The 144,179-nt window shown below is 43.7% G+C and overlaps 3 protein-coding genes across 9 annotated transcripts; 1 reads left to right on the top strand and 2 right to left on the bottom strand.

Annotated features, from left to right (window-relative positions):
* Positions 1–31,629: 31,629 nt before the first annotated feature.
* On the bottom strand, positions 31,630–50,810 carry LOC138788149 (protein phosphatase 1 regulatory subunit 12A-like). 5 transcript variants are annotated; one of them, XM_069965727.1, is made up of 24 exons: positions 50,478–50,810; positions 47,746–47,876; positions 46,324–46,442; positions 44,425–44,584; positions 43,850–43,994; positions 43,438–43,512; positions 43,234–43,319; positions 42,013–42,161; positions 41,582–41,658; positions 41,303–41,470; positions 41,046–41,113; positions 40,748–40,966; positions 39,655–39,729; positions 39,333–39,423; positions 39,041–39,199; positions 38,819–38,951; positions 38,615–38,745; positions 38,253–38,309; positions 37,975–37,994; positions 36,756–36,843; positions 36,035–36,139; positions 35,589–35,639; positions 34,855–34,905; positions 31,630–34,180 (listed from the first exon to the last, which is right to left on the bottom strand). In XM_069965727.1, exons 1-24 carry the CDS (start codon positions 50,733–50,735, stop codon positions 34,094–34,096), a joined length of 2,703 nt encoding a protein of 900 aa, XP_069821828.1. In that variant the 5' UTR covers positions 50,736–50,810; the 3' UTR covers positions 31,630–34,093. The 5 variants fall into 5 exon arrangements, with proteins under 5 accessions (XP_069821828.1, XP_069821829.1, XP_069821831.1 ...); XM_069965728.1 differs by having other exon boundaries at positions 40,748–40,945; positions 50,478–50,808; XM_069965730.1 differs by having other exon boundaries at positions 42,013–42,137; positions 50,478–50,808.
* Positions 50,811–71,778: 20,968 nt separating this feature from the next.
* DDB1 (damage specific DNA binding protein 1) lies at positions 71,779–100,993 on the bottom strand. The gene is made up of 26 exons (XM_069965721.1): positions 100,673–100,993; positions 97,369–97,517; positions 94,626–94,742; positions 92,780–93,116; positions 90,549–90,646; positions 90,302–90,460; positions 89,327–89,410; positions 83,674–83,790; positions 83,383–83,485; positions 81,848–81,923; positions 81,656–81,764; positions 81,396–81,574; positions 80,614–80,777; positions 80,400–80,507; positions 79,892–80,099; positions 79,691–79,786; positions 79,470–79,581; positions 78,183–78,306; positions 77,931–78,095; positions 76,647–76,741; positions 76,369–76,539; positions 73,910–74,019; positions 73,612–73,781; positions 73,429–73,531; positions 72,501–72,624; positions 71,779–72,415 (listed from the first exon to the last, which is right to left on the bottom strand). Exons 1-26 carry the CDS (start codon positions 100,731–100,733, stop codon positions 72,332–72,334), a joined length of 3,423 nt encoding a protein of 1,140 aa, XP_069821822.1. The 5' UTR covers positions 100,734–100,993; the 3' UTR covers positions 71,779–72,331.
* A 25-nt stretch (positions 100,994–101,018) lies between these two features.
* TKFC (triokinase and FMN cyclase) lies at positions 101,019–141,281 on the top strand. Of its 3 annotated transcripts, none has more exons than XM_069965724.1 (18): positions 101,019–101,162; positions 122,132–122,170; positions 122,255–122,444; positions 122,811–122,921; positions 124,444–124,625; positions 126,388–126,466; positions 126,909–126,998; positions 127,358–127,392; positions 131,243–131,327; positions 134,269–134,358; positions 134,876–134,992; positions 135,979–136,095; positions 137,154–137,291; positions 137,365–137,471; positions 138,394–138,497; positions 140,551–140,584; positions 140,659–140,748; positions 140,829–141,281. In XM_069965724.1, exons 2-18 carry the CDS (start codon positions 122,165–122,167, stop codon positions 140,985–140,987), a joined length of 1,734 nt encoding a protein of 577 aa, XP_069821825.1. In that variant the 5' UTR covers positions 101,019–101,162; positions 122,132–122,164; the 3' UTR covers positions 140,988–141,281. The 3 variants fall into 3 exon arrangements, with proteins under 3 accessions (XP_069821825.1, XP_069821824.1, XP_069821823.1); XM_069965723.1 differs by having other exon boundaries at positions 101,019–101,167; XM_069965722.1 differs by lacking the exon at positions 101,019–101,162 and adding an exon at positions 119,565–119,625.
* Positions 141,282–144,179: the final 2,898 nt, after the last annotated feature.

Raw genomic sequence — 144,179 nt, 5'->3', positions numbered from 1 at the left:
AGTATATGCCACATTCCATATTTGACTTTGATATTTGTAATGTTTGACGTTATACTGTTATAAAACTGAAACTGTAAATTTATGTACCATGCAAGACCTGCAAGGGTTAAGACACATGCTTCTACAAGATTATGCTATACAGGAGGCAGGGCCTAACTAGTCCAGTCACTCTTTAGCAAGGAGTTAGAAGGCCAACAACCTTTAATCATAGAATAAAAGAAATGCAAGAATGGTGCCTACTGTAGTCCCCCTCTCCATTATAGGACTTGACATAGGACAGTAGTCACGACAGCTTGGGACAATATCAGCTCTTGCTAAAAATTCCATATAGGACACTGCAGTGGCCCAGAACAGGCTATCTGTTCACTAGTTTGTATCTACCTTTTTATTATAGCTAGTCTTGTTCTGGGAAGGCCGTGGTCCACTGCAACTGTGTGTTGTGTAAGCCCCTGCAGTATTCAGGTTTTGTCATTACACCCATGTCTCCTGTATACTTCACTGTATATGCCTAATGGTGATAATGCAAAGGCTTGTGATCACGTGACCGTGCCCTGTTGCCATGGTACCCCCAATAGCCGTCGAGCTTTGGCTGGGGGATACCATGTGACTTCCTGCTGTACCTCAGTCTATCTCCTACCACAGAGGGGATAGGTTGTGTGTGTGTGACTCCTCTTCACCTTCAGAAGAGGAGCCTCGGTGTGCTCTGCTGCTACAATCCACTGGCTGTGTTCCTGTCTCAAGTCTCAAGATCAGTCGTTCCTCTCATCATCTTCTCTACTCATCAACAGCAAGTATTCATCTTAGTTCCATTCCGCCCAGCATCTCCTCTTCAGTACCACTACTACTACCCTTATCATCCGGCACGCTCACCTACAGCCTATTGCAGCATCACCCTTACTCTGCTTATCCAGGTTTACTGTATTTCCGGTTGCACCCAAAGAGACTGTTGCTATTGGTTACCACCGTTACAATAAAAAGATCCTCACCGTTGTTACTGAACCCTGGCATTGGTGTATTAATCGGTGCCCCGACTAGGAACAACAAAGAAGCGCATGCCCAGCCTCTGCATGGTCAGGAGCCCGGTTCTCAGCTGTGTTGCCCTCGTGCCAAAACTGTGATGATCCTCTGCTCAGCAGCTGGCCGGGTCCTTCCAGTAACTACACCTATCAGCGGAGTGGCCCTTAGGGGCCAGGGCATCGCAACACTATCCTAATCTAACTCTAATCTGAATCAAGTACTGTACAGGGAGTAGTCAGGAGCAAAATGCCACTGCTGTCAGAAGGGGATGGCATGGCCAGGGTGTCCTGGCCCTTTCACTGTATGTGCATACAGTTAAATGCGGTGCTGTGTTTAACAAAGCAAGAAACCATTGGCTCCCTGTCCTCCCAATCACTCAGCATTCTCCCCCAGCACTCTGGCACACAGGTGACGTCACTTGTGCACTGAAAGACCAGGGAAGAGAGACACCAGAGGACTACTGTGCTGCCGTCTATGGAATCACGGCCGGAGTGTACAACTCCATATACACTCCATCCAGGATCGCTAGCTGCCGCACGAAAAACTGACGTGAGTTTTGTGTGGTCGCTATTCATTAAACAGCGTCCGCACAAGCCTGACAGGTCACACAATGGAGAGTGCGGCTCCACTGCGGTTCAATGGTGAATTGGCATGCGGACGCACACAGATGCGCCCGCATCTTAATTCAGCAAAAATGAAGATCATCCGGCCAAGATGATCTTCACTAATACCGGCCGTTCTGTGACCCAGCCAGTGTTTCACGTAGTGTGAACCTGGCCTAAGAGTTCATCATATGAGCATTTTTGGTTTATTCCTTTTTTCTTGGAAAAAATATGCCTTTAATTTATTAAGTTATTTTTTTTGTTTGAAGGTCATTTTAGTAAAGTGCTTTTGTTCTGTAAAGAGTTTCTGCAGCAGCTGAGATTTTTTTTTTAAATTGAATAGCTCTCTGCCAGCCAAGTGAAGTGCTAGCACGTGAGTGGAGGCCAGACATCGGAATGCCTGCAATGTGCCGTCTAGCAGTTGAGCTGCATGCACACAGTTATCAATCCATGTCACAGGACAGGTTGAGACTATTTTCTTGCCAGCACAACTTAGAGCTTAGACCATTCTCCAAGGGAAAATTATTACCGTTAAAGGGCAAAAAAAAAGGAGCAGCACTGCTTTGATATATAAATAGTAAACTAAAAAAAAAAGCAATAAATATATAAGTAATGGGTAATGCTGTTACTACTTATCCCCTGATTTCTTCCATATTCAGGACAGCTTCAAAACAAATTGTTCCCATAAGTTCATTTTCATATCTATGTTGGCTTTTCTCCAGATTGTAGCATATGATGTGACTATGCAAAAGAAGGGTCCGTGGAGTCTCAGTTACGAGTCTCAAAACACGGGAATAGCCAGATATCCCTCCAGGGGAGGGAAGCCTATTGCCAAGGGGGTGCCTCCCAGTGGGGAGATCACCAAACCACCCTCATACGTAGCCCCTTAAGTCCCACTCGGTTGCTAGTATTGGAACATAAATAGGGAAATACCAGGTTGGCCCCTTTTACGTCAAAGTCTAACTCTGTGGCGAGTATTGCGACATGTCAAGGGTTTACCAAGGCAGGCATCCATCCACAGACGATCGTTTTGGGGTAGTTGCCCCTCGTCAGTGTGGAGTAGGATTCTGGCTAACAGGGGCAATGAAAAAATAGACCAACAAAAGACTGCAATCACTGAGCTCAGGGAGACCAGCAACAAAAAAATCAAATGAAGTACTCACTGAAGAGTCTCCACTGATGCATTGCCCCCTATAAATTTAAATAGGCAAAAGAGGGGTCTGTGGAGTCTCAGTTACGAGTCTCAAAACACGGGAATAGCCAGATATCCCTCCAGGGAAGGGAAGCCTATTGCCAAGGGGGTGCCTCCCAGTGGGGAGATCACCAAACCACCCTGATACGTAGACCCTGAAGTCCAACTTGGTTGCGAATATTGGAACATAAATAGGGAAATACCAGGGTGGCCCCTTTTACGTCAAAGTCTAACTCTGTGGCGAGTATTGCGACATGTCAAGGGTTTACCAAGGCAGGCATCCATCCACAGACGATCGTTTTGGGGTAGTTGCCCCTCTTCAGTGTAGAGTAGGATTCTGGCTAACAGGGGCAATGAAAAATAGACCAACAAAACACAGCAATCACTGAGCTCAAGGAGATCAGTGACAAAAAAATCAAATGGAGTACTCACTGAAGAGTCTCCACTGATGCATTTCCCCCTATAAATTTAAATATGCAAAAGAAGGGTCCGTGGAGTCTCAGTTACGAGTCTCAAAACACGGGAATAGCCAGATATCCCTCCAGGGGAGGGAAGCCTATTGCCAAGGGGGTGCCTCCCAGTGGGGAGATCACCAAACCACCCTGATACGTAGCCCCTTAAGTCGAACTCGGTTGCGAGTATTGGAACATAAATAGGAAAATACCAGGGTGGCCCCTCTTACGTCAAAGTCTAACTCTGTGGCGAGTATTGCGACTTTACAAGGGTTTATCAAGGCAGGAATACATCCACAGACGATCATTTCGGGATAGTTGCCCCTTGTCAGTGTGGAGTAGGATTCTGGCTAACAGGGGCAATGAAAAATAGACCAACAAAACACAGCAATCTCTCCAACACTGAGCTCAGGGAGGGATATCTGGCTATTCCTGTGTTTTGAGACTCGTAACTGAGACTCCACGGACCCTTCTTTTGCATATTTAAATTTATAGGGGGCAATGCATCAGTGGAGACTCTTCAGTGAGTACTCCATTTGATTTTTTTGTCGCTGGTCTCCATGAGCTCAGTGATTGCTGTATTTTTTTTTTTTATGTGACTACTATGAAATATTGGAAAAACTATAGGGACAGATGACAAGAGAACAAATAAATAGAGGGGACATATGAAACATAAAGAAAAGAAGGGAAAGGTGATACCATATATGAAGATAGGGATAGATAACACCATGTATGGAGAACTGAGGTACAGGTGAGACTGTGTATAAAGAATTTACTGGACAGGTGAGATCATATATGGAGAATTGAGCAGTCAGGTGAGATTATGTAAATAGAATAGTGGGGACAGGTGACAACATATATGGAGAACATAGGGGACAGTTAAAATCATGTATAGAGAAGAGAGCACTCAGGTGAGATTGTGTATGGAGAATAGAAGAGACAGATGAGACAGTGTATTAAAGGGAACCTGTCACCCCCTGTGCCGGGGTGACAGGCTCCCGACCCCCCGCTACAGCCCCCTATACTCACCTGATCCCGCCGGGTCCCGCTTCTGGATCCAGTCGGGTCACAGAGATATCAGCCGCTACAGCCCGGCGCGGGCGCTGAGAGATGAGTCCAACGCTCATAGAGAATGACAGGAGAGTCCAGCGCTCTGTCATTCTCTATGAGCGTTGGACTCATCTCTCAGCGCGCGCGCCGGGCTGCAGGTGAAATCATGTATGGAAATAGAGGTTACTGGTGATTCTGTGTATTGAAAATAGAGCGGACAGGTGAGATCATATATGGAGAATAAAGGAAACAGGTGACATAATATATGGAGAATATAGGTACAGGTGAGACTGTATGTTGAGAATAGAGGGGACCGGTAAGATCATGTATGAAAAATAGAGAAGTGAGGTCATGTAAAGAAAATAGAGGGGACAGGTGGGACCATAAATGGAAAAAAGGTCAAGGTTTATATTTTTTTCACGTATAATCGCTGTTTCTTCCTACAGCTATCTGCATCTTAAAATCTCCACCAGTTTTCCACCAGTGAGGGGTTCCCTCGTAATGTACTTCATTCTTTTCAGCCAATGATTTCTAACTGATTTATCATGGGGGGAACCCAGGAAAATTTACTGTCTTGGAAAGACCCTGAAAATATCTAATTCTTACTATCAAAGAGACAATTTTACATGTTGCCCTTAAAGGGGTTTTCCAAAGGGAGGATGAATTTTAAAAATGGCGCAGATGAGCAGGTCAGTGAGGAAGCCATACTTACCTTCGCCGCTCCTCGGACACACATCATCCACCACAGCGGATAGATATGTCTTGCGCCAACCACTTACCAGAAACAGCAGCAAAGGGCTCTGTTATAGACACATGGCAGGCAGTGGGTCTCCATTATAGACACTTGGTGGGTGAGTGAGGGAAGTAAATATGGCCCCCTCACCCTGCATTAGTGCCATTTTTAAAACTCATCCTCAATGTAACAGACTTAGTGTGGACCCGCTAAGCTGCTCAACCAGTTTGGCTTCGGGCCACACCAGGAAAAGGAGTCTAAGTGCCCTCTAGATCAGTGCTTCTCAAACTGTGAGGCGGGCCTCACAAGTGAGGCGCCCCCTAGTTGTTGGTGAGGCCCAGCTGGGGAGACAGTTTCCACAAAGTAACTATGATCTGCACAGTCCTTTTGCTGTATAGAGTGAATATCAGGTGATGGCCACAATGACATAGTCAGGGGGTTGTGAAGGTATTACATAAAGGGGTGTGTATACCTAAAAGAAACCCCTTGACTGTATAATTCTGCCCATCAATGAAACGATAAACCCAAATATCTTCGGAACAAAATTGTGCATCAACAGGAAAAAGGTGTATAATGAGAACATCCTTAGCTTTTTCATGATAGTGTTGTGACGCTCAGCTGGGAAGCGCGACCAGTCACTTGCCAGATAGTGCTGTGTGACTCCACTAGTGTAGTGGGTGGTCAAGATATAGCTTAGCCAGGTGTTATGCTGACACCAGTGCCAGGTTGGGCACACAGGTATGGTGGCACAGCTGTTTGTTGTTTTTTTTTGTGAGGCTGGCTATACCCTTTCCCCTGTGGTCAGTAACCCGCCGGACTGTTTGGGGATCTCTTGGGTACTTATCACGGTGGTCCGGAGTGGAGTTGTGACCCACCCGGACTATTGGGCTGAGAGCTGAGAAGGAGTACAGTCGTGCTGACTGGGTTGCATGTTGAGAGGTAGAAGAGGTTTAGAGAAGTAGAGAGGAGGATGTAGAGAGAGTCCAAACCCAAATAAGTACCGTGCTCTGCCGGAACTTGAGAAGTAGAATGAGTAGAATACTTGAGAGTAGGGAGAATACTTGTGCCCGTGTTTTGACTCTTTTTGCTTTTGCACCACCTATTGCCCACAAGTGTAGGGCGACCCATCCTAGAGGGTGACACAAGCCTCAGACCTTGTTACCTGGGATGAGCAGAGTGGTCAGAATTTTCTGGTTACACCCATGCTGGGAGATATAGCAAAGTTGCTAGAAGCCTACGTACTCTATCTGGATCAGTTCCTATTTCTTCAGGATACTGTCCTGCAATTTTAGACTAGGCGTGGGCTGGGATGATCCCTGACTTGTCCTCTCTAAGTGTGTGTTCAGCACTGCATAGTGTGTAGAGTGTGTGTGCTTTCAAGAAAGAAGTGCTCTCTGGTCCCATGGGCGTGTGTCCACTACCACACCTCAGACTACACTACACTGGACGAGTCCCAGCTTGACCACTGTAGGGAGCATTCTTGTTTGCATCCGTCCTCTACAGAATCCAAAGTAAGATTCCCTAAGGTGTGGCTACATGTCTTCTCCCCATGTGACAACTTCCTACAGCATCTGTAATGTGTGCTGTGAATGGGTGAGAAGAGAGTGCAAAGAAAAGAGGAGAGAGATAGGTAGAAAAGAGAAAGAGCTCTCATTGGTGCACAGATCACAGAACCAATAACCTTTTAGACACCACAGCTGTGCAATACTTAGGCATACAGTACATATACTAGCGACATCTAGTGGCGAAACTTAAGTAATACCTCACCACCACTGATATTTTACAGGCTTTTGCGAGAGGTGTAAAGACAGGTAACACCCGTGGTGGGACACCACAATAGTAATGTCTCATTTGGGGGGTTTCGCTACATGTCTTCTTCAAAAGTAGGCTGAGACTTCCTGTCCTGCACTGATCATTGTGCAGGTCACTGAGCATGCTCAGGAGCCTTTCTCATTCATTGCAATGGGACAAGTCCTGTCTATTGTGCCTATGGTCCATGGGGTTTGCTGTAAGGCTAATATGCTGTTAACAGACCCCCATATTGATGTACAAAAATTCAATACAAAATAATTACAATCAGAAAATAGAAGCAGATTAGAAAGCAAATGTAGGTGATGCATTACTTAAGAGAGCCATCTCCATGCAGTAGGCCTGAGTGTGGGGTAGTTGCAGCTGGTGTCCCAAAGATTTATGGATGGGGTGTCCCAATGGTGGACTAAAAAAAGAGAGTGCAGATTGCTGCTCGTCTGTACCAGGTTCCTATGATGCTTCTGTGGTGTCCCACTGTTAAGTGCTTTAGGCCACTGTCATAAAGTTCTCACTCCAGGTTAAGTAGTGATGAAGGTAGTATTCTATGGTTTCACCACTAGATGTCAGTGTTCTTTGTACACCTCTGTTCTTGTTTGCACAGCTGAAGTTAGCAATAGGTTAATGTTATTGTTGTACCATGTGTTCAGTGTTGGCCTATAGGAGATGCTCTTTCTTCTTCTGCCTATCCTTGCTCTCCACACACACACACACCACCCAGTAGGAGGAGTTAGTAAGTTCCGTCGGGAAGTCAGTTTAGTTGGTTGAGTCTAAGACACATGTATGCAGATGCAGCTAGAGACAACCAGTTCTTTTAGTATTCCTACTATATCTACTACACAGTGCTAAACACTGTGTAGTAGATATAGGGAGAAGAGTCTAGGAACATCCTAGCCCACGCTGTGAAACAGTCTTAAAAGTGCAGGGCAGTATCCTGATACACAAGAGAAACTAGCCTAGATACGATGGGGCTGTCAGGGGGGTCTGCATGCCCTGTCTTGTGTAGAGGGTGACTGGCACTTGCCTGGGAGCTTTGCTTCACCCAGGTAACCACAACTGGGGCTTGTATCACCCTAGAAAGACGAGTCACTCGACATTGTAGGGCAGAAGGTGGTCAGACCAAAGTCTATACACGGGTACAAGTAACTTCTCACTCAAGTATTCTCTCAAGTTCTGGCAGAGTACATTGCTACACTGGGTTGGGACTCCCGTGACAAACTCTTCTCTACGCTACACTACTTTACTTCCAACTTTTCAAGCATCACTACAACTACCTCTACTCAACTTTACTCCTTTAAGCATCTCCCCAGGCACAAAACAAGATCAAGCACTAAAGTCCGTGTAAAGGTTTATCTATTTTCTACAAAAGTGTATTATACTATTAAGATACTGTACAGTAAAGCTGTTATATTTTTATATCACTGGGACTCAGTCATCCTTTCCTCCGCACCTATTCGCACTAGTCGTACACCTTGTGTTATTTTTCCCTTTTCCATGGGTGGCGGTACCAATACCCCAGGTGGGTAAATTGCCACTCAGGACCACCGTGATAAGAGCTCGAGGGACCCATCACAACCTGGGAGGTTACTGACCATTTGGGGAACACTACAGACTGGCCACATTAAAGCAGGTACCAACATCACATATGTGTGCTGGACTAGCACTGACGTCACAATACTACCATCACTGGCAGAGTAGTGCACAGCCAACCATCACAGAAGTGGCGTCACCTTAGTACGTCAACGGTCGAGTACCACATTCATGGAGAACTAGCGCTGAGCACGCTAGGAATTCCTTCAAATCTTGAGGTACTGCAGCATATAGAAAAATAGGATAGTAAAAAAACTATTTTCTTAAATGTTAAGTAATATCAGGACAACTTTTCAGCAAAACTGACAAAAAAAACAACTGAGGACAATGAAACTTTTTCTTACTATCATTACTGCACTCTAATGTCTTCACAGAAAGGAGATGTCAGAATGTCAGCTAAGTCAATTGACCATCAAAAACCCAAATGGTTATCCCGCCGTGCTCAGTGTCCTAGAGTGAGTGATTGAGAGAGCGCGCACACGTCCGCTTCCTCCCCTCTCCGCTCAAAGAAGTGACATGTTACTGTTGGCGAACCGCTGTGATCAATAACTCAATAACTCTTGACATGCCTCATGATATGTCAAAAGCTATTTATAATGACAGGTACTCTAAGGGCCCTATTATACGGAGCGATAGTTATCGCTGCGTGTAATAGAGACAACGTTCAGACGATGAAACGATCATCAGCTGATCGTTTCTTTAGGTCCAGACCTAAAATCATCGGCTGCCAACTGTGCATTGCTACGTGTAATAGCGATGCACGGCCAACGGCTGATGATTGAACGAACAGTTAAGAGAATACCTGTCGACGTTCCTGGTGTTCTCCCCGATCCCATGGTTACAGCTTCAGAGCGGCCTGTCATCTTCAGAGCCATGGTCCCGGCCAGAGATTGGCTGAACAGTCTGTCAGCTCAGACAGAGATGTCTGTGCAGCCCTTGCTAAACGATTATCGGGCCATTTCATAGGTCGTGTTTAGCAGATCGGCACTTGTTTACAATATTGATCAGGCTGCCATCAGCCCGTGTAATAGGACCCTAACACACTGTCACATTGCAACAACACTGCAAATTTCTAAAAACTAGTAACTGTAGGAAGCAGGATCTGTACTGGGATACTGCAGTAGCACCAGTCTGATATGGAAAATCGATTTGGTAATACTCTGTGGCTAGTGACAAGTGGTTGTGAGGTATCTAATGGATGTTAGAAAGTAACCGGATTTCCAGTATGGTAACTTTTCTTGTGAGTGGTCTAGGGCAGGCTAGTCAGGCTACGCCACATTCACATTACAGTTTGACAACATTTTCTTGTATATTGTCGAATAGTATGCCAACATATAAGTGAATGTGAATGCCTAAACATAGTTAGCTAGTGACTATGTTTGGGTCATTTTCCGATCATGTACATGTTTTGACTTGGAACCTAAAACATACCCACCATGCTGTTGGGGCATAGTCAATGCACCCATGCAAACAATAGATCAGAGGATCCCACCAATTTCACCAGACTGTGACAAAGTTCTTCTACTGTATATTGACACCTTTAGATCTCAATATCCAATTCTTTAGTAAGTTATAATTGTGTAAGTTTTGTGTAAGTCATTGCTGGAAATATCCACCACAAGCACCACCGAGCGCTGTCCTTCCACTTCTACCATAATGGTGTGTTTACACAGACAGATTTATCTGACAGATTATTGAAGCCAAAGCCAGGAATGGATTTGAAAAGAGGAGAAATCTCAGCCTTTCCTTTATGACCTGTTCCCTTTTTATAGTCTGCTCCTGGCTTTGGCTTCAATAATCGGTCAGATAAATCTGTGTAAATGCACCCTTACTCTAACTGTGATCTCCCAGGCACCTCCGCTTCCAACCCTGCAGCACGGCCCTAAAAGCAGCAGTAAATGTGTTACTAAAGTGCTAATATTTATTAAAAAGTATACAGTCCTTTGTCATTTACAGAGCAGAGTGTCAAAAATATTCCCTTCAACATGGACATTCCTAGCTCGCCTTAATAAAACCACATGACATATATTCCTGAAAGTTTTAAAGCCGTATGACGTGCCGTCATGGTTCCCAGAAGATCCTTCTTCTAAATCTATCGGTAATTTAAGTACTGTTTTCTTTAAAACCTCCCTAAGCCCTATTCATTGTTACTGTCCTTTTAAGAACATGCAGGTGGGCCGGGACCCATAAATAACTATTTTATGTAATAAAAGCTTCGGGCCAGGGGCAATCAGAGAACAACTGTGAAATCCTGCTTTAGTCCAAAGTAGGAACTGCATAAGCTCCTCTGCTGACGTCTGTAGGTTAAGTAACATGTTGGGATATTGCTCTGTTACAGCGAGTGTTTATACATCCAGTGCAGAACATCTCTTAGGCCCTGAGGCTGTATAGATTTTAACGTGCACGGCCATAAAAGGTAGATATAACGGGACTGTGCCATCCAAAAGGGATGTGTTATTGTTGCGATGCTATAGAAACTAATCTTTATAAAAAAAAATGAAGAGTTATTACAGGAAAAAAAAGTTATTTCTCCTTCCAGGCTCCCCAGACAATTTGTGACGAGGCCTGCGGTATATTGCATAACTTCACATTTTGCAGTAATAAAGCTTCTTGCAAGGCACATATACAGGTATTCAGCTTTAAAGGGGTTATCCAGCCAAAAAATCATTTCTTCCAAATCAACTGTTTTTAGAAAGTTATATAGATTTGTAATTTACTTCTATTTAAAAATCTCGTCTTTGCATACTTATAAGCTGCTGTATGTCCTGCAGGAAATGGTGTTTTCTTTCCTGTCTGACACCGTGCTTTCTGCTGCCACCTCTGTCCGAGACAGGAACTGTGCAGAACAGGAAAGGTTTTCTATGAGAATTTGCTGCTACCCCTTTCATCTTCAATTTTTTTATTGACTTCAAATGACACCCTTTTCCAAATAAATGAATGGAACCGTCTAAATGTGTTTGTATGTGGACAAAGTAAAAATAACTATGAGAGATGATATGGCTTCCACCCTGGAAATAAACAATTCTTTCCATACATGTTATTACCTTATCTGTCACCCTCCCTTAGCTCTGACCTTGCTGCTTTGTGCTCAAGACACAGAAAACTGTATAAGAGCTGTTGACTCCGCCTCCCCCTGCTCCCCCTTCCTCTCAAAACGGCTCATGTAAACAGTGTCCCTGGCACTTGTACAATCTGTAATGCAGAAGAGTTAAACTAAGGTCAAGTTACTTGTGACCTTACTGTGATTAACCCTCCAGCTTCATGCAGAGCAGAAATAGTGCAGTGACAGCCAGCCAGGGACACTGTTTACATGAGCCGTCTCAGAAGGGAGGGGGAGACAGCGTGAACAGCTCCTATAACGTTTTATGTGTCTTTAGCAGGAAGCAGCAGGCTCAGAACTGGGGGAAGAAGACAGAAAAGCTAATGACATGTATGGAATGAATTGTTAAGTCTCCAGGAGGAGGGATGATTCAGCATGTATTTCACCTGAATGGAATACCCCTTTAAAGGGTGATTCCCCCCCAAATTATTTTTGCATTAATACATTGCCCACCCATAGCTTTCCATCTTTACAATATAAAGTTATTATGGATTCTGCACAGTTTTACTGTTATCTAGATGCATCCACCCCCACAGATTGCATAGAATTATCAACTCTCAGTCCAACCCGACACACTCCCTGCTCCTGGCCCGCACCCTCCAAGACGGCATCACGTGTCCTCAGTCTCTTCAATGAGCCGGGTTAGTGCTTCTAACCCAGTCCACTGAAGTGAGGGAGAACACAGAGACAGTGAGAGCTGCTGCTGATCACTGTCTCCCTCTCTGCACTACCCGACCCATCCCCCCCCATCCGATGGTGGCCGCCCGCTGCAGCTATACCCCCCCCCCACATCGGACCGGCTGATGGACGCCCGCTGCAGCTACACCCCGTCCCCCTGTCCCTCCCGCATCGGACCGGCTGATGGAAGCCCGCGGCAGTTTCCCCCCCTCCCGCATCGGACCGGCCAAGGAGGACACCGCAGGAGTCAGGCAGTAGTCATGTCAGCCTGATCAGCACAGAGCAATGTTATTTAGTTAGTGGCCATGTGGCCTAGGACTTTATTTTTTATTGTCTGTGTGAATTACTTCTCCTGTCTAACCCGGGATATGGTGTATGGTGGTCCTGTAAGCTGAACAAACCGAAGATGTCACAATATAATTACATATAAAAACAACCTCAGTATACATTGATTTGTATATATGGGATATTACAGCAAATGACCATCGTACTCACCCGAAGGTGGCCGCCCAACACCGCCCCCTGACACCCCCATTTGCCGCCAGCATCCCGCCGATATCCCCCTCCACACTTCACCATCATCATTTCTCCCCCCGTTGTTCACCAGCATCGGCTCTGCTGCATCATCAGCTCTGCTGTAACATCATCGGCTCTGCTGCATTATCATCCGCTCTGCTACAACATCATTAGCTTTACTACATCATCATCATCATCTGGGAGAAGCAATGCATGATGGGAAATGTAGTTTCCCTGCCAGCGCCTTTGGAAAAACTTGTAACTCAGGAATGGCAGCAGCTAGGAAGACAGGGGATGGCTCAAAGTACTCAAAGGGGGACTTGGAGAGTGAGACCATCTAGGTTTAGGGGCATTTTACTTTTTTGGCTCTTGGGGGGAATACCCCTTTAAGTAAAATATCCATTTATTGATTTCCATATAGAACAGGGTATGCCAATAACATTCGATCTATGCACCAACAACTTTCACCTAGTTACACCACCCAAGCCAGGGTGCGAGGAATGGTTTGTCTGCGCCTTAAAGTAATATTTTCATTTTTGTAATCCTGCAAATACCAGCCACATACCACTAAAGTACAGTGGGTATATAAAACAGCAAGGAAATGTACTGCTCACTGAGATATGACCAAGGAGTGTGAAATATGCTACATTGTGTTATTCTATTAAACAAAATGTCATGCCTTTCATACATGACCACCTGTAAGCAGTATTATTACTATATTATGCGGTCAGCCTTGGCCCAAGGTTCCCAGTGAGCATATAGCAGCCCAAAGTGCGCATCACTTAAAGTGATTATCCAGGATTACAAAACTGTGAATGCTTTCTTCCAGAAGTAGCAGCACTCTTGTCCTCGGTTTGGCTGTAGTTTTGCAGCTCAGATCTGTTGAAGTGTAAAGCGCTGAATTTAAATGCCCCACGCAACCTGAGGTCAAGGGTGGTGCTGTTTTTGCACGAAAGTAGTTGTACTTTTTCTAATCAGCATATTACGATATTAAACAATGGCATTAATGACTTTTTGTAGTAATTTATCTTTTTATCTAAATGTCTGTCCTTTGAAAGAAAAAATCATTGCTTTCCATTAGCTAAACAAGCACTGAAAGAGGTTGTCCGGGAATTTTTTTTTTCCACTATACACAGGATAGGGGAATGGTAAGAGATCACTGGGGGTCTGACCTCTGTGCCCCCCACCGATCTCCATATTGCCCCTGGCTCCTCTGGTATGAATAGAGCCACGGGTACAGCACACAACTTGCGGCTCTATTAATTCTATGGAGCCATCAGAGAGACAATTACAGCACTTTCTGGCTCCAGAGGCATGAATACAGACACCAGTCACGTTTGCCGCACCTGCGTCTATATTCATAAAAAAACGGGGCCCGATAAGGAGATCGGTAGGGGGTACCACAGGTTAGGGGAAAAGTTATTTCTTCCAGGACAACCTCTTTAAGCGATTTATCTGTACACCTAAAAGGACCCCTACCCTCTTCGATCCCTGGCCCCTCTCCAGGGCCATACAGAGTCAGACTATAGTGTATAGTAGTATGCACAGCACTCAGTAGCACCTGGATTTGAGAATTAGCCTAGGAGCAAGGAAAGTCAGTATACAGTCTCATATGTAGTGTTCATATCCAACTTCTTTATGAACTTTTTATGAAGTAATTATTATGTAATGAAGGTTGTGAGAAAGTAGTGGCAGTATTATGTATTCTAAGGAAAGGGTGATGAGATGGAGTCTGCATTAACTTCACCTTCTGGGATCTGAATTTATTTAGAGGTCTGGATGTAAATTAATTTATTATTTAACTTAATTAATTATTTAACTTTAATTTAGTAAATTAGTAAAATACTTCAGTGTACAGTATTAGTAAGTGTACTTACTGTATATACTGACAGCAGCTCCCTGTGTACCTCATAGAGCTAAAATCAGATTCCCCTCCTCCAGGCTGCCCTGTTCTGTGGTCAGTCTGTCTATAAGATAAGGCGACATGGAGGAGCATGTGACCATGCCCCACCCCCCCAGTGTCCCCACCACTGAGCCTGTATATGCGTATGAAGGACACTGTGGGCGGGGCATGGTCACATGCTCCTCTATGTTGACCATCTTATGGACAGACTCTTCACAGAGCAGGACAGCACAGCCTGGAGGAGGGGAGTCTGATATTAGCTCTATGTGGTACACAGTGACCTGCTGTATATATATACAGTGAGTACACTTACTAATACTGTACACTGAGCAATTTTACTATAAAGTGGCCAAACCCTTTACTGTAAAGGTCTGAATTGTTGAAGGAATCTGGTCTCCAGTCTGAATTCATTTAGGATTCTTGTCTGATGTCTGAATTATTAAAGGAGTCTGATGTCTGAATGTAGGGGTCTGGTTTATGAGTGGGGCAGCAAAGAGCACTGTCTCAGACTGGAAATAATATACCACTTCCTGCAGGACATACAGCAGCTGGTAAGTATGGAAGAGTTTAGTTTAAGGGGGTTATCTGGTTAGATAAAATACATGTTGACTTATTACCTTTTTAGTCCCCTTCCCCCAGTTTTGAGCCTGCTGCTTTCTGTTGAAGCTGCTCTCTCTATCTCACTCTCCACCCCCATTCATTCCAAGACATCTCATGTAAACAGTGGCAGCTGGCATTCTGTGAAGCCAGGAGGATAATCTAGGGTCAATTTACTTGTGACTTCCCAGTGATAACCCTCCTGGTATCACATAGTGCAAAACTGCAGAAACAGCCACCCAGGGACACAGTTTACATCAGCCGTCTCGGAAGGAAGGGGGAGACGGAGAGAGTAAATCACACACAGTGTTCGGTGTCTTCAACAGAAAGCCGCAGGCTCAGAACTGGGGGAAGAAGACTGAAAAGTTAATGACATGTATGGAATGAATTGTAAGTCTCCAAGAGGGGGGATGATTGAACATATATTTTACCTACCTATATATCTTTAATAGCATGGGTTCCCTTGTATGAGGCTATGGGATCATTTTAAACTCCCCCCCCCCCCCCCCCCCCCCCCCCCCCCCCACAGCTTTCCCAGGAACCTGAAGCGGCACGGAGTTCAAAGGCAGACGGCTACATTCCCTCATCCCTAACATAGTAACATAATCCCAGTTAAAGGGATGCAAATAATAAAAACCTCTATAACAGTAGTAAGAACAAATATCCCCTATTAATATTTGTAACCGTTGTTACCCCTTATAGCTATATCCACCAGAGGAGTTTTGTTTTGTTTCTTTTTTGCAGTAGCGATACATTTGGAACCACTATTTTTTATATAAAATCACATACTTCAATACATAAGAGAGATACAAGGAGATTTTTTTAAAAAATCTACCCTACAGTAAAATAATATTTATGAAGGTGGGTTGTAGTTCCATAGTTTCAACACTAGGTGGTGCAGAATAAAGCTGATGGCAGTCTACTCCTTAAGTGAACAGTGCTTCTTGTGTGTTTGGGAGTTTAGCCTTATAAGGATCCCTGCAGCCTGCTCCCAGCTTGGCCGGATTCTTCTCATGTGAAAGCACAGCCTGGTCCGTGCAGTGCGGCCTTTTAAGGCATATAGTGGCTGGCTGTTTATTGTTTCTTAGGTGGCTGCCAGAGAAAGGAAGCGTTGGGGGAGCAGCTTCTTCTCTTGCCTGGAGGGGGTTGCAAGCACAGCCATCTCTAGCAAATCGTTGCTTAATGTCCCAAGGAAAAGGCAGACAACCTCCTTCACCCCCACCCTGGCTTTCTGTCTCGCACACTTAACTTTATAGTTTTCGGAGCCAAATCAACGCCTGTTTCTGACACAATTCCAAAGAAAAGCCTACTCAGATCAAGATCTCCAAAGGTTTTTCCACTAATTGTTAAGGGAACATAGCAGCAAAGTGAATTGACAGCCACACCTCCCCGCCCTGAGAGCAGCGAAGTAAGAAACCGAGACGGCAAAAAAAAAAATCAAAATCCAATTTATTACTTGTTTCTATCTCACAGACCTTCCAAAAAATACAACTATCTATATCTTTTGGATACTACAACTCCCATCAGGGAACATTATATACAATGATTGTTCATTTACATGTTCGGTCTGGCATAATAATCCAAAACTGCATTCACAATTTAGGTAAAGAAGCAGTTCACAAAAAAATATTATCGCCCCTTCCCCGGTAAGCGCTGGCACGTAAACTCACGGCAGCTGATCGGTGTCCCGCGCCAGATACGCTGGATCTCACGCATTTCCACGCATTCTCTATGGAAGTGTGTGACTTCCGGCGTTCAATTACAAGATAGAGAAAAGGAGTCACTGCAAAGGCGGATGTGAGCGCGCGCCGGATTTGAACGGGACACCGATTAACTGCCATAAGTATACATGCCAGCACCAACCAGGGGGGGCGATAATTTTTGGGGGGAACTGCTTCTTTAACTTCAGATCTTAAATCCTTAGGGTGCATTTACACAGAAAGATTATCTGACAGATAATCTACCAAAAATTTGCAGCCAAAGCCAGAAACAGACTATAAACAGAGATCAGGTCATAAAGGAAAGACTGAGATTTCTCCTCTTTTCAAATCCATTCTTGACTTTGGCTTCAAATCTTTGGCAGATAATCTTTCTGTGTAAATCGACCCTTGAGCGCAACGTAATCATTCAGCATTTGAATACCGGTGGCTGAAGAAGTTGGATGCAGCCCTAGGGAGTCTGGGGGAAAAATGTATACAGACTATGATTATATCGATGCCTTACACACAGAATATATACTTACCATCCCTCTGGTGATGATCGCCATTTCAATTTCCCACCAGCCGCATCCCCGGCATCTTCGGCCTCCATCCTCACTATCTGGTTGTAGTAAATAGGAGAGAAAAGGCTGCTGGTGCGCATGCGCACTAGTGAAAACTATGTTTAACACAAATACCCGATTTAAACAATTTGCCATTTTCTGATGACACATTACCTTAAACCCCTTCCCCAAAAAATTTATATTGTCCCACAATTTTTTTTTTCCTATCAAGAAGCGACGATGCACGGTCAGTGGCCTATGATTTTAGGTCTGGACATGATTGTTTCATCAGCTGATTGTTGTCTCTATTAGGGTCCATTTACACAGAAAGATTATCTGACAGATTATCTGCCAAAGATTTGAAGCCAAAGCCAGGAATGGATTTGAAAAGAGGAAAAATCTCAGGCTTTCCTTTATGACCTGATCTCTGTTTATAGTCCATTCCTGGCTTTGGCTTCAAATCTTTGGCAGATAATCTGTCAGATGATCTTTCTGTGTAAAGGCATGGTGGTGCATTTTCACAGGCAGATTTATCTGACAGATTTTGGAAGCCAAAGCCGGGAATGGATTTGAAAAGAGGAGAAATCTCAGTCCTTCCTTTATGACCCATTCCCTGTTTATGGTCTGTTCCTTAAACGCACCATTACACGGAGCAATAATTGTCCAAATTGCCCTGATTCGGCTGACTATTGCTCCATGTAACAGGGCCCTTATACTATTTATTATACAAGACAGTCTCCTGCTGTGTTTCCTGCCTGTTTCTTCCTTTACATCTTTTGAGATCAAATTGTGGAACAGGAAGGAGATGGCAAAACATTGATCTGCTGTCTTTTCCAGAGAAGCCCTACATGAAAGTGTTAAAAAAAGCTTAAATTGTTGTGTTTGCTCTGACATAATGGGGTGCAGAAGAATCTGAATTATTTGCCCTATTATCAGTGCTTTACATTCCATGCCAAAAAACATGCAGTTCTTCTGCTCCGGTGTGTACACAGTAAAGTAACTGTGGTTGAACTGCAGTACCACATACAACCTGTGGACTGAGGTGGTGCTGTCATTGGAAGATAAATAGATTTTTTTCCTTTTCTCAAACCTCTTATATAAATTTATCAATGTTTATAACGGAAAAACAATGTAAAAAAAAGTTTGGGAAAAATGTGGAAATATGACAATTTTCATGTAAAAATTAAGTAAGGAAAGTAAAATGCAAGCCATGAAAAAACTCATCATCTGTGTTTGTAAGGGTATGTTTGCTACACTTGAGTTAAATTGTGTGTGTGTGTGGGGGGGGGGGGTTTCACCATGGAAATTACATGCTATTACAAAGTCAAAGGGACCACAGCATATAATTCCGAGCCCAAATGAGATGCTATCAATGTTGTGATTGGCATTGTGCAGACTTGACCACTGCTCTATGTATTGCCTATGCGAGTCCAGCGGATGGACCCTCCACTAGAGATGAACACTACTTGAGCATACTCAAGTCCGATCACTCGGCATATGAATACCGGTGGCTAACGAAGTTGAATGCAGCCCTAGGGAGTCTGGGAAAACATAGATACAGCCATAGGCATATGGCTGTCTCTATGTTTTCTAGGACCTCATGGGGCTGCATCGAACTTCTTCAGCCAGCGGTATTCAAATGCCGAATGATCAGACTCGAGTACGTTCAATTTGCGCTCATCTCTGCCCTCCACAATTAGAAAACTATTCCAGGTTCTCTGGATATAGGATGAGTGTCTATGGTGAAGAAAAAACCTCTATATGTGAAGAAACCTCTCTTAACCTCACGATAATCCCAGTCACAGTATCTCCGACCGAAGAACTAAAAATATTATAATCCCAGTTTGTTTTTCAGATGCACTGCTGGTAACTAGAGGAGATGACCCCGCTAAAGTAAATAACATCTGCAAAAAGTGCTAAAACCCCAAACTGGAAACGATAAAAAAAAATATATATATATGAAAAAGTTCTCTACCAGGAAATAACTTCAGCCAAGCCAGAGGTCAGAAGAGTCTCTTTGTATTTTCCATCACACATCCAGGAGAAGGCACTCTGGGAAACTCTGTGTTATCTGTTACATGAGCTAAGTTTAGCAACAAGTGTGCTGGGAAAGTAGGAGATGGAGGGTAACACACAGCACAAGCACAAACAAATGGAAAAACTGTGTGCACTGCTGGCCAGGGCCTCAAATGGGAAGACGTAATGCAGGGCTGAGAAGATGTATTACAAACAGGCTACTTCTGCTGTCACTTCCCAATGGATTACAAGTCTGGTTGTAAGAAACTAATCGAGGCATGTGACCAAATTCCCACAGTGAGAGCGATAGATGAAATGATACTGGAACCATTATAGCAGCCTGTTTTCAGCCTGAAGCAAAGCTACTGTACTTTATGTAGTCTAAAGGTAAATGGCTGAGAACACAATTCCTAACAGTATGGGGGCATTCACACGCCAGCAGTGATCTGTCTGTGCACGGACGGTGTTCTGTGGACCGGACCTCGGAGCTCCCAGCATTAAGATTAATTATGAAGTCAGGAGCTCAGAAACTGTATCAGTCCACTAGCACAAACTTGTAAACAGTTTTGGAGCTCCCAACATCATAATAATCATAAGGGGAACTCCAGATAAGGAAAACTTGTTTTCTATTAAAACTACATTAAAAGTTATATGTGTCTATACAATGTATTACCGTATCTGTACGGTTCTGCCACACTAGTAGCTGATAGAAATCCAGGAAATGAAGAAAAATGGCCCCTGTGCAAATCCACATTGTCTCCTGCTCCCTCTGCTCTCCCACCTTAGGAGACAACTCTTCCATGCCTCTGTCTCACATTGCGTGTGTTTGCTGAGATCAGGCTGATGATGCAGACAGGGGGCAGGGCGTGATCTCACAGGAGGCTTGGCTGGATCCCCCAATCCCCTGAGTGATTCAACATCTCTGACCAGCCAGAAGCAGGTGTTGCACTGATTTCTCTGATTGTGCAGAAGTGAGCAGTAAAATTAGGGCTGTGTTCACACATGTTGGAGTGTCACTGCAGTACTGCAGCGTATTCACAAAAATGATGCAGTAACACAAGTAAATGATGCTAAACGGCAGAGAGGATCAGAGCCTTATTGTGGGGCTCAACTTCAAAGATAACAGATGCTTGATCATAATATGTGCGTGGAAATGAAAAGAAAAAACTATGTGGTGTTAATGGTAGAGAATACAGCGTGCTGTGTGGTGTTACAGGTAGAGAGTACAGTGTGGTGTGTGGTGTTACAGGTAGAGAATACAGCGTGCTGTGTGGTGTTACAGGTAGAGAATACAATGTGATGTGTGGTGTTACAGGTAAAGAATACAGCGTGTTGCGTGGTGTTACAGGTAGAGAATACAATGTGCTGTGTGGTGTTACAGGTAGAGAATACAGCGTGCTGTGTGGTGTTACAGGTAGAGAATACAGTGTGCTGTGTGGTGTTACAGGTAGAGAATACAGCATGCTGTGTGGTGTTACAGGTAGAGAATACAGTGTGCTGTGTGGTGTTACAGGTAGAGAATACAGCGTGCTGTGTGGTGTTACAGGTAGAGAATACAGCGTGCTGTGTGGTGTTACAGGTAGAGAATACAGTGTGCTGTGTGGTGTTACAGGTAGAGAATACAGCGTGCTGTGTGGTGTTACAGGTAGAGAATACAGTGTGGTGTTACAGGTAGAGAATACAGCGTGCTGTGTGGTGTTACAGGTAGAGAATACAGCGTGCTGTGTGGTGTTATAGGTAGAGAATACAGTGCACTGTGTGGTGTTACAGGTAGAGAATACAGTGTGCTGTGTGGTGTTACAGGTAGAGAATACAGCGTGCTGTGTGGTGTTACAGGTAGAGAATAGTGTGCTGTGTGGTGTTACAGGTAGAGAATACAGTGCTGTGTGGTGTTACAGGTAGAGAATACAGCGTGCTGTGCTGTGTTACAGGTGGAGAATTCAGCGTGCTGTGTGGTGTTACAGGTAAAAGAATATAGCGTGCTGTGTGGTGTTACAGGTAGAGAATACAGCATGCTGTGTGGTGTTACAGGTAGATAATACAGTGTGCTGTGTGGGTGGGACAACAATGAAATGATAAAGTAATGCAAATAATTCAGTAACACAATGAAACTGCAATGTGTGAACACAGCCTAGATGTTCTGCAACAGATTGAGGGGGAATGTGCAGGGTGGGGGACTGTGATGAACAGCTGAGGGAAAGCATTGCATTCTGGAACCTGTAGTACTGTGTACAACTGATCAACCAGAAACACAAAACAGAACAAAACCCCCCAAAACAAATGGATTTTTGATAGTTTCAAAACTGGAATAGATATGTAAGCAATGCTTTATGCTTCTGCAGAAGTTTCTTTTTTTTTACCTCTACCTGGAGCTCCCCTTTAACCCCTTAACGACAAAGGGCGTATAGGTACGCCCTATTGCCGGTAAGGGCGTTCAGAGTGGGGCCGCACGGCGACCCCGCTCTGAACCGCGGCGGTCCCGGGTGCCGCTTGTAGCCCAGGACCGTAGGTATTAGCGGGCACGGTCCGATCGCCGTGCCAGCTAATACAGTAATCAGATGCAGCTGTCAAACATGACAGCTGCATCCGATTACCGGATCCAGCGTCTCCCTGGTGTCTAGTGGAGGAGATCGCTCCTCCGGGATGTTATCCCGGAGGAGCGATCTCCGTTTCTGAAGCCGGCCGGGGACCGATCCAAGATGGCGCCGCCCCCGGCTCGGCACTCTTTTACTTACGGCTGCAGAAGCCGGAAGTAAACGAGTGCCTATCTCATGGATCTCTGCAGCATATCTATGCTGCAGAGATCTCAATGAGAGATCAGTGCTGTTTATATACAAGCCCCCCAGGGGGACTTCTAGTATAAGTGTAAAAAAAAAAATATATAGTGTTGTTGTCAATAAAAAGCCCCCTCCCCTAATAAAAGTCTGAATCACCCCCCTTTTCCCAGGTTATAAATAAAATTAAACAAATAAATAAATATACAAACATGTTTGCTATCGCCGCGTGCGTAATCGCCCAAACTATTAATTAATCACATTCCTGATCTCGTACGGTGAACGGTGTAAGCGCAAAAAAATCCCAAAGTGCAAAATTGCGCATTTTTGGTCGCATCAAATCCAGAAGAATTGTAATAAAAAGCAATCAAAAAGTCGTATATGCGCAATCAAGGTACCGATAGAAAGAACACATCATGGCGCAAAAAATGACACGTGACACAGCCCCATAGACCAAAGGATAAAAGCGCTATAAGCCTGGGAATGGAGCGGTTTTAAGTGACGTATATTTGTTGACAATGGTTTGAATTTTTTACAGGCCATCCGATACAATATAAGTTATACATGTTACATATCGTTTTAATCGTAACGACTTGAGGAACGTGCATAACAAGTCAATTTTACCCCAGGGCGTATGGCGTAAAAACACATTTCCCCCAAATAAACAAAATGCGTTTTTTTTTTTTTCAATTTCACCACACTTTGAATTTTTTTCTGGTTTCGCAGTATACTTTATGCAAAAATTCAGCCTGTCATTGCAAAGTAAAATTAGTGATGCAAAAAATAAGGGCTCATGTGGGTTTCTAGGTGGAAAAATGCAAGTGCTATGGCCTTTGATGCACAAGGAGGAAAAAACGAAAACGCAAAAATCGAAATTGGCTCTGTCCTTAAGGGGTTAATCATAATGCTAGGAGCTCCGAGGTCCGGTCCACAGAACACTGTCCGTGCACAAAGAGGTTTCTGCAGACGTATCAGTGAATTACTTACATTACATAAGATGTTATATTCAGAAACACTACATTTATTGATCATTTAATATAGGATATTTAAGATTGAAAGTAACCAGGAAGATAAGCCTTAAAGTATCGCTGTCACTCAAAAAAAAAAACTTGACCCCACCAATTGCTAAACAAATTGAAAGAACAAGTCATGCGTGACCTAGGTCTGCAGCGCCTCTCTCCCCACCTTTCTTTTTTATCTTCGGTGAGCTTAGGGCATGGGTGCTCTAGGCCCTGCCTTTTTGACACTCTGCCTCGCTGCACTGCCTGAATAAAAGTAAGGGACAAGGGAAGCCCCGAACCTGGCAAAGATTGAAAAGAACTATTGAACGGTGCCAGATGTTTGGGGGCGGTGTCAAGCCACACAGATTTACTTTAACTCGGGCACACTGCAGGAGACAGATTTTATAGTAAATCTATGGAGAAAGTCTCCTTCAGTAAAATGATCATTTAGTGATCATGGGGTCAACTTCAACCTATGACATGTCAAAAGTTTCCTTTAAATTGATAGTGGGGAAAAGGGAATAATTCTTTATGTTCAAACCTTCAGCACCATTTGAGGGTTGCATGGGGAATTCTAACCTTTTTGGGTTACCATGGGAGGTGGGTAGCTGGTGAGCAAAAATGGCAGAATTCTGATGCCAGATGTCCCTGGTTCAGCCGTCAGTTCTTTGAGTCTCTAGTCTTCTCCAGAAATCATTCTAGGAGTATGCCTACATTTTTAGATGCCTGAGATGCTCTCATTCAGGACTATAGCTTCAGAAAACTCCAAAGACTACCTTCAGCTTCCTCCAGAGAAGCGAAAAAAGGCTGTAGACAGATTCATTCTAGAATACCTTCAAAAAAGGCTGTTAGAGAAAGTCCCGATGTCAGCACAAGGATAAGGAATTAATTCTCCAGTGTTCCTTCTCCCAAGACTGTCTACAGATTGGAGAATCTTAACTGCTTTATAGAAGAAAGTCATTTTTCAAGCTGGAGATTACATGGCCATGCAGCCCATACTGGATGTCATTTTGCATATCCTTATGTATCACAAACACAGAAGAGTCCTGAGGATCACTGTCCATCCCAGTGGTGTCAAACACCTACAGTTCACTGCTCTTTCATTTGGAGTAGTGGCGGTCCTGACACCAGAGGGTCTAGAAATAGTACTATTTTATGGAGGGAGAACGATCTTGTTCTATAAGTCCGGTAAAGTACAGTTTTGTTGGAATATGGGGGACCCTTGAATCAGGTTAGTTAAATTTTGGATAAACTGGAAAATTACCAATGGTTATTTTGTTAAACAAATTTTAGAATACATTAGGAAAAATATTGCAACCTCAAGACTGCAAGGTGGATATTATAAAAAAAATAAAATAAAGAGGTGACTTTATGTGGGATATGGGAAAACATAATCAGTTAAGGGATAGGGAAAATTGTGCATATATCCAGCTTAGACGTGTAATAAACATCTCCAAAAATATTGGGTGGGGGTCACAGTTAATCACTAATTAATTTGATTCAGTTTGACATATAGATTGGACTATTCAAGGTATGGTAATTAAAAATCATAACTATACATTTCTTAAATGTGGGCATCAAGAAAAAAATTATTTAAATATATTATGGTCATGTCCGAGGGTATCTGTGTTTCGGCAAAACATCTTTAAATTAATAAGTAGCCTTAAGCAGAGCCCTTCTGAAGATGTCAACAACTGCAGATGCAGTTTCCTGGGCCCTGTGGTACCTTCACCCTCATCAGTCAGAAGTCATGTGAATTCAGAATCACAACCCTACAGAGCTGGACAATAAGTGTTCTCTGTCATTAAGGACTTGGCAATTCCTCAAATGGTTGAGGATGTTGAAAGATGGAAAGCCCTTACTGCAACCTTATTGGATCCTATTGACAACAAATGCAACCCCCTATAGTGTGGGGTGATCATTAAAAGAAATTCCAGTACATGGCATTTGAAAGTCCTCAGCAGAAGCAGTTTCCGGTTTCAGAGATCTTGGAGCTATTGCTCTCCTTCCTCTTGCACCTCTGATAAGAATCCAGGTGATCAAGATTTGGTCAGTCAACATCACATCTGTCCAATACATCAACACAGAGGCTCAAGATCTCAACCTCTTCTCATTGTTGCGGGATTGATCCTAGACTCGGCTGATTTCCTCAATGTCATGCAGACCATCTGAAATAGATCTGATGGCAAAAGGTTCACCATAGCATAGACCTTCTGCACTCTATATCAGGAGAACAATCTCTTGGAATAGACGCTCTGTCCATACCATGAGGATTTAGACTGGCATGTATGTTCTGTTTTCTATAATACCCAGTGTCTTATTGAAAATCAGACAAGACAAGGTCATGATAGTTGCCATAATACCATTTTGGCCAAAGAGGTAATGACTTTCATAACTCAATAATAATAATAACTTTTATTTATATAGCACCAACAGATTCCACAGCACTTTACAAGCAGGTGAGACCAGGACAATATTAGACTTCACCTAGTGCAGATCCTAGTGTCTCAGGGCACTCAACTCTGTATCTTAAGAAAATTTCAACTGGACCACCTGAAGGTTGACCAGTCCCTTCTAGAGGGCTATTAAAGACAGTCTTAAGGACTCTTTTTCACTCCAAAGTAGATTCCACAAAGAAGGCCTATCCCAGAGTGAAAGGCACATTTCTGGCCTGATGAAAAAAAGAAGAACTTTCAGATCCACCTCTTACTTTTCTTCTTCTATGGTGTGTTCAATAAGTTATCTAAACGAATATGAAAACTAAAATTTAAGAGAACTCGGCTTACTACTACTATGTAATCCCCCTTGACTTCAACACACTTATTCCACTTCACCTTTAGTCATTAGTGACCCTGCGAACAGACAGAGACTTCCAGCTGCTACAGGAATCCTGTCGCACCCTCTTTGAATGCATCATCATGAGGAAACTGTTTCCAATCCAGAAATTTTTTCAGGTTACAAAAGAGATAGTAATTAAAGATGATCGAACATCGGAAAATCTTAGGTTCGATCGAACTCAAACACTCTCAAACCTTCTGCATTAGATTGCTGATGCCTTCCCGATCAGTGCGGAAGGAGGAGCGTGCTCGGGGACCGCCTGGAATTCGGGGATTCAGCCTATTACTCTAATAGTAATCACTGAGAGCAAGGTTTGGACTGTAGGGTAGATGGTTGAGCTCCATGAAGCCACATTCCCTAACAGCAGTTTGTGATTTGCGAGAATGGTGAACTAGGTCATTGTCATGAAGCAGCAACACACCTGCTGACAACCTCCCACAACATTTCTATCAGGTAAGGCATTAATTGCTAAAGTAGTAATTCTGTCTTGTGTGCATGAATTCTAGTTAGAAAACACCTTCTATACCCCCTCCAAAAACTGTTGTCATGATCTTTCCTTGCTTCCATTGCATGGACTCAGGATCATGGTGGTGGACCCAAGTTCCATCACCCATAATAATTCAAGAATATAACTCTCCTGGATTTTCTATAGGCATGTCCAAATTTTCTTGGCTAACTTGCTGGTGAAATGTTTTTGAACCAGGGTCTCTTCAATTGATTCCCTACCCTTTTTAAAAAGCTTGGACCAAAACTTAAAATGGTAATAGGAAGGTCCATCATCACCATACACAGCCTTTCATCCTTTCATGGATTTCTTTAGACTTTAAATCTTCAGTTAATCCCAGAACAAAGCTCACTTTCCTTGTAGACCCACACTGTACTGCACTTGCCAACCTGACTAGAAATTATTAAACATCGGGAAATCTAAGGTTGAAACGAACTCGAACCTTCAGCATTTGATTTCCGATGCCTTCCCGTTCCGTGGGAAAGGTGGAGACTGCCTTAGTACTGCCTGGAAAACAGGGATACAGTCTAGGTAATAGGCTGAATCACTGTTTTCCAGGCGGTACTTGGGCAGTCTCCACCTTCCCCACGGAACGGGAAGGCATCGGGAATAAAGATGAGCGAACCTCGAGCATGCTCAAGTCCATCCGAACCCGAACGTTCGGCATTTGATTAGCGGTGGCTGCTAAAGTTGGATAAAGCCCTAAGGCTATTTGGAAAACATGGATATAGTCATTGGCTGTATCCATGTTTTCCAGACAAACTTAGAGCTTTATCCAAGTTCAGCAGCCCCAGCTTATCAAATGCCGAACGTTCGGGTTCGGATGGACTTGAACCCGAACCCGGTTCGCTCATCTCAAATCGGGAATCAAATGCTGAAGGTTCGAGTTCGATCATCTTTAATCCTGACATGTCCAGTAGTTTTATCAAACTAAACTGATACTGTGTGAGGGGCATGTCCTGCACAGACAAGCTCAGCTTTCTAACACTGACAGAATTGGGGTAGACAACTTATTGAGCACCCCTCATATTCCTGCAGAATCGTCTGAAAAAAAAAATCTCTTATGAGGTTGACCTAAAATTCTTGTCTCTGAAAGCAGCACTCCTACTAACAATTACAACTGCTGAGTGTTTCAGAGCTTCAGGCTTCGTGTGACTTTCATCCCAAATTCCTGCCTGACCGAGTATTAATATATTTACCTACTGTCGCCCCAAAGTTCCTAATTTAAGGAACATTGATCAAGTCATCTCTCCACCTTTACTACGTATGCTCTAATATTTCCTCGGAGAAGCAGATACTTCATTCTCTTAATATCTCCAAAATTCTTAGAATTTAGTATGAGAGAGGTAGGAAGTAGGATGAGCCAAGCAGATTTGTTTTGCTTTGTGCGGAGGACCTTGAGCGCTATCCTCCTAGTGCGCGGAGTGGGCAGCCTGAGGGATATGAGCGCAGATCAGTTTTGCTTCGTAAGAATCTGCTTCAGTCATTTCTACTAGGAAGTTTAGAAATTAAGAGAATTTCCTAATTTAGTTTGCAGGCAGGAATAAAGGTCATAAAAGCATAAATAGAGATGAGCAAACCTAGAGCATGATCGAGTCCTTTCGAACCCGAGCATTCGGCATAGTGGGGGGCTGCTGAAGTTGGATAAAGCTCTAAGGTTGTTTGGAAAACATTAATACATGGATATGTTTTCCACATAGCCTTAGGGCTTTATCCAAGTTCAGCAACCCCCGCTATGCCGAATGCTCGGGTTCGGATGGACTCGAGCATGTTCGAGGTTCGCTCATCTCTACTTCTAAACCAACTTAAGGCAGATGGAGCAGGCAAGCAATTAGGTGGCCTTTGTTTTCCAAAATCTAATACTAAGGGCCCTATTACATTATGTTGCAAATTATGGTTATATCGTTCGAATTTAAACGATCATTATTTCATGTATATGCAAGCAACCATCAAACAACCAATGAGAAATCGTTCATCGTTCTTTTGAAGCGGACACCAAAATCATTGTTAGTCGTTCGCCAGTCGTTCACTGTAATTTCCTATTGGTTAACTCAACGTTCAGTGTAATTCCACAGTGTTCCTTTATTTTTTGGGATTAGATGAAGTAATGATTGTAACTAACGACTATTGTTCTGTGTAATATCATGAATGATAAATCTCGTTTGTGATCGTTTATTGTTGAAAATAGGACAGTGTCTGTTTTTGCTTATGTAATAAAGCATATCTTTAAATGCTGTTAAAAGAACTCATAAAGATGGTTGCCCCCATAGTAATGTGCAAAAATAATTTTAAATAAATAAGTAAATATAATCAAAAAATAAATACAGATTAGGAAAAAAAAAAAAAAACACAACTACCTGTATCAGTAAAATAATTTCCTTTAGGGTCAAACAAAATGGGTAAACTCTGTGGGATTGTGGTAATTGGGGGGGGGGGGGGAGGACGACTCAAATTCAGTGTATTATAAAAGAGTTGCTCTGGGACAGTATGAGATGGAAACTAAAAACACCTGGACATTACCGCAAATATATAATTTATATCTTTTCAACCGCAGATCCCCCCCCTCTCCAATCTTGTTTTGTTCATAACCAGAGATTTAGGCAGGGACAACACTGGAAACAAAGTGCATACATACTGTAAGTCCGCCACACTCCGGCAAGTACTATGCCCATGTCCAATAAATCAGAATTAGAGATGGGTGAACCTCAAATATTTGGCATTTGATTACTGGTGACTGAAGAAGTTGGATGCAGCCCTAAACATGGATACAACCTATGCATCCTACTTCATCAGCTACCAGTAATCAAATGCTGCATGCTTTTTCACAACCGTGTGGCTCTAGACCATCTTTCAGTACAGAACGTGGTTCTCAAGTTTAAAGCTGAGGACCACTGCTCTTATATAATCCCATGTTATACAACAGAAGCCACCAAATGCATTTGATATAAAAAAAGAAGAGCGGGTAACAAGACGCATGTTTCAAAGTGAGTTTATTTGTATGTTCAGTGTGATGGGAGGATATCCCACCACCAGTAAGACACACATGGCTGTAGAGAAGGACAAACGTACACACAAGGATATCAATGATATGGGACTTATAAACCAGAAGCTCATGTCTATGAGCCAGGCATCCCTCTGGGCTTCATCTGCTGATGTACAGACCGCGTACATTCCCTCCAGCAGCTGGAGACGCAAAGGTTGCCAATTCCTGCGTTTGACACAATAGGAGTATACAGGGCATGAACACACAGAGACAGGTCTACAAGTCGGACCGTTGGCAAATGAGCAGAAAACACACAAATTAGTGCCATGGAAAATAAAACAGTGCATTTATAAATTATAGAAACAATAAATCAAAGCAAAAAGGCAGTAACTGCAGCATGAAGGAACGCAGTGTTCAGTAAAACCATTTATAAATATAATATATTGCACAAAATATTAATAACACGTGAGTGAAAAAAACAACACAGGCAGAAGTAGACAGGGTGAACATGGATGAGGAGGAGGCGATGCGGGGGATTAGGTTTCACAAAAGACTGGAGAGGTAATGGGAGTAACATGCGTTTCATGTCCTTCTATAAAGGGCCTGTGCTTACAGTGTCAGTCGGCTCTGTAGCCCTTGACGTCCCTCACTTGGGCCAATGCCAGGAAATTTGTTAAGCTTCAGCCTCCTGCTTTTTCTCACTGTTCTGCTTCCTGCCTCAGCTTAAAAAAAATTCTCTCCCTCTGTAGCTTTAGAACAGGGACAGATTCTGCCTTGTCACCAGCTCTAGTCGCTACTCTGCCTAAAGGTGCGCACCTTGCATCCTATATACTATGGTCCTATTGTTAGTGAACAAGCAACAAAATGTGTTTTTCTTTAGGAAAACTGGGATGTGAAAATTATGCTTGAAATTGGGGACGGATGGTTTTCTTTGGAACCAACATATAGTAAAGGAGCACGTACTTATTCTAGATATACGCCAGCCTTATCTCTCCTCTTAAAAGACCACCAAACATAGAAATAAATAATGTAGGAGATCTACATGCTCACACTGAATTTTTAGACTGTTTATAAAAACAAAAAGGCAGAGAAGAATCAGATTAGTATCCTGCTTATATGCTCCATTCTAGACTGAGAAAAAGCTAAAGGGCTGGACTTGTCTTCCTGCAGATGGTGCGGAGGGGGAGGCTCCTGCTGCAGCCAGTTAAACAGGATAAGGGGGAGGAGGGAAATGGCTGACTTCCTGGGACACATACAGAAGATTTCTTTAAAAGGTACCTGAGTTTTCCAAAAACTTTTGACATGTCCTAGGGAAATGTCAAAAACGCCCCATGGCTGTTTCTCACATAATGCAGAATGCAGCCAAACATTACAATATCAATCTGCACACTACATTATCCCCTTTAGTGCAGAAAATAACTGCTCTGTTTTATTACATGAATATCTCAGGAGCAAATTGGGTGATAGACATAGGCTATAAAATCCTCTAATAATGCATTGCTTCAAACCATGCAGTGCTCTTTCCTAACCTACATAGTATGGGGGACTGCAGCCTAATGATCTTTGGGGGACGAAGCAGAGCTAGGTGGGTTTTATTAGCCTGTTACCTTGAGATAGGACACAACAGACATGTCTGGCAGCCTCTCCACCCTCATTCATCCACTGGAATCATCCTACATTCTCAGCTGAGTAAAGCAAACACGTTACTGGGGGGACTGCACTGGCTGAATAAACTTTGGGCTGGCAGATATCTCTCGAGTATGACCAGATTAAGAATGCTCAGCCTGCCCTGGAGTACAGACACAAATATAGGCCTGGATGTCAGCATAGTTCATCCTTCATGACCGAGACACTGGTGTCTCTATAAATAGTGCTACACCTTAGTGTTCCCTTTACAACATACTAGCTGCTTTTAGGAACCTCTTCCATCCAGGGTTAGGAAGGCATGGTCTTAAAACCAGCCTTAGTAAAATGCATTCTGGCTTTCAGCTTTTTAGGGGACATTTTGCCATCATCCAGGTGCCAGACTAGGATTAAGCCACATTTTTAAAGCGTTAAAGTCATCTGAAAAACCATCTGATGTGTCACAGAGGCATGTCAAAAAATGTAATACTTCACAGTCCTTTATGTTACAGGTGAAAAAAAAGTGCGTAGCTGAGTTCTGCCCTCGCTACCTCGCAAAGATGTCAGCAAGAGGGGGGAGAGGAGTGCTCAGCTGTGTGCTTCCTCTAAGAAATGGTTGGGATCTGAACACCTCGACCCTCAAAGCTTTTGACATGTCTATGTGATATGCTAAGTTTTTTTAAATGACAGGGATACTTTTTGTGCATGACCTAAATTCTCCTGCCCTAGTATTTCAGCTTTATGGGTATGTTCACACTGAACAAATCAGGCAGAATTCCAGAACTTTCTGCCGCGGAATCCAGCCGTGCTCAGTGTGTCATTGCCTGACTATGGGAGAGCGCGCTCCTCCGCTGCCACGGTTCTCCGCTCAAAGTGGTGACATGTCACTTCTTTGAGCGGAGAGGGGAGGAAGCGTACACGCGCCTGCCTTCTCATTCACTCACTGTAGGACATGGGATTCCGCCCTATTTTCACAGTGTGAACATACCCTCACCATCTCTGGAACTGCCATTAACAATAGTTTAGAACTGAACAATCTGGCAGAATCGCTTTACAAACATTTTTCTAAAAAATCATCCCCCTGCTAAGCTCAGGCCCTGCCACCAGGAACCTTGCTCCTTGTCTGTTAAGAGACTTTAACAGAAGGTTTATCCAAACTCCATAAAATTATTACAAACAGATGACAATCCTATACAATGGTTCACCTTACCTTACTAATCCTCTGCTACCACTGTGCCGACTCTGTCCATGTCCAACCGGTCCATGTTTACTTGTTTCCAGATGACATGGCACTTGACCCTACAGTTATTTACTGGTTGGACCAGTGACCTCAGTGATCTCGGCAAACAGAGAGCAGAGGTCAGGGGTTGACACGCCACATCATTGCCCGAGCATAGTATACAGAGACCAGCAGGGAACCAGAGAAGTATACACATGGGAGCAGCAGAGGACTGGTAAGGTACGTTTTATTCCATTTGTTACTGTATATGATGATCAACTATTTGTATAAAAAAACATGGAGCTGGATTACCCCTTTAAGAAAAGCTTCAATCAACATAGAAAACGGTCCATCACATAGTGCTAGTATGTGCTCCTTAGCCATACATTGTGGAGGTTTTGTGCTTCCCACATATACTATGACAGGACAATTTCTACACTGTAGCCAATAGCTGCTGCTATCTCCATGACACATATTTCCCTATACCGCTATATGCCAGGCTCCTCCCATTAAATTGCCTCCCTATCCATATAAACGTCAAAGTAGACAGGGTCACGTGACAGCTCGCCTTATATATGGGTCCATACTGAGCACTGGGGTTTTCCCTAAATGATGATGTAATAGCAGCTTTGCCAATAGGAGGGGATTTAAACTGAAATATTTAAGAGGGAAAAGAAATGGCCACTGCCACCCAAAACTGTAATAAATAAAATCCACTCTCCCTGATGAAACAATAAGAAAACCTATTAAAAATGGGGAAGTAACGCATCAGAGTCTAGTGTTTAAAATGTGCTCATGAAACAGACCATACGGTGTTACCTACCCATACTGGCAGCTTGTTCAACAAAGTGACATCGGTTGCATAAAATAAAATAAAAAAATTATTTAAAAAAAAAAAGACAAAACATGATCGTATAGACTTGTGCTCTTCCCAAACTTCGGATCTGGATGGTCAAGCGTTGCTCACCCCCACTCTCCATCCTGGGACTATCTGGGGTGGGGAGGACACAGTGGTCAGGACATATAGTGCAGTCACCACCAGCCATCTGAATTCCTCTCTAATATTCCACAGTCCTCCACAAGTTCAGAGGGATTTCAGGGATGACAAAATGGAGTTTGCCTGTACTGTTGTCCTTTTATGATGGTTTGTATCTTGGGAGATGGACATCAGTTTGTGTGTTAAAGATTAGTCTTTTGTCCAACGGAAGGCTGTAGAAAATATATAATGTAGAAAATTGCCACGGTATCAGGAGAGCTACACTGAATATTGAGTATCAGAATTCACCTTTAAGATGGTCTTTCTTTTAACCAACATTTTGCCTTAAAAACCGACTCTGAGCAGTCTTTTTTTCTGTGCTTTCTGGGGTACACAACCCTCCTCTATCACAGGTGTTCTTCAACTTCCACTGTGTGAACAGCATCGCTCCCAAAACATAACATGGCCTCTGAAGTGACAATTCCCAGACAGTCTCAGGGGTGGCGGTGTGGAAAACTGGTGAAGTGGTAATACAGTGGGGAGGCTGATCAAACATCCAATAATCCCCAGCTCCCTGTCATATTCTATGTCCACCTGGTCTGTCCCAATGGTGTGACTGGAGGGAGAGCAGGTAACATGGAGCAGGTCCTGAGGCAGCTCTGCTATTTGGACAGCTTACTTATAACTCGGATTAGGGCTCCATTCTCATCTTTCAAGCGTTGGTTATCAGCCTTCAGATCCCCGAGAATCTATGGAAACAGGAGAAAAAAGTGAGAATCTGGCAATGAAAATAATACAAAGCCTGTGTAATTAAAAATCACTTCATCTACATCCTAAAAAACGTAATGCCTGTCAATGACGCTCTCTTTGATTAACCCGGCCAAGCACCATACAGGTCCGATTTGGTCTTGTGTCACTGTAGATGTTTTGGCGTCACTGTTATTTCAAAGAGAACTTTTCAGAAGTCATAGAAATTTCAAATGTTTTAATTGGTCAGGGTACAAGTGTTCAGACCCCTACCCTTTACTACAACGAGTGAGGAGAAGCACTCAGCTAAGCACTCTTATCAATACAGAAAAATCTATGGAACGTCACTTGCAGTGAGAAATGAGATAGGACCCAGAGATGAGAACAAAATCAGATTATAACTGCTTCTGTCTTATCTCGGCCTACACAGTGAATAGAGGCAGCGGCAATGACTACTATCACAACAAGGGACTGTATTTTCCCTATTTCAGGGGAAGCCACAGTCACAGTAGGACAAAAAAGAAATCATACAGCAGAAATGTCCTCCAGTGGCTATGATAACAGGGGAAATATAATGTAAAAAGATAATGCACATAAATAAAAAAAAAGTGGTTTGAGGAAACGATGGCTGCTAGGGCATCTTTTCGGCCAGCACATGGCAGACAAATTTTCTTACCTTTAGCTCATCCTGAAGTTCAGATACTCTACGCTCCAAGATAAGCTTCTCCTGTTAATACACAAAACCCACAATGTTAAAGGGCTTACCTGGTTTTGAAAACCCACTTCTAATACAGTATTTAAAGACCTCTGAATTGATTGAAAGGGGTCCCAGCTTCAGCACCCTCATCTATTAGCCAGAGTAGAAAGTCTTAGAAGTCAAAGTTTGGACATGAGTAGGAACTGTGTAATATTTAAAGTCTATGACACCTTTATTTTGGTGCAACAAATTGTTTTTCCACAGGTCTTTATTAATAGATTGTACTTACTTTTGCTTCTTTTAAGTCACTATAGTATGCTGTATAAACGCTATTTTCATTCTATACCTGTACACAGCCAATATAATTCTCCCCTGCAGTCTGCTTTGCTTCTTGTTTATCCAGCTTGTGTGAGCTGTCCTTCAGGAGAGAAGCTTTCTCCTCCCTGTCACTCTTTTAGCTGGTGTGTAACTAACTGTACACCAACTGTGTACAGTTGTCTCTAACACAAAAAGCAGTAAGTCCATCTCATAGATTTATCTTCAAATATGAAATTTTAACTAATCAATAACAAATCCAGTGAATAGGCAACCATACCCTTTCGTTTCCCTTGTGGTGGCACTACTGGGATATTAAAAACTTGGAATTAGCTTCTAATACAAAGAATTGTGGAGAGAACCCCCAATGTGGAGACATCACTAACATAACATCTCACCTTCTTCTCTGTATCAATCAGAAATGATCTGTCAACACTTCTTTCCTGCCTCTGAAAAAAAAATGTAAAGAATTAAGGGAAGAAAACCAAGATTACAGAGATCCTGTTTTCTTTCAATTTAGTTGAAACAGAAAAAGATCTAACCCATATTTATCATTAAGAGAAAGCACAAAGAAAAAAAATTGGGTTATTAAAGGGGTTACCAAGCATTAAAAAAAACATGGCGGCTTTCTTCCAGAAATTACACCACTCCGGTCTCCAGTTTGATTGTGAGTTTTGCAGCTCGGTCCCATGTAAATGAATGGAGCTGAATTGTAAAACCAAACAAAATCTAAGGATATGGGTGGTGGTGTTTTTGTAAGAAAGTACTGTACCTGTGCCTTTTCTAATCCTTTATAGATCCTTTAAGAACCAACACAAAGTCTACATGCTCAAGCCCTTCTTACCTGGTTGGCTCGTTCCAACTCTGCTTTTGTCTCATTCACCAAGTTTTGGGTGTTTAGCAGCTGGGAGCGAAGACGTCCATTGTCTCTCATCAAGTCTTCATACAGCTGCAACAACACAGCATCCAAATGAACGCTCACTGAGGCCAATACTTTTAGAGGAACTATTGTTACTTCACAGCTGTGGGAACGAACTGGGACTTGGCTGCCAATACTACTACAGCAATGTACGACAAACCATCATGATCTAATCCCAGCAAAAACTGCAGCTGACAACTGACAATTAATTCATCCACTCTGGATAAACTCTTTTTAGACTAATATGGCCCCATAAATTACTAAGAAAAGGAAGAGGAAGCTAGAAAAAAAACAAGATCTGCGCCAGAATCAGGGGACCGTGAACTTTAAAGGGATGCTATCAGTTTTACTTTTGGGGACAAATCACTTTATGCAGGCTGTACACCAATAAGCTGAATAAGATCAGTGGGATACCATGTGGTTCTCATTTTCTACTCTGTACCTTCAAGTGCTGGCAACGTGACATCATAAGCAGCCCTTAATATGTCCCCCCAGATGGGTTGGGGCAAATAAATGCATTCCAGATATTACTCATCCATTGCAGATGAGACAATGACACTTCTGCCTGCAATGGTTTTCATTCACAAACACACTAAATGGAGACGTCAAACTGATTTTTTTTTTTCTACAATTTCCTAGAACTTACTTTTTTAAAATCCTTGGTGTCCCTGTGTTCAGCCGCAATGGCTGCTTTTACCCGGCTTGAAGTGTGCGCATTGGAAAGTGTATTTGTTCTGAAAGATATTACAGTATTGTAAGATAAACAAAAAAAACAGAACAAAACCCCATCGTTATATCACAGACTGATGGTACAGCACATGCTGCAGGCATCAATAACATGAGACAATAGGGAGCTAGCCTTTATACAACAGTATCCAACCTGAGCAAACCATCTGCAGGGGCTAGAGAAGATCTGATTCATGCGGACCATACTTCCTGGGTATAGCTACACATACTATTCTAGGTATATATTCTTACAGTAAGAGTCTATATTATTCACATTTGCTGCGTATATCACTAGTCATTCAGGCTGGGAAGTGGATGACTGTAGTGCCTACTGTAATGTCTTCTCCTTGGGATCACTATGTGTGCGAGCAACATTAGCTCCTTAGCTTGTAGGCTTACATAGGGGGATTTATCAAGACTGGCCAATCCCACACCCTCACTAGCCAATCGTTGTCACATTTGCGCAGGCCGATTATCGGACGAATGAGCATTTCTGGGAACACTTGTTGCTGATAATTGGCCCATGTAAAGTGGCCTGGATTGAGATTTGTTACTCAATAGCATCATGCCAGGATTTATACATATATCTTGTAGATATGGTGTTCTGACCTTTAATCACTAAAGTCAGGAATGTCTCTAAATCACGCAGCTTTCCCCAGCGGAGTTAGAAAAAGTGTTTGCACAATGTTAGAAATGGCAGCCGTTCAACGTTGACTCATTTTTAAAGGAAAGTTGTAATGATAGCCTTCTACTGATGAAGTGTACCTGCTAGAATGCCAGTCAAGGGGTGAGACAGGAGAGAGCAACATGTTCAGTAGGAGGGCACTTCCTATATAAACTTATGGGACTTTCTGTTTCTTAGAGTAAGGGGTATAAGTAGTGTATCACGTTATTTCTCCTAGCCATGCTAGGGCTATAGTTACTTGGCATGCATAGTAAATTTTTTACCTACTGATCTGGTCTGCACCCTGAACTTTTTGTATATATAAGACGTCACAGTATAAATTTAGCAGCCAAACAATTGCTTCCCTTTAAGGGCTATATTTTGCTGTATAGATATGTCTACAAGACACACTATGGGTCATATAAGCCTATAAATAAATGAATATAAAAATTAAAAATTTTTATGAAGTTCTTACCGAGAGCTAAGTCCATCTACCTGGGAGGAAAAAGGAAAAATGCATTATGTCACCCAATGTAATGGCAGAAGTTAAGGCCATTACCCATGTTCATAGTAATAAAGTACTAATCCATTCACACAGTACACTTACCCACAAGATCACGAAAGCCACGCAGCAAGAACAGATATAAAACCCATGTTATAAATGATTAGCGAGACCCTCCTACACACTTTATTTTCCCCTCCCAGACTTTACAAGACACAAAAAGGAAACTGTCTACATGCAGGTCCAAGCACCTGAGTTGGCGGACTTTCTTCTGTTCCGTCCTCCTCCTCAGATTCCTCGCCATCACTCTGTAAAGGGAATCATAGTTTAGTTCATGAATGAATACATAGCTTTGGCTGTCCAGGCATAATAGGAATTGTAGTTTTGTAACAGCTGGAGGGCCTGAGTACCCCAGTTTATCTGCTCTCTATAAAATTGTCCCTGGTGTGCAATGTCGGTATGGGAGTGATCAGTATACAACACGGCACTGCATGTCTTGGTTTAATACATGGAATTATGTAATAAAAATTATACCTCTAACGAGCAAATATTTCCCCTTATATAGGTATACCATAAAGTGAACACCAAGACACGGTGATATGAGAAATCTTACATCTCTGGTGGTCGGTGGCACTCCAGTGGGTCTCCTCTTCTCTCGAGGCCTCCTCCGATCCCGCACACCTGCCTTGTTCCTGCCACCTCGTTCGTCACTCTCTTTCTCGTCCTCCTGGGACTTCTGCATCTCTGTAAATAACATTTATCACTTCGTTATGGTGATCGAGAAGACCACCTGAAACATTGTCTGTCAGAAACAAACCTTTGCTCTCTAGGCTTTGGACTTCACCTCGTCTATGTAAACCTGAAGAAGTTGGAGTTGGATCTGGAGTGGTTAATCCTAAAAGATCGGATTTCTGCAAACTGGCGATTCGGGATCTCCAGCTGACCTCTGCCTGCAAATTCAGAACATGGCTTATCTGGACTATACCTTCTCCTAATACAAGAACTGTGGTATAATAAGTGTCTCCCTAAGACCACTCACCCCATCATCACTGGCGGTACGGCTGCTTCTTGGCTTTGTCTGGTTGTCTTTGCTGGTCTCTTCTTCCTGGGTCTTCTCTGGCTCTGGTGCGGAGTCTTTATTTTCCTGTTGACCTTTGATGACCTTTTCAGCCTCCTTCAGATCTGTGAGAGTCACTCCCTGCAGAAGATTACAATTAATAAAGATCAATTACAAAGATTTAATACAATTGTAAGAGATTCTGAGAACACACAAAGATGTTTCTGGACAAGCAAAAAGAAAAAAAAAGCCGAAATGTGCTTCTAGTACTTACCTGAGTGGATCGTCGAGACTGTCGTGCATGTCGAGACCTTGCCTTTCTCTGAGCTTCAGCCTCTTCATCTCTCACGGGGGTCAGGTAAGACCTAAATACAATCTCTGTCAGACACTGTGTATTTATGTGGAAAGTGGAAAATTAGGGGGGGGGGGGGAAACATGCATACGATACGCAGAAGATTTGATGCTGTGTTCAGTTATTTAGTTACATTGATTTCAAATCTCCTGCGGATCTGCACCATTAAATCTGCGGTGGATCCTGTATGTGTGAACACACCCTAACAGTGGAAATTAAAGTTCATCCAGACTTGGCTTCCTACCTGCGTCGCTCTTTGGTCTCTGTATTGGCGGCTGGCTCTGAGTTTGTACTTGTAGTGTTTGCAGAGTCAGAAGTTCTGGAAGGCACAGAAAAAATAAGTAACACTTACTTGTCCAAGACAACTGTGAGGAACATTAAAGCATAACAATTCATGGAGTTCCCATACTTCTAAGGAGCATACTTTTCTCTTAAGAATGAAATGTGATTATAGCTGTGGTATACATAGGCTACTGGCCAACATTTTCCCTGCGGTTAGGGTTGTTGGCATACATTTATGCATCAGACCATTTATGCCATTTCTAGATCACATGAAAACTAAACATTTACTGTGCAGTTTACTCCAATTCGATGGTCCCATATCATTCTGCAGAAAGGATAGTTGTAGTACAATGGGATGGCTAACAGGCTACCTAGGGAATGGCAATTGCTTGGCAGAGAATAGCCTTAAAGTTATACTGTCACCCCCTTTCTGAATGAGGACTTCTCTACACAGCTATAAAGCCTAAATTCTGCAGTTTTCATACCTTACTTTATAATAGATTTCTTAATGCTTGGTCCAGTGAAAAATGCTTTTTATCATTGGTGGATTGTGCCACCTGGGCAGGGCTTCACCGCTGCTGTGCCATTTTGCCCCGCCCACATTGGCGTTGTAAGCTTGCCCCTCCGTGGAGGCATTGGCATCTAGGCTCCGCCCCCTCCGTGCCCATTGAAATGGACCAACCTAGAGGTCTAGGCCCCACCCCCTCTAGGTCGGCCCATTTCAATGGCCATTAAAGGATTGGGGCCTAGATGGCAATGACGTCCTGGGAGGGCGCCGATGCGGGCGGGACTAAGTGGCACAGCGGTCATGAAGCTCCGCCCAGAGGGCACAATCCACCAACTGCAGAATTTAGGCTTTACAGCTGTCTAGAGAAGGCATCATACAGAAAGGGGGTGACAGTATCACTTTAATGTCTTACAGTCTGAATGCTTTGGCCACTTTGCTAAACAATGGCACTGCCACGCACTAAGTAATCTATCTGACAATTTTCAGGTCTGATTTGGCAGTACATAAATTATGAGCTCCCTACCTTTTAGAAATGCCTAAGCCATACCTTGTAAGTGAATTTGGCAGCGACACAGTGGCATCTACTTTAGGAGACAAAGTGTTCCCACTTGCTAATGCGGAATCTAGCTTAGCTGCTAATGCCTCTCTTCTCGATAGGGCGATTTCAGTCCTTGTTGCCAGAGGCTCCCTCTGTCTACGGAGCGAGGTGAGTCCATCTCCATCACTAGGCTGCCGAGTGAATGACCTGCGACCAAACGGAGACTCCCTTTACAAAGAGAAAGACATCAGAACAGCTGACTTATGCCAAACAATACAAACTCTGAAATTTACGACCCAATACTGACCTCACATTTTCCTGGTTACTAAACAGTTTCTGACTTGGAGGCACACGAGCTACAGACCCTGTCTTCTCCTAAAAAAAAAAATATATATATCACGGTCAGGTGGCTTTTGGGTTGATCAACTAAAGGTGAGCAGGAATGAATTAAAGAAGATTGGAAAAAAAGTATGGAATCCACGGAGAAGGAATAGGAAGCCACGGAAATGCTAGAAAGAAATAGTTATGAAACTAAGGGAGCAGAGGCCCAGTCCCAATACACACTCTGTCTGCTAGCTGGGAGCTGGAGGCAGATTTAGGTAGTGCTGCCCGCCTGCCTTCTTCAGACGTGGTGCCAGAGCTCAATGTGCCAGAACTACCAGTCTTCCTCAAGGAGGCTCGCCATGAGCCTAAAGGCGGCTCAGTTTTCTCCTGCTCCGGTACTGCTGAGGTCTATGGATAGTAGTTTATGTCACAGTTATTTATGTTCCCTATTCAATGATTAGGAAATAATTATGGTCAATGAATGATCACAGACTGACCCCTCCCTTCCTTCCTTCTCACCTTCTTTGTGGTTGTTGTGGAAAGGTTACGCAACTGATTGTTCAGATTATTAATTCTTTCTTGAGCTTTTACTTTTTCTGTAGGAAAAATAAGAGGTTAAAAAAATGACATCAATATTCTGCACAACAGAGTATAATAAACCATGATGACCATGTCTGTAGAATAGTGTTGAGGGAACTTGCCGAACCTAAACGCTCAGCCTTTGACTCCCGCTGAATGGAGAAATTGGATGCAGCTCTAGGACCGCCTATGGCTGTATCCATGTTTTCTGCAACTGCCTATGGCTGCATCCAACTTCTCCACCAACCTCAAGTGAAACGCAGAGCGTCCGAGTTTGGCCAAACCTGAATGTTCAGTAAATTCACTCAACATTACAGAGCAAGCATCCACTGTAAGCATGTAGAAAAAAAAAGTAATATAAAGGTGCTCACCAGACTCTGCATCAGAGCCAGAATCATCAGAACTGGAAGCAATTGGTTGGCTGGTAGGTACTGTAGAAGTGATGGGCTGTGTCCGGCGCTCTTTGTCCTGCACACGCAGTGCAACCTTCTCTTGGCTGCTCAGACGAGAAATAGAACTCCTATTTGAAAAATGGGTTGGGGGGCAGGGAGCGTGCAAGGGATCAGTGCACAGAGTGCCCGGGAACACACACCCAGTGTCACACACACATACAGTGAACATTTCAAGCTCACACAGTGAACAATCCACGCTGTGTATCACTTTCCCTTGTGACATTATTCGGTGTATGACACAACAAACAATCTGGTAGTCCAAGAGCAACTTCTCCTTTCCAAGTAAAGCCAAGACATATCATACAAATGATACCTATTTAGCCAACAATTCTCTCTCCTGATCCCAATATACACATAAATACTCAGCTGAGCGTTCATATGTTTTGAGCGGTAAGCTACTGCCAAACACCTCTGGTAGTGATTTATCTCCCTAAGATCAAAAGCACTGAACAATGCAATCCTAACATGTCCAATTTTTCTCTCCCAATAACATGTCAAGGAAGAAGTCAGGAAACTCCCAAAATATTAGATGGTCATCTGGTCCTGCCAAAATTGACAATTGCAGCTAACATATTTCTATTGTCTATGGGGTCCTAAGTTTTTTGTATATGCTTCTTGGTGTGTGAACATAAATTCATATATTAAAGAGGTTATCCCTTCAGAGACAACCTTCAGAGACTTGGGTCCCACTCCCAGCAACCCAAGCAAACTCCATTTTTAGACACGGGATCCCCTAGGTTCAAACAGGGAATCATAACAGTATCTATGAAACAACACCATTAAGTTGTCTTGTTGGCAAATATGAACACCATTACAGTTTGCACAGGAGTTATGACCTAAATTTGTATAACGAGGACATACCATTCAGAATACAAGAAAAATGGGTGATAACCTCTGAGAACAATGAGAACCAAACAGGCTGTCAAACAGCTTCTATAGAAAGATGTAGCTAAAACCACTGAAAAAACACTGAAATAAGAAGACAACTCAAGACAAATGTACCGATGATTTTTTTTTTTTAAGGTGGAAATGCTCCAGGACCCTCATGCACCCCAACTGTTGTGTAACTCCACAGCACCACCCATGTGCCACACTGCCAGCTCCAATGCATCACACAAACACAGCATATGCATTACAGACCTCCGGGTTCTGCCAGCGGCATTCTGATTCGGAGGGCTTGTCTGGGACATTATCTGCGGGGCATTTTTCATCTTCTCCAAGCGTAACTACAAAGGAAATAAGACAAGAGAAAAGATAAGTAAAGAATTCTAGACATTACATAAGTAAAAAAAATAATCAACCCATTCATATATCACTTGTGCTATTTCTCAGCCCCCAACTCACCGCACTCTGTTTGTTCTTCATTTCTTCCAGGAAAGATTCCAAACTGTCGTCTGCAACATCAAAGGGTGTCTGGCCCTAAAAAAGTGCAAACAACATTGAAAGGTGCTCCTCCACTTTGTACAGAACAAGACAGGAAAGACACCCTGCAAGAGAAAAGCTATTAGCACTAAGAAGCGATAGACGGGGCAAGAAAGGTTCGCCGGAAGCAAGTGTTCTAGAGACAGAGTTAGAAAACACACTGGGAAGGATAATGGGATTGCTGAGAAGGGCTCAAGCAGCACATGATAAAAGCAGCCAAGAGGACAGCAGACGCACACCATATACACTGCATAGGTGCACAGAACCAGCTATAGCAGAGCGGGGAGGCAGAAGCAGTCTGTGAATAGTGTGAGGAGACCGCTGACCCCCTCACCACTTTGTTGACAGCCTCCATGTCACAGAGAGCCTCACACAGGAGACGGCATGAATCCTGTTGGCCCCAGTGAGCGGCCGCGTGCAGAGGAGTCCAACCATCTAAGTCACGGGAATCCACGTCAAACCCCAATTGTAGGAGCATCCTGAGACAGATATGGAAAATGAGAAAGGAAGACGACATAGGAGATAATGAGGACATGAAAGGGGGTAAAATATTGGGAAATTATATAACACATATATATTTGTTTTTTCTTCAGTCCACTTCTTTATATCTTCTTTAGACAACTCATATTCACATGTCCCATTAGGACATAAAATAATTATAAAGGTGGGGTACCCGGCTGCACCCTCCTCTGTTTATTAATGTGGAGAGCTGCTGCAGAGCCCTGGCAGCAACATCTGACTAGAGTGTAATTGTGGCAATGGGAGCCTCTGCAGTTGGATCATCAAGGGACATGTCATGGGAAATGACTGGCCATTCACCTTCAATAGCTGTCAGCATCTTTCCTAATCCCAAACATTCGGCACAGCAGAGCGTCCTTTCTCCTTTGATCTGTGTGATTGACAGCTCACCTTATAACTTCAGTATAGCCCTTTGCAGCTGCCACATGTAAAGGAGTAGCCCCAGTGGTCGGATGCCGGACGTCTTCATACTTTCCATTGTTCACCCAGCGTCGTGTATCTCTTAACATTATCTCCTCCTCCTCTTTTCTTGCTGCATCTAAATCAACACCTGCAGGATAGGTCATAAATCATGTCTATAAGTGATATGAAATCCAACACTAGGAGACAGCTGAGGAGCAACAACACCTGTCAGTCTGTAAGCAGATTTCACAGCAATCTCTCTGGAGGACCTGTCATATCCTGTGTTACATACACAGCCTATAGATTTGAATGGACACTGTAATGACTCATTTTTCCTGCAGGGGCGCTGCACAGAAACTATACACTTACTGCCAGATCTGACCACAGATCACAGCTAATCCACTGTGGACCCCAGCAGGGAGACATCTAGGGGGAATTTATGAAGGTCGGCGTACAAGTACGCCGGTCTTATATTGGGCTCCGTTCCCTTTTTCGCAGCAGGATTCACTAAGAGGAGTACGCCTCTTAGTGAATCCGCCTGGCCGGACGCCCGAATCTGCGCCCAGCTTACCAAATCTACACCAACTTCCAGCAGGTGTAGATTTGGGTCATGATTTGCACCTGCGAGCAGGCGTAAATCATGATAAATGAGGCGTGGGAGGAGGCCACACCTCATCCTGCCTTATCACGCCCCCGCAAGCTCAGCCAGCCCACCCATTTGGCAAACGGGGCGTACGGGAGGCGTATGCGAGGGAGAAGGGGCGAATCTGCACCTTCTCCCTGGCGTATGCCTCTGGTGTACTGTTCGTAAATTCCACCCCCCCTCATTGTTAAAGGTTTCTCCTAACAAGCGGAGAACCCCTTTAATATTTGTATACCACATAGGTAGCTACACTGAGGCAGATTTGTCATACATTTAACGTTCTTTGCTTTAGACTTGGACGTTGGTAATTGTACCCAGTAAGTGCCAACTAGAAGATAAAAAATGCTACTCCAAAGGCTGGCAAGGAAGTGTGCTTTGTACTGACTTTTGGCTGAGCTAAATGGAAGAACACACGTGGGAGAGGGAAACTGCCATATGTGATTTTTAGCTAGTGTGGCGTGTTATTTTTCAATAATGCCATAATCAGGGTTTCTGGATCATGTTACAGTAAAACCTCTTTTAGAAGACCACCTGAATGGCATTGAAAGGTGGTCTTCTTTGTGGGTAGGTCATATAACAGAAAATGGACACTATTCATAATGTTTAATGGACTGGAAATCTGTCAAGAAATCTGGTCTGGATAACGGGGTGATCTTCTCACTGAGGTGGGGAAATATGTGCACCAACCAATCTCCAGGTAAAAAGGTGGCTCTACTGTAAGTAGAGATGCTGAGAAGCAGTAGGACCAGCCAATCACAGCGCAGATTTCAGTTTTCCGAGTAGTTAAAGGGGTAGTGCGGCACTAAGAAATTATTCACAGAATAACACACATTACTCGCTATTGGCAAAACTGTGCTCGGCCAATCACGACTGAGCGGCTGATGACGCGGCGGAGGGCGGCTGGCACTCGGGAAGATCGGAGAGCTTCAGTCGGCGGGCCGAAGATGACGTTGCGGCACAAGATGGCGGACGGGCGCAACACGGATCAGGTAATGTATAATGCACCAACACTTCCAGGTACACGTGCGGGGGTGGAGGGACACAGGGCAGGGGGCAATTCACAGACATAACATACATTACAAAGTTGTATAACTTTGTAATGTGTGTTATTCTGTGAATAATTTCTTAGCGCCGCACTACCCCTTTAAGGAAAAAAAAGCAGCTCTGTGATTGGTTGCCATGGGAAACAGGTTCAGCTTATTCCTTAGTTTTCCTAAGTCCCGTGTTTTGGGCAGGATGCTCACCTTGCTTCTTGACCTCACTTTTCAGCAGTTTCTCCATGGCGCTCTCATGAGACACATCCAGCGGAAGCTCCCCTTCACTATTTACAATAGATACATTTGCACCTTTAGAGATCAAGTACCTGCAGAAAAGAACAAGCTGGTTATTATAAAGCTTAAAGGGAACCATTTGGGGTCCATTTACACAGTAAGATTATCTGACAGATTATCTGCCAAAGATTTCAAGCCAAAGCCAGGAATGGATTTGAAAAGAGGAGAAATCTCAGGCTTTCCTTTATGACCTGATCTCTGTTTTTAGTCTGTTCCTGGCTTTGGCTTCAAATCTTTGGCAGATAATCTGTCTGTGTACATGGACCCTTACATTATGAGCCCAACTCTTATTTTCTAACACAGAGTGAGAGTCGACAGCGCTGCAACGCCCCCTCGCCCCATTAAGACATCTCAAAAGTTTTGATCGGTGCGGGTGTGAGCGTTCAGACCCGGACCAATTAAAACTCTTGTCTCTATTGCATGTCAGAAGTTTTCTTATGATGACAGGTAGACTTTAAGTACTGTAGAGCAAAGACGTCTGCAGTCAGTTTCCATTCCCAGGGTCCCTGTTAGTTGTAAGTGAATAGAACCATCCTGCTTCACACCCACAGGCTGCAAATAAGCTCTCCTTCAGAAGGAGGAAAACTCTCTCACCATTGCCGCCTATTAGAGATGAACATACCTGCTGAAAGGTCGGGTTCGCACAAACCCGAACAATCAGCATTTCATCAATACCATAGATCTCCTCAATACCCACCAGAATTGCATCAAAGGCCTTTCATCTTATCAACCAGCACCCTGCCCTGTACTGAGGAGGAGCGAGAGCCCCAATACAGCCGTCCACAGACATTTGTGTAAAAAACAAAAAGGTTCAAAAATAGTTGCTGATCACTGATGGCAAACAAAGAACATCAACAAAGTGACTGCAAAATGCCCCTTAGTCAGCAAGTAAGTTATCAAAATATGAGCATATGAGGGAGGGGAGTGCTTGGACCCCAGGGCCTGGTGACAGGGAGGTCAGGAATATCACCCAGCAGGTGATAGGTGTGTAGAGCTCAGAGTATGTGAGCGCCTGTGGAGGTGTTAGTGATGCTCCCCTGGTATAACCTGTTCCAACCACATACCTGTAATCACTAAAAAAACAATTACGTCATAACTGACATTCTGATCTGTACTAATACTTGCAAAAAACCCACAATATCCCTGAACCCATAGGAACAGGCACACAACTTTTCTAAAATCCTGAGCCACAAATCTGCTGATAATATAAAAGGATCACTTCAGGTTTGCCATTCAGGAATCTGGAAAAGCTGGGTGAAAACATTAGCAGCTATGATGGAACTGTATTGCGTTTCTCATTTAGAAAATTTACTCCAGGACTGTCCCTTGACTTACTGTGCTATGCTCACAAATCCACAGGACGCTGCTGCGTGGAGTGGGGTCCACCCCTCGTTGTCCTGCTGGTTCACGCATGCTCCGTTCTCTACCAGAAACTGAACCATGTCCATGTTTTCATCAATACAGGCCTAAGGGGGTAAGAAGGCGAGAAGGTGACATTGTAAAAAACAGCAAGATCAAATGGGCCCTTAACCTATAGAACTGATGGTCATTAAGGGGGACATTATGATGGGGGGGATGGTTCACTACTGTCAGCCTGGAATGCCTGATAAAAATGTAGCACAACAGACTTTACAGCAAGCTATGGCTCTTCAGCTATTAAAAAACTACAACTCCCAGCATGCCTGGACAGACTTGTCGTTTTGCAACAGCTGGACAGCCACAGGTTGATGAACATCGCTTTACAAGAAGAGTCCATTTAGGGCAGGGATAGGGAAACTTTGGCCCTTCAGCTGTTGCAAAATTACAATTCCCATCATGCCTGGACAGCCAAAGCTAAAGCATGCTGCGAATTGTAGTTTTGCAACAGCTGGAGGGCCGAAGGTTCCCCATCCCTGATGTACGACACAGGAATATGCTCCTGGAAAAGCTGGGTGACAACCATAATTGCCGCCATAACAGATGCCACCTAACTTTCCCCTTAGTCACCCTGCTCACCCTGACAAGCTGTTGGGAGAAATAATCATGGCCACACTGGTTGTCACCCAGCTTTCCCAGGAACAACTTTATGACTAGACAGGGGTGGACGACTCCTTGATTTTTACTGACATGTGACTTCTTCAAGATATGGGCATTAAAGACACTCGAAGCAAATACAAGAAAACGTCGGCATTATGTGAAATGCAAACAGAATGAAGGGTTTAGCAAAGTAGCTGTGAGCTTACAACGCCCCAGCATGCACATTAGGAGTTGTAGTCCCCCAACAGCTTGTGGGCCAGAGTACAGACAGCCAGTGTGTGGTCCGCTCTTCACACTTTACTACTAACCCCATTACAAGAGCAATAATTAAAGGAGGAATTCAGATTGGGGTGTGAGCTGTGATGCAGATGGTAACATGCACTGAACACTACTCAATATGGAGATACGCTCGGACGTCTGGGGGCCTGGGAAACGGCAGCTTAAGACTTCTAGAAAACGCCGGGGTCAGCTGGGTCAGTGGAAAATCTCCTCTATACTACCGAGATGAAAGTGCTCCCACCCAGAAGTCTAGGGACTAATCAGGCATTGAAACATTAAAGCACTGCCCCCCAACCTGTGGCTCTCCAGCTGTTGCAAAAACTACAACTCCCAGCATGCCCCGACAGCCAAAGATTGGTGGACACTGCCTTTAGGAAACATTTGTAACAAGTTCATATTCTCCATGGTTATTCTTAAAGGGGGACTCTACTGCCTAACCCTACAGCACCCCACTAATGCTCAGGCTCAGCAGTTCCTATTAAGCAGTATCTTCTATTTCCCCATTAGATTCTGAGTTCTGGATAGAGGTTGTAGCTGCTCTTCCCTGCTGAGGTTATCTATGGAGATGTCAGGAGACCCCAGCAGTATGTGCTAAGCATAGAGAGAGGCAGCACATGCTGAGTGCAGTAGTCCCTGCAGATGATTAGTGCAGTAGTCCCTGCAGATGCTGAGTGCAGTAGTCCCTGCATGTGATGAGTGCAGTAGTCCCTGCATGTGATGAGTGCAGTAGTCCCTGCAGATGATGAGTGCAGTAGTCCCTGCATGTGATGAGTGCAGTAGTCCCTGCAGATGATGAGTGCAGTAGTCCCTGTATGTGATGAGTGCAGTAGTCCCTGCATCCCTGCATGTGATGAGTGCAGTAGTCCCTGCATGTGATGAGTGCAGTAGTCCCTGCATGTGATGAGTGCAGTAGTCCCTGCAGATGATGAGTGCAGTAGTCCCTGCATGTGATGAGTGCAGTAGTCCCTGCAGATGATGAGTGCAGTAGTCCCTGCATGTGATGAGTGCAGTAGTCCCTGCATCCCTGCATGTGATGAGTGCAGTAGTCCCTGCATGTGATGAGTGCAGTAGTCCCTGCATGTGATGAGTGCAGTAGTCCCTGCATGTGATGAGTGCAGTAGTCCCTGCATGTGATGAGTGCAGTAGTCCCTGCATGTGATGAGTGCAGTAGTCCCTGCATGTGATGAGTGCAGTAGTCCCTGCATGTGATGAGTGCAGTAGTCCCTGCATGTGATGAGTGCAGTAGTCCCTGCATGTGATGAGTGCAGTAGTCCCTGCATGTGATGAGTGCAGTAGTCCCTGCATGTGATGAGTGCAGTAGTCCCTGCATGTGATGAGTGCAGTAGTCCCTGCATGTGATGAGTGCAGTAGTCCCTGCATGTGATGAGTGCAGTAGTCCCTGCATGTGATGAGTGCAGTAGTCCCTGCATGTGATGAGTGCAGTAGTCCCTGCATATGATGAGTGCAGTAGTCCCTGCATATGATGAGTGCAGTAGTCCCTGCATATGCTGAGTGCAGTAGTCCCTGCAGATGCTGAGTGCAGTAGTCCCTGCAGATGCTGAGTGCAGTAGTCCCTGCAGATGCTGAGTGCAGTAGTCCCTGCAGATGCTGAGTGCAGTAGTCCCTGCAGATGCTGAGTGCAGTAGTCCCTGCACGTGATGGAGTAGTCCCTGCATATGATGAGTGCAGTAGTCCCTGTGTGACAAGCCAGTGCAACCTGTGGCACCCCAGATGGAGATGACACTACAACTCCCAGCATGCAGTGACCATACCTGGTGCAGAGCCGTCAGTCCGTCCACGTTGGTGCTATTGATCTGGGCTCCGGCCGCCAGCAGTTGCCGAACCTCCTCCCGGTCTCCAGCCGAACAGGCGGCCATAAACACGGCTCCTTGGGCGAAGCGCACCCGGGGCGGGCGGCGAGTGGAGCCTGGCGGCAGACATCGGTCCGTCTCTGAGCCCGACCACAGCCTCAGCTGCTCCTGCCGCTTCTCTTTAGCCGTGCCCGACCGGGACACATCATCCGCCGCCATCTTCCGTGTCCAGCCCGGAGACAGGCGGGAGGAGGGGACCGGGAGAGGCCGGGAGGGAGGAGGAGGAGGAGGGAGAGAGAGGACGACGGAGGAGGAGACGTCAGGAGAGGGGGGGGGGAGGACGCGGCGGGGATAAGGATGGCGGATCCGATGTGTGCTGCTAGTGATGTCCGGTGAATGGTGGAGGAGAGACAGATGTGTGCTGGGGGAGTGACAGATGTGTGCTGGGGGAGTGACAGATGTGTGCTGGGGGAGTGACAGCAGAGACAGATGTGTGCTGGCGGAGTGACAGATGTGTGCTGGGGGAGTGACAGCAGAGAGATGTGTGCTGGGGGAGTGACAGATGTGTGCTGGGGGAGTGACAGCAGAGACAGATGTGTGCTGGGGGAGTGACAGATGTGTGCTGGGGGAGTGACAGATGTGTGCTGGGGGAGTGACAGATGTGTGCTGGGGGAGTGACAGCAGAGACAGATGTGTGCTGGCGGAGTGACAGATGTGTGCTGGGGGAGTGACAGCAGAGAGATGTGTGCTGGGGGAGTGACAGATGTGTGCTGGGGGAGTGACAGCAGAGACAGATGTGTGCTGGGGGAGTGACAGATGTGTGCTGGGGGAGTGACAGATGTGTGCTGGGGAGTGACAGCAGAGACAGATGTGTGCTGGGGGAGTGACAGATGTGTGCTGGGGGAGTGACAGATGTGTGCTGGGGGAGTGACAGATGTGTGCTGGGGGAGTGACAGCAGAGACAGATGTGTGCTGGGGGAGTGACAGCAGAGACAGATGTGTGCTGGGGGAGTGACAGATGTGTGCTGGGGGAGTGACAGCAGAGACAGATGTGTGCTGGGGGAGTGACAGATGTGTGCTGGGGGAGTGACAGATGTGTGCTGGGGGAGTGACAGCAGAGACAGATGTGTGCTGGGGGAGTGACAGCAGAGACAGATGTGTGCTGGGGGAGTGACAGGTGTGTGCTGGGGGAGTGACAGCAGAGACAGATGTGTGCTGGGGGAGTGACAGATGTGTGCTGGAGGAGTGACAGATGTGTGCTGGAGGAGTGACAGCAGAGACAGATGTGTGCTGGGGGAGTGACAGGTGTGTGCTGGAGGAGTGACAGATGTGTGCTGGGGGAGTGACAGATATGTGCTGGGGAGTGACAGATGTGTGCTTGAGGAGTGACAGATGTGTGCTGGGGGAGTGACAGATGTGTGCTGGGGGAGTGACAGCAGAGACAGATGTGTGCTGGGGGAGTGAAAGATGTGTGCTGGGGGAGTGACAGATGTGTGCTGGGGGAGTGACAGATGTGTGCTGGGGGAGTGACAGCAGAGACAGATGTGTGCTGGGGGAGTGACAGCAGAGACAGATGTGTGCTGGGGGAGTGACAGGTGTGTGCTGGGAGAGTGACAGCAGAGACAGATGTGTGCTGGGGGAGTGACAGATGTGTGCTGGAGGAGTGACAGATGTGTGCTGGAGGAGTGACAGCAGAGACAGATGTGTGCTGGGGGAGTGACAGGTGTGTGCTGGAGGAGTGACAGATGTGTGCTGGGGGAGTGACAGATGTGTGCTGGAGGAGTGACAGATGTGTGCTGGAGGAGTGACAGCAGAGACAGATGTGTGCTGGGGGAGTGACAGGTGTGTGCTGGAGGAGTGACAGATGTGTGCTGGGGGAGTGACAGATATGTGCTGGGGGAGTGACAGATGTGTGCCTGAGGAGTGACAGATGTGTGCTGGGGGAGTGACAGATGTGTGCTGGGGGAGTGACAGATGTGTGCTGGGGGAGTGACAGCAGAGACAGATGTGTGCTGGGGGAGTGACAGCAGAGACAGATGTGTGCTGGGGGAGTGACAGCAGAGACAGATGTGTGCTGGGGGAGTGACAGCAGAGACAGATGTGTGCTGGGGGAGTGACAGCAGAGACAGATGTGTGCTGGAGGAGTGACAGCAGAGACAGATGTGTGCTGGAGGAATGTCAGTAGAGACAGATGTGTGCTGGAGGAGTGACAGCAGAGACAGATGTGTGCTGGAGGAGTGACAGTAGAGACAGATGTGTGCTGGAGGAGTGATAGGTGTGTGCGCTGGTGTAGTGACTGGTGTATGCTGGAGGAGTGACAGCAGAGACAGATGTGTGCTGGAGGCAGGGCAGTATTACCAGCTGCTGCTGCCCTAGGCACTACACCTGAAGACGCCCCATCTTCACTCACAAACTACCATCACGATTTTCTAATTTCTGAACACCATATTGATTGTCTTAGGCCGCATTCCCACATTTTGCTGTACGCCACCACATGCAGCCGAAACCAGACCCTTATGCGGTAACCAATAGGCGTATGGCCAATAATCCTGATAACACCCAGATTAACACCCCCATACCAGAACAACAAAATAAAAGTTATTTCCTTCCCCCTGCCCCCTGCAAGATGCTGCCCTAGGCACTGGACCACGGGTGCCTAATGGTAAATACAGGGCCGCCGATAGGGCAGTACAACTGGTAGTGCCGTATGGGGCCCGGACCCTAAGAGACATGGGGGGGGGGCCCGCCGCCCCCCCGTCCGCTATGCTAGGGGGGCCCGCACGGCCCCCCCTTGCCACCTGTTTTTGAGCATCCCGAGAAGCTGCGGCCGCGCAGCTTCTCAGGATGCACTGATCGCTTTGATGTTCCGCCCGCTCAATGTGCGGGCGGAACATCAAAGCGATCAGAATACAGGAGCAGGACCTGTCAGCGTCCACCTTCTGTATTCTCTCCCATAGGCTGCCAGCACTTCATACCTGCAGCCTATGGGAGGCCGGGCCGTGACCTCTCCGGCAGGCGTGATGATGTGACGTCATCACGCCTGCCGGAAGTCCCGTCCCTGCGGCTCGCAAGATGGAGCCCGAAGAGGAGGAAGAGCTGCTGCCTGCACAGCACGGATTAGGTGAGTAGGATGTTTGTTTTTTTAGGGGCACCTCTGGGGGCATTATTAGTATATGGGGGGCACCTCTGGGGGCATTATTAGTTCATGGGGGGCACCTCTGGGGGCATTATTAGTGTATGGGGGCACCTCTGAGGGCATTTTTAGTGTATGGGGGCACCTCTGGGGACATTATTAGTATATGGGGGCACCTCTGGGGGCATTATTAGTGTATGGGGGCACCTCTGGGGGCATTATTAGTATATGGGGGCACCTCTGGGGGCATTATTAGTGTATGGGGCACCTCTGGGGGCATTATTAGTTCATGGGGGGCACCTTTGGGGGCATTATTAGTTCATGGAGGGCACCTCTGGGGGCATTATTAGCTCATGGGGGCACCTCTGGGGGCATTATTAGCTCATGGGGGCACCTCTTGGGGCATTATTAGTTCATGAGGGCACCTCTGGGGGCATTATTAGCTCATGGGGGCACCTCTGGGGGCATTATTAGTTCATGGGGGCCACCTCTAGGGGCATTATTAGCTCATGGGGGCACCTCTGGGGGCATTAATAGTTCATGGGGGCACCTCTGGGGGCATTATTAGCTCATGGGGGCACCTCTGGGGGCATTATTAGTTCATGGGGGCCACCTCTAGGGGCATTATTAGCTCATGGGGGCACATCAGGGGATCCAACATACAGGGGGCATCCCACATTCCTACTCGCTTTCCTGCACATAACACCAAACAGCGCAGTTACTATGGGAGCCTACAGGAGGGAGAAAGGGAAGGAAGTTGCTAGAAATGTGCGGAGCCTAAATTGTTTGTCTCGCAGGTTCTGAAAAGATGAAACATATCTGGAAGGAATCATCATGGCGGACTGGGCCGGATGGAGAGGAAAAGGGAAAGTGACGCCTCAGATCAAAGAAGACGTCACCTGTGAGTCACTGTATGACACTTTTCTTTTTTTGTAGAACATCATTTAGTAGGGGTGCCCCGAGGTGACAGCTACTACATTATCTGTACTCAGAGATATCACTGTGTTATCTGTGCTGTTACATAGGACTGCAGGTGACTACTACATTATCTGTACTCAGAGATATCACTGTGTTATCTGTGGTGTTACATAGGACTGCAGGTGACGTCTACATTATCTGTACTCAGAGGGATATCACTGTGTTATCTGTGCTGTTACATAGGACTGCAGGTGACATCTACTACATGATCTATACTCAGAGATATCACTGTGTTATCTGTGCTGTTACATAGGACTGCAGGTGAAATCTACTACATTATCTGTACTCAGAGATACCACTGTGTTATGTGGTGTTACATAGGACTGCAGGTGATATCAGGTGATTTCTCCAGGTTGCAGAAGTTCATCGTGCCCTGGTGTGCTGGTGTCTGTATGTCTGTATACATGTGTGCTGGTGTCTGTATACATGTGTGCTGGTGTCTGTGTGTGAGATCAATTCTAGAGAACTGGCTCATATACCCCATTTTCCCCAGTGGCTTAAAATGTAACCTCTGTTATACAGTTATAAAATTGTAGAAATTAAATGTGAACAAGGTGCAATTCAAATAGACACTTACTTGTATAGCTGCCTCTTGTGCTCTGTATGCAGTGCATTATACTCACCCTTGCAACGTACAATTTATAGCGTGTCTACAAGCCCAGCGGGGCTCATTATGATGGAGACTAAAACTTATACAAGAGTGGGGTAGGGGTTCCCCTGTATTCAGAATGCTGTTGAGTGCTAGGCAATGCCCCGTCTGGGATTATTGTATTTCGAGGGTCTATGCAGAGCAGGATAAAGACACCTCTGCTGCACAAACAGGATCTCCTAGAAAGCGTTCTCACCGCCATGTATTCGCTATCACTGGCTTGGGTGAGCTAAACTAGTCTGCCTGGGGGGGGGGGGTGATTTGTATATGCTCACTAACATGGAACAGCCTCATTATATTAGCCTTATCAACATATTCTATGTTAGTGAGCATACCGGGGGGGGGGGGGGGGGGGATATTGGTGAACATATACAAATCAAACAGCCCCCCAGACCCTCGAAATTCAATAACCCCAAACGGGGCATTGCCTAGTACTCAACAGCATTCTGAATACAGGGGAACCCCTACCCCACTCTTGTATAAGTTTTAGTCTCCATCATAATGAGCCCCGCTGGGCTTGTAGACACGCTATAAATTGTACGTTGCAGGGGTGAATATAATGCACTGCATACAGAGCCCAAGAGACAGCTATACAAGTAAGTGTCTGTATGGTGACATTTAAATTGCACCTTGTTCACATTTAGTTTCTACAATTTTATAACTGTATAACAGAGGTTACATTTTAAGCCACTGGGGAAAATGGGATATATGAGCCAGTTCTCTAGAATCGATCTAAACCAAATTATGCCTCCCAGCAAGGCGTGGGTCGAACACACTATTTTTTTTTTTTTATTAATGTGGGGGGCCCAGAATTGTATTGTATGGGTCCCCGAAATTCCTGATGGCGGCCCTGGGTAAATATGGCCCTGGCTGGGGGAGTGACAGCAGAGACAGGTGTGTGCTGGAGTCATGACAGCAGAGACAGGTGTGTGCTGGAGTAGAGACTGGTGTATGCTGGAACAGTGATAGGTGTGTGCTGGAGGAGTGACAGCAGAGAAAGATGTGGGCTGAAGTAATGACAGATGTGGGCTGGAGGAGTGACAGCAGAGACATGGTGGAGTAGTGACGGAAGAGACGGTTGTGTGCTGTACTAGTGACAGCAGTGCTGGAGTAGTGAGAGCAGAGATGTAGTGGAGTAGTGACAGCGTTGCTGTAATAGTGACAGATGTGAGGTGGAGTAGTGACAGATGTAAGGTGGAGTAGTGACAGCAGTGCTGTAGTAGTGACAGATGTGAGGTGGAGTAGTGACAGCAGTGCTGTAATAGTGACAGATGTGAGGTGGAGTAGTGACAGCAGTGCTGTAATAGTGACAGATGTGAGGTGGAGTAGTGACAGCAGTGCTGTAGTAGTGACAGATGTAAGGTGGAGTAGTGACAGCAGTGCTGTAATAGTGACAGATGTGAGGTGGAGTAGTGACAGCGGTGCTGTAGTAGTGACAGATGTGAGGTGGAGTAGTGACAGTTGTGAGGTGGAGTAGTGACAGCAGGGCTGTAATAGTGACAGATGTGAGATGGAGTAGTGACAGCAGAGACAGTAGTGATGGCAGAGATGTGAGGTGGAGTAGTGACAGTAGTGATGGCAGAGATGCGCGGTGGAGTAGTGACAGCAGAGACAGTAGTGATGGCAGAGATGTGCGGTGGAGTAGTGACAGCAGAGACAGTAGTGATGGCAGAGATGTGCGGTGGAGTAGTGACAGCAGAGACAGTAGTGATGGCAGAGATGTGTAGTGGAGTAGTGACAGCAGAGACAGTAGTGATGGCAGAGATGCGCGGTGGAGTAGTGACAGCAGAGACAGTAGTGATGGCAGAGATGTGCGGTGGAGTAGTGACAGCAGAGACAGTAGTGATGGCAGAGATGTGCGGTGGAGTAGTGACAGCAGAGACAGTAGTGATGGCAGAGATGTGCGGTGGAGTAGTGACAGCAGAGACAGTAGTGATGGCAGAGATGCGCGGTGGAGTAGTGACAGCAGAGACAGTAGTGATGGCAGAGATGTGCGGTGGAGTAGTGACAGTAGAGACAGTAGTGATGGCAGAGATGTGCGGTGGAGTAGTGACAGCAGAGACAGTAGAGATGGCAGAGATGTGCGGTGGAGTAGTGACAGCAGAGACAGTAGTGATGGCAGAGATGTGCGGTGGAGCAGTGACAGCAACATTTTTAAAACTGTCACTAACCTGCTTAACCCCGTAATGACCCTTTGTGTTTTAATTTTTTCTCTCCTCCATTGAAAGAGCCATATAAGGCTTGTTGTTTGTAGGGGATGAACATGATTACAGTGTATATATATATATATATATATATATATATATATATATATATATAGTTTATGTTTGGATTTTCCTACTTTTAAATAATAAAAATTTTATTTTTAAAAGCAAAACTGCAGCGTACAGTTAGTTCTGTGACCTCCTGCCACAGCCTGTGTGTATTAGCAGATCTGACTTGGCAGTCACGGAGGCCTTTAGAAAGCTCCTGGCTGCTATGATAACCAATTGGAGAGACATGAGAGGGATAGTACCTGTTTAATTGCCACAGTCGCTATTGACTACAGCATCTAGAAGGTTAAGTGAACAGTAATGGAGTGATCTGTGAGTCTTTGGGTGCTGCCATATATACAGTGGCTACAGTGGCCTACCTGATATTATGTACACAAGGCCAAACCAAGAATACAGCTCCATATAGTGCAGAGCTGTTATTATGCAGGTATAGTATGGAGCTGTGATGGCGGTATGTTTCCGTATAGTGTCCTATGTGCACAGTACTGACATTGCCGTGGGTGTGCTTATACTGATAGGAGATTATATTGTATACAATGATGTATATAGTATTGTGTGAGATTACATGAGACTGAGCCATTGGACATCTAGGAGCCCTAATAAACACACGTATGTGGGTACAGTCTTATATGTGTAAGGGGACCTCATAGATCTGTGCTGACAGATTCCGCCCACACCACAGTCTTGGCAACAGAGAGGAACACTGTGAAATAACCTCTCTCTGGTAATAGTAAATGAAATGCAATAAATAAAGCTGCAGGCACTGAGAATAAGGGCATGTTCACACAGCTAAAATTCATCCTAAAGGATGATGGGAAGTCCAGTAGCAGCTTTACCCCCCTCCATTCTATGCTAGGTGATGCTGCTCCACCATGGAGCTCCAGACCGCTCACAGTTTCTGTGCTAATTTTAAGGGCCCTATTACACGGCCCGGTGACTTTCTGTAAGCGAGTGCTGATCTCCTAGATCGGTGCTCGCTTACTGAGCCCATACACTGCCCGATAATCGACAAGCAAGGGCTGCGCGGACATTGTTAGCGATGTCCATGCAGCCCTTGTAAAATATTAGACGCCTACATACCCGTCCACACTCCCTGACGTCACGCCGGCTTTAGACAGCTCCTGGCACTGTCTGAAGTCACAGGACGCTCAGCCAATCATTGAGACAGTTCTGTGGCGCTGTCCCGGTGATTGGCTAAGTGAGCTGTCATGAGCAGGCCAAATGTAGCAGGACATCAGGGAGCGTGGACAGATATGTAGGATTCCATTTTTGCAAGGCCCTCACGGACATCGCTAATGATGTCTGTGCAGCCCTGGCTGACGGATTATTGGGCATAGTAGGTGCTCAGTAAGCAAGCGCCTATCTAGGAGATCAAGGGCTGCACGGACATTGCTAACAACTAAAGATGTCCAAACCTTGGGGGGGGGGGGGGGGGGGGGGGGGGGGGTTGGCTGTATCCAACTTCCTCAGCCACATTGTAAAAGCATTAGCGCATTAGTAGGAGCTGGATTTTATACCATTGTAGCAATGAGACTGAATAAGACACCTGAATTCATCGCCTTAGGGGTTGGTCTTGTAGTCAATATAATAGTAGCTATGCTATATACATGGTCATCATGTTGTGTATCTAGTAGGGTCAGCAGTGAGTATCATCCCCTTGGGGGAACCACTTGGGAAACATGAGCTCTGGGCAGGATTCCACTGACTTGTAATAAATAAACAATAGTGACGCAGTACTCTGTTGGGGCCTGAAGCCAGGCGGGGTTCACATAGGCATCTTTTTATGCCATAATTTGTGCATTTTATACTAACACACATTTGTTTTCCCTTGACTACTGTATTAAGAAAACACTACACTAAAATGCAAGAGATGAAGAATAATGACTTGTTCAGGCCTTTGATAAAGGGGTACTCCAGGGTGAAAAATGTTTTTAAATCAATTGATATATAAAGTTGATATATCAATTGATAGAAAGTTATATAGATTTGTAAGTTACTTATATTTAAAAAAAAAAATCAAGCCGTCCAGTACTTATCAGCTGCTGTATGTCCTGCAGGAAGTAGTGTATTCTTTCCAGTCTGACACAGTGCTCTCTGCTGCCACATCTGGCCTTGACAGGAACTGTGCAGAGCAAATCCCCATAGAAAAACTCTCCTGCTCTGGACAGTTCCTTTCTAGGACAGAGGTGGCAGCAGAGAGCAATGTGTCAGACTGGAAAGAATACACCACTTCCTGCAGTACATACAGCGGCTGATAAGTACTGGAAGGCTTGACATTTTTCACTAGAAGTAATTTACAATTCTGTATAACTTTCAGTTGATATGAAAACATTTTTTCCCTAAAGTACCCCTTTAAAAATAAAAATAATACCCACAACACTGTCCCACTCGTACATTACACTTATCCCCAAGCCTGGAAAGGACCCTTTAGAATGTGCCAATTACAGGCCTATCTCCCTTTTAAATTCAGACTTTAAAATCTTTACTAAACTACTTGCCACCCGTTTAGGTTATTGGCTACCTTCACTTATCAATGCTGACCAGGTGGGTTTTGTGCCTGGACGACAGGGGGGGGACAACACTCGACGTGCCATTGACATCATTGATGCAGTCAATCAGCAGTCAGAGAGGGCCCTGATACTCAGTTTAGATGCTGAGAAAGCTTTTGACCGCCTAGGGTGGCCATTCATGTTTGAGACCCTCCGTTGCTGTGGTTTTCGGGGACCCTTTCTGGCTGCGATTGAGGCCCTGTATGCACGACCTACAGCTGCCATCAAATTCCCACATATGATGTCTGGGACCTTTCCAATTCGGAATGGCACCCGCCAGGGATGCCCGCTCTCTCCTCTTTTGTTCGTCCTCTGTATCGAACCCCTGGCGGCGGCCATCCGGAATTGCCCAGACATCCGTGGTGTATCGGTCCGAGGCAAGGAGTCCAAAATCATGCTTTTTGCGGATGATGTCCTCCTCACCCTGTCGTCCCCTCATACGACCCTGCCGGCGCTTAGGGCCTTACTCTCCCGGTTTGGGGTACTCTCTGGTTATAAAGTAAATACCTCTAAATCCGAAATAATGCCCCTTAACCTCCCCAACTCCACAATAACACACCTTCAATCTGTTTTTCGGTTTAAATGGTCTGAGTCTTCAATTAAATATTTAGGAATTCATCTTACACCTACGTACTCTTCTTTATATACAGCCAACTATCCTGCCCTTTTTAAAGAGCTCAGGGCCCTTTTGTCCAAATGGAACTCTCATTTCATCTCCCTCATGGGTAGAGTGGCTTCGGTCAAGATGACGTTCCTCCCGAAGTTGCTTTACTTTTTTGAAACCCTTCCAGTTCGCATACCCCTTTCCGAGATAAAAGCCTTACAGCGGGACATTTTTAAATTCATTTGGGCGACAAAGCGGCATCGTATCCCGGCTTCGGTTATGATGAGTAGTAAAACTCAAGGAGGTCTTGCGGTTCCTAATATCCTACATTATTATTATGCTACTCACTTACGACAAATTACTGCATGGTCTAAATACCTAGCCTATAAGAAATGGGCCGAAATTGAAAAAATATGGCTAGCGCCCTTCCATCCTAACTCTTTTCTCTGGCATACCTCTCCGCCTTCTTCTTCCCATTTAAACCTACTTGGCCCCATTAGCTTCACTTTGCACATTTGGTCCACTTGCTCCTCTAAATTCAAACTCTATTCCAAGACGTCTCCCCTAAATTCTTTCCTTCTTTATCCTGACTTCCAGCCTGGTTTACAGTCCCACACAGTTAGGTTATGGGGCTCCAAAAAGCTGTTCCAGTTCGCTGACATTGTAGACCCGCTTACACGCACCCTTCTCCCCTTTCATAGGATTGTGGACAGATTTGAACTACCATCCTCAGAGCAATATACCTATTTACAGATCCGCCATTTTATGCTGTCTCGCCTGGGATCCCTCATAGTCTCGAAACCATCTGCCTTTGAACAATTAGTAAGAGGGGGCACTTCTACATCGGGTTTGATATCAGATATTTATCGAATTCTTAATTCACCTTCTGATGGATCCCAGGCTAGACATCGCTACATGGATAAGTGGGAGGCAGCATTGGGCAGACAGCTCCCGCCGGAGTGTTGGGCTGTGATATGGGAGAGGGCGGCAAAATCCTCTATTTGCACCACATATAAGGAATCCCACTATAAACTGCTAATGCTATGGTACCATACACCGGAACTCCTCCATAAGCTAAATAATACTATCTCTCCACTTTGTTGGAGGTGTACAGGTAGTGTGGGTTGACTCCTCCATATATTTTGGGACTGCCCCATTATCCGCCCATTTTGGGTGGAGGTTTGCGGGTTGGCCTCGACAGTCTTGGGCACTACCATTGATAGGGACCCAGGAATTTGTCTGTTGAATTTGTTCCCAAAGACCCTCCGGAAAAAGCAGACAAAGTTATTACTCACTATCCTAATGGCGGCCAAGTCCTTGATTGCTCGTGCATGGAAGCAGACGTCCCCTCCTTCCCGGCCATGTTTGCTTACCAGAATTCGGGAGTTGCGCTCCCTAGAAAAGCTTACTGCTTCCCTTAATAATGCCATTGATAAATTTGAATCCATATGGATTCCGTGGGATTCCTTTGATGTGACCTCCTCTTCTGGCAGCAGACCCTAGTTTCCCCGTCTCCCCCACCCCCCCTCCCTTCCCTTCCCTTTCCTCCCTTCCCTTCCCTTTCCTCCCCTCCTTTGTATTGAGTTCTGTGTCAGTCTACCTGTGTTGTAGGTGTGTCAAAGGGTTTCATTATTAGACTATAGTAAGGATACAATCCCCTACCTGGGCCATGAGTGACAGTAATTTTCCATCTGCTGACAGCTGTTACGTTATCCTCATATGCTACCTTTCTCTGTAGAAATACGCTATACCATTATGACTATGTCAGAACTAATTGTCACCACTGTTACCTTATACCCGTCCCTGATATGTTTTCTACTGCTGATACCCCATTGTCCTACTGTGTTGTATATTATGCTATATGTGTTTTGTATTCCTTTGTCATGTCTTTGCTAAAAATTTGAAAAATCTTTTCAATAAAAATACAGTTATATAAAAAAAAAAATAATTAATACAAAGCTTCTCGCTAAAATGTTGCCAGAACAACTAAAACCTATGCTGCCAAATCTGATCCATTTAGACCAGGTTGGCTTCGCCGAAGAAATGGAAAGGAAGGATATTATAGGCGCAAAATATACTCAACATGTATCACCAGGGGCGTAGCTAGGACTCACGGGGCCCCGTAGCAAAAATTTGTAAGGGGGCCTCCTCCCCTATATATATACTCTTTATTGCTAGTGCACAGATAACCCCTGACCTGTGCACTAGCTGTGCACATTTTCCTTTTCTACTTGATTGACAGGTGGGGAACAGAGGTCAGAAGTTATCAGTGCAGTGAAGCAGAGATCTCTGTCTTCTGCTTGTTAACCCTTTTTTTGTTGTAGCATGTAAGTAAACATTGGGTCACTTACACACTGCAGTACATAAGGGGTTAAACAGAAGGACACATGCTCTTACCTTCTCCCCCGGGCCCCCCTCCTGCACAGGGCCCCATAGCAACTGCCTACCCTGCCTCTATGGTAGCTACGCCACTGTGTATCAATCAAAATATATCAAACACAACATGTATCATGCCTGTTGATTCCTTTAAGGCATTTGATAGAGGGAACTGGAACTTTCTAGCTAAGGTTCTTAAACTATTTAATTTTCTTCCGGAATACATTGCAGCTATATTCTCTATGTATTCTACCCTGTCGGCCTCCATTTCATTGAACGGTTTCTCCCCTTCTCCATCGGCAACAGTATGCGGCAAGGCTGCCCCTTAGGCCTTATGCTTTTTGTGTTAGTGATGGAGCCACTCCTTCAGACACTCCAACAAGATGAGAAGGTGACGGGAGTGGAGTTGGGGGTGGGTGGGGGTAGGGAGCACCTTGCTGATTATCTTTTACTAATGACTTTCTAATCCGGAGGTCTCTCTACCCCAGGCGCAGAAGATATTGGGCCAATTAAGCACAGTGTACAATTTTATAATAAACGGGCAGAAATCACACATGTTGGCGTTTAATATCCATGTTCGAATGCGCAAATCCCTTTCGTGGTCCTTGTCTAGAATAACCTTTATAGGTGTGAAGATTAATAACTACCTCACCAAATGATTTTCTCTTAACTATGTACCACTATTGAATAATATTAAAGGGGTTGTCCGGCGATAAAAAATTATTCACAAAATAACACACATTACAAAGTTATACAACTTTGTAATGTATGTTATGTCTGTGAATGGCCCCCTTCCCCGTGTTTCCCCCCACCCACGCTAGACCCGGAAGTGTGGTGCATTATACTCACCGCATCTCGTGTCGTCCACGGTCTCCGATCGTCAGCAGTGACGTCTTCTTCGGGAGGCCGGCGGATCTTATAATGTATAGCGCACCACACTTCCGAGTACACGGGTGGGGGTGGTGGGACACGGGGAAGGGGGCCATTCACAGACATAACATACATTACAAAGTTGTATAACTTTGTAATGTGTGTTATTCTGTGAATAATTTTTTATCGCCGGACAACCCCTTTAAAGCAACAATGTCTTTATTGGTACCTAGGGGGACTTATTATAGTGCTTAAAAAGCACTATATTGTAATCCGTATTCTTCTTCTTCCGTTTCTTCTTCCAGCCATTTTTCTGCGTGTAATACAGCCCGAACCGCTTTGCGCACAGATTCTGTTCAAACTGCGTTTCGAAGTCCTAGGCGGTGTGAGGTGTGCTATCTATTTTTCGTTTCGATCGGATTTGTCGTTTTTAAGAAATTTACATTTAAAGACCCCTAATTTCCCATAGAAAATAATGGCCCATTGGAAATAATGGCCACACTGTAAACACTGACAGCCAATCACAGCACATATGCAAATAGCTGAAATATAGCAGCCAATAGGAACTCTAAGGTCTTGTCAGGCATGCATCACAACATCCACAGTCACATGTCCACTATTGGCCAATAGAAGGTGTAATATATGGAAGGTCGATTTTGTCTCCCTGACATGAGTAAGATTGTCATGGTAACCGAGCAATGGTCTTTACCACTATAAGTAGCAGCGTTAAGTCAGCATTCCTTTCTGTGATCATTAGATGGTGCTGGTATATATATTTTGGTATGATTAATGTAGGTATAGAGAGTAAGCTTGAGAAATATATTAATGGTCCTTTTCCTTCCTTTTTAAAGATTTTATAGTTTGATCTTATCAGCTGCTAACATGATTGTTGTTGATTCACATTTTAGATTGTATGTCTGTGTCTTTTTCTTATCTTGACCGTTCCTCTTTTACGCAGTTTACGTAAACAGCACCGCCGGCATCACGTGATGCCGATGCGCACCGACGTGATGATGCAGTCACGCACGGCCGCTCAAGTGATTACACCGGAACTCGGCGCTGATCCTCCTTACTATAAGTTACCATATCACTGTGTTTTTTGTAATAATTGAGTTCACAGTTCACACATTTACATACCAATGTATTTATTGATCATAGCTATGGATTGTCTATGCACTTTTTCATACGATCGGACTTCCCTAACCCGGAAGTCCTTTATTATGGTATTGCATATGACGCTATTTAAACTGCTCATTTGTGACTATGTGTTAACTTGAGAAAGGCCCCCTTTGTACTCGGCGTCAGAAACGCGTTGTGACACTAATAAAATTCCTACTACCTGTACGAACCACGATATAGTGTGGTCACTGGACACCTGCCCCCACACCAAGCCGGGACCCGATGGTCTGATGGTCTTACAAGATAAGTCAGTAAAATAGCAGAGCTGAGGCAGCCGTATAGCAGGGACGGTAGCCAAGCCGCTCTTAAAGGGACGGGACCCAAGCCACCCTTAAAGAGACGGTACCCAAGCCGATTTTAAAGGGACGGTACCCAAGCCGCTGTGTAAGGGGAATTACATAAGTCGTTCTTACAGGGACAGTACCCAAGTTGCTCTTAAAGGGACGGTACCCAAGTCGCTCTAAATAGGTCCCTTTAAGAGCTACCCGGGTCCCTTTAAGAGCGAAATGGGTCCCTTTAAGAGCCACTTGGTTCCCTTTAAGAGCGACCTGGGTCCCTTTAAGAACAAAATGGGTCCCTTTAAGAGTGACCTGGGTCCCGTTAAGAGCGAAATATGTCCCTTTAAGAGCAAAATGGGTCCCTTTAAGACCGACCTGGGTCCCTTTTAGAGCGAAATATGTCCCTTTAAGAGCAAAATGGGTCCCTTTAAGAGCAAAATGGGTCCCTTTAAGAGCAAAATGTGTCCCTTTAAGAACGACCTGGGTCTCTTTAAGAGCGACCTGGGTCCCTTTAAGAGAGAAGGAACCCCTAAAGGGACCCCTGTCGCTCTTAAAGGGATGGCACCTAGGATTAAAGTTTCTCTTAAAAGGAGGTCACTGGTAAAGGGGCGCTCTGGAAGTCACTGGTAAAGGGGCGCTCTTTTCAAGCACTATGTATTTCCCTGGAAATGCAAATCTAGTATTATCTTGTAATCCGTATTCTTCTTCTCCAGCCATTTTTCTGCGATTAATACAGCCCGAACCGCTTTGCGCACAGACTCCGTTCAAACTGCGTTTCGAAGCCCTCGGCGGTGTGAGGTGTGCTATTTTTAAGAAATTTACGTTTAAAGACCCCTAATTCCCCATAGAAAATAATGGCCCATTGGAAATAATGGCCACACTGTAAACACTGACAGCCAATTACAGCACATATGCAAATAGCTGAAATATAGCAGCCAATAGGAACTGTCAATGCATCACAACATCCACACAGTCACATGTCCACTATTGGCCAATAGAAGATGTAATATATGGAAGGTCCTTAACGATTTTGTCTCACTGACATGAGTAAGATTGTCATGGTAACCGAGCAATGATCTTTCTATACCATTATAAGTAGCAGAGTTCAGCCAGTAAAATAGCAGAGCTGAGGGGACAGCACCGAAGTCGCTCTTAAAGGGACAGTACCCAAGCAGCTCTTAAAGGGTCAGTACTTAATTTGGTCTTCAAAGGGTGGTACCTAAGTCGCTTTTAAAGGGAGAGTACTTAAGCTGGTCTTAAAGGGACAGTATATAGGTCACTCAAAGCGGTGTCACCAAAGTCCCTCCTTAAGGAACTGTACCAAAGTTGCTCTTAAAGGGACTATACCAAAGTTGCTCTTAAAAGGACTGTACCAAAGTCGCTCTTAAAGGTAGGCTATCAAGGGTTAAAGTTTCTCTTAAAGGGAAGTCACTGTTAAAGGGGTGCTCTGGAAGTCACTGGTAAAGGGGCGCTCTTTTCGAACACTATGTATTTCCCTGGAAATGCAAATCTAGTATTATCTTGTAATCCGTATTCTTCTTCTCCAGCCATTTTTCTGCGATTAATACAGCCCGAACCGCTTTGCGCACAGACTCCGTTCAAACTGCGTTTCGAAGCCCTCGGCGGTGTGAGGTGTGCTATTTTTAAGAAATTTACGTTTAAAGACCCCTAATTCCCCATAGAAAATAATGGCCCATTGGAAATAATGGCCTTCCAATACCGTTACTTATCTGGCATCCCTCTGCTCAACCATAAATAAATTCATTTGGATAGGCTGACGGGCGTGGATAGCACACAGGTATCTCATTAGACCCCGGAGATGGGGAGGGATAGGCCTACCAGGTTTAGCATTACATGCAAAAGGAGAACCTGGAGTATAGGCGATTTTAAGCAACTTTGTAATTAGGCAAATATGGCATTATCTGCATTAAAAAAAAGACTTTCCCCAGGTCCCCTCCCTCCTCTCTCTCATTCACTGCTCAGTATCAGGAAATCTCAACTCTTTTACATCAGTCGAGGCCTGTCTGTTCTATAGAGAGGAGAGGGGGAGGAGGGATATTAGTCGGCAGCAGAGAACAGTACACAGCGGGACCTGTGAGAAAGCCGGTATTCAGTTGTCAGAGAGTTCAGTGCTGATGTCAGAGGAGATAGCCTGGTGATGTAGCTGTTAATTAACTCTTTGTTGTCCTGCTTTGGTACCTCATCTCCCTTAACCCCTCCCCTCTCCATAAGAGAACCATGAAGACAGGGGGGAGAGCTTCAAACTGCTTTTTCCTGATAAAAATTTATTTTTTAGCTACTAAACCCAATTACAAAGTTTCTTAAAATCGCCTGTACTATAGATTTCTGCAATGAAATGACAGTGACACTTTAAGGTTGCTGCTGTTTTTCCCACCTTCTGACTGAAAATCTATTAACCCTATCATCTCTACTTTACAATCCTGGCCTTGGTTAGCGTGGACTTGCATGATTCCCGCTGTCTACCCGCTCCGTGGAGAGGGTGGATACAGCGGGAAGACCGCCTGGAAAACTGAGATACAGCCATAGCTATAGCCATAGGCTGTATCCGTTTTCCAGGCGGTCCTCCCGCTGTATCCACCCGCTGCACGGAGCAGACAGACAGCAGGAATCTGATGCCGAGCGTTGCCGGGCACTGATGCCGGGCACTAACCCTTTTCTGAAGCTATGGGAAAAGGATCCGGAAAGGGTGTTTTTCAGTGGAAGAAAGCAAGTTATTATTGTTGGCTCCATACAGGTCCTTCAGATGCGTGAGAATACAAAGGAATGCCTTCAAAGTACTCTTGCGTTGGTATAAGACACCAGATGTGACTTTCCTTTATAGCTCTGAAAATTCCTCCACGTGTTGGAGATGTAAAGAGTTTGGCTTCTTCTTCCATACATGGTGGACCTGTCCTAAACTTCTTGCATGGTGGCGTCACATTTTTCAATCCATCAACTTGGTATGTACAACACATATTGCTCCTGCTCCTAGAAATAGCACTATTAGGCTGGGTTCACACTACATTTTTGCAATGTTTTTTTCATGTTTTTTTTTTTTTTTTTTGCAAAAAACAGTTGGAAAAACAGATGCACGAGGTGCATCCGTTTTTCCATTAATTTCCATTTTTAAAAAAAGGATGCTTTTTTTTTAACGTACACAAAAATGTAGTCAACCTTACTTTTGTGTTCTTTAAAAAAAAAAAAAAAAAACGGATCAGTTTTGATCCGTGTTTTTTTTATAAGGGAATTTAATGGAGAAACGGATCAGAACGGATGCACACACATGCATGTTTTTTTTTTTCCTTCTAAAAACAGATGAAAAAAACCATAGTGTGGACCCAGCCTTAGGGATGTAAACAACATCAGACTCTTCTCTTTGGGCACCTTGTTTATGCAGCATGTATGCTGCTAGTACCAACTTATTGGTTGTCTACAGAACTTCCCACACTGGAGGAATGGAAACTAAAAGTGGATCACTTATATAGAATGGAAGAGATCTACCACTAGGAGATAAACACGAGAAGTAGGTTTCTAGTGGTTTGCTTCTCTTGGGCTACCAATAGAGGGTTTGGGGAATCGGGGTCAAACGTGCAGATTACCACAGCTACTACATCTGGGGTAGGTCAAGCTTAGGCAGAAAGTAGGTGATGTGTTTACCCATTGTAAACATTGTAATTATTGAGTTTTACTTTTATGCTATGTCAATGCTCATAACTAGTCCCAAATTATGTCTCATGTCCCACACATCAGTCATACTATTTCTGACTGCAATTTACATTGCAACGCCTGTGAAAAATGTTATAATGTTATATAGTTCTACTGTTTAGAATCTTCCTCTTGTTTGTATATCACACTGCTCACCCCCCCCCCCCCATACATACATACATACATACATAACTACCTATAATATATTTATAATACTGCTTTCATGTTCTGAGACTAGTTTGCCCATGCATCTATTTTTTCATTAAGAATGGGAACAGGTCTTGGCACACAGAAGAGTGCTGTTTAGGAATGCTTCCATTCTCACGTTAAAGGGGTTGTCCAGCGAAAATCTTTCTTTTAAATCAAATGATATCAGAAAGTTATATAGATTTGTAATTTACTTGTATTAAAAAAATCTCAAGTCTTCCCATACTTATTAGCTGCTGTATATCCTACAGGAAATGTTTTATTTTCAGTCTGACACAGTGCTCTCTGCTGACATCTCTGGCTGAGACAGGAACTCTGTCTCGGTTTTATATGAATCCCCATAGAAAACCTCTCCTGCTCTGGACAATTCCTGTCTTGGCCAAAGATGTCAGCAGAGAGCACTGTGTCAGACTGAAAAGAAAACATTTCCTGTAGGATATACAACAGCTAATAAGTATAGGAAGACCTGAGATTTTTTTAATAGAAGTAAATTACAAATCTATATAATTTTCTGATATCAGTTGATTTGAAAGAAAAATATTTTCGCTGGACAATCCCTTTTAAATGATGTGAATGAATAAAACAGAATGCAGAGCAGATCTCGGTAACATAATATGACAGTGGTCAGGCAGTCTTAAGTGCATAGAGAAAATTGCAGTCAAAGGCAGCCATTTTGTTGCCCATTGATAGAAGTATTATGTAATAATACAGACATGTAATTCCTGTCAGTGTCATGTAGGTTACTTCCATCTCCATTTTCCTTAGCATACTTTTATTAGTACAAAGGAAAGAGAAAGGGCAGGGTTTTATGGCAGGAAATAACAAATGATAAATTATTCCCATTCTGTAGCAGAGGAATGTTTTTCTTCAGTTTAATGTGTTACTATAAGAGCTATTCGTCCCTATGAAGTCTGCAATAAATATGCATCAGGCTTTCTATAGCTGACAAAGCAATTCCTTTAGCTTACCTTCATAGTGAAAGAACATACTACTGTATATATTCCACTGTGGTAATATAAAGTCAGCTCTTTGTCATGTTCCTAAAATCATTCCTGAACACAGTATAGCTGGGGCATTATCCTGCTGAAAAAGGCCACTGGTTATGGGGAATACCACTGCCATGATGTTTAGGTAGGTGTCAAAGTAACATCCATATGAATGCCAGGACCCATGGTTTCCAGCAGACATCATAATACCCTTGCCAGCCTGTGCATCTAGGTGCCAGCTCTTCTCTAGATGTGATACCCATGCACCCAGCCTTCCACATGGTGTAAAAGGAAAAAAACAAACATATGTTTTATCAGACCACACCGCCTTCTTCCATTGCTCCCTGGTCTAGTTCTGATGCTCACATGCCCATTGAGTTTTCTATGGTGGACAGGGGTCAGTATGGGCACTCTGGTTTACAGCTACCATGCAAGCCCTTATGCACTATGTTCTGGCATTTTTCTATCGTAGCCAGATTCAAAGGGAGTGTCTGAGTAAACATTTTTAAGGGTGGGGGGACAAAATTGTTTAAAAAAAAAAAAGAAAAAAAAATGCAACAAAAATATAAAAAGTGGGCATTTTCTGCGTACTGGGAAGTGGAAGTAGCAGGGACAGCATTATTTCTCAGCATCAGTGTGGGATAAACAGCAGACAAGTCCTTCCCTACCTACCTACCCATCCTTGGACAATTCCTTTAACTGTTTTAGTAATTTTTGCTAGAATATCTCCCCACACACCTTGGCAGACAGAGTTCCCGTCTCGGCCAGAGATGTCAGCAGAGAGCACTGTGTCAGACTGAAAATAAAACAACTTTTCCTGCATGACATACAGTAGCTAATAACTATGGGAAGACTTGAGGTTTTTTAATAGAAGTAAATTACAAATCTATATAACTTCCTGACACCAGTTGATTTGAAAGAAAGATTTTCGCTAGGACAATCCCTTTAAGTCTGGATAACCCCTTTAGGCCAATTTTTAAAATTAATGTTTTGAAATATTAACCAATAATAAAAAATAAAGACACACTAAATACAGTGTTACATCATACACTTCATTAGACTTTGCATAAGAATGCATACAGAACTTCCTTCATGCTGGGAATGTACTGTACAATACTAGCATACTTAGCGCACTCCTACCAGGTCATGGCACAAGCTCTGATGACTGGCATTTTGGAAAAAGATACCTATTCAGTCATTTTGCTAATAGACTAGACAGTAGTGGTTGAAATTAGTCTTAAAAACTGCATTTCCGTTGACTGTCTGCCCCATCGGACAGTTCACGGCAGCCTCAATGGATCCATCCACATTATTATTATTAAAACCAACCTGTGGACTATTCTTGAGAAAACATGGCTTGCTAAGGCAAAGAACAAGTAGCAACCAACATGCAAAACATTCAACAGGGAAAACAAATTTCCTTACACCCATCCAGTCAGGTATTCCGTAGCAGCCTTATTAAGACGCTGAGCAAGTTCAATTCCAGTCTGATTTATTTCCTAAAACCATGGAAAATAACCTCCCCATTCACCCTTTTTTTTAAAGAGAAGACTGGAAGGGAGGGAAACTGCACCATTAGGCAAAAACTAGCACGTGAAACACCCCACAGTTGCTGCAGATGACGTCACATGCCCCATTTCCTGCATAGGTTATGTCACAGCTCAATCTTGCTATGCAGAAAGTCCATAGGGGGGACCCTACTTTTCACAATGTAATATATATGAAAAAATACATACAATATAGAAGAACAGCAATATGTATGGAGCGAAAGAGCTGGGCAGGGAGCAACCTGTACAACCACTCATTTATTAGTACTGATGGAGGGAGGCCTTCAGTGCACTGACCACCTCTGGAAGCAAAGACGTAAGTGCCACTAGGGCAGCAAAGCGAGGTATTCCCTCCATAGACACTGATTCGATGCATACAAGCTTATGTTGCTGTCCTTCGGGCCGATGGGAGGCTGCTCCCACAATGCTCAGAGGATACTGGGGAAGCCTAAGGGGTGAGCAAGATTGGATGGGACACAGATCAGTGAATCCTGGTTAGTTCTTCCACAATCTTTATCAGGTCATCCACTGTTGTCTCTCTCTTCATGCCACTACCATCATCAATCTGCAAAATAACAGCTTGTATTTAGGAGACACCAATATCTGTTATCTGTGTGACAAACACAACAGTACTACTGACAGCTCCTCACCTGTAGATTTGCTACAACCTCTTGCATCTTTGACCGGCTGATGTCCAAAAAACTCTCAATAAGATCCCCATCTATGAACCCAGTTGCAGCTTCAGTCTTTCTCTCTGTATGGAACGACCTCCAGGTAACACATTAGGTTAAGGAAAAAACTGTTACATCGATTAAAACAAACCCTCCAATTAGCCACGTACTTTAGGTAGCTGTTGGCTGAATGCTTACTTTTGTATGGATTAAAGCCAGATACTGAAACATGTTCTTTGTTTATAATCTGTTTATGTTTTCTAATTGTAATTTTTATATAGAGGCAGCCATCTCACCTATGCCATTTTAATAGCATTTAGAGATGTGCTTTACAGCAAGCCCCATAGACACAAGTAAATATAAAAGCAGTCCAACCTACCTGAATAGGAAAGGTGTCTTAGCATACGCTGAGACCTTTAAAGAGGTCAATCCAAAGGGAGGGGAGGCTGAACTATGAACATCTACTATTTGTTCTACTGGTCATCTTTTGCTATAATGCTTTATAGGTCACTTTGCAGCAGCCTCCTGCTTATCATCACAGACAGACCAGGTCTAAAGTCTCAGTTTAGGCTTAGTGGTAAGAATAGACACTGCAATATTTCAGGATTATTGTAAAATACAGGTAATAAAATTAAAAATCTGCATAAAATATGTTTAACATAAAAACTTACTTTAACCAAGAGGTTATTTTTCCAATGACACATTCTCTTAAAAAACACTCTCCTCTACTAAATTTATAATTCAGCCTAAAAAAACAGCTAAGGTTTGTCTTGAAAGACAAGATGAACTATTCGATCAGAGGCCCTTATAAAAAGTACTATAACGCACTCTTACAAAGAGGAATAAGACCCACTTCTATACAGTATGGGACAGAAGGGAGCAGCTACATAAGCATGTATAAGGATATAAGGAGTGCTCAATCTTGCCCACGCTCTTGATCACTTTGTTGAGTCTGTTCTGAACATCTAGCAGAAGATTGTACCAGCTCTCAGACACAGATGTCACCAGACCTAAGACACAAGAAGATCAGATCAAGGGGATTATACCATTAAGTGACAACTAAGAAAGAAGTAACAGTTGGGATACCTACCAATCATCCCATTAACCGTTCCAAAGAGCACTGAACCTTGTGTTGGAGGAGAGGTCTCCCCAAGATTCTGCATCACCAGAGAGCCATGGCAAAAAACATTAACAAACTCCCCTAAGTGGAAGAGTCCAACTTCCTGTAAGTGTTGTCTTTCCTCATCTGTAGTGGCAGCACTGGCAATAAAAACAGAGGACTTATGTGAGTTATAGATTATCATCTATGTCTAATCCACATGTGCAGAAAATAAAAAAATATAAACATCAGGCTACTAAATACAGAAAAACCTTTGGTCACTACTTACCTATCTTTTTGGCACACAAATAAGTTAAATGCATTCTCTGCTCCCAAGAAGTTATCATCATCTAATATCTCCACTGCACTCATCCAGTTGGGGTTAAAATCCCGTGCAATCTGTAAAGATATAGAATAAATATATAATAGAAATACAGTGGTGCCTTGGATTACGAGCATAATTCATTCTCGGACCGTGCGTGTAATCCAAATCCACTCTTAAACCAAAGCAAATTTTCCCATAGGAAATCATAGAAATGCAGACAATTGGTTCCACACCCCAAAAGTAATCATTTATTACTCTGAATAACATGTAAAACAAATGAAACAAACATTCAGAAACAGCAGAATATGTGATATTATAAGTTACTGTACAGTAATAGAGAGATGGGAAACACAAGGGCGGACAGAGACTGCAGGGAGCATGAAGGAATGAGCAGCGTATATGTGGACACAGTATAGCAGCACTCTCTGTCTGAATAGAGAGAGGTTACAGCTATGAAGAGATTACCTGCACAATCCTGTCCCCTGATGTAAGCCCCAGCTTGAAGTGGATCTGCTAAGATTTGGAAGGTGAGGGAGACTTCCTGGGTCAGAGTACAGTGCTGTTGACCCCGCTATGCAGACCATGCCCCTCCCCCATTCCTGCTCCCACCCAGTACAGAGAGCTCTTAAACCAAAACAATGCTCTTAAACCAAGGTACCACTGTATACACAATATCATGTTCATGTTTAAAGGGGTAGTGCGGTGGTAAACAATTATTCACAGAATAACACACATTACAAAGTTATACAACTTTGTAATGTATGTTATGTCTGTGAATGGCCCCCTTCCCCGTTGTATAACTTTGTAATGTGTGTTATTCTGTGAATAATTGTTTACCGCCGCACTACCCCTTTAAAGGCAACGATTAGCTTAAAGCATGAACCAAAATCCTAACAACGATAGCGACGGTCTGCTGTGCCTGTGGGAGGGACTGCCATCTCTATGGGCAGACCCTCCCACAGCTCCCCGCCCACAAGCTGATCGTTTCTTTTGGTCCATGGCCGATGGCTGATGACTGTAGTATAAAATAAAGTATTAACTTAGCTTACCACGTTCCCTGACGTCCTCGGGCCTTCCCTGGTCTGTGCAGCTCTGCCTCCTGCTCCCTTTTGTTCCGGTCTCTGCACTAAAAGGCAGTGGCCACTCAGCCAATTAGAGGCCGAGACAGGCTGTGGCCAGCGGCCTGTCAGTGTAGAGACCAGAAGAGAAGGCAGAGCTGCAGACACCAGGGAACGTCTGCCTGTGAGCGCCGATCTAGCAGTTTATGATTGGGTTGTGTATGAGGACCATTACCATCAAAGAGGAAAGGCAGCAAGCTGGGGAGTCAATCGCTTATCTAAGTTTTCCTTATGGCTCATTCTGATATTCAGTGAAAGTCTGAACACCCGGATTCTAAATGTATTCAAAATTTGACAGTTCCCATTTTAAGAGTCAGTTTCAATAAACATTCCATGAATCAGCAAAAGTACATGTAAACATAAGGAGGTTTGAAGAAAAATGCATTGTTCTGTAACAACATATTGTATGTATGTATTACACTCCTTACCACGTCCCCCTGTGCTAATCACTCACTAACAGTTCACTGGTCAAACCTGTCTTCAGAAAGGCAGTGAAGACGACAGAATATTAGCTTTCAATGGTCACTCAATATAAATATCCCCTAGATACGGCCCCACGCCTGGGACTCTAGCCTATCTTTAATTTGAAGGTTCACCAGGCCCTTTCCAATCTGTTTGTGGATACCCCTTCAACACTGAATTAAAGGGGTATTCAAAAAAAAAACAAAAAACTATGTAATGCACCTTCCTAATTCCCCCGTTTGCCATATACATGTATTTTCTTTAATGCGCCCTGACTCGTCCTACTCTAGATGTGGAAAATCTTCAGAACAGGGTCCTGTCCGTCTCACTGCTGACCTATCTCCCCCTCACCTCCGAGACGGAGGACACGTGACCTCTGTCTCTGTGGGATGGGTTAGCTATACAAAACAATTGCATACCTGGCCCATAGATGACGTCATGTGACCTCAATTGCTGTAATCAGCAGCTTAGAAATCAGACAGCATTTAGGGTATAAACCCACACACCGTATATGCAGCGTATTTACTGCTGCGATACGCAGCAAAATCGCAGCAAAATCGCAGCAGATTAGATCTAAATAACTGAACACAGCATCAAATCTGTACCAACAAATCTGCTGCGTATTTGTTGCATATCTGCTGCATATACGGCGTGTGGGTTTATACCCTTAAAGAAACTTAAAATGGGCAGTTGGAGCAGCATAGGGATGGAGGGAAGGTGTGGTGGAGTGGTGAGTGCACCCAGATGGGTTTTGGGCAATATTTTTTTTTTTTGCGCCAAATCACTGTAAAACCCCTTTAAGGATTTCTTGGCTAAGTGACTCAAAGTCCCCACATTTCTCACCTCCTCAAAGTTTCCTTCCATTGGTTTGTAGGCCAACAGCAGAACTGAACGCATCAAGTCTCCCACCAGGATAAAATCCCCCTTAGTTTTCAAGTATAAGGCCATGATATTGTTGTAATGGTTACATTCTGTGCGCAGCTCCTTTTCTGCTGTCCATTCATACAGACGGACCTGTGTAAAAGGCAAAAAAAAAAGAAAAGAACATGTACAGTACATGTACCAGAATAGCACAGTTTATGCATAATGTAGGATACCCATTTTAGTTATCTAAGTCTTACAGTGCTGTTGATGCTGGCCAATAGCTTTCCATTAAATTCCACCATAGAGTACACAGCTCCCTTAACTTCCTTCTCTGCGACAGTCTGCAGCTTTCCTGTGGAGACCAGCAGGTTATTAGTTTAAAGCAGTACATTCTCAAAATAGTTTTTACGGTCACTGAAAAATCCTTTACTTCATTTATATGTTCGGCCTAATATAAAAAAACTTCTCAGTAGCACTCAAGTCCTGTGGCCTGGTTTACACGTTCACAAGTATTTATTCAAGTGTATTGAAGTTTGAGTGGCAATGCCATCTTTAAAGGGGTTGTCTGGGTAGGGGAGTTTTTAAGTATATGCCGGGAAGGGGGTGGCTGTTTCTTGGCCTTGACATTACAGACCCCCTCAGCCAGTCAGGGGCTGTGGTGGAAAACCACTGCAGCTGCTGACTGGCTAAATGGGCCTGTGATGTAATGACCATGAATCCATGGTCACACAGCGGGGATGGAGAAGCATAATACTATAAGCAGAGCGGAAGCCAGGAAGGTGGGCACATGTAATTTGTTTTCCATCATCTCCTGGCCAGGCATATACATAAAAACATGTTTTTAATCTTATTCTTCTTTCCATTAACATAGTCATATGAGGCAATGTGTTAAAAAATTACCTACTGTTTAAATCTTGTTTTATGTTAAACATTTTAAAGAATCTTTGATGATTTATATTTTTTTCTAACCGTTTTACTATTGATATATTTATAATAATCCTAAAATCTGGCATTTGTACTCTGATCCCTAGACCTTTCAATAAGCTGTCCTATAGAGAAAAATTTTCACCAGTACCCCCACCACCTTATCATTACATACAGGATTACAGTGAATAGACACACTGGTATACAGATAAAGATGAGGCAATACACAATAGGTGTTGATTGGAGCTTCCTTCCCTCCCTAATCTCTGCACAACGACCTCTGCACCAGAGTTGTCTTTAACAATACAGCCCCATTTTATATGGAAGCTAGATGGGGTATAAGCTGCTCTCTGTGGGTCTGGCTTGTGATACTCCAGGTGATCAGATGTTAACACTGTGAGAAACTGGAGCCAGCCATATATTGGAATGTAGTATTGGCACAGGTGTAACAGGTGGTCAGGCCGAGTTTACCAAGTTCACATCCTCTTGTAACATAATACATCCAACAAGAAAACAGCTAGGAAAGTCAGACACAGCAAGGAGCAGGCCAATGACCTCACAAGAATAATGTCAGTCGTGTCACTCATTCATGTGTAGAAGCATTTGCCTTTTCTCACCATCAGAATACTGGAAAACCACAATCCTTCCTTGCTTTGGTTCTGCCTCATCTGGGTACACCATTGCAGTTCCCACAATGAAATAAGTGCTTGGATCCTTTCCCAGCTTACATGACACCAAGCTGAGGGTGTACTCATTCTGCAGAAACTGATGAGTGTGCAGCACTGTTAAGAGAAACAAAACAAGAATAAGCCTCACTGACAAATATACGTCTAGGACAGGTTTATCATTTAACTGGTTTAATTCTCTACCTTCAAATGTGTGTTGATCTATGATGAGAAGGTTATGGACCTCTATTTCTTCTCCAAATGATGTTTCATGGGGGGATGTGCTCCCTGAAAACAGCTTACTACTGCTCACGCTGGAGGAGAGGGCCTAGCAGAAAACAAGACATGTTGAAAAATGAGCAACAATGTAACATACAATATGGACCAACTAAACCCTACACTTGGCAATCCTAAAATCCTATATCCTTAAGGGGCAACTTGCAGAAAACAGGAATTTGCTGGTGTAATTATTAACCCCTTCAAGACAGAGCCCTTTGATGCACAGATGTCTGGGTCAAATTAATGCAATGTTCCTCCCCGCCTTCTAAGAGCCATAGCGCTTTTATTTTTTTTACCTACAGGGATGGTTGAGGTGTCACTTTTTTCGCCATGATCTCTTGTTTTTATTACTATTATATTGTTGTAACAGAAAAATTTTAATTGTTTTTTATAAAAAAATTTCTGATATACAATTTATTAAAATCGGCAATCCTGGCGGTATTTTAAACTTTTATTGGGAGGGGTTTATAAGGGGCTTTTTTAATACTTTTAAAAAACTTTTACATTACACTTTTTTTTTTTACTTTTTTTCACTGTAAAACATGCAATCAATAAATTGCATGTAAAGATCTATGCTATGCCATAGCTCAGTGTTATCAACGATCTATGTATAGAGCCTGCCTGAGAGCAGACTATTCATAGATCGCCGATCCGAAAGGACGGAGGTAAGTGACTTACCCCTGCCCGTCGGCACAAGCGATCAGTGACGGAAGCTTGATCTGTCATTGAGTACCTTAAACGCTGTGATCGCTATGGATTGCGGCGTTTGAGGGGACACACTGATGTTTGTTGGACTGCTCTCACTATGGAAATGCCTGATATAGTAACATGTATGCATAGTTTAAAACAAAAGACAGAGTTTTTTACGCCAGACTTAAAAATGTCCCCGCATCTCCGGCGCTACGGAGATTTATGTAGAGGCGGACTGCCTCTACATAAATCCCGTGCGCTCCGGTGAGCACGGCCGAAAACCTACGCCAGCTAAGGACTGGAATAGGTTATTGTAGAAAGAAATCCCCCCCCCCCCGTTCCGCCCCCCTCCACACACCCCCGGCGTACCCGGCATAAAGAGCCGGTTTGCGAATATTTTATTCGCAAAGTGGGCACTTTGAGAATAAAATATTCGCAAATCGTTTCTTTACGCCGAAAAAACATATGTACGCCACTTGATACATGTCCCCCAGAGTGTTTACTGTCAGTAACACCACTGACCTGGGTACTAGCACTTGGTCGGAGAGGAGAGCTGCCTCCGCTAGCGTCTTGCACTTCAGTTCGGCTTGAGAGCACTCCAAAACATTGAGACACTTCCTGATAGCAAATCTTTCTGCAATACAAAATGTCAATAACAACTTATGAACATTTATACCATCTCAACAGTCATTCTGAGAAATGAATAAATTATGCCCAATGCTCTTCCTTACTGCAAAACCCACCTGGGAGACTCATATAGCGGAACTGTTCTGATATGAAGCTTCTGTATTTCATCAATGGTTCCAATAGTAAGGGTGCTGTTATTTGCTAGGGCTAAACTGTAAGAGACAAACAGACAACATAGCTATAAAATGGTCTGTACAAAAGAAAGTAAAACTTAAAAGTTGTTCTTTTTCTATAAGCCAACTCAAAGCATAACTTACCTATCAGGATAACCTTCAGAGTTCAAGGGGCACATATAGTTGACCTCTTTAAGGTTAACATTGGAGAAGACCAGCTTATGGTTGCTGCTGTAGATGACTGTAGGGCGGTCAGAACAAGCAAATACATTCGTGGTCGACAGTGATCGAAAAGTCCTCAAAACTGTAGGCTGTGTCCCCAGGGTCACCTTCTTTCGGTCACTCAAAAGACCTGAAAGACAAGACAAAGGAATCCAATAAACTAGTTAAGTCCATGTACGTGGACAACTTAAAAAGAACCTGGTTTAGCTTGGAGTAAAAAACATGTATTTAGCATTTTTGAGGCTATGGAACAATAAAATACTGAGCAAAACAAGGACCAAATACTGACCAAATGTAACCCTGCGCCTAATGACTAATGCAAGAATTTACAAACAAGATGAGAATTTTAAAAGGGATTACCCAGCCTGTAAAAACTGATAGAAAAGAGCACTCTGTAAAGGAGACTTTATAGCATGTAGCTATACCTTACCTGTTTCTGTATTGAGGCTAAAATAGAAGAGAGCTCCATCCCCCAGGGCACACAGCAGATAGTGACTGTTTTCGAATGATGTCATGAGGATAGACCTTGGGATAATCTCTAGAGAAGTCATTTAAAAAAAAAAAAAGTTATCTTAATGGACTTGCTCTTCTGAAGCTACAAATCTATGATCTTTCTCCTGTACAAAGTTCAATTCCTTACTTACCTCCACCTAGCATCTCCTTGTGTAATAACTGAAATCCTGGCAAACTAAGGATTCGTGCAGAGATATCTGTCCACAGGCCAATTGCACAAAGTGTGGACATGGCATCGCTGCCACCCAATGGAGTGACATCTAGACAGGCAACTTCATGTTCCATTTCAGTACAACTGTTGGAAAAGTAGAGATCTTAAGTACTGATCAGCAGATCAGATGGATGGCATTATATAATGTCCCCATACAACTTCTACTGACAGCTTCAGCCATCAGCATAAGGTGTATAGGGATCTCCTGACCATGCACCGACAGATATGTCAGTGGAGATAGTGGTCAGGCATGATGCAAAATTTCTGCCTCAGCACTTAGTTCTCTTTTTTTCTGGCTGCGGCTTACCAATCCCCTACCCATAGAGAAGACAGACAAACACGGCCATGCTGGATGTTTCTGTTTATAAGGAAAATGGGAGAGATAACTGGCGGCTGAATGATCAGTCAGCTGTCAGTTATTGAAGGTGTATGGAGACCGTAAAGACTACACTTGTCTGTAGGTTCTATGAAAGAATATGATCATCAGATGGGAAATTCCACCTCTATTTGCAGATCACAGAGCCATTTAATGTTTTGCATTATAGAACTTGTAAATGGCCAGCACGTATTGTTTTTCTAATGCTAAGAAAATATATGTCAAGCTGTAGCTTCCATGGTAAGCCAGATCATCATCATATAAAAAGCTTGCCGTGATGAGAAATGCCCCTTTTATAGAACTGGGCACACATTATTCTGCCTTACCTGATCTGTTTCAGCTCCCCAGGGAGGATTTCCAGGTAGTAGAGCACTCTGCCTACTGCAAGCAGTACTTGCCGGCTGTTGCAGGAACATACACTGACTTTACGTCCTTGTGGTTCTTTCCATTCACTAACCAGACTTTGAGGGTCCTGCGACACCAGCCGCACTGAGGCCGATGTGATCTGAAAAACGTAAGTTCATTATGATCTGTTGCATACAAACGATTTTATTTTTTTTAAATATTGAAGTAAGCTAATCTTTACTTGAATGAGCTGTTGATGTGCCACATTCCCACAAAAAAAGGTTTGCTGATCATCAACAAAGCCAGCGAGGTCAGTTTCCTCCACTTCTTCCCCGGACAGAGTCAAAACTCTGCCAAAAAAAAACCCTAAATGTTACTATTGTCCAACGTGTAATACAAGCTCCATAACCAACCACTACAGTTCCTAACCCACCTGGTCTGCCCAACAAAAGACAAAACCAATGTGTCATCTGTTTCACGACTGGCAGCAACCCGGAGCGGCCACAGACCTGATGTAGAGCAGAAAGAGCATTATGCCACAAAACACAGAATCACCAACATGCACAAGGAATATTGAAAAACAAGAATTTAATTTTTTAATCATTGACTTAACAATGAGAGTTATATGTCTCCAAGAACTGTAGAGTAATTTAGTAGATCTGATGATTTACTTCATTTTAAAATCTCAGTTAAAGGCCCTTTTATTTGGACTCATTATCGTGCGTAGGAATCCTTGGGTAAAGGGACAGGCTATCAGCCAACGAACGTGAAAACGCTTGTTTGTCAGCTGATTGGTTCTTTTGTCCAGCTATTTATATCATTGTTATGTCCCTGTGTAAAGAGGTGATGTGCAGCCTAACATACTAAAGTTACAGGGCCAAGGGGGAGGGGCGGGGGGGGGGGGGGAAGGGGTGTTCACAGAAGCTGAGTGACTGCCACCTCAGCCAATCAGTGACTGGGCCAGGACACTGTTCAGCCAAGCCGCAACATACACGACTTCCAGTAGAAGATGACAGCCGACTGCTGTGAAGGGGACCTGGGAGCGGCACAACGGAGGCATAGGGACAGATGAGTTCTCTTGTTCATTATTTCCTCTCACGCCCCTGCCTATGGGCGTCTGTGGGACTTCCTCTTTAAAAGTCTGATCCACTTCTGACAGTTGGGGCGGGAGCCTGGCAACATGTGGCGACGGGTCCTGCTGTGCATAACACCGGCACTGCTTCCTAGCCGATGTCATCCACCTGGCGCACCTGGTACATCAGACTGCAGTAAAGCACATGCAATCCTGGTGTACCAGGTAAGTTATTTCGTCGGAATGGGTTACAGGGTTTTTCCCTTTGCAGACATATAGGGGGAGATTTATCAAAGGGTGTAAAATTTAGACTGGTGCAAACTACCCACAGCAACCAATCACAGCTCAGCTTTAGGCAGTGCTGAAAGGAAAGCTGAGCTGTGATTGGTTGCTGTGGGCAGTTTGCACCAGTCTAAATTTTACACACTTTGATAAATCTCCCCCATAGGGTAAATTTACAACTATTGCATACGCTGCCAACATGATGCAGTGTATATCAATATAAATAAATATCTCAACACAGCATAAAATCCACAACAAAAAAAACTGTAGAGTATACAGTATGTGTGATCTAACAGTGTATCTTTAAAACAGGGCCAGCCGAGATTGCCCCATCTGGATGTAGCAGGAAAAGGTGGCCTAGATTACGGCAAACAAGCAAGCTCTTCTACGGAGTTCCTGTCTGCTCTACTGCTTGCCTCATGCCGGCTCAACTCAGATCTCTGCCTTCTGACAAGTATTCCCATCTTAGCCATGACAGTGAGAAAGCCCCTTTTAAGCCTCAGAAAATCAATTCAAGTGACGTATCTGACAACAATCTGCATTGCTTTTAACAAACCAGTAGAACTGTAAATATCTGACAAAAAAAGCTGCTTGTCTGCAGGTTTTAACATTACCCTTGATCCCTGGTAGGTCAATGCTGGCGTGTTCATGGATTCCAATACCATTCCTGATAATTCGTAGAGAACCTTCCTTAAAGGCTCCAGAGCAGGTAACAAGCTTTAAAAAGACAAAAAATATAATTATATATATATATATATATATATATATATACACACACACACACACACATATTATATATATATATATATATATATATATATATATATATATATATATATATATATATATACATATATACAGAAATGATAAGAAATGCTTAAGAAATGTATATCTCTTAGTCTCACCTGTCCCTGACCCTGCCTCTCAAGGTCTACAACGCACATGTCCACAATGGGGCCCAAGTTAGTGAAAGTTTCCATTGCCACAACATAGGAGCCCTGCTCATTGCTGTCTGCAGTAAGCTATTAAGAGACAAAAAAATTAAGTATCAGTGAGTTGTAGGGATAGAGCCAGAGAAATGTCAACACACACAGACATATATAGGAATAAGCAGACATAAACCTACATACAATACATATAAATTAAGTGCATACAAATGCCAAGCCATATTAAATGTGTTTTCCTGACAATAATAAAGGGGTTGCTGAGCGTTAGGAAGATACAACTGCTTTGTACCAGAACCAGCTCCACTACTCTTTATGCCTTGTGTCTGCTATTGTAGCTAAGCTCAATTGGACTGAAGGGGGTTAATTTGCAACACCACTCAACCTTTGTAACATGCGGGTCACATTTGTCATATTTGGTAGAAAATATTCATATTTATGTAATTTTGGACAAGTGGGTTACTGACATACCAATCTGGAAGGCCATCAATGACTGATGTGAAGGGGTCTGACCACTGGGATCCCTGCCAAGGCTGCAGTAACGCTAACCAGTTCCTTTGAAGATGTATACTTCTAACTGATATGCCATGAGTGTTTTGTACAATTTCTGCTACAGACGGGTGTCTGGTTTACAGAACACACGGTCAAATACTGTTAGGTAGTCGAGTAAATTAAGGGGTGTCCCCAATATAGATTGCTTCTCTTATCCAACTTTTCCCACTGCATTATTTTATGTGGACAGATTTTAATTGCTACTGTGTAATACTTCATTTAGCCTGTGGTGGCGCTACAGGGACATTTGACAACTGCTTGCGGTGTTGTGTAAAAAAAAAAAAAGGCTGTGTAATCTGTTGGCGCTATAAAAATAAATATTTTTGCTCTCACAGATTGCAGCTGACTGCTGTGGGCCACTTTGTGATCTTATCAGAAAGGGATATACCACAGCTTGCAACACTGAACCGTACACGGTCCTGTAAACGGATCACTACTACCATATCAAAATAGCTGGAATTTAGGACAATATGTCACTGTAAAGGAGTAAAAGAATTTGTTACACATCATCCTATGATTCCTGCTAATATTAAGAGCACCATGACAGAGGAGCATATCAAAAAGTCACGCAGGCAGACGAAGCACCGGATAGGCGTGAAACGGGCCGTCGCTGCATGGTGTACTAGGCTTGATCTCTCTCCTTTGCTCTGTAATGGACTTTACAGCACGTAATTAAAGATTTTGGTACTGACAACTGGTGAGTGCCACTCTTTCTACTCTCTACTTGCATGTTGGATTGTTACCTGCACGCTATTTAGGTGTGCAACCCAGGTCAGTGTTTGTAAGGTGTGAACCAGGTTTAACAGACTTGCAACTAGCATATGGGGGTCTATGGACACAGGTGGTGCCAGGTGATCAGACTCTTACCGTGAACATATCAAAGTCACACCTCACTGAACAGTTAGTTTTGGAAATTCACAGGCCTTCATTTAAAGTAGAAGCCCGGTGGATTATTAAACGCAGCAGCCGGCAGGGAGGAAATTGATTACTTACTCCTCCTCATACCAATGGCGAGTGGCGGGACTGGCCTTGGGACCCCTGCTGGAAGGCATTTTCCCCCGAATTGAGATGACGTCACAACTTTGAAGGGCGGGGGGGGGGGGGGGGAGGCCTGTCCCGGCTGATGGACTGGCCACTCAGCCAATTAGTGACTGGAGCAGCGTCCCGAGACAGCCCATCAGCCAGGTTGTGACGTGTCAGCTCCGGAGATCCTGAAGCCCAGAAGGGTTGCACAGCCAGCCCAAGCTCTCACTGTGGGCGCAGGGAGAAGTAAGTTAGTTCTTGTAATCAATTTCCCCCCCTACCAGATTTTATAATCCACAGACATATTGCATTTATAATTTATATTAATGGGGTCTGCTCAAGGGAGTCCCTAGGATTCTGATAAGATTGCAGGCCATCTTCTGTGCTGCCATACTAAGCTAAATATCATTCAAGTATGTCTAGAATCATTCTAGGCGCTAGACATTAAAAACTTCCATATTGCTTGGGGGACTGGCCACCTAGATCCTGGCATCTGCCCTTACATTAGGGCACTCTGTATCTCATCGCCCCTAGAGAGGGGTGGTGGAGCTGCCACTAATTCTTTAGCATTGTATCATTTCTTATCCACATAAACCAGGGTTGGATTTTGGAACTGATCTCTTAACTAAGACCGTTCACAAACCAGGGCCGTTCATGTGGTTAAAGCCAGCTCTGCAGAGAAGAAAAGACTGCCCGGCAGCTGCCAAACAGATTAGTCCTCTAAGCTTGGTCTGAACAATCACTTCCATTAAGGGATTTTCTAGACTTAAACTGGTCAACTCAAGTTTCAAGTCCAAGTAGTGCAGACTGCCAGATCTAGGCCTCTAGGCTTTCCAGGCTTCATGTATGTTTCCTGCCTCTACAAGCAAAGCTGGCACCTTTAATATATTACTAGCTGTGGATGCCAGCTTTGTCCACATAAGAACAAGAGTGCAATGAAGCCACCTTGTGGCATAACTGAGATACTGCCTCACAATGAAAGGAGTTAATGTTAAATGTTATATTAGATCATCGCTCAAAGCTGAACAATTTCACATTTTTAAAAGAATTCTCCTGTGTCAAGATACTGTATTGATGTTACATAACAATTATAGCGCCCCCTGCTGTATGCCTGATTAAAGGAGAAGTTCGGCCAAAAGTATTTTTTAATATGTTATTACTTATGGAAAGTTAGACAAATTGCCAATCCACATTAATTATGGGATATAGTATGAGCAGATGATGGGAGGAGTAGTTACAGGGAGGTACCCAGCACCAAGACACCCCCCCCCCAAAAGCCGACATCTCCCCCACCCACGCCACACCTGGCGCTGCACAGCCGGTAACCTCTCAGATCTCTCAGATACTATGAGCAGATGATGGGAGGAGTAGTAGTGTCCAGCACCAGCACCTCTCTTCCTCCTTGCTTGGTGCCCTCCATTTGGGGAGCAAGTGTCTTTGCTCCCCAAATTATTCCATACACATAGTCCATTAATAAAGTGTAGTTTTTACATTACATACTCTTCTATATACTTCAATACAGTCCATAGACTTCTACATATACTGTGCCCCCTGCTGGATACTCCATTGGAATTACACCTGATTCGTGACGTCACGTTTTTTGAGAGAATTTAAACACTTCATGATCTATTGAGTTAAAGGAAATAGCCCTATATGTGCATTTCCCATAATTAATGTACATTAGGAATTTGTCTAACTTTTCATAAGTAATAACATACACTACCGTTCAAAAGTTTGGGGTCACATTGAAATGTCCTTATTTTTGAAGACAAAAAGTACTGTACTTTTAAATGAAGATAACTTTAAACTAGTCCTAACTTTAAACAAATACACTCTATACATTGCTAATGTGGTAAATGACTATTCTAGTTGCAAATGTCTGGTTTTTGGTGCAATATCTACATAGGTGTATAGAGGCCCATTTCCACCAACTATCACTCCAGTGTTCTAATGGTACAATGTGTTTGCTCATTGGCTCAGAAGGCTAATTGATGATTAAAAAACCCTTGTGCAATCACGTTCACACATCTGAAAACAGTCTAGCTCGTTACAGAAGCTACAAAACTGACCTTCCCTTGAGCAGATTGTGTTTCTGGAGCATCACATTTGTGGGGTCAATTAAACGCTCAAAATGGCCAGAAAAAGAGAACTTTCATCTGAAACTGGACAGTCTATTCTTGTTCTTAGAAATGAAGGCTATTCCATGCGAGAAATTGCTAAGAAATTGAAGATTTCCTACAATGGTGTGTACTACTCCCTTCAGAGGACAGCACAATCAGGCTCTAACCAGAGTAGAAAAGGAAGTGGGAGGCCACATTGCACAACTAAGCAAGAAGATAAGCACATTAGAGTCTCTAGTTTGAGAAACAGACGCCTCACAGGTCCCCAACTGGCATCTTCATTAAATAGTACCCGCAAAACACCAGGGTCAACATCTACAGTGAAGAGGCGGCTGCGGGATTTTGGCCTTCAGGGCAGAGTGGCAAAGAAAAAGCCATATCTGAGACTGTTCAATAAAAGAAAAAGATTAAGATGGGCAAAAGAACACAGACATTGGACAGAGGAAGACTGGAAAAAAGTGTTGTGGACGGATTAATCCAAGTTTGAGGTGTTTGGATCACAAAGGAGAACGTTTGTGAGACACAGAACAAATGAAAAGATGCTGGAAGAATGCCTGACGCCATCTGTTAAGCATGGTGGAGGTAATGTGATGGTCTGGGGTTGCTTTGGTGCTGGTAAGGTGGGAGATTTGTACAGGGTAAAAGGGATTCTGAATAAGGAAGGCTATCACTCAATTTTGCAACGCCATGCCATACCCAGTGGACAGCGCTTGATTGGAGCCAATTTCGTCCTACAACAGGACAATGACGCTAAACACACCTCCAAATTGTGCAAGAACTATTTACAGCAGAAGCAGGCAGCTGGTATTCTATCGGTAATGGAGTGGCCAGCGCAGTCACCAGATCTGAACCCCATTGAGCTGTTGTGGGAGCAGCTTGACCGTATGGTTCGCCAGAAATGCCCATCCAACCAATCCAACTTGTGGGAGCTGCTTCTAGAAGCGTTGGGTGCAATTTCTCCAGCTTACCTCAACAGATTTATAGCTAGAATGCCAAAAGTGTGCAATGCTGTAATTGCTGCAAAAGGTGGATTCTTTGACGAAAGCAAAGTGTGATGTAAAAACAATGTTATTTCAAATACAAATAATTATTTATAACCTTGTCACTAATGCCATGAGCACTAGTGAACCATAGGTCTGAGCCATTATGCTAGTATGTATCGGAGTGTGAGAAGGTAACAATAAGAGGTTTCCCCGCTGCACATATCTATACTTAGATGCAGAGATGAGCGAACCTCGAGCATGCTTGAGTCCATCTGAACCCGAACGTTCGGCATTTGATTAGCGGTGGCTGCTGAACTTGGATAAAGCCCTAATGCTATGTAGAAAACATGGATATAGTCATTGGCTGTATCCATATTTTCCAGACAACCTTAGAGCTTTATCCAACTTCAGCAGCCCCAGCTAATCAAATGCCGAACGTTCAGGTTCGGATGGACTCGAATCCGAACCCGGTTTGCTTATCTCTACTTAGATGGTACTCAGATAACCATTGAGTGTAAGTTTACCCACAACGGATTTGTTGCAGAAATGTCGGCCACTATCCCATTCATCTGAATGAGGTTTGCAGGAATCCAACGCAGTCTGCAGAAAGAACCCCAGATGTATACATAGGTATAGAAAATATATTCTGCAATAAATCCGCTGCTTGTAAACACATCCTATGGCTTCTTCCACTGCTTAATCCCTAAATAAAGAGAGGATCAAGATGAGTGCGTGAAACACAATGGACAGATGGCAGATTACACTGCTCCTCCAGTTATATTTGTCACATTGTCCTCAGCACAATGCCATCACATATAACTCTATTACTATCGGTCATATAACGCACTTCAGCATTGCTAAATGTGGTCACCAAAATGTATAAGACACAGAGAATTAAAAACAATAGGCTTTCCTGTACTCAAGCCATCAGCTTACCTTCACCAGTTGTGAATCTCCAAGTCGAGAGCCTACAAATACGACTCCATTATCCAGGTAAGTGAGACATTCAGCAATGGAGGTCTACAACAGACAGAAATTCAATTTAAAGGAAAAGTCCATTAATCTTTAGGTGGACAGAGATTTTTCATTTTTCCTTTTTCTTTTTACTCCTCACATTCTAAAATTCATAACTCTCTCACTTTTCCATACATTTTTTTGTGTGAATCTAAATTTAATCTAAAATCTTTTATTTTACCAAAAAAAGGCAAGAAAAAGAATTCCACAGCAAAAAAATTCTTTATGGGGCAAAATAAAAATAAAAATGCAGTTTCGCAAATTTTTAGGGCTTTTATTTTTATGCAATGCAATTTAAGAGTAAACTGACAAATTATCTTCATTCTCTGGGTTGTCACAATTACAATGGTATCCATACAGGGGGCCATACAGTATAACAGTAAGGCGGCTCCCGATCTCCCATTTTGCCAGCATTGTTGCAAAGAGACGTTGCAATGACTTTTACTGCTATGATTCACAAAGCACATGCGTGTGGTTTCATAGTAAAAACACAATCAGAGAAATGAATAAAACATATGGTAAAGTCTCTCTATGTAATTTGGTGGTGCATGTTGTCATATATTTGGTAGCTTGTAAACCCTTTCCCTGCCCAAAACCTCTTTTTCCCAACAGTGTCAAAGTGCTCATTGGTTTGCCACTTTTGCACCAAAAAAAATGACGGTTTTAATTTTAAAAAATCTCCAGGCAATTAAATTTTTAAGGGTATTTGGAATTTTTTTTTCCTAGAAAAATACTGATGCAAAAGCTGGCAAAAAGTACCAGGAAAAGGTTCATTTACACCACCCAACACAAAGTGTGAACCCAGTCTAAATAGTTAAAAATAGTTAAAAAAAAAAAAAAAAGTAATTGCAATGCACATGACATCAGAAGCAGTTAAAACATATCAATAACAGTTACCTCCCCCAAAAGCTCCACACGGAGGTCCTTCAGAGTGACACTTCCATCCATCTGTTCTTCCTTCTCCAGCAGCAACATAAATAAGCGACCCTCCATGTCTCCAAGAAGATACCGGGAGCCATTGACATCTACGCGATTATGACACACAATAGTACTTTGCTGCAAAAAAAATACAATATAAATAACATCCTCCAATTCAAAGGAAATTTCAATTCATATGGGAATCCACTGTCCAGAGACAACTCACCTTAATAATTGGAGGAGCTATTGCCAGGTATTTTTCCCCATTGTGGTAAGTTATAGATTCCTGACCTATTATAATGGCTCCTCCAAAAGGTTCTGGAACTGAGAAACAGACACACAAAATCAGGGATATGATATGTGTGTAATTACTATAACTGATGTGTGTAATCCCTATGTTAACTTATAAAAGCCTCATTTAAATAAAAAAAAAAAAGTTCCACTGTATCTTACAGACTATAAGATGCAACCCTGGTTTAGACAACCAAAAAGATAACTAATAATCACATCCTGCTACCCACTGAAAAAAATGCAATTATATATGTAGTTGTGGGCAAGTCAACACATTCTGTGTTCCTAACGGAAGACGGACGTGGAATGCCAGTACCGAAGTCCCCCCACACCCGGACAGCATCTGTAATTAGGTGCTGGGAGCGGGGGAACTGTATTCATAAGCGCCAAGCTGTAGTAACAGCAGCGGGCGGCTGCTTCATTACAGCACGGCGCTCATGAATACAGTTCCCCTGCTCCCAGCATCTAATTAGAGATGCTGTCCGGGCGCGGGGGGAATTCGGTACTGGCATTCCACGTCCGTCTTCCGTCAGGATCGCGGAGTGTGGGAATGCAGCCTAAGTGTCACTGTCATTAGAAAGAAAAAGTCAACATATTTGATCAGCCTGGGTCTGGCTGCCAAGACCATTAATTTTCAGAAGCTTCTCTCCCAACCCTCTTCCACTACTATAAATAGGCTACACAGATCTTTCTGTAGAGTAGACAAACTTCTCCCTGCTTCTTACAGCTATCGGTGGGGCGCTTAGCAACTTGAGTGATCAAAGTTTTGGACGTTTAATGATGATATTTATATTTGATTTATTTATTATCACTCTCCGTAACAGTGTGAAATATCCCCACATGCACAGCTCTGCAGCACACACATTATATACAATGACAGCACAGACACACAGCTCTGCTACCTCAATATACACACACTTTATTGTAGACAAGTCTTTAGTCCAATAAAGGCATCCAAACTTTTCCATAACAGGAGATGAAGGTATAGGAAATTTCATGATGCAGGAAAATAACTGGCGTCATGGAAGGACCTGCAAGACTTTCATTTACTCTTCTAAATAAGTTTAGCCCTTCCTTTACTTGTTGTGGGCAGCTGGAAGTGATATGCCCATCGCATCCAGCTTTCTCTTCGGCTCGGCACCAATCTCTAAGATCAGAACTGGGCAGGAAGAGGGCTGTGTGCTAGTCAATGGCAGCACAAATCTCAGTTGTCGGATGCAACACTGAATCAGCACTTTACCCATTTACTAAGGAAGCAGTAAGGGCAGTCTGCATCTGTAGGGCTAAAAAGTGCATAGTCTGAAAAGTACAGTACTTTCTAATACTCAGTATTTAGGTCCCCATGCTGGGAGCTTCCTAGGTGAACTGAGTACAAGGAGATATTCTCTCCAGTACAGTTTGGTCTTGTGTACCTCTTTCCTAGGGCGCAAAGGTTTATGCAAACTCTATTACACAAATATGCTGAAGATTTTACACTGTGTAAATCAAGAGGCATTTGAGGGCTTGTTTTCTGCTAAATCGACTCGGTAATTTTTTCTTTTATTGTCGCCATTAAAATTTATTAAGTAAAGGGAACCTGTGATCACTTTAATGATACATCAGGGTAGAAATCCAGAAACACCCCGATAATTTGTGGTTAATACAGTGTAAAAGACATGATGGTGGAGAGGTGGGATTAAAAAATAAAAACGATTTTATTTCCAATTCAGCAATTTTTTTTCTGTTTGTGGTCCCAATAGTCCCACCATGCCATCATCTACAATGCAATGTATTATACTAACAAGCAACCAAATACTGCCTAAAGATGTTCCAAGATGGTAGATCTGGGAGTCTTTAGGACCCCCACTGCCATAGAAAGCCATAAGCAGCACTAAATCACATTGTGGGTTTCTGGGATGTTAAGGGAGAGACCACTTGACCACTTAGATGCCAGGGTTGTTACTAGTTACTGCATCTGAGGAAATGTATGGTATCTTGCACCAAGAGGTTGAAGTGCTTTCTACTAAAGACTTTTACTGGGTATCAACTAGATCTACCATAACAATGTGGTATAAAAAAGTAATTGACATTACTGAATGGTCAAATTCACTGTCAAATCCTTGACATTTCCTTTGCATTAGCTTTTATAGCCCAGGCTGGTGCAAAGTTATATAAGTATACTGTTACCTGCAATCACCATAGACGCTTCAGCCTCCACATTTTCCTGCTTCCAGGGTCCTTTACTAAACTCTTTTTCCCTGAGTGACACTTCATAAGTTTTTACATGACGGCCCTGAGGATCTTGGTAGACAAAGCAAATAGTGGGAGCTTGACAGCTGTACAGGAACTTTACATCAATGACGTGCAGCTCCTCCAATCGGATGTTGAAAGCTTTCAACTCTTTATTCTCCCTCTCGAGGGGGATTACTTTAAAGAGGCCGTCATACAGACGCAAGCCAATCATGCGGCAGTCTGGATCAATAATGCCAATGATTCCTGTTTCAGAAGGTCGGCCGATGCGATCCTGGATAAGACAGAGACAGACATTAAACAATATAAACAGGAAACATGTTTCAAAATGTTACATTTACTTATTTATTTGTTTATTTATTTATTGTGTATTTGTATGTTTTGTTTAGTTTTTTTTAGGTGATTATACATATTACATTAAAGCACATGATCTGTGTAATGCATTATATACAGTGTATGAGCTATCAGTTACACACTGACAGCTCCTACAGATCAGGCTCCTGCCTCAATGCAGAAGCTTGATCAGCAACAACAACCCAGAAGCACGGCAGGCTTTTGGGTTGCTATGGCTACCTCAGATCGCTCTGATGGCTACGACAAGTGAAGAAGGAAACTTATCTCCCTCCTAAACTCCATAGACAGCTGCGGACGTGCCAACCAAGGCATCTATGGGGTTAACTGCCATGGGGAAAGTGTGGTTCCTCTTCAGGTAGTGGTGGCAGGTGGAGGCAATGTGCGGCAGCCGCTCGATCACCGCTAGGGACAGCGGGGAAAGGCAGGGACAGCATGACGTTCCGGGAACGCCATTATGCTGGAACTACCTGATTCTCATTACGTTCTTGGAAGGTCATTTTGGGCAAGGGATCAAAGGGATTATCCAGGCTTTGAAAAACATGACTGCTTCCTTCCAGAGGACAAGGGTGGTACTGTCTTTGCTAGAAAATAGCTGTGTTTTTTTCTAATCATGGACAACCCCCTTAATGTTCCAGCTTTTTCTAGGTTTACCAGTGGGCATATCTGCATCACTGTACTTTAAACACAGACAAGGTGCAAGGTAATGTAGCATTGCTCCGTTCACCACAATGGAACAATGCTGCCAAACCTTGCACTGCCGCTACTACAAGTAGTAATGGCAAAAAGTGAAGACACTGTAGCGCTCGCACAAGTACCCAAGCGCACTCTTCAAACAGTTGATCGCCAGTGCCAGGAGTCAAACCCCCATCAATATAATACTGATGTCCAACCCTGAACATAACCCATCAGTATTAGACTGAATAATCATGTTAAGTAAAGATGTTCCCACTTTTCTCAATAGAATTATTGTAGTTATAAAAAAAAAAGTTGTAGAGTGCACTGCTTAAAAGCAAAAAAATGTTTCAAAATTAGAAATGAGCGAACTGGGTACGGGTCGATCCGAACCCGAACGCTCAGCATTTGATTAGATTCTTTCCTGTTTCATCCCCAATGGCGGCATTCAAGTAAGTGTTACAATTAGATACACTGACATAAATCTGAATGTTATTTGACCTAGTGTATAGTAAATGGTACTGTGAGTCATTCGGCAGTACTAGTTATAATGATTAATCCAAGTTATGGATAGGAAGAAAATTGAATCAGACATTCTGGATTTAAAAACCACTATGTACCAAGACATACTGGAGATGCTGAAGAACTAATGGACTTGTAGGGTAAGGGCAAAAGTTGGAGTTTTAATTAAAAACATAACTGAATCTGGGTGGGAAAAAGAAATTACAGAGAGGGGATTTGACATTTTCTCTAGTACCTGTACATTGCCGTGTGCTCGGGTTATAATATCAATGCTGTCCCCAGTCTGCTTATATTCCAGGATGCAGGCGTTGTATTTGGCAGTCAGTACAAAAAGCAGGTCTTTACTCTCACCCTGGATAAAGCAAATACATAACTTATTACTAAAATGAAAAAAGTTACAGTTGTATTCCCCATGCTGTCTGTAACCGGATGGGTTCATTTCAGAAAATTAAAGTGTCTTATTGATGTAATGAGAAGGAATGTATTATTTTAATGTCTTGTGTGTATGTATATATATATATATATATATATATATATATTTATTCGTATGGCTATGTGTGTAGAAGTCATTGTAGTTGTGTGTGTGTATGTATACTGTCACACCTATGTCAACTGTCCAGCCATATACCTTCACAATAGTGTAAACATTGGAGGATACAGTTGTTTGTTGCTATTGTTGTATGGCTGAAAGAACCTTATAGCTGTAATTGTAAAACTGGGTCCCCATTGTGCTTGGTAAATATGTACAAGGCCAGAGAAACATCAGATAACTTCCATTCATGGTCATCAGTGGTCTACATAGACATACAAGCACATCACCCCCACCCAAACTTACTATAAAGGTCGGGGGTATGTAGCTTCGAGCCAGCCTCAGCTGGGACCATGGATGGAAGGTGCCCAGCACCCTGGTGGTCATCGAGGGAAATGGGGTATATTAGACCATAATATACAAAGGGGCTCCCCATTTCATTGTGGATAAAACAACTATGCATCTGTACCATCTGTAACTACAGCTAAGTATTGTTCTTTGTATTAAATACCTTATTTTTCTATTAATCTGTGTGGTTATAGCCTTCTCCGACTATTATCAAAAGCAACCGGTAACACTGTCATATATTGATACATTTTTAGGCTGGGTTCACACACTGTATACTTCAGGCAGTATTTGGTCCTCAAGTCAGGTCCTCATAGCAACCAAAACCAGGAGTGGATTGAAAACACAGAAAGGCTCTGTTCACACAATGTTGAAATTGAGTGGATGGCCGCCATATAACGGTAAATAACTTCCATTATTTCAATATAACAGCCGTTGTTTTAAAATAACAGCAAAAATTTGCCATTAAATGACGGCCATCCACTCAATTACAACATTATGTGAACATAGCCTTTCTGTGTTTTCAATCCACTCCTGGTTTTGGTTGCTATACAGCCTCACAAATACAGCCTCAAATATACATAGTGTGAACCCAGCCTAAATGTTTAGCAAATACACATTTATTATGAATTTAAATCTTACCCAGTCATAAACATCCACAGAACATGATCATCACATCATTTATACCACAGGTGAACGTCATAAAAACATAACCCAAAATGGTGCCAGATGAGCCCTTATATTGATATAAAAAAGTGGCTTTTAGAGGATGGCATAAAAAGCAAACATAGTAATACATATAGTATAATGAAGCCTCCAGCACGGTTTCTAGACATGTAAATAACAGCTTTTAGCTTTGCTCATATCCCCCAAATTAAAACTTGTAAAAGTCTTGTGCTGTATGTAAAAGCCTCAAGCTAGGCATGCAGGCAGTCCTCATCGCCGAACTAGTCACAGATGGCACGTTCGATTCGGCTGTAATCACGCCTCTCTGGCCATGATTCTAAGTGCAGGAGTCGGCTGTGCGTCACAATGGGGCTGTCCCTGAGCGACTAAGCTCCCAGAGAAGCGTGGGTACAGCCCACTAGGGGGATATGAGGAAACAGTGCTGGAGGCTTCATTACGCTTTGGGGCATATGTATGAACCTGTTTGGCTCTTTTTTAGCTAATGTTCACCATTTTTCAGTTTTTCCGGTTTCACATTAGCTTCCTTTTTCAGCTGATTTATCATGTGCAATTTTTGTAATTTTTTTCGCGAAAACAAATGGGCAGGAGTACTACACTGCTACCCTAGCAAAGTTTTTTTGCCTATTTTAGCCAAAATGTTTAAATTGCACAAGAATTATCAAGGCACTTGCACCCAACAATTGTAAAATTTTGTGCAGCCCATAAAAAAATACCACCTGCTCAAAATAAATTGCCCAGTGTGCTGACAGTGTAGTGCATATGTGTGTCTCCCATTGTGTGTCCTACCTTTCTTTTTGCCATCTGTGCTGTAGTTTCTCCACAATCTTGCCCGAAACATTGGTAGCAAGTGTCAAAGAGAAGTAGCGGTGAGGCATTCGTGCCGCACTTTGGCGCGCCTCACCACTACTGCTTCCTCCCTGTTTGGCATGAATATTGATTGCGGCCTGACCTTGCCAGCAAACGCGCATGTGGGCCTGAAGATAGTGTAACCAGGAAGCAGGAGGCCGGGCCACAATCAATTTTTATGCCAAAGAGGGAGGAGGCAGTAGTGGTGGGGCGTGCCAAAGTGTGGCACGAATGTCTCACCGCTACTCCTCTTCGACACTTGCTACCAACCTATCGGGACGGATTGTGGACAAACTACAGCACAGATGGCAAAAAGAAAGGTAGGATACACAATGGGGTACACAAATCTGCACTACACTGTCAGCACCTCGGGGGACCAGCCCAGGTGCTGACAGATTCCCTTTAAGAAAGCGTTACCAATTCCTCAGTCAGGATGTAGACTTGGGAAAGGAATATTCCCTTCAGGGTTAGGCTGAACTAGCAGGCATTCTTTCATAACACGGTCTTAAATTCGCCAATAAGCTTGCAAAGGTTTACAGCTAAAAGCTATAACAGAGAACAGTGCCGTCACCTTGGGTCGGAAAAGCTCCATGACAGCGATCTTCCCATACATCCCAACCTCCTTTACAGGGCGCAGACCCTCCGCTGTCACTACATAAATCTCCAGACGGGTGTTCTTGGCTATAAGCAGATTCAAGTCATCCTCTGATGTGAAATGTCCTGTTGGAAAATCAGAATTCAAGAAAGACTTGATTTTATGGTAAATATAAAAGCAAAGATGGTTTGGCTAATATAGACCATCCTATGATTTGACATTAGATCTCAGTTGTCACAATTATAACACTGCCAACTTAGCAAAATGCACATAATTACTTCACTCTGACATCATTTATTGTAAGATTTTCTAAAAGTGTGACACCAATGCAATAAAATGTATTTCTGACTATTTTGTTACTGACTCATTTACAGCCAGGAGGTGTCATAGCTATTTACACTGTCATTTTAAACATCACTTGTGACCCTGGAAAAGTGAGTTGGCAGACAGCGTACACAGTGTTCAAAAGACAGAATAAAAACTAAAGTGGGGGGGGGGGGGAACACAGGAAGTGCTTGGCAGCATTTATTTTTGTGTTTCCCCCCAGCACTGGCACTAATTAAGAACATACATAACCATACAATCTCGTTACCATTAGAGTCTATAGCTATACATTTTCATAGTGGCTTTTCATTGCGTTGGGAGGATGTAATCGCAACTTTCTTTACCACACCATGCTTAGTGTGCCTTTACAAAGAGAAATTTATGTGACAAATTTTTGAAGCCAAAGCCACAGACTAAAAACAGGGAACAGGTGATAAAGGAAGATTTCTCCTCTTTTCAAATCCATTCCTGGCTTTGGCTTCAAAAATCTATCAGACAAATCTCTCTGTGTAAAGGCACCCATACCTGCTTCCATCTACTTCCAGGTCACAGACAGCCCGCTTAGCCAACCACTGGCTGCAGCAGGACAGTGCAGTAATTGGCAGAGAGGGCTGTCAGCGAGTCGGGACCTAAAAAACTAGATGGAAGCGCACTGGAGGAACGGGAGCAGGTAAGCATGGTGTCTATTATTTTTACCAGTCTGGCATAGCAGTAGATAAAGAAAGTTGGCATTAGATTCTCACAGCGGAATTAAAATCCAATGCGAAAATGCAGAATTATAGACTCTAATGGTAATGGGGATTCGCCTAATGTGAATCTACCCTAAGGGTGCATTCACACGTACAGGATCCCCAGCAGATTTGATGCTGTGTTCAGTAATTTAGTCACAACTGCTGCAGATCTTGTATGTGTGATCCAGAGTGTGTCAGACCTCTGGGACTCTCTGACAGGATTTCATGTGCATTCTGTGCTGAAAGCCAAATGAAATCTACATTGTACTGACTTTAATGGGAAATTTTAAAGTGTATCTGTCACAGTTCAGTCTTTTCACTAGAAAAGGGCTAGAACAGGGCTTGTGCAGGGACCCAACAGAAGCTTACCATGCTTCCCGAGCAAGCCAACCATCAGGTACATCGCTCTAGGTTTTTCTACATGAATGGGACGGCGCCAGCGTGGGGATGCCGGTACCACAGTCCTTTTTTTTTAACCACCAGTCTATTCCCGAACACCAGCCTGGCATGAAGCAATGGGGGCAGGCCTAACCCCAGTGTGACGATCTCCTCTCTGTAACGTGGCTCCAATGATTCTAAGGCCCCATTCACACTATGGAATAGGCGCCGAGATTCCGAGCGGACATGTCAATTCTTTGATCAAAGAGGAGCGGAGGCGCGGGCCCTCTCATTGTAAATGATAGAAGGCAGGATTTGGCACCGATTCCGTAGTGTGAACGGGGCCTAATGAAGGGGGCCCGACCCCATTACTTCATGACAAGCCAGTGCCTGGAAATAGACTGGCGCCACGTGCGGGAACCAGGCAGGGGTTCAAAAAAAAAAAAAAAAAAAAGGACTGTGGCAACAGCGCAGATTCATTCATGTAATACATTTAAAGCAATGTTGTACCTGATGATGCATTCGCTTTAAATGTCTGTTAAAGGGAACCAATTAGCACGATTGTACCGATATGGTTCCCAGCTGCATTGTATAGAGCTACTGTGCGGCTCCGTCTGCAGCGGTAGCTTTACATCAGGGAAAAAGTAATTTTATTCCAGTGCGCAAGGTCGAAAAAGGGTCTGCAACTAGTCATCTGTAGTAGTCAGTGACTAGTCACAACTTTCTGCCTGTCAGCATGCAGTGCAGTGATGACTGACAGGCAGAAAGGCCACTAATAGGTCTCTGTGCCTGTCAGAGGAGCAAAGTGAAGACGAGTTTGCTGAGTCCCATTATAACCTTAGGAGGGGGAGGGGTCCAGGGGGATGAGTGATCAGGAAAGGGAGACAAGCAGACGTGTAGTTTGTGGACTGTACTATTGATGTTTATTGATTTCTGAAAAACAACATTTAAATGAGTTACAATTTAAGTATCTATTTTATTCCATGAAGAACACTGCCAAAGGCATTAAAATCAATGGAACCTGACAGACTTCTAGACTGGACAGGGTCTTCTTTCTCTATGTACCAGTCTGTTATTTGTAGGTTACCGTTTAGTCATCATACGTACAGCGCTCTGGAATCAAAGGCGCTTTAAAAATAAATAATAATGGACTCAAATATCAGGGTGTTGGCCAGCCATTGCAAGACTACTACTTTGGCTGTCAGGTCATGCTGGGAGTTGTAGTTTGGGGAACACCAGCATAATAATAATAATAAAAACTAGTGAGGTCATAGTGCCTAGTTTCCGACATATATATAAATATTTCTCATGTCATGTTAAACAGGTTTCCCAGCCCAATAAAAAAATTAAAGGGATTATTTAGAATTTTTTTTTTAAAAAAAACACACTTTCTTCCAGCAAAAGCGCCACTCTTCTCCTCAGTCTGTGTGTAGTATTGCAGTAATTGTCGCTTGTACAGCCAATCACTGGCCAGGACGGTGATGGCAGCGAGGTGATTGGCTGCGGCAGTCAGGTGATACCGCAGGAATAGTATAAATACAGGGGGAACCAACTTGCTTTGTTACTTGGTGGAGATGTAAACCTGTCACCTTATATTTCATTAGTCTTCACCACTGAGGCCATGATGAATATGATATATAATGTTTATACAAGGAAGCAGGTCACATACAAAGGAATGGCAGCCCTGAAGGAAAACAACAATGGCCCAGGCAGCTATAGGAGGAGGACAGAGAGCTGTGCGCCTGTGGATAGGTAGCAGCCCCCCCCCAGCGCGGTACACAAGGGGTTAAGCTGGTGAGGGGGGGCCCGGCTGCTGCCGCACATAAGCCGGGTTCCGGGGCACTGACCTGTCACACACGCATTAACCGCAGTGGGCTTCTGCGCTGTCACCACGTAGTTGTACGACATGTTGTCACCGAGCTGAGCTCCTGTCGCTGCAATTCACCAAGCGACAGGCGCGAAAACAGACAGCAACAGGCCGTCTGTCACCGGAACCGGAAAGAGGAAACGATAGAGACCAGCCAAGTATGGCCAGAGCGGCTTCTCCACCATAGAGAGCAGAGTAGCCCACCAGAGCGTCTCTGCAAAATGCAGAACACATAGAAAAGCCACTCCGAAAGGAGTAAAGGCAGAGTTAATCGATCAACGACAAGCGGGTTTGTTCGCGCTAGGCATGCTGGGAGTTGTAGTTTAACAGTCACTGTTTACAAGGTGCCACCACAGAGCTGAGAAGCACGAGTACAGAGCGCCGCTGCAGTCTAATAGAGGGTAGATTTATGAGGATAGAGCGGCTTCCAGCAATGTAATCTCCTGACCTGGATGTAGCTGTATAAGCAGGCAAGGTATTATAAGCAGAAGAGGCACATGGTACTGCTCTGAGGCTGTGCTGCTGGGGAATATGGCAGGAAAAAAGACATGTAGGCCAGGTTCACACTGGCATCAGAGCAGTTTTGGGGGAGGTTTATGTATATGCCAGGGTGGAATATGGAAAAGCTGTGTACACAATGGATGATGACCGCTTATTCTTGATACCTGCTGGATGGGAATGTGGTACTTTGTACTGACATCTGTTTGTGTATAGAATATATAGAGTTTTAATATATATATATATATATATATATATATATATATATATACAAAAAACAACAACAGAGAGCATCTCGGCAAAGGAAAAGTATCCCATTATATAAGCACCCCTGGTCTAAGCAGTTACCGTATGATAATGACTAAACAGTGGCAGAGGGGATCACAGCAAAAAAAGGGTTAAAATATAAAAGCAGTGCGTCATTGCTGATAATGATTGAGTAGATTACTTGAAGGACACAGGGCTGTGTAACTAAAAAGAACACAAAAATTGATACCACTTTATGGGGGGCTAGAGGTAAGAAGGAGGCCTTGATTTACCTTTCTGGCACATGACAGAACCTCTGGAGGAGGCAGGCAGATTGCAGGTACAAAGCCCAGGTTTCCTTTCTCTCCTCCACATAGCACTAGCTAAGCCCCTCCCCTCTACCTGTAATCAGTCCCCTGGTCTCTGTTGCTACAGATGGAATTCTCTCAAAGTGACTCTGAATCCACCAACCCACCCATGCAAACCGCTGGTACCGCCCGTTTGATGAGAGAAAATCCTTACTGGTCGTGTCTCAAAGCAAATAATAGTCTTTTAATCTGTAGCAAGCGGGTCAAACTGCTGTGCCCCAGGTCTGTGATGCCTCTCCTTTCTTCCTTCCCTCCCTTCTTATCATTAGGAACACTCACAGGCAGGATTTCTATTTATCACTGGTCTAAACTGCAACTGTGTCACTACGGCACATGTGCACTGTTTACATGAAGTGATATAGGAGAGGAGGGGAGGAAGAAAGAAAGGAAGGAGAGGCGTCGCTGACCTGGGGCACAGACGCTCTAGTCTAGACCACACCAGTTGACATTTCAAGAGACATGGGCGGTAAGGATTTACTCTCATCAAACAGCTGTAGTGGTGTTGCTGGATACAGAGTTGATTTAACCACAGGCAGTGGACAGCAGATTTCAAAACTTTATGCTGCGTTTACACGGAACGATTATCGTGCAAATTTGCACGATAAGGATGGAATTGGAACGATAATCGTACGTGTAAATGCAGCGAACGATCAAACGACGAGTGAGAAATCATTCATTTTGATCTTTGAACATGTTCTTAAATCGTCGTTCGCAAAAATTGTTCCGTGTAAACAGTCGTTCATAGTCCCTCATAGAGGCTTAAACGATCGCAAAACGATTTTTCCGTACGATATATCGTTCCGTCTAAATGCTGATTGTTAGAAAAAAAAACGTTGCTTCGAAATCGTTAATCGTACGATCGGGCGAATTATCGTTCCGTGTAAACACAGCATTAGACTTTTTTTTTTATGGGGGCAGGAGCAGTGATAAGCAAACATACCGATGTTCTGTTCAGATCCCATAAAAAAAAAAAACATTTAAAAATAATCGTTAGGTTCCTGTTTGCTGAACATTCGCCAAACATTACGCAAATATGTACGCATTATCAGGTGCAAAGCGTAAAATACGTAATAGCGAATCAATTACATTGCATTAGTGTATCTTTTATTCGCCCATGCGTATATTCGCAGTGATGTATAAACTGGTGTGTATATTAATTACACTCTGCAATCACTGGCACACAGCAGAGCCAGACAGAAAGATTCATGAAAAAAAAAAATTATATATATATATATATATATATAAATAAGCCCTAAAAAGAACTGTTGGGTTCTTTGGGTTTTTTTTCACAGAGGACACCTGGTCCCTACAGGGCTAAGAAATGAATCCTTATCATGCTAAAACGCTGGATTCTGTCACACTGCCTACACTGACAATTTCACAATGTTCTAATCCCTACTCGGTCAGCTCTCCCTCCCTACACTGACTAACTACCACTGTGAATATTGCTGCCTAACTAAATTCAGTTGCTGTCCCTGCTCATTTCACTTTTCCTACTGAACAGCAGAAGAATCAAAAAAGACTGTGAGAAAATTTGTCTCAGTGTTGCGTTTTTATAGCATGTACATAATGACGCTAATGGTACAGCCAATCACAGTAATGCCAGTAGTGAACATGGCTACTACATTACCTGATGTGTCCTTCCTTTACCACACGTTTATAAGGCTCTTTCAGATTGGTGGGAGGAAACTTGCGCAGTTGCGTACATTGACATGTTTGAAAATGTTCTAAAATGATGATTATAACCATTCCGATCATCGAACAAATTGCTTCTGATTGGTGAACACAAACAATTAGCAGGATGTTCGTACAAACAAACAGTTATGAACATGTTCGCTTATCACTAGTGAGGAGTACTTTTTGGTAAATGAAGTGATTTATAAATGTTTGGAATACCATTGGATGGAGGGAAGTTGTTTGAAAGGACAATGGCCATTTAACCTTTTAAGGACATATGCCGTAGCGGTGCGATGAGTTCAGAGGGGGGCCAGGCCGTGACCCCGCTCTGAAGTGCCGCGATCCCGACTGCTATCTGCAGCACGGGACCACAGCTATTAGCGGGAGCTAGCCAGTTACCGCTCACGCTAATTAAGACCATTAGATGCAGCTGTCAAACATGCAGCCCATCCCTGGTGTCTAGTGGCGGGATCCCCCCCCCTCTCCTGTGGTGCAATTGCAGAGGGGGGATCAGTATTCTATTGCAATGGTCTGCAGAAGACCAAAGCAATAGAGCACCGATCTGATGGATCGGCGCTGTCACTGTGTAAAACATCTACACTGATCTCTATGGGAGATCACTGTAGTTGCATTAGAAGTCCCCCAGGGGGACATCTAATTACTGTATAAATGTAAAAAAAAAAGTGTTTTCATTAATAAAAAGCTCCCTCCCCAAATAAAAGACTGAATCGACCCCCTTTTCCCATTTTATAATTATAAATAAATAAATAAACAGGTTTGGTATCGCCGCATGCGTAATCGAGACAACTATTAATTTATCACATTCCTTATCCCGCGGGGTAAACGGCGTAAGCGCAAAGACTCGCCAAAGTGCAAAAATTGTGCATTTTTGGTCGCATCAAATACCAAAAAATTGTAATAAAAAGCAATCAAAAAGTCGCATATACGCAATCAAGGTACCGATAGAAAGAACACATCATGGCGCAAAAATGACACCTCAATCAGCCCCATAGACCAAAGGATAAAAGCGTTATAATCATGGGAATAGAGCGATTTTAAGGAACGTTTTTTTTTTCTGTAGAAGGTTTTATTTTTTAAAAGCCATCAAATAATATAAAAGTTATGCAAGTTGCATATCGTTTTAATCGTACCGACTTGAGGAACATATATAACATGTCAGTTTTTCCATGAGACGAATGGCGTAAAAACGAAAAAACTACAAAGAAAAAGAATTGTGGGTTTTTTTCCAATTTCACCGCACATATAACTTTTTCTGGTTTCGCAGCATATTTTATGCAAAAATATACATATATAAAAAGTACAATTACAATTAGTACAATTACAATTGTACAATTAGTGACACAAAAAATAAGGGCTCATGTGGGTTTCTAGATGAAAAATGCAAGTGCTATGGCCTTTTAAACACAAGGAGGGAAAAACAAAAATGAAAATTGGCTTCGTCCTTAAGAGGTTAAACAAAAAATAAAATAAGTTGTTTTTTTTTTACATTTCATACCAGATTTCTTTGGAAATAATAAGTTTAACCCCTTAACGACAAAAGGCGTATATTTACGGCCTATTGCCGGTAAGGGGCTTCAGAACGGGGCCGTGCGGCGACCCCGCTCTGAACCGCAGCGATCCCGGGTGCCCCGTGTAGCCCGAGACCGTGGCTATTAGCGGGCACGGTCCGATCGCCGTGCCCGCTAATCAGGTAATCAGATGCAGCTCTCAAAGTTGACAGCTGCATCCGATTATCGGATGCAGCACTTCCCTGGTGTCTAGTGGCAGAGATAGCTCCCCTGGGACGTTGTCCCGGAGGAGCTATCTCCGTGTCTATTACCTGCCAAGGTCTCCGCCAAGATGGCGCTGACCCCGGCTCGGCACTCGTTTGTTTTCGGCTGCAGCAGCGGAAAGCAAACGAGTGCCGATCTCATTGATCTTTGCTGTATAACTATACAGCAAAGATCTCAATGAGAGATCAAAGTGCATATACTAGAAGTCCCCCAGGGGGGCTTCTAGTATAAGTGTAAAAAAATAAATAAAGTGTTGTTGTCAATAAAAAGCCCCCTCCCCTAATAAAAGTCTGAATCACCCCCCTTTTCCCAGGTTATAAATAAAAATAAAGAAATAAACATGTTTGGTATCGCCGCGTGCGTAATCGCCCAAACTATTAATTAATCACATTCCTGATCTTGCACGGTAAAAGGCGTAAGCGCAAAAAATGAAAAAAAAAAGTGCAAAATTGCGCATTTTTGGTCGCATCAAATCCAGAAAAATTGTAATAAAAAGCGATCAAAAAGTTGCATATGCGCTATCAGGGTACCGATAGAAAGGAAACATCATGGCGCAAAAAATGACACCTGACACAGCCCCATAGACCAAAGGATAAAAGCGTTATAAGCCTGGGAATGGAGCGATTTTAAGGAACATATATTTGTTAACAATGGTTTGAATTTTTTACAGGCCATCAGATAAAAGAAAAGTTATACATGTTATATATCGTTTTAATCGTAACGACAGTTTTACCCCAGGGCGAATAGCGTAAAAACAAATACCCCCCAAATAAACCAAATGCGTTTTTTTTTCCAATTTCACCACACATTTATTTTTTTTCTGTTTTCTGTCATTGCAAAGTACAATTAGTGGCACAAAAAATAAGGGCTCATGTGGTTTTCTAGGTGGGAAAATGCAAGTGCTATGGCCTTTTAAGCACAAGGAGGAAAAAACAAAAACGCAAAAATCGAAATTGGCTCTGTCCTTAAGGGGTTAAATAAACAGTAAATAAACATGGGATAGGGAAGGGTACACAATGTAAATGAGGAGGGTAGGAGAACAAATGAAATAAAAAATTACCATCTTAGATATTAACGGGGTTGTTAACGAAAAAAAAAAATTCTTTCAAATCAACTGGTGCCAGAAAGTGCCAGACATTTGTATTTTCATTCTCTGGCACAAGTTGGTTTGAAAGAAAAACAACCCCTGTAAACAAAAGTGTTAATGAAAGTAAATCAAATACAGTGGTACCTTGGATTAAGAGTAACTTGGATTGAGAGCGCTTTGCAAGAGGAGCTCACATTTTTTTCAAAATTGTGACTTGGTTTAAGAGCATTGCTTTGGTTTAAGAGCTCCCTGTACTGAGTGGGAGGGGGAGGGGGGGAGCGGCATGTTCTGCATAGGGTGTTCTACAGCCCTGTACTCTGACCCAGGAAGTTTCCCTCACCTTCCAAATCATAGCAGATCCACTTCAGGCTGGGGCTTGCATCAGGGGACAGGAATGGGGAGATAATCTCTCCAGAGCTGTAACCCCTCTCTCCCCAGACAGAGTGCTGCTATATACTGTGCCCACATCTGCCCTATTCATTCCTTCATACTTGTGGTCTCTGTCAGCCCTTGTGTTTCCCATCCTCCCCATTCCTGCTATAATGTGCCTGCACTCATACTCAACTATACACACTGCTGCTATAATGTAACATGTAGAAAATTAAAGAATGTTAGAGGGCACTAACCGTTAAAAATATATCTTTATTTCTGAAACTTAAAAATCTTCATGCAGGTGGATGCAGTGAGCGGGGACTCTAGTATCCTAGCTGATTGCAGAACATGTGACAGCTGTTTCGCGCAGTAGTCACGCTTCTACTCTTCTACTCTACTGCGCGAAACAGCTGTCACCTGTTCTGTAATCAGCTAGGATACTGGCATCCCCGCAGGTGGATGCAAGGAGAAAATGTTCTGTTTATTTAGCAAAAAAGGGGAAAAAAATCGAGATTTAAATTGAGAATCCAAACTGTTTTAAAAATCGAGATTTTATTTTTTGCCCATATCGCCCAGCCCTAACTAACACCATGTTAGAAGTCTCTAACCCGCTATTATGGTTCCATAGGGCCGGAGATGCTGAGAATGCAGATCTTTTTTTTACCTCCATCCTCATTGCCATTTTCTGGAAATCTCCGCTTTACTCTATATGCAAATTTGGTATTAATGAGCGCCACCTCTGTATTCAAAAGTAGTTGCCAAACCACCTAATTAGCATATTGAGCAAAGTGAAGATGTACTAAAAAAGTCCCTGGCCTTATGGGAACATAATAGCAGATTAGAGACTCCTAACCTGCTGATAGTTCCTTCTTAGAGGCTATAGAAAACATTGTATTTTTGGGAGGGAAGGGGGGTGCACTACTTTAAGGCTGCAAAAGTCTATCAAATTCAAACTATTGTCCAACTATATTGACGCAGAGAAGGCAAAAAATATATATATATGTATTTTTTTTTGTAATATTATGAGGTAACTGCGACAGTAGCATTCTCTAGAATTTCCCTTGTGACTCCCTTGTGAATAATTTCATCACTGAGTGACCTATTTCCAAACATTTAGTACACAGAAAATTATGTATAGCTATAAATATATACAATTGTTGGTAGCCCTCCTTTGCAGCACCTCCAGTCTCCAGTATAGACAAGAACCCAAAACCATTGGCAATATTCAATATTTTGCCTGATTAGTGCATAATGTAGAGGCAAAACTAGATTCTTGTCTACTTGTTCCCAAAACAGTTATGCCAGAAAAGTTTTGGGAACTGGGTTGCAAAAAGATATGGATTACAAACCCCACGCAATACCCAGCTTTTTATGGCCAGTCCCCATGTGCGCTTTAAATTGCCCAGTGACTTTTACATGTCTTTTAATGCACCCACTTATATTCAGTAGAGATTTACAGTATCAGCCTGCTGCCTTTGAACTCTGTGCCGCTCTGCTGTGGGTACCTGAAAAAGCTCAATCTAGTCCTGGGAAACTTCCCTTGTTTAATACTGTAAATTTACTCATCTCTAATATTCAGCCCTTTAGTTGCTCCCAGTTTTAAGCTAGCACTGCTGTGGAGTCCTTGGGGCACTGTTGAGGCCAGTGACTGGCCTCAGCAATCATGTGTACAGTACTGTGACAATCCAAAGCAGCATCGACCCTAAGACAGGATGGGTGATAATTATTATTTTTTTTTAACTTACCCTTTCAATTCTTACCCCCCTTTAGAACTCATTTACTTTTTTTGGTACACATAAAGGCATAAAGAACCAATTATATAAAAATAGTGATGCTTTTTTGGCTGCATGTACTTCGAAACTGCTTTGAGAGTATGTTCACATGGTCAGGTTTTTAGTTGTCATTATTAAATACAAAGCCAGGAACAGATCATAGATGGCAGACATGTATAAAGGTAGGACTGAGGCTCCATTGCTGGATTTGTATTCAATGACTGCAGTTGAAAATACATAAACACCTTACTATGGGTCACCTGCCATGGATTAATAGTGTGTATGTACTGTGATATTAGTCACTGATACATGACCTGGATTAATGAATATGCTATGTACCATGTTATTTTTCCTTATTTTCGTTCCTAATGGTGCGTTCACACAGACAGATTATCTGGCAGATTTTTGAAGCCAAAGCCAGGAACAGACTATAAACAGAGAACAGGTCATAAAGCAAAGACTGAGATTTCACCTCTTTTCAAATCCATTCCTGGCTTTGGCTTCAAAAATCTGTCAGATAAATCTCTCTGTGTAAACACACCCTTACACGGTGGAGTGGCATAGCAGTCGTGTTAACTATGCTACTTGCTATCTAATACACATATTTCCTGCTTAAGTAATCAATTAATAATAAATACCCGAGGAGGTGGAGCCTGTCATGTGAGCGGATGTGAGTTCTGACGTCCGCTCTCGAGGACCCTCCCCCTCCCCGCGACATGAGGAAGTAAGCTCGGCCGTAGTATAGCCACGTGGGACGCCAAAGGAGTATCCGAGGAGGAGAGAACTGTTGCCGGATTCGGGAACTGACCGTACGAGCTGTGGGGACCGATGCGGAGCTGCGGCTGCAAACGACGCGCAGAGACTCAAGTTGGCTGAGACCGGGAAGAGTGAAGTTGGAGGCCCTGTGGCGGCTTGGAGTCAGTACAGTGTGCGCAGAGGGGCCCCTAAAAGGAACTGGGTGAGACTATTCCATGCTGCTTTTTTTTCTTAAAAGTTACACAGATACGCAGCCAAGCCTGAGTGATATGATAGAGGCTGGTAGCCTTTGAATGAATACTGCTCATTTGGAATACTGGGATCACGGTTTGTGGAAGGAACACTTATGTGCATAGTATCCAGCTGTGTATGGTGCAGTGTTGGCCGTTATCTAACCCATTACTAACACATGAGGATTTATACAGAGACACTAGCAGGCTTTTTGGCTTACACTGAATGTCAAACTTAACAGCTAAATATATGTGTATGACACTGTGGTCAATGTCACCTAACCAACCTAGGACAACTGAATACCGCTCTGCATAGAGGCTTTAACATCTCTATACTAGCTGACTCCTGGATATTCACTGTCACCTAACCAACTACTAACCTAAGATGATCAAGTGCTGTTCTGCATAGAGACTTCTACAACCTCATATCAGTTGACTCTTGGATATTGTACCTATTGTCACCTGACCCACCACTAACCTAAGATGACTAAATGCTGTTTTGTATAGAGACTTCAACAACCTTATACCAGCTGACTCTTGGATTTTGTATTAACTGTTACCTGACCAACTACTAACCTAAGACGATTAAGTGCTGATCTGTATAGAGACTTTAACAACTTTATATCAGCTGAATCCTGGTCATTGCACTCACTTTTCATTTAACCTACCAGTAACCTAGGACGATTAAACTCTGTTCTGCATAGAGACTCTTTATATTAACAACAACTACAATATATAAACAGATTTATATTAGCTGACTTTTGGACATCGCATTTACTGTCATCTAACTAGCCATTAACCTAGGTTGATCAAGTGCCGCTTTGCACAAAGACTTTAACAACTGTATAATAACCGATTCTTTTCTAACTAATTTGGATATGACTCTATAGAATGATGGTCAGGAGAAAACTTTGATACTATTGTTACTTTATAATCTTATCATTGTGGTTTAGTGGTTCAGGGCAACGTTATCAATAATTGTACGATATTCATAAGTACCTGTATTGGTGCAGTGATTGTGTGCACAGCTTAGGTTACTAGGTCTGCGACAAATTATTATAGATTAAATTAGGATACTAGTTGTTGAGTACTTAACTGTCTTGGTTGGTAATGTGATAAGGTTATAGTCTCTACCCCCCATATTATTCTCAATTCCTCTCTGGGTGGTATATTGATACTTACGGTTTAAAAAAGCGTGATTAGACTGTTTCCCATCTTCTTTGGTATAATCTCACCGTGAGCTGACTTAGCGCATAAAGGGAAGGGAAAAATGGGGCCTAAAAAGAGAGCAGAAGAGACTGCTATCAGAAAATCAGGAGGGATGATGTCCCCTATCCCCCAGGGAAATAAGGGGTCTGGACATAAAATCGACAAATTTTTACAGGCATCCCCAGCTCAGGAACTAAGGGCTAGACCTAGAGTTGAGGAGGAAGAGGAGGAGGTTGTGGGCGCTGAAGGTGGATTGGTCAGGGACAACCCTAGTGTACTAGCTAAGATCTTGGTAACGATGCAGAGACTTGACGATTCAGTGTCTGAAGTATTATCCCAGATGGGTAACATCAAAAGTGAGGTGTCCTTTATCAGGAATGATCTTGGTAAGATAGGTGAGAGAGTAACAGAGGTGGAAAGCAGGGTCTCACACTTAGAGGATGTGCAGGTGGAATTAAGTGAGGAAGTGAAAAAACTGAGGAAGGAGTCGGATGCCAGCCAGAGGAAAATTACTGATCTTGAAGATAGGGCCCGTAGGTCAAATATCAAGCTGTTGGGGTTTCCTGAAGGTTGTGAGGGAGGAGATTGTGCCCAGTTTATATTTAACTGGCTGAGTAATAACCTTGGTGATGTTGGTTTATCCAAATTCTTTGGGGTTGAGAGGGCCCATAGGTTACCAACTAGACCTAATCCTCCTGGAACTAAACCTAGACCCATTCTAACCAAACTCCTTTTCCATAGAGATAGAGATGCCATCCTGGAAGCAAATAGGATGAAACAGGGCTCCAGATGGCGACCAAAATGGTCGCCAATGCGACTGACTTTTTGCAAATGGCGCCCAGATTTATTAATCTGGGCGCCATTTGCGACTGGCCCCGGCGGCGGCGCGCTGTCTCTTTAAGATGCGCGGCTGATGCGCGGCTGCCGGGGGTGTCCCGTCCTATCCCCGGCAGCGCGGCGCATCAGTGAGCTGCCTGGGGCCCTGACTTCCGGCACAGGAAGCGCACGTCAGAGACGCTTCCTGTGTCAGAAGTCCCAGCCCCGGCGTACAGGAGCTCACTGACGCGCCGCGCTGCCGGGGATAGGACGGGACACCCCCGGCAGCCGCGCATCAGCCGGGGACAGCGTCCGAAGAAGAAGAGGATCGCCGGGGGACCGGGTTGTCAGGTGAGTTTGTGTGTTTGTTTTTTTTAAAATATTGCTTAGCATAGAGGAAAGGGGGGGGGGGCATCTATAATGGGGGGAGAAGAGGGGCCATCTTCAAGGGGGGGAGAGGGGGCCATCTATAAGGGGGGGAGAAGAGGGGGCATCTATAATGGGGGGGGGAGAGGGGGCATCTATAAGGTGAGGGGGTATCTATAAGGGGGGGAGAAGAGGGGGCATCTATAATGGGGGGGAGAAGAGGGGGCATCTATAATGGGGGGGGGAGAGGGGGCATCTATAAGGTGAGGGGGTATCTATAAGGGGGGGGAGAAGAGGGGGCATCTATAATGGGGGGGAGAAGAGGGGGTATCTATAATGGGGGGAGAAGAGGGGGCATCTATAATGGGGGGAGAAGAGGGGGTATCTATAATGGGGGGGAGAAGAGGGGGTATCTATAATGGGGGGGAGGAGGGGGCATCTATAATGGGGGGGGGAGAGGGGGTATCTATAATGGGGGGAGAAGAGGGGGCATCTATAAGGGGGGGAGAAGAGGGGGCATCTATAATGGGGGGGAGAAGAGGGGGTATCTATAATGGGGGGAGAAGAGGGGGCATCTATAATGGGGGGAGAAGAGGGGGTATCTATAATGGGGGGGAGAAGAGGGGGTATCTATAATGGGGGGGAGAAGAGGGGGGTATCTATAATGGGGGGGAGGAGGGGGCATCTATAATGGGGGGGGAGAGGGGGTATCTATAATGGGGGGAGAAGAGGGGGCATCTATAAGGGGGGGGAGAAGAGGGGGTATCTATAATGGGGGGGAGAAGAGGGGGTATCTATAATGGGGGGGAGAAGAGGGGGTATCTATAATGGGGGGGAGGAGGGGGCATCTATAATGGGGGGGAGGAGGGGGCATCTATAATGGGGGGGAGGAGGGTGCATCTATAATGGGGGGGAGGAGGGTGCATCTATAATGGGGGGGAGGAGGGGGCATCTATAAGGGGAGGGGGCCATCTATAAGTGTAGGGCAAACTGGCTGCAGACACTGGGAGATAGATATATGCACAATTATTATTATCAGGGCCCCTCAGGTGTCTGTATTGTAGGGGGTCACTTGCATTAGTCACTAGGTGAGAGATATATCTATCTATATACACATCTTGTGGGGGGTCACTATGGCTGCAGTCAGAAGTCTAGCTCAGTATGTATAGACTGTTGCAAGCTTTTAAAGGGAACCTGTCACCCCCCGTGACGGGGTGACAGGCTCCCAACCCCCCATTAGAACCCCCTATACTCACCTCATCGCGCCGGGTCCCGCTTCTGAAGATGGTCGGGTCATGGAGATCTCAGCCGCTGCAGCCCGACGCGCACACTGAGAGATGAGTCCAACGCTCAGAGAATGACGGAGCGCTGGACTCTCCCATCATTCTCTATGAGCGTTGGACTCATCTCTCAGCGCACGCTGGGCTGCAGCGGCTGAGATCTCCGTGACCCGACCATCTTCAGAAGCGGGACCCGGCGCCATGAGGTGAATATAGGGGGCTCTAACGGGGGGTTGGGAGCCTGTCACCCCGGCACGGGGGTCGACAGGTTCCCTTTAAGTTCAAGTTCAGAAGAGTAAGCCTCATTAAAAGGCTAGCCAAGTGAGGCTGAAGTACTGAGTCAGACTGGATATGGTTGTCAGACTGTATATGGTTGTCAAGTTGCAAGTTTCCATGTTGAACGTTTTCAAACTAAGAAAAGAAAGGATCTAAAGGAGGAGGCTGCTGCCGTGGCCTCTGCACACAGTAAGTCCCATTTAACATAACATTAATTTTACATGGTTTAAAATGTTGGCGACCAAATATTCTATTTGGCGCCTAAATTTTTCAGGTTAGGAGCCAATGGCTCCTAGGTAAATTTTTTAGTCTGGAGCCCTGTGAAACGAGAATTGTATTATAACAACAGCAAAATTACCATCTATCCAGACTTTTCGTTTGAGACCAACAAGAAAAGGGCTAGTTTTGTGGAAATAAAAAGAAGATTGAGGGTAGCGGGGATTCGCTACGGTTTGATATTCCCGGCTAAGCTTAGGATTGTCTATGAGGAGACATCCCACTTCTTTGAGAACCCAGTGGAGGCTACCCAGTGGATGGATAGTAAGGGTATTCGTTGATATTGGCCTGAAGGTCGAAAAATGTATTTTTACTAATTGCTTGTCGCGGGGTAGGGGGAGGGGGAGGGATGATAGGTTAAGTTAGAGGTTTGGGGACAATGGAGCAGTTCATTTGTCCTTTGAACCAAGTGGGGAGGGGGAGGGTATGTGTTGAGGGTGGGCGGGTCTTTTTTTTTTTTTTTTTTTTTTTTTTTTTTTTTCCTTTGTTCTCCCTGTTCGCTCCTGTTCTATTCTATTATTTATTTTATTTGGTTATTTTTGTTTCTGGTCTGTTTCCGCTCCTATGTCTCTATCTCACTGCCTTTGGCTGTTTTTGGAAATGAGGGTCGTGTTATGTGGGGGCTCCCTAGTCTTTCTAAAACATGATGGGGTTTAAGGTCGTTTCATGGAACGTAAGGGGTCTGGCAGATAGGAAAAAGCGCTTGGCCATATTTGAAGCTCTGAATTGCTACTTGCCTGCTATAATATGCTTGCAGGAAACACACTTGATGCCCGACTCTATCCAGTTGATGTATAAGAGATGGATGCAAGAGGTTTACCATTCTACTCACTCCTCTTATTCGAGAGGTGTTTCCATTTTCATACATAGAGCACTGAATTATGAATCCATAGATTGTAGAGTGGATGATCTAGGGCGGTATGTTATATTACATGCAGTATGTCAAAATATTGAATTCATTTTGGTAGCAGTATACTTTCCTCCCCCATTCACACAAAAATTGTTCTCTGAGATTGATAATTTGCTGAGTACGATGCCTGACTGTCCTAAATTGTGGATCGGGGATTTCAATGAGGTGTTCGATGGGTGTAAAGATAGACTACGAATGAATGGGATAGTTGACAGCCAGGGATGTACTCCGTTAAGGAAGATAGCGGATGAACTTGGATGGGTTGATGTATGGAGAGTAATGAATGGAGAAAAGCGCGAATTTTCTTGTATAAACAAAACCCATAGGACTCTTTCGCGCATCGACTTGATCCTTGGTAATGACCAGGCAATGGACATTATAAAAAAGGCCAAGTTCGGTAAAAGGGGCTTCTCTGACCATGCACCAATCTTTGTAGAAGTGGTAGGCGAAGGCATGGTGATAAATAGATCCATTAGAGTCAATCCCATCTGGTTGAGTCTCATAGATGTAGACTTAGAACAAGAGACCAAAAATTACTTTGACATTAATAAGGGGACAACTAAACCTGAATGGGTATGGGAGGCCTACAAAGCCACGTTAAGGGGATCACTCCACCATAAGATCGCTGCCAAAAAGAAAGCAGATAGGATTAGATTAGAAGAGATGCACAAAGTAGTTGAGGAAAAAGAGCTTGAGTATAAATCCAACCAGACTCTAGAAGGGTGGGATGAATGGATGTTGGAGAGGGAGAGGTGGGATCGAGAGAGACTTCGAAGTTTGGAAGTGAAAAATCTATTTATCCAGGCAAGATGTAGATTAGAAGGGGATGTGCCAGGTAGATACTTGGCGAGACTTATTCAAATTCAAAAAGGCAAACGAAATATTTTGGCTATTGAAGATAACAGTAAATTAATTACCTCAACAGAGGGAATCCTAGAGGTCTTTGCCAAGTACTACTCTGGTTTATACTCATCAGAGTGTGTTTATGAGGAGGAGGAAATTGCTGCTTACTTGGATAAACTACCTTTGCCGTATTTATCATCACAAGAGAGGGAGAAATTAAATGCACCCCTATCTAGAGCTGAGTGTATCCAAGCATTGAGAGAAATGGGAGATGGTAGGGCTCCTGGCTCAGATGGCTTACCTGTTGAGATCTACAAAAAGTCAGGAGCCAAGATTGTAGAGGAATTATTGGAGGTTTTTAATTACTCCTTTGTGGAAAAGAATATTCCTAACTCAATGAAGGAAGCGATTATCACGTTGATACTTAAAGAGGGGAAAGACCCTCGGAGCCCGGAGTCCTACCGCCCTATCTCATTAATTAACTCTGACATTAAGCTATTGGCCAAGATGTTGGCCAATCGGTTACTGGGGGTTATGGACACGTTGATCCACGAGGACCAGTCCGGTTTTATTAAGGGGAGAGGGGTGTACAAAAATATCCGGAGAGCATTCACCAATATTCAGGAAACTAGTAAATCCCCTAAGGATAAAGCTATCATTACGTTAGATGCTACTAAAGCGTTTGACAGAATTGAATGGAAATATCTGTGGGTGGTGTTGAGAAAGATGGGTCTGGGTGATGACTTTATACAATGGGTACAATTACTATATACTGAACCCTGTGCTAGAGTATTGGTGAACTCTAAACAGTCATCTGTCTTCTCTCTCTATAGGGGAACGAGACAGGGTTGTCCTCTCTCTCCCCTTCTTTTTGATATGGCAATGGAACCACTTGCCATTGCTCTTCGTGCGTGCAGTGATTTCAGTGGGTTCCTATTTGGGGATAGAGAGGAAAAACTGTCAATGTTTGCAGATGACATTATGCTTTTTGTTTCCAATATTCAACCATCAATCAATGCAATCATGGGTATGATTAACGAGTTTGGGAAATACTCTGGCTTTTTAGTCAACTGGCAAAAATCCTCTATTATGTATCTGTCTGAGGAGGATGGAGGTACTTGTGGTCCCCTTAAAGTGGTATTGCCGGGGGAATCTTGTAGATACCTCGGTATTAACATAACAACCGACCTGAAACAGTTTATTAATTTAAATCTAATGCCTGTATTAGATAATTTATATATAAAGATTGGAATATGGAATAAGCTTCCAATTGGTATGGCAGCCAGGGTTAGTTTGGTTAAAATGGTAATCCTTCCTCAAATCCTTTATATTATTGCTAACAGCCCGGTATGGATAAAGGGGAGTTACTTTAAAAAAATAACCAGTATGTGCAATACATTAATTTGGAGGGGTAAGGTAGTAAGGATTAAATACGAGACACTTGCACAAGATAAGGATAAAGGGGGCTTGAGACTGCCCGAATTTGATAAATACTATCTAGCTGCACAAATGATGTATATAATCTTTTGGCAAAAGTTTGATTGCACTGGCAAGTGGCATAATTCGGTTGACAATTGCCTGTCAGACTTGCCCACCATATTGGAGTCAGGGCCTAGGTTCCACAGAACAACGGAGCCCTTATGGTACATGATGCACAGAGTTTGGTTTTACGTTAAAAAGGTAATTAATTTACACGCTAGCAATGAATTTACTCCACTATGGAAAAATGCCCTTATCCCACAATTTAATAAGATTCAAGACTATACATTCTGGAGTAATAGGGGGGTGACAAAAATAAATCACTTATTTGACAATCAGGGGGTTATAAAGACCTTTGAGACACTTAGGTTAGAGTTTAATATTCCACTTAGTGCACAGTTTAGGTATTTACAGTTGAAGCATGCGGTTAGATGTACAGAGGATAAATCTATGTTTCTGGTTAAGAAACATATGATTTTTGTCACAAATATTATTAGTGCTAAGAAGGCAGTCACAGGTAACATTTATAAGATATTACAAAAAAACAGGGGTATACTCACTGGACACACGGGGTTTAGAGGTAAATGGGAAAAGGATATAGAGAAGGGACAGTTGGACTGGGATAATGTGTTCTCTGCTGTTAACAAATGTAGTGTGAGATCTAGTCACAGGATTTCACAATTATTTATAATTTATAGAGTTCACTATACTCCGAAGAAACTATGTCAAATGAAACTTAGGCAATCCGATATGTGTAATCGCTGTGAGAGGGAAGGCGGAGACTTGATACATCTACTGTGGCGTTGCCCGAAGTTACACCGCTATTGGTGTGGTATTATACGTGTGATCGAAGATAAGTTGCAAATAAAAATAGAAAAAGATCCTATGATATTTTTGTTGTCTGAACTATCGAGTATAGAATGTTCCTTAAAAAAAAAGGGAGTGATACATAAAGTCCTTTTTGCAGCTAGGATGTGTATTTTACATAAATGGGTGATGTCTCAGGCCCCCACCATCAGGGACTGGAGGTTAGAGATAAATAAAGTTGTTATCTTAGAACAAATTAAAGCTAGGAAGAATAGAAATGAACAAGAATTTCATAATATATGGGACATGTGGAGGGAAGTAGAGGAGCCTATTATAAATGCTACATCATAAGGTGTTAAGGCAATATTGGTGAGGAAGCAAGGGATTCAAATGTAGAAGAGATGACTGATGTGGACGGGGGTATGGGGGATCATGTTTATTTTTTTTTTTTTTTAATTTTTTTTTTTTTTTTTTTTATTTTATGCTTTTTGTTCTACGAAGATGTAGAGGTATAATTAATGTATAAAAATATATGGGCGGGTACAGATTGTGTTAGAGCCCCACTAGGATATGTGGTAATTGTGAGCCGGGGATCATGGTGGGGACCCCACGATTATTATGGTAGGTCTTAGAGGAGAGGTGGGAGAGATTTAATTTGTTAGAGGAGAGGAGGAGTGGGGTGGGAGTGACTTGGTTGGGCTGTGGGGGCGGGTTGGAGTACCATCTTGGTGTGTTGATTTGGGATTTCCCCGAGGTGGCAGTTTTTTATGGAACTACTGTTGGTTATGACGTATATAGGTATAGTTTACAGGGAGTGTTGGGGAGGATGCTGGAGGCGTCTGTTCATTATATATGGGCAGGGGCCGGAGGTATACCATATATCCCCATAGGGATGGAATATAAGATAAGGAAATACTAATGTGAAATGGAATGTTTGTCTGTTAGTGGTGATACAATGGAAAGTAACAGTGGGGTTTCTAGTCTCATCATATATGAGCTTGCGCCCCATAGTGAAACCCAAGAGTTAATTGGATGTATCAAGGAGGGGAGACTGTCCTTATGGGTAACTCCTTGATGTGGTGTTGCACCAGACGGGCGTTTTTTTTGCTCCCTTTTGTTAACATAGGGTTCTTTAGTACTATGCCTCGGGGACTCTCAGACGCACACCTGGGGGTGCTTTGGCTATGCCCACCCATCTCCTTCGGAGTCGTGTCCCCCTGCTTCTCAACCCGATCCCATAGTGGTTACCTACGCATGATATTAAATACTTCCCCCATAGGTTATAAGGGGTTTTTTTTTTTTTTTTTTTTTTTTTTTTTTTTTTCCTTTCTCTCTCCTTTCCTCTTTGGTAGGCAAATTCGTGGTTGGTAGAGTCTGGAATCTAAATAGAGTTACGTTCTAACTTATGGGGGGCCCCCACCATGGTCCTAGGTAGAAAATTTAAATTGTAAGTAATGTAGAACAATTTTTCTAATTTTTTTTGCTTAATCTACGAGTATTCTGATGTTACAACTTTAGAAATCGAGGGGCCAGTCATCTTCTATGTCTCTGTGCGGGTTTTATTTTGTTGGGGGGGGGGGGGTTTGCTTTGTTTTCTTTTGTTTTTTGTGTTTTATTTTTGTTTTTTTATATATATGTGGGTTTGTAATAAAAGTTTCGTAAACAATAAAAAAAAAAAAAAAAAAAAATAATAAATACCCAGTTTGTTTTCAAGCTTATAAACTACCCAGAATACACTGTGGTGGTTTTGCACAACTCTTGGCATCTGCAATGTCACATGATCATCCTTTTATACTTCGACCTAAGGGTAAAGTTCTCTTAGCTTTATAGATGTCCCTTTTGCTAGGTGTGAGCACCTTATATCAGTGTTCTGTAAGTTTTTTAGTGTTATTACTGTTTTGTTGTCTGCATCTGTCTTGTCAGTCATTGTGAATCCTTGACTGCAGTTCTCCTATCACTATATTTCATTTGCTGAGATACTTCAGATTCTGTGTATTTTGTCTTGACCATCTCCAGTCACAATTCATCCTTCACCGATATTCTCCAGTCACTGTACATCCTGCACTGATATTCTCCAGTCACTATTCATCCTGCACTCATATTCTCATTTTACTATTCATCCTGCACTCAAATTCTCCAGTCACTATTCATCCTGCACCGATATTCTCCAGTCACTGTACATCCTGCACTCATATTCTCCAGTCACTATTCATCCTGCACTCATATTCTCCAGCCACTATTCCTCCTGCACGCATATTCTCCAGTCACTAGTCATCCTACACTGATATTCTCTAGTCACTATTCATCCTGCACTCATATTCTCCAGTCACTAGTCATCCTACACTGATATTCTCTAGTCACTATTCATCCTGCACTCATATTCTCAAGTCACTATTCATCCTGCACTCATATTCTCCAGTCACTATTCATCCTGCACTCATATTCTCCAGTCACTGTTCATCCTGCACTGATCTTCTCCTTTTACTATTCATCCTGCACTCATATTCTCCTTTTACTATTCATCCTGCACTCATATTCTCCAGTCACTATTTATCCTGCACTCATATTCTCCAGTCACTATTCATCCTGCACTCATATTCTCCTTTTACTATTCATCCTGCACTCATATTCTCCAGTCACTATTCATCCTGCACTCATATTCTCCAGTCACTATTCATCCTGCACTCATATTCTCCAGTCACTATTCATCCTGCACTCATATTCTCCTTTTACTATTCATCCTGCACTCATATTCTCCAGTCACTATTCATCCTGCACTCATATTCTCCTTTTACTATTCATCCTGCACTCATATTCTCCAGTCACTATTCATCCTGCACTCATATTCTCCTTTTACTATTCATCCTGCACTCATATTCTCCAGTCACTATTCATCCTGCACTCATATTCTCCAGTCACTATTCATCCTGCACTCATATTCTCCACTTTTCATCCTGCAATGATATCCTCCAGTCACTATTCATCCTGCACTGATATCTGTAGTGACCCAGTACGGGCCCCTAAATTCTATTGCACCTGAGTAAGGTAACTCCCTCATGTTCACACAGATGGGGATGAGGTATTCATTGTAGTTAGTGTTTTCCCCACTAGGTGCTGCTCTGTATTGTATGTTCTATGTGAAGCACGGCTAAAGGAGACGCATGGGTTAACTATTTTGTGTCACATGTGATGTTTTATCCACTTAAAGGTGCAGGTGCTTACCTCCAGTCTCTATCCTATCTGCTGTCTTCTCTCTTTGTGCACACACAGCCGCCACCAATCACAGTAGGGTTTGGTCAGACCCCTGTAGTAAGGAGTTAGTTCTTGGTGGGAGGCGTCAGTCTAGTTGGTTCTAGTCAGTGTGTGAGGAGGCAGCAAAGAACCAAGTCTCTGCTGAGGTTAAGCCAGGGCCTGGCTTAGGCCAGGTCCTATGTCAGGGACACAAGCAAGCCAGTTCCACATTCTCTTTATAAATTACACAGCACCTATGCAGTGCTAGAAAGTACAAAGGGGAGAGCAGTCACAGAAGGAGGAGGACCTTGTCCACACCAGGAACCTCTCTAAAACATGCAGGGCTGATACCTTAGGAGTCACAGGTACTGACCCCAGTGGAACAAAGTTACTATAAGTTTAGGTATTCCACTGCGCGTTGCAAGACCACTTGGATGTCGGCTTAGCCCAGATAACTAGGCCTGAGGCTTGTACTACCCTGACAGGATGGGTACCCCGCAACTGTTGGGCAGAAGGCGGTCAGACATAGTCTAAACGTGAGTACGAGTGTTCTCCCTATATCTCTTCTTCAGTTCAAACTGTTCCAGGCAGAGTACAGGACTAATTGGACAATGCCCTTCAGGCACCCTCTCGCCTCTATTCTCTCTTCTGCTAAACCTTTTCTTACAAGCACCTTGTCTCTACCTCAGCCACAAGGACCTGAGTAACCTCCAGTACATTTGTATTGCACTAAACTGTATTTTTGCCAAGTACACCTGTATTGCACTGAATTTCTGCCAGTAAACTGTTCTACTTTTTAAGTGTTGGACTCTGGCCTACCTTTGCGCACACCCGCACCTATACACATACCTACACTTGGGTTAAACTTACCTGCAGGCGGGGCTCCAGACTGTCTGGGGTGGGTCCTACACCACTCAAGGGTATCGTGATAAGTGCCCAAGTGACCCTAGATCCACTCAGCTACCTCACCATTGTACCAGCTGACCCGTCAGTATACCAAAACCCTGTCTCCTGGGCCACCACATATCTTCCAGTCACTATTCATCCTGTACTGATATTCTCCAGTCACTGTACATCCTGTGCACCCTCACCTATGTAAAATTTGTGGATATATTCTACTTATTATTCCTTTGTGTCTTTCACCCAGGATCTATTATTGCCATCTGAAGAAGATTACAATATGGAGGTAGGTGACCTGTATTTGCCCACGTTTATCCCTTCTATTTCTATGTAGAGTCATTGTCACCCATCATAACATCCTCTTCCCTAGGTCAGTAAGAAGCTCTTGAACTCTGTCCCTGGCTGTGTTGACGACGTCCTTCATGGACTGACATCTTGCTCTCCGGGGCTGCGTGTACTTCAGGGACATCGTGTCATATTACGTGCAGATCTTGATCGTGTTAAGGGACAGGTAGCGCTTCTGTCTGGAGGAGGCTCAGGACATGAACCAGCTCATGCAGGTATCTGCTGTACAATAGGACGTCATCCATGCTGATTCATCTTACTTATTCTTACCTTTTCATTATTAAATCCAACTTAGTTTACGTGCCATAAACCCCAATTTCTCCCCTATTTGCCACTGTCACACTCACATTGTTGACCATTGGTGAGATTTGGGAGGCCCCCATACACATTAGATTGTCAGCGAATGCTGCTGAAAGGAACAGGTTTGGCCGAGGTTTATTAAATATGTCTGGGCAGCTTTACTGTAAGGGTGTGCTGCAGTCTCACATTGGGGTTAGTAGTAATGACCCTGAACTTTTAAGGTTTTCAGTGAAGTATGTAAGACTCTAATCTCGGTAACCCCTTTCTTTTCCTATTCACAGGGTATGTTGGTCAAGGCATGCTCACTGGAGTCATTGCTGGTCCTGTCTTCACATCTCCTCCAGTGGGAAGCATTGTAGCTGCAATCAGGACAGTAGCCCAGGCAGGAGCAGGTATGGTTCTTACCTGTGAATGAGGATTTTATTGTTTTACAGTTCTCAAAAAAAGCTAGCATACAGCATTCACAATAATATAGCTGTTACTTTAACTTAGTATCAAGAATGACTTTATAGAGTCTTGATTTTATGTCTTGTCCGTTTTCCCGGACGTAGGGACATTATACAACAGGAAAAAAGGGAAAAAATGGCAGCATGCTGCATGTGGCTTAAGTACAGACAAAAAAAAACAATGTTACAGTAGGGACAATGTCTCTGAGGACACCTTAACATGGTGACATGATACACTCTGTTTGATCAAATAGTTTGCTAAGATGTTCATTTTTTAACATCTGCAGAGCAGGTTTTCATCATGTGTGGGGATTGTAAACGGTAAGCACTTGCACCTGTGGGTTGCAGTTGCACTTCCTGTTTTTTGTTTGTTTGTTTTATATGAACATCACATAGTCAGTTCCGCACTTGATATCCTCTAAGAGCAGAATGGAGAGGTCTTGTGGACCTTGAGCATCTGTCCATGCTGCAATCGTCATCGACAAAAAAATTTTCTGTACTGCATCCGCAATCCTTATTTTTTGCAGATTTTTGCGCAAAAACATGGGAAGGTGATAGTTTAAATTAAAGGGGTATTCCACTCAAACATAACTTTTGATATGTTGCTGCCCATGGTGAGACTAAATATTTCTTCCATACTCGTTATTATCTATTCAGTCTACTTCTCCCGGCGGGGGGGGCTTTTTTCCGATCTGGCTGGGGAGGAGGTGGCTGAGGGCAACAACGTCCACTCACCTCCCCGGTTCCGGGATCCCACCTCCGTCACTGACAGGCTGAGCGGACTTCAAACGTCACATCTCGAGCCCGCGTCAGAGACCAGGAAGCGGCAAGGCAGTGGGGACCGGAGTGCCGCAATTTGGGACCCGCCGCTGGAACCGGGGAGGTGAGTGGACGTCGTTGCCCTCAGCCACCTCCTCCCCGGCCAGATCGGAACCCCCCCGCCGGAGTACCCCTTTAACTCTCCCAGCATTACAATGAAAATACAATGTTGTAGATACAGCCTGCCAGGGACTTGTTTCCATCAGCTGTATCAGAAGGGAGGGTGGAGGAAGGGGAGACAGAGAGAAAGGCTCACACAGAGATTTTTGTATTTTCAGCAGAAAGCAGCAGCTTAGAACTGGGGTAAAGAGACTGAATAGATAATAACAAGTATGGAAGGAATTGTTAGTCTTACTATGGGCAGCAACATATCAAAAGTTATGTTTCAGTGCACACATTACAGATGTAACATTCGTATTGTTCGCAAAAAGGATCCCATATAGTTTCATTGACTAATTGTTCTGCAATTACAGTCCACTCTAGGACATGTCCTATATTTTTGCGGAACAGATTGCAGATTTGAAATGTGTGAATACCCAATATAACCAATGGGCCTGAAATCTGTCCATGATTGTGGATACACAATTACGGACAAATTCACCGATCGTATGAATAAGTCCTTAGACTTCTTCTCTTTCTTCCATCACAGCTGGCGTTCTGTTACTCGTGAAGAATTACACTGGTGACCGCTTGAATTTTGGCTTAGCTCTTGAGCGTGCAAGGAGGGATGGGGTGGAAGTAGAAATGGTGGTGATTGCAGATGACTGTGCTTTCTTTTCACCCCGCAAGGCTGGACGCCGTGGACTATGTGGAATCATACTCATTCATAAGGTAAAGTACACATTAGTATGGAAAAACACATTGAGGGACATTTATCAAGGCTAAAATGGGTTTTTTATTTTGTTAGATATGGGCCGATGCGAATAAATTTATTCGCAAATGGCCATTTTGCGAATAAATTATTTGCATCGGGCCATTTGCCGACCGATACGCCAGGGGGGGCGGGGAGGGGGTGTGGAGTGGGCGGAGAGGGGGGGCGCGGACTCAAGGTCCGCTTAATTTATCTTTCTTTTGCTTAAAAAATAAGCAGAAAACCTACTCCAGCTCTGAGCTGGCGTAGGTTTCCTGGCGCGCGCACAGGATTTATGTAGAGGCAGTACGCTGCGGGGACATTTTTAAGTCCGGTGCAGAAAACGCCAGACTTAATAAATGTCCCCCCTAATGTAAACTTTCAAGACTCTCACATTCAATGTCTATACAGCAAATACAGTGTATATTGTATTAACCGGGATTGCAGTGATATGGAGGCACTGCAAACATTTTCATTTTCTAACATTGAATTATATTGGTAACTACTTTTCTAACATTACCAAGTGAAATTTATGCTGTTGTAATGATGTTTAGTGACAGTATGTATGATGCAGAAACCAAAAAGGTCCAGTGCTGGTAGACCAGGCTTGCTGTCATTGGTGACAATACTATGTGCAGCTGCCAACAACTGGAAAGCTAATACTGGTAGTTTATGACATTCCCTTAAATCACAGACTAAGGCCCCGTTCACACGTAGCAAAACTAGCAGAATTCCGCCGCGGAATGTCGTTAGCCTCCCTCTCATAATGGGAGTCTATGGGAGGCGCACGCTGCTGTTCTCAAAGTGTCTTTCCGCGCTAAAGAATGAGCGTGCGAACAGCGTGCGCCTCCCCTAGACTCCCATTATAAGAGGGAGGCTAACGGCATTCCACGGCGGACAATTCCGCCGCCGAATTCTGCTAGTTTTGCTACGTGGGGGAGATTTATCAAACATGGTGTAAAGTGAAACTGGCTCAGTTGCCCCTAGCAACCAATCAGACTCCACCTTTCATTTTCCAAAGAGTCTGTGAGTAATGAAAGGTGGAATCTGATTGGTTGCTAGGGGCAACTAAGACAATTCTACTTTACACCATGTTTGATAAATCTCCCCCTAGGTGTATCCAGAACACTGGATGCGTGAAAAGCAATTCTACAAAGCATGAATTAGTAGAAGAAAACTTTTTTTTTTTAAACATGAATTGACATTGTTACTCGGTAATGGTGAAATCTGCTAGCATAGCGTTGAGCGGATCTGTCAGAATGTTAGGGTTTGGCAACGTTATCCAGCGTTTGATTCCCTGCGGCTGCAGAAGTTGGATGCTGCCCTAGGCCTGCCAGAATAACATGGATACAGCGTATGGCCATGTTCACACACTGTATTTGGCTGGTAAACAACGTCTGTTGTTGCAAAGTGCAGGTCTATTTTGTACGGCCGCTGTTCAGTGAACAGTCACCGTACAAAATAGCCTGTGCTTACAGTGTAAAGTATGGTTCCCGGCTGTAGTTTACACTGTGGTCTACAGCAAATTGAAGTGCAGGCCCACCCGAATGTACCCGCTTTCCAGTTAAAGTGAAGGGATGTTCTACTGGACAATACTGCATACTGGGTAAACATCTCATACAGCGGCCGTTGTTTGACACAGCCGTGTCAAACAACAGCCCCTGTTCTTACATTGTCTAAACATGGCCTATGGCTGTATTTACTTCTTCTCTTTTTACACTTCTCCTATTTTACTCATTTTAGATTGCTGGAGCTCTAGCAGAAGAAGGGAAAAGTTTGCAAGAAATTGCTTCATTCATCAAAACTGCTGCAGCAGGAATTGGTATTATTTCTCTATCATACCATTAAAAAGATCATACAGTTGAACATGTATCCCAGTGCCTATCCCAAGTACTGCCACCACCCAGGTCTGCTAAACATGCAGTCACATCTGTTTGCCACTCGGCAGAGCTGTGGAGTATGTTGTAACCTCTTAGGTTAGGCCGAACATGCCGAGATTAATATAGAGCTTGTATGCAAAATCTATAATGGCCCCATCTATCATAAATGAGTTATGGTACAGATCTCCTCACATGGAACAAAGGGCAGTCTCAAAGTTTGCCCACAGCCCCTATAGTTGCCCCCCTGCTCATATCTCTTTACATAATAATTTAGCTACCTAAAGCTCTGGGAACCAGTAGCCCTCTTCTCTTGCAGAATGCATGGGTACAAGTGTAGATTGAATTGTATTACTGAGGTATACACTAATCTCTTCTATTTTGTAGGTACACTGGGAGTCAGTCTCTCACCATGTAGTGTGCCAGGCTCAGGACCAACTTTTAAGCTTGGCTCTGATGAGCTAGAACTGGGGCTAGGTAAGAAGACTGAAAACATTGGGTGTTGTGCTGTACATTTCTATATGTACTGTGCATACCATGTTTCCCCGAAAAAGAAGAGGAAGAGGAATTCACACTTATTGTTGAACAAAAAATAATGAACATTTATTATATACTGTATACTGTATATACTGTTATCACAAACCAGCATAACCCTGGTGGCAGAGGGGGTCTTACATTCGGGGAATGCCTTATGTTAAGCTATCCTGTAAATCCTCCACTATACCTTATTTTCGGAGGATGTCTTATTTTCGGGGAAACAGGGTAGGTAGAATACTTTTCACATTTTCACCATGTGTTGTTTAACCAGTAAATGTTTCCTATTTATGTTTCCTCAGGTATACACGGAGAAGCCGGGGTACAAAGATACAAGGTATTTAGCTAAAGGCTTTTAACCTTTCGTTATTTCCATGAGGGTGAAGGTGACAACTCCGACTTTTCTTATCTGTACATGTTTGCTGTCAGTCTATAGCAACACTAATGTTTACATCACAAAGCATATTCACATGATACCTCTTTCAGCTGTCAGTTTGCTTCACTTCTATTCAGTCTTCTGTAGCTAAATACATAATCACAAATAGAATAGTAGTCATTTACATAAATTTCAGCCAAACCTGCCCATTTCATTGAGACTGAGACCATCTAATATGTATGGAGGTGTCCTGAGTTTCCCCACAATAGGAATGGGAGTATATAAGGATCAGACAGTTTGATTCCCACAAGCCTGATCCTTTTGTTCTTAAGAGAGATAACAGTTCTGGTAATGTCTTATCCCCTTCTTTCTATAACAACACGTGAACACTAGCCAGTGAGCATGCATGGATATAGCCAGCCTTTGCTACAGAGTGAATCAAAAGTAAAAAAAATATCAGCCTGGAGTCCAGGTAATTTATCTTCAGGGGTCGCCCAGATTGGCTACAATTGTTATTTTTAGAAGTAGCAGAAGTAGACATTAGAGAAATTTATTCCAATGTTCCAGGTTGTTATCTTGTGTAATACAGAGTGAGGCCAGGTTCAGACTATGTAAGTGTGCGGCTGTATTTGCGGCTGTAATTGTGCGGCGGTATTTTTGGTGGTTCATGCGTACGCTGGAAAGTATACGATATACGCTGCACAGTGCACACTATGTATGAATCTACGGCCCTATCGTAAACGGACCCGTAAAAAATGAACAAGACCATTGTTTGCAGCTGGAAACGCGGCCGTGGATTGACAGGCGGTCCGTACGGAGTACTTCAAAAATAGCCGGCAATGATGCCGAATGCCGATACCTCTAATAGTTAATATATTAAATTAATAAAACACATTTTCTTTGTAATAAAGTCCATTTCGTTGTTCAATAATTTAATTCTAACGAATCCATCATTTTGCAATTAAATATACTGTTAAAATAAATATATATATATAAATAAATGTATATTTATATATATATTTATATGAATTTATTTCAACGAAAATGTGTTTTATTCATTAAATATTAATTAGTACAGGAAGCTCCATAAGCCGTTAATTCATATTGCCGGCAAAAGAGCATTCTGTACTAATCATCACTTTACTTTTATGAAAACATCAAATTTTTCTTCTAATTATGGTATCACAATAGCATTATAAGAAGAAACATTTAGAATTATATGTGCGCTCAGCTGATTGGCTGATCGGCTGAGCGCACATATAATTAGCGGGTCCGCAGCACAGTGACTTCATTGTGCTGCGGACCAGCGAAGAGGACACATCGGGGTGAGTATAGAGCTCTCCCCACCCCCTCCCCAGCACTTCCCCCCTCTCCCAGCAAGGAAGGGGGGTCACTTAACCCCTTCCTTGCTGGGATCGGTGCAGTCTGACATTAGTCTGGCCCCCAAGGGGTTAAGGGGGATACAATACATCCTCCCTTAACCCCTTGGGGGCCAGACTGTAAGCAGCGATCTGTAAAGATGCTGCATACTGTAAGGAGCACAACACCGCTCACAATGATGGGTGTTGTGCTCCTGTTTGTGTGTTTTTTGTGTGTTTCTCCCTTTTTGTTTTTCAGATATCGGTATCCTGGGGATTACGTCGGATTCCGTGGACTACGTCGATGACCAGCGTTTTTTTTTTTGTTTTTTTTTTTAAATAAAATGGTCAATGAGGGGTGTGGGGGTGTTTTTATTTGAATAAAAAAATTTTTTAACTTGTTTCTTCTCTTTATTTCTTTACTTTATAGACTTAGTAGTGGAAGCCGTCTAATAGACGGAATCCATTACTAAGTTGGGGCCTAGTGTTAGCCAGTATAAAATGGCTAACACTAACCCCCTATTATTACCCCAGTACCCAATGCCACCAGGGGTACTGGGAAGAGCCGGGTGCTAGTGGTCCCGGAGCGTCAAAATTGGCGCTCCTGGACCGAGCGGCAGCAGGCTGGTAAGATTTAGGCTGGGGAGGGCCTAAACCAATGGCTCTTCCCACCCTGGTGTTACCAGGCTGCTGTTGTTTGGTTTTTAACCCGGCTGGTTATAAAAATAGGGGGGACCCTATGCTTTTTTTTTATTATTTATTTAAAAAAAAAAACGCATAGAGTCCCCCCTATTTTTATAACCAGCCGGGTTAAAAACCAACTGACAGCAGCCTGGTAACACCAGGGTGGGAAGAGCCATTGGTTTAGGCCCTCCCCAGCCTAAATCTTACCAGCCTGCTGCCGCCCGGTCCAGGAGCGCCAATTTTGACGCTCCGGGACCACTGGCACCCGGCTCTTTCCAGTACCCCTGGTGGCATTGGGTACTGGGGTAATAATAGGGGGTTAGTGTTAGCCATTTTATACCGGCTAACACTAGGCCCCAACTTAGTAATGGATTCCGTCTATTAGACTGCTTCCACTACTAAGTCTATAAAGTAAAGAAATAAAGACAAGACACAAGTTAAAAAAAATTTGTATTCAAATAAAAACACCCCCACACCCCTCATTGACCATTTTATTTAAAAAAAACAACAAAAAACCGCTGGTCATCGACGTAGTCCACGGAGTCCGACGTAATCCCCAGGATACCGATATCTGAAAAACAAAAAGGGAGAAACACACAAAAAACACACAAACAGGAGCACAACACCCATCATTGTGAACGGTGTTGTGCTCCTTACAGTATGCAGCATCTTTACAGATCGCTGCTTACAGTCTAGCCCCCAAGGGCTTCCTTGCTGGGAGGGGTGCAGTGCTGGGGAGGGAGTGGGGAGAGCTCTATACTCACCCCGATGTGTCCTCTTCGCTGGTCCGCAGCACAATGAAGTCACTGTGCTGCGGACCCGCTAATTATATGTGCGCTCAGCCGATCAGCCAATCAGCTGAGCGCACATATAATTCTAAATGTTTCTTCTAATAATGCTATTGTGATAACATAATTAGAAGAAACATTTGATGTTTTCATTAAAGTAAAGTGATGATTAGTACAGAATGCTCTTTTGCCGGCAATATGAATTAACGGCTTATGGAGCTTCCTGTACTAATTAATATTTAATGAATAAAACACATTTTCGTTGAAATAAATTCAGTTTCGTTATTCAATAATTTAATTCTAACGAATCCATCATTGTGCAATTAAATATACTGGCAAAAAATAATTATATATATAAATATACATTTATTTATATATATATTTATTTTAACAGTATATTTAATTGCAAAATGATGGATTAGTTTAAATTTAATTATTGAACAATGAAAGGGACTTTATTACAACGAAAATGTGTTTTATTATTTTAATATATTAACCATGAGAGACATCGGCATTAGTGCAGAGGATTGCAAACCCCGGTAATAGCAATTCATGTAAACTGTTTCCCTGCTTTCCCAGATGCATCCAGAGGTGTTTGCATCACTTTCTTAAGATTTTATTTGTTATTTTTAGTTGAACCAGATTTCCAAGTAAATGACCGTATGTTTTGAGCCGCATGTCTATTTTTTCCCACGGCCGGAGTTTCATCCGCACATTTACAGCCGCATAAAAAATACAGCCGCACAGTTACATAGTGTGAACCTAGCCTTATATACAATGTATAGCACTTGTGTGAATATTCACAACCCATTGTATTGTACACTTCTATAAATTACAAGTATAACACCTATGGCTAGCTTTAGAGAAGTCTTTTCCTTGATTGCCAGTTCTCAATCTCTGGTTTGTAATACAATATATCTCTAGATCTTGGTAGTTGTGAGGTAGGATGTCACTGATCATTTTGACATTTTACCACAACAGATGATGTCTTGTGATGAGGTTGTGAAGATTATGATTGATCACATGACCGATCCTGCCAGCAAGTCAAGAGTGGATGTACAGTCAGGTGAGCTTAACTATTGCATCTGAATACCTCACTTGTAGATTTAAAGTGGTTTTCTAGGAATATACATAGGAGACCTATCCTTGTGGTCAACAGAATAATGGACTGTAAGGACTGAAGCACTTGCTGGAGCTTTTAGGGAAGGATCTAAATCACTCGCAACAGACACTTTACTCTAAATTGTGGGGGTCCTGGGGGTCAGACAACTACACATCATGGCCAGTCAATGTATATTTGTAGAAACTACCTATATTAAGCTATTGAACCACGTTAAAAATTGTTTAAATACCAGATCTACCATGAAAAACTGTTCCGTATGTACATTTATTTTTCTACAATTGTCCACAGTTGTCACTCAATATTATTGTGTGTATTAGAGTCCATTGTCACAGTCAGCATTAAAGCTAAAATCTCACTCCCTGCTGATAACCTGTATCTGTATATTGTGTATCCCTTTTATAAATTAATCCTAAACTGTTAAATATTTTTTCCTTTATCCTTTTCACCTGTGCGTTTTCAGTTTTTTTTTTCTTACTCAAAGCTTTTATTGAAAGACAGATGTACAAGCAACAGTGGGTGGACCAGGGTGGGGCACGAAGCCCGATCAGTAGCGTGATATACAAGCACATCGTACATCTTAAACTGCATATTACATGAATACAACAGAAATTAACAGTGTGAAATGCTCGATCCTAACATCAAAAACAGGTTACATCTAATACTAAACCAGTAGAACAAGAATAGGATCCATTAGAAAAAAAAAAACCTGAACAACAATCGCTTACTGGAAGAGAAAAAAAAACAGAAAAAAAAAGAAGAGACAAGAAGAAAAGAGGGGAGAAGAAAAGGGATGGGGGGAGGGAGGGAACCAACACGGTACTGGTAGAATAAGGAAGGTCTGCTCAAGAAAGGAAGACAGCCATGTGGACTAATCCTGCTGCTGTGTAGTGCGCGTCTTATAGGAAGGTGAGTCCACAAAGACCGCCCATGGGAACCACATCTTTGCCGTAGGCAGAAGTGTATTATGGAATTCTGCGGTCAGTTCCTCCATTCTCTGCAAATGTAAAATCTCTGCGAACCACTCAGTTATCGTAGGGGGGGTGTCCGATTTCCACCTTCTCGGTATCACCGTTTTGGCTGCTAACAATAGGAACTTAATAAGCCCCTTTTTGCATTTGGCCAAGGACCCCGGTAGCATCATCAGTAAGAGAATAGCAGGGTCGTTGGCCAGGTTTGTCCCCGTGATTTCCCGTATTATGGCAATCACTTCTGTCCAAAACCCCTGTAGGCTATTACATCCCCACCATATATGAGTCATGTTCCCTCTAGCCAGCCCACATCTCCAGCAAGTATCAGGGACAGAGACATACAGTCTATGAAGTAGAGTCGGGACTCTGTACCAACGTGATAGGACCTTGTAGCTCGTCTCCTGAGCCCTGCTGGAGACCGATGATTTATGGCAGAAAAACATGGCTTTTTCCCAATCCTCCCCAGAGAAGGTGCGGTTCAGTTCTGTCTCCCAGCTTAATTGAAAAGTCGTCTTATAAGAGTCCTCGGGAGTGTTCAATAGAGTGTATATAAGTGATATGGTGTGTGTAGGGGATTCAGTCTGAACACAGAGGTCTTCAAACGCAGTGAGTTTTCTGTGAAGGTTAGCGCTGCGTACCAAGGATCGGTAGAAGTGTGACAACTGGAGGTATTGCCAACGGAGCCTGGGAGTTCTATCTAATTCAGGGATAAGTGACTCGTACGGAGTGAGGGATGCCGACTCGCACACATCCCTGAAGTTAAGATGATGCGTCCTGGGGAAGTTATGGAATGAGGGGTCGGCGTGGCCTGCGGGGAATTCAGTATTGCGCAGTATTGGGGTAAGAGGGCCGTTTGGTTCATAAAGGGCTAGTCTGGACTTCGTATAACGAAATGTTAGTAATACAGTACGGGACACTAGTGGCAGGGATGACAATTGGGTGCCCGACCATGAGGTGGGTGTAATCCACAGGAGGGACGGCAGGGAGAAGGTTGATATAGCATTTTCAAATTGCACCCATAGTTTTGAGGCTGAGCTATGGTAGCCGTCTAGAATCCTAGTGGCCACTGCGGCAATATAGTACTTGTACGGGTCCGGGAGAGCCAGACCCCCCTTCTGCTTTGTCAGAGATAGGGTGGACCGTGCCAAGCGGGGCCGCCTCCGCTGCCAGATGAAACGAGAAAAGAGACGGTTAACCGCTTGGAAAAAGGAGCGAGGGAGAACACTCGGGACGGCTTGAAACAAGTACAGGAGCCTGGGCAGCAAGTTCATTTTAATTATATTGATTCTGCCCAGCCACAAGAAGTCCCTCCTGTCCCACTTGGCGAGATCCACCCCAATCCGAGACAACAAGGGGGCGAAGTTCAGGGCAAAGGTATCTGAGAGTTTGGCCGGAATCTGAACTCCTAGGTATTTGAAGGAAGAGGTGCGCCAGACAAAGGGGAACTGTTGTTGAAGAGGAGGGATGGTGTCAAGGGGTAAAGAGATATTAAGGGCAACACTCTTGGAGAGATTAATCTTGTAGTTGCTTACTCTACTGTATACGGCGAGAGTCTCCATTAAAGGCAGTAGTGAGCTCTGTGGTTTTGTAATGTACACAAGCAAATCATCAGCGAAAGCTGAGCATTTCAGGTGCATCTCTCCAAGCCTGATGCCCATCACGTTCTCGTTTAATCTAATAGCTCTCAATAAATGCTCCATAACGAGGGCGTAAAGGAGCGGGGAGAGGGGGCACCCTTGTCTGGTGCCATTATATATCGTAAGAGGGTCAGAGAGGGTTCCATTGATTCTGATTCGTGCCTGTGGGTTCTGGTACAGTGCTAGAATACGCTCACGCATCACCGTTCCCAATCCGTGCGTTTTCAGTTTTAGTCATCTGAATGGATATTTTTTCTCACAATCTTACTCTTTTTTAAGGTGACAAGATTATATTAATTGTGAATAATCTAGGAGGTCTATCTTGTCTGGAGCTACAGATAGTAGCTAGCTCTGCTGTGCGGTTTCTAGGTGAGTAAAAGAATAAAAGTATTGTATTGCCCCCATAAGTTATAAAATCACCAATATACACTTATTATGGGTAATGCTTATAAAGTGCTTTTTCCCTGCACTTTCTACTGCATGAAGGCTTCACTTCCTGGATAAAATGGTGATGTCACGACCCGACTCCCAGAGCTGTGCGGGCTGTAGCTATTGGAGAGGATGATGGCGGAGGGATGCCCAGTGTCCCTCCACTGCACTGTATCCCTCAGTGTCCCTCTGCCATCATCCTCTCCAGCAGCCACAGCCCGCACAGCTCTGGGAGTCTGGTCGTGACATCACCATTTTATCCAAGAAGTGAAGCCTTGATGCAGTAGTAAGTGCAGGGGAAAAACACTTTATAAGCATGACCTGTAATAAGTGTATATTGGGGATTTTGTATAACTTTTGGGGGGCAATACAATACTTTAATAAAAGTTTTCACCCAACTTCTCCTTTAAATCAACATTATTAACCCCACACTAATACTCATCTTCTTATGTTAAAGAGGGTCGTGGGCTGCACATAGAAAGGGCAATGACTGGATCCTTCATGACCGCTCTTGAGATGAGTGGCGTCTCCCTCACCCTCATGAAGACCTCTTCAGAAATCCTCCAGCTCTTTGGTAATGACATCTGTACTCTGATCTTACTGCATGAGGTCACACTCTTAGGATGTTATTACACGGGCCAATGAAGGCCCGCTAATAACTGTAAACGAGTGCCGATCTGCTAGATTGGCGCTCGTTTACTGGGCCTATTGCACGGCCCAATTAATGTTTAAGAAGGGCTGCATGGACATTGTTACCGATGTCCTTGCAGCCCTTGCTTTTAGGCTATGTTCACATAACGTATTAGACCGGCCAATCCGTGACCCCGGCCGGGTCACGGAACAGCCGGTCTGTGCCTGGATCATCGCGGCCGGTACTTAAGAGCATCAGAGCTTCCCCCTGCACATTGTGGATCGAGCAGCCGGAGCCGCTCGCTTCATAGTGTTAACTGACAGGGTTTCATACGGCCGCAATTCATTGAATTGCGGCCGCAAAAAACTGACATGTTAGTTATTTGCGGGGCCGCACAGGATCCCGGCCGGAGCGTATACGATGTGTATACGCTCCGGCTGGGATCCCATTGAAACTAGGGCATTGTTCCACCCTGCAAAAACTTTGGCCCTTGTTGCGTAGTTTTACGTAGTGTGAACGTAGCCTTACTTTATACATTACCTGTCCAGGCTGTAGGGCTCCTCTTGCAGTCTTCCCCCCGGGTTGCGGCTGAGCGGCCTGTCAGCTCAAACAGGCCACTCTGAAGCTGGAGCGTGCGGGACCCGGGGAGAAGACCGCGAGAGGAGCCCTGCAGCCTGGATAGGTAATGTAAATTGTCAGCCGCCGGCCGCACACTACTATTACACGTAGCAATGGGCGGTCGGCACCCGACAATTATAGGTTCAAACCTATATCAACGATCAGCCATCGGCTGATCGTTGTAGTTATTACACGGAGCAATAATTGGCCGAATCGGGCCGATTCGGCCGATTATCATTCTGTTTAGTAGTACCCTTAGGCTTCACTTTTCTATCATTTATAATTGCTGTAACATGTTTGTGTTAATACAGACAAGGACACATCAGCTCCGTCTTGGCCTCGAGTACCACATGTTCCTGTAACAGGTCGAACACGCACCTTTCCCTGTGCCCCTGAAAACCTGCCGCCAAAGGAGTCTCATGCTGACGGTGTGTCCAGTGAACATGTACTAATATAATGTATTCTCTGTGTTTGTAGATATTACCTTACAGTTATTATCTGTAAGCAATATGTACACTGAATAGACCAACAGTATACAGTACATCATGGGATAGGGCATCAATATCAGAACGGTAACGTCCGTTCTAGTGGCCTCCATATTATTCACCAGACATACAGTAGCTCCATACATTTTGTAGTTGTATGGTGGCTGTGCCTGGTATTGCAGTTGCCTGTAAAGGGCCTTTTATACAGGCTATTGGCCAGAAGTGTTGCAAGAAATGCTCCTATAGCCAATAATTGTCCTGTATTAAAGTGACAGCAATCAGCTGAGGAAGGGGGAAAATGCTTGATCCTCAGCTGATCATGTCTTTAAAACATGCTTCAAAATTCATTGCTGTCGGCCACTCATCTTCCTGTGTTAACAGGGGATGTTAGGCTGGTAAAGATAAAGGTAAACGGATATACATATACTTGTGCTGTCAGTTTCCAGATCATGCAGCAGTGCATACTTACCTAGTGTGCTGCAGCTGTGATCCGGCATTTTGTTCTCCAGCTCTTCCATCCAGCTGCTGAATCTTCAGGTGCCCCCCCCCCCCCCAGAATGACAGAATTGACAGCCAGAGGAGGCGAATCCTAAAAAAACATCTCTTAACTCCTAATCAAGTAAAGGGGATACGGGGGGGGGGGGGGCCCGTTCATTCTTCGGGCGGACGGTGAAATCTGCCTGACCATAGAATGGAGTCTATAGCACAAGCGGAGATGCATAGCCTTATATCTTTCCTTATTCACTAAGAAGTCACCCCCGGATCATGTAGGACAAGTGCTGCTGAGGCAGATCTACTTTACATCAGTGTCTGATTGTCCATTTATGAAGGAGCTGGATTCAGAGACGGTCCCTGATAAAATTCAGCTGCAGCTTACCGACGCCACAGCTCTGTTAGCATCTGTGCGAAATACACACATCACCTGACTCTTTCTTCTTTTTTTATGTTTTAGTCCAAGAATTTGTATTCTTCAAATTTTACATGTACTGTCTTTGTTTTAGCCATGAGTGTACAGGTCTACAGCCGCATACTTGGCTATGTATGCAGCTCTCTTCTCTTGCTAGAGGAGGAGTTAAATGATCTGGATCGGGCGGCTGGGGATGGTGATTGTGGGAGCACACATGCAAGGGCAGCCAATGGTGAGTTTTGCCTTATAACAGTGTGATCTATGATGCCTGCTATATATTGGTTCTAAGTCTTGAATCTCTGCAGCCATCAAGGACTGGATAGGCACTGGGCAGCTGCCCTCTCATCCATCACGGTTTCTTGCAGCACTGTCACACATACTACTGGAGAAGATGGGTGGGACATCAGGCGCGGTGAGGAAATATTAACATTAAGATGCAATTATGAATGAAAACTTATACACCTCAGTGATCACTATGAGAGGTTACCCATGGCTGCTTTCCACCAGAAACAGCACCTCTCCTGTCCTCAGTTTGGGTGTGTTTTTGATGAATCCTTGATAAAGGCTTGGATTTATGACTAGTGAACCTTAGGGTCCTATTCCACGGCCGAGCAGGGCCCGATCAACATTGTAAAAGAGCGCCAATCTGCCACTGGGCCTATTCCACGGCCCGATGATCGTTGAGCGAGGGCTGCAAGGACATCGTTACCGATGTCCTTGCAGCATACATTACCTGGCAGGACTTCTACTCCTCTCCGTCTTCCTCCCCGGGTCCAGCGGTGCAGCATCAACTCCGGTGCGGCCTGTCTGAGCTGTCAGACCGCTCAGCCAATCACTGGCCGCGGTGGTCCTGGCCTGTGATTGGCTGAGCAGTCTGACAGCTCAGTCAGGCCGCTCCGGAGCTGCTGATGCTGTGCCGCGGGACCCAGGAAAGAAAGACTGAGTGGAGGAGAAGCCCTGCTAGGTAATATTTGGTGCTTCTCAAATCGTCAGTCGCCCGCCGCGCACCGCTATTCCACCGCAGCGATGCGCGGTGGGGGACCAATGATTTTAGGTTTGGGCCTAAATAAACAATCAGCCGATGACACGATCATCGGCTGATCATTTTCTCCATTCCACAGAGCGATAATCGGCCGAATCGGGCCGATTCGGCTGATTATCGCTCCCGTGGAATAGGCCCCTTAGTCTCCTGCCTAGTAATGACTTGGATGGATCACATAAAAATGAGGCTTAACCGAGTTTATACAAACAACCAAGTATCACTGAATTTCTCTGATCAGATTTTTTATGTTAGTCTACTTACTTTATTGTATTTGTTGTATTCTTTATTTTAGCTATATAGTCTCTTCTTAATGGCTGCCGCACAACCCCTGCAGAATCAGTCTGGACCTCGGGCATGGGCAGCAGCAATGGATGCTGGAATAGAGGCTATGAAGAGGTAGAGAGAAATTAAAAAGAATATATTTACTTTATCAGGCTAGGCTTTAGAGATCTAGTAAAGAAATTAATTCAATAGATGGTATGAGCATCCATGTTAGTCCACACTCGGGTGCCTTACAGAGAGAATTTCCTCAGAATGTTGCTGAGAATTCATCACCAGACCATCACTTATAGCACCATGTAGTATGTGAATGAACTCTAGACTGCAGACTATGGTTAACCAGACTGTACTTTGAGATTTGAAACAACCGGGTGTCTATGAATATGGTATTAGATTGATTTAAAATTAAAAGGGCGCTGATCAAAGGGAACCTGTCATCACTTTTATGCTGCCTGAATCACAGGTTAACTCAGTGGTCCCTGGTGGCTTCTCCCTGTCCCACCAATCTTGATTCATAGATGTCCCCCTGTTTGGGTATACAGAGATCTATCAATCAAGGTTTGTGGGGAGGTGAAAAACTGTGGTTCAGTTCACCACAAACAGCACTAATAGAAAACATATTATACCCAAAAAAGGGGGAAAACATTACTTCTTGCCTTTATAGCCCCAACATGGTTTTCCTGTAACATTTAGCTTAACATAAGAACTATTCAGCTCTAAATTGGAATGCCAGTAATAAAAGTCAAGCATCAGCCAATTTACATACACAGTAGAAAAAACATCTGATATATACATCTAATAGAAGACTGTAACCCTTAGGGTAGGTATATGGTGAGATATGTTGCCCTTAGGGTATATATGCTTTTTACTATATACTTTATTTTTATGTTATACTTTTTTTTAATAATGTAGAATTTTACACACTACTGCTGACTTATCATCCTGTCATTCAATATAGAAGGGTGGGAAAAAAGAGAGAGGTCTCACGCATACAGTGGATCCATAGCTGTGAGTTTTCTGTATTGTGCCTTTACACAATAGGGGAACTCTGGGCAAAATCAGTTTTTAATATGTTATTACATAAGGAAAGTTAGACAAATTCCTAATATACACTAATTATGGGAAATGCACATATACTGCTATTTCCTTCAATTTATTAGATCAGGCAGGCTTCAATTTCTCTAAAAAAATGTGATGTCATTATACCTGAAGTGTCCAGCAGGGGGCACAGTATATATAGAAGTAGAAGTCTTAAAGCAACTCTGTACCCACAATCTGAACCCCCATAAACCACTTGTACCTTCAGATAGCTGCTTTTAATCCAAGATCTGTCCTGGGGTCCGTTCGGCAGGGGATGCAGTTATTGTCATAAAAACAACTTTTAATCCGGCAGCGCTGTGTCTAACGGCTGGGGCTTACATTTGTATATGCATTAGGCTGGCACACCCTCTCTGTCCCTCTTCATCATTAGGAATGCTCCAGGCAGATTGCTTCCTATTCCCCACCTGTGTGTATAATGAACATGGGCTGGATCGTTAATAAACCTGTGCAAAGCTCAAACAGCAGTAAATGTTCCTGGATCATTCCTAATGATGAGAAGGGTGGGGAGAAAGGACAGAGAGGGTGTGCCAGCCTAATGCATATACAAATGTAAGCCCCGGCCGTTAGACACAGGGCTGCAGGATTAAAAGTTGTTTTTATGACAATAGCTGCATCACCTGCCGAACGGACCCCAGGACAGATCTTGGATTAAAAGCAGCTATCTGAAGGTACAAGTGGTTTGGGGGGGGACAGATTGTGGGTACAGAGTCACTTTAAGTAGAAAGTATGTGTAGTGGAATCATGCAACATATACTTTCTACATAGACTTCTACATAGACCTCTACTTCTATACTTCTTCATATACTGCTCCCCCTGTTGGACCCTTCAGGTATATTGAAAGGTTTGTGCTTTTTTTAAAGAAATTGAAGCCTACCCGATCTACTAAATTGAGGATAGTAGCACTATATGTGCATTTCCCGTAATTAGGGTACATTAGGAATTTGTCTAACTTTGCTTATTTAATAACACATAATAATACAGAAAAAGAACAATGAAGTTCAACATCATCATAAAGCCATTTAGTTCTGATTTACGTATCTGTTAACAACGGCTTATTTTATCACCCTAGGTATGGAGGAGCAGAGCCTGGTGACCGGACGATGGTAAGTGCCATTCATGTTATTGTCTATCTTCATCTCTTAAGTTCTCATGTAACAGGCCCACCTTCTTTCTCTAGCTGGATTCCCTGTTTGCTGCCAATGTTGTCTTGCAGTCTCTGAAAACCCCAAACTCCAATGCAATGGAGATTCTTGGCCGTGCAGTAAAGGTAAGATTTCATCAAGAGTATCCGGTTTGGGTGACTAAGTACATTGCCCTGACATCTGATCCTATGTCCCCCTTATGCAGAGTGCTTCTGATGCTGCAGAAGAGACAAAGCACATGACAGCTGGAGCAGGTCGGGCTAGTTACATAGGTTCTTCCAAGCTCAGTCGTCCGGATCCAGGAGCCAAAGCTGCTGCAGCTATCTTACAGGCAATATGGGATGGTCTAAAGGATGGTTCTTAGAGTAGAAGTTGATTGTCATTCCGGATGTATTTTCCTTTAGACCTACAGGGTTTATTTCTATCATTCTCCTAAGGGTTCAGCCCCAAAGCTGAAGTACACACCAATCATAGTCTATACTCTTCTGGCTGATTTACTAATCTAATAAATGGCTACCAGTATCTAGATCAAGCCCGCAGTACCTGCATTACATTTCATACAAAGTAATTATACGTTTTTGCTGCAAGTATTTTTTCATCCAAGTAGAACGTTCCTTTGTTACATTCCTGAAATAAACAATCAGAGATCTGAGACAAAGTTGGTATTTCTGTGTATATGATTCATCCTCAGTGTCATCCTATATCAGCTACTTATAAATCCAGGTTCAGTACACTGATTTACTGAGTTATAGGTCTGTCCTGTTCTTTGTTAATATAGTTAGCCTTTGTTTACTTATGTTTTGGTGTCCTATTTTTTTTTTTTTTTTTGTAAACTTTTTTATTCAGTTTTCTAATTTCAAAAAAGCATGAGCATACGAGGAGACAGTACTCCACTTCAGGTAAAACATAAGTGTACACAACCAAAATTATTACAGACAATTATGCACTTGTCCACACGAGCATGGACCTAGGGATCCCAGAAAAAGGTCTGGGTCAGGATCAAAATCAGAGACCCACCAAAAACACCCTTCCCCCCCCCCCCCCCATCCTCCCCCGGCTCGCGATCACCCCGAAAAGCCCTCAGTAGAAACCTAAGCTTATCTCTAAGGACAGAGGAGAGAAAATCCCCGGCCCATGTTCACTCACACCTTCAAAAGGCCAAGCGTACCGGCCACATCCTTAGCCAGGTACCATTTAGTATCTTTGAACGGCAGCACTACCTGGCGTATTTCAGCAGGAGAGAGGAAGGCACAAATGAACGTTGTCCATTTCTTAAAAAAACCTTTGGTAGACTTTTCCTTGGCTCTTAGCACCTCCAGCTGGTCATACAGTACTTTTTAACCTGGTTCACCACTTCGTCAGTGGAGGGCATCCGAGATTCCAACCAATGAGCGAGCAGGCAACGCTTGGCCACCAAAACAAAAACATGGGTGAGCAACGTAGGCCTCTCCTCAGTTTGGGGAATATGCATTACCAGAAAAGCAGGTTCTAATGACAAGGTAACCCGTAATTTAGATGATAACAGATCTTTTAACCTTACCCAGAAATGTCGTACAAGGGGGCATGTCACCAGTCCGTGTAGTAAGTCAGTTCCCCCAAGGTTACAGTTTGGGCAGGCATCAATCCTGTCAGGTCTATCCAGAGTCTTGGGCAAGGTGAAACCATAGGTCGCGTGATGGATGATGCGGAATTGGGTATCCCTCCAATGTTCACTGACTATCGCCTTCCTCACCACCGCCCACCCATCCAGGATCGGTTTAGTCAGTTCAGTCAGACCCAATTTGCCCTCCCAGTACTTAAAAATGCCCTGACAAAAGGGCTCTGAAGCCTGCCGTCGCAGCGCCCGATAGAGGTACGACAGCGAGTGCATAGGAGCCTCCACCTGCAGCATATCATGGACCAAACTAGACCCATAAAAGGAAGAAAGATTCCGCAACCTGGGTTTAGTAAAGGCCATGACCTGGTTATATAACAGAAAATTCCCCTCAGGCAGCCCATATTTAGCCCGAAGCTCTGTAAAAGTCAAGTACCTGTGCTCAGAGTCATGCAGTAGATGAGATACACAAGTTATCCCTCTGTCCCTCCATTCTAAGTACGCCTTATCAAGCTGGTTCACTTTCAGTTCCGGGTGTGTCCATAATGTAATATATTTCCCTATAGCAACGGGTAGTTTTATATCTTTTAGGCCTGCCTTCCAGGCCGCAATCGTATCTCACAGCAGCAAAGACCTTTTTATGTGGGATGGAATGGCAGAGAATTTGGAAAACAGCAACGCCCCCAGAGACCAAGGACCCGCCAGGGCCGCTTCCTCCCTAAAGTTAGTGTAGGGGCCTCCACCCCTCATCCAGTCGAATCCATGTCTGAGCAGACATGCTACATTATATCTTCGGATATCAGGGAAATTAAGCCCCCCCCTGATCCTTAAATAGTTGTAATTTTTTAAGGGCTATACGAGGCCTCTTCCCCTTCCAGATGAATCTAAGAAAGGAGGATTGCAGCTTATTTATATCTGAATGCTTTAACAGTACTGGGATTGTCTGCATGGGATAAAGAAGTCTGGAAAAGGCTAACATTTTCAGTAGGTGACACCGGGCCATTGTAGGAAGGGGTAGTGATTTCCATCTGTCTACATCACTAAGGACCGACTGGATGAGTGGTGGATAGTTGAGCCCATAGAGTGAGCTGGGCGTTCTGCCTATCATGATGCCCAAGTATCTAATCGCTCTGCGTTCTACCGCGACTGGTGTATTTCCCCGAAAGCCCTTGGATCCCACAGCCAGATCTAACAGTATGCTTTTGGAAATGTTAACCTTGAACCCCGCCCCCTCCCCAAAGTCCCGTAAACATTCAAATACCGTTGCAAGATCAGAAGACGGATTCTCAAGGAAGAGAAGGATGTCATCTGCAAAGAGTGCAGTCGTGACAGAGATGCCCCCTACCTTTATGCCCCTTATGCCAGGATGTGATGCTAGAATGCGCGACAGCGGTTCTATAGCAATGTTAAATAAAAGAGGCGATAGGGGGCAGCCCTGTCTGATACCTTTAAACAACCGGAACGGCTGAGACAAAAAGCCCGGGGCGGCCACCCTGGCCCAGGGAGCAGTGTAGAGCGCTGACAAGTACCTTATAAAGGGGCCCTCGAAGCCAAAAAGCTTTTTCCGCATCAATCGACAATATTGCGGGGGAGGGGTGCAGGTCAGGATGAAGCTGGACCTCATCCAGCACACTGATGACCTTCCTCAAGTTGGACACCGCTGATCGTCCCTTGACAAAACCCACCTGCGAAGGTGAGATAAGGCGAGGGAGGACAACAGCCAGGCGGTCAGCCATGATTTTTGATAGTATTTTGAGGTCGACATTGATGAGAGATATCGGCCGATACCCCCCTGGTGAAGTTAAATCTTTTCCTTCTTTGGGAAGAACTTTTATGACCGCTGTGTTCATGCTGGCTGACACTGGTGTCCCCTGTAAATACAGATTATATAAGGATTGGAGAGCGGGGCCCACCTCCGTAACTGCAATCTTATAAAAGTCTCCCGTATAGCCATCGGGCCCC

This window comes from Dendropsophus ebraccatus, chromosome 4, assembly GCF_027789765.1.
Source record: "Dendropsophus ebraccatus isolate aDenEbr1 chromosome 4, aDenEbr1.pat, whole genome shotgun sequence".
Lineage (NCBI taxonomy): Eukaryota > Metazoa > Chordata > Amphibia > Anura > Hylidae > Dendropsophus > Dendropsophus ebraccatus.
This window is presented reverse-complemented; position numbering and strand designations above follow the sequence as displayed.

What these genes read in the sequence shown, in the direction of transcription:
- LOC138788149 (XM_069965727.1), bottom strand. Translation starts at nt 50,735, where the DNA reads ATGGCGGCGGATGATGTGTCCCGGTCGGGCACGGCTAAAGAGAAGCGG. An exon ending in CTGCCAAATTCACTTACAAG is followed by an intron (nt 39,730 to 40,747) that starts GTATGGCTTAGG and finishes TGTGCCTTCCAG; the next exon opens with AACTTCTGACTCTGCAAACA. An exon ending in GTACCGCCAGTGATGATGGG is followed by an intron (nt 38,952 to 39,040) that starts GTGAGTGGTCTT and finishes CTGAATTTGCAG; the next exon opens with GCAGAGGTCAGCTGGAGATC.
- DDB1 (XM_069965721.1), bottom strand. Translation starts at nt 100,733, where the DNA reads ATGTCGTACAACTACGTGGTGACAGCGCAGAAGCCCACTGCGGTTAAT. An exon ending in TAGCTCCTCCAATTATTAAG is followed by an intron (nt 90,461 to 90,548) that starts GTGAGTTGTCTC and finishes TTTTTTTTGCAG; the next exon opens with CAAAGTACTATTGTGTGTCA. An exon ending in TGGAAGGAAACTTTGAGGAG is followed by an intron (nt 74,020 to 76,368) that starts GTGAGAAATGTG and finishes ATATCTTTACAG; the next exon opens with ATTGCACGGGATTTTAACCC.
- TKFC (XM_069965722.1), top strand. Translation starts at nt 119,584, where the DNA reads ATGTCCCTTTTGCTAGGTGTGAGCACCTTATATCAGTGTTCT. An exon ending in AAGAGTGGATGTACAGTCAG is followed by an intron (nt 131,328 to 134,268) that starts GTGAGCTTAACT and finishes CTCTTTTTTAAG; the next exon opens with GTGACAAGATTATATTAATT. An exon ending in CTCTGCTGTGCGGTTTCTAG is followed by an intron (nt 134,359 to 134,875) that starts GTGAGTAAAAGA and finishes CTTATGTTAAAG; the next exon opens with AGGGTCGTGGGCTGCACATA.